This window comes from Eleutherodactylus coqui, chromosome 1, assembly GCF_035609145.1.
Source record: "Eleutherodactylus coqui strain aEleCoq1 chromosome 1, aEleCoq1.hap1, whole genome shotgun sequence".
Lineage (NCBI taxonomy): Eukaryota > Metazoa > Chordata > Amphibia > Anura > Eleutherodactylidae > Eleutherodactylus > Eleutherodactylus coqui.
The window spans coordinates 244,061,213-244,183,108 of NC_089837.1; the positions used below are offsets into that span (position 1 = coordinate 244,061,213).

At 42.7% G+C, this 121,896-nt stretch overlaps 1 protein-coding gene across 4 annotated transcripts; it reads left to right on the forward strand.

The window, feature by feature from the left end:
- Nucleotides 1–4,563: 4,563 nt before the first annotated feature.
- AFG1L (AFG1 like ATPase) lies at nucleotides 4,564–121,219 on the forward strand. Of its 4 annotated transcripts, XM_066607456.1 has the most exons (13): nucleotides 4,564–4,688; nucleotides 15,283–15,506; nucleotides 36,594–36,645; nucleotides 37,639–37,740; nucleotides 38,085–38,215; nucleotides 49,226–49,325; nucleotides 57,994–58,052; nucleotides 66,510–66,592; nucleotides 76,804–76,874; nucleotides 77,131–77,231; nucleotides 100,980–101,120; nucleotides 111,006–111,119; nucleotides 115,601–121,219. In XM_066607456.1, the coding sequence occupies exons 1-13, from the start codon at nucleotides 4,568–4,570 to the stop codon at nucleotides 115,727–115,729; spliced, it is 1,428 nt and encodes a 475-aa protein (XP_066463553.1). In that variant the 5' UTR covers nucleotides 4,564–4,567; the 3' UTR covers nucleotides 115,730–121,219. The 4 variants fall into 4 exon arrangements, with proteins under 4 accessions (XP_066463553.1, XP_066463561.1, XP_066463577.1 ...); XM_066607464.1 differs by lacking the exon at nucleotides 100,980–101,120; XM_066607480.1 differs by lacking the exons at nucleotides 100,980–101,120; nucleotides 111,006–111,119.
- The last annotated feature ends 677 nt before the right edge of the window (nucleotides 121,220–121,896 follow it).

The window sequence follows — 121,896 nt, forward strand, 5'->3', positions numbered from 1 at the left end:
GCTTCAAAATACTTCAATGACCCAGTCTGAAATAGGTAGGAAATTATTCGTAAATCAATTGGTGGTGTCACGGATAAAAAAAGGTGACTGGATTTGGGTCAGTGAATAGATGAGCGTTGTGAAAGAAAAGAAATCACCAGCTCTAAGGATTACTTTTAAAACTGTGCCAGAAAAATCGGAAGGCATGCTCAAATTTTTGAAAAGGGAAATGGAAGCTAGTGGTATCCAGTTAATCTGTAGGACTGGGGAGGAGGCCGTTCAATGAAGGTTACCAAGCTTGTTGATCCAGGAAGAAACAGCTTTTCTCTCCACAAATGAAGGCTAAACACCTTACTTGGACCAACTTGCAACTTTAAGAATTGAAGTTCTGAATATTGGGTAAGAGCATGCTTCTCTCATGTGTTGATCACTGAAACGATGGACGAACATTGCTTGTATGAGTGGAGGAATCTGGGAGAGTGCCTAGAGAACTGCATTGTCCAAAAACATCTAGACAAACTGATGGTCTAGTGAGTCATCTTGGTAAAAGGTCCATTTTATCTGCACACAGTAAACAGAATAACTGATCAGTTCATTTATTGGAACGTGATTGAGAATCGCCTCTTTCAGCTCAGCTTGAGAATCATCTGCTTTTATGCCACACAGTAAAAAGGGTGAAGTATGTGTTTAACAAAACCGAACTGAAGATTTTATAGCCAAGCAAGAGCCTAGGCACGGACCCAATAGAGAACATTTGATGCTGCCCTAGACTATGTTCACATCGTGACTTAGCCCCCACCCCGTCCCTCTCCCTCCCATTGCAAATAGTGCCGAGGGGCGAAGAGGGGGCAGGAGCTCAGAGCACTGCTCCCGGCTCTTCCAGCCTCCTCCCCCTGCAGAGAGGGACACCGTATATCGACCGGGCATGAAAACCCAGCCGATATACGGTCATCTGAATAAGCCCTTAAACTGAACAAACAGCCAGCAGGCTGCGTTATTTATTCAGTTTAAAAAACGTAAACCAAACGGAACGGAAGCAAAATGAAAGCTTTCTTTTTTTACACCCCTTGAAATCAATGGAGAAAAAAAGGAATCTGTCTATGTGTGTTTTAATTCAGTTTCTCTATTCCAAAAGTGCAACAGAGAAACAGAAAGCCCCAAGACCCAAAATCCACTGGCAGCATGCTCTATTTTACTGCAGATCCTGCACGGACGGCTTCCATTAAAGTTAATGGAAGCCGTCCGATCTGCGGCCCATCCGCCTCATGTCTACATGCGGATCGGATTCTGCATGCGGGAGCCCACAGCAGAATCCCACCCTGCCCAAGAACACTGCAGGATTCTACTTACCCATCTAGGGTGGGTTTTTTTTCTCCTCCCTGTGGATGTGTGTGGAAGTGCTGTCCGGCGGGGGTGCTGCCGCACATGTGCAGTGTTTTCTTTTCTTAAACTCCTGCTTTCCTGTGGAATCCGTGGCCCGCTCAATGGTAGCTGTCCGTGCGGCATCTACACTGAAATCGAGCATGCTGCAATGCTTTATTTCACTTGCTGAGGCCCATGTATCCCTATGGACGGCTTGATTTGCAGATCTTGCACATCAGATCTGCCCGTGTACATTGGGCCTAACTCAGATGCGAATGGGTGCTTATACTATTAATTTGGACTGTATTGTATAACCAGAGCATGTAGACAAAATTCTGCCCGAAATAATGCTTGGGAACATTCAATGACCCCGCAAATGTGAAGCATTTTGGTGCAAAAACGCCTCCCATCACTTTAGTACAGTTGCAATCCTCTGACGCACTGTTTTCAATGGGAAAGCTCGCATTGCACTTGCGTGCACATCACACACTGTCTGAAGTTTTCTGGCCTCATTGAAAATAATGGGCGATGCATTCCGAGGGAAAAAAATAAAATAAATCGCTCATGTAAATGACCCTATTCAAAAGAATGGAGTTCAGATTCATGAGAGATTTGTGCACAAATCTAGCACAATTTCCATGGCCGTGTGAAAGCGTCCTTAGGCCATGTTCACAAAGGGTAAATTTGCGACCCTCCACGTGGAAAATCTGTGGCATTTAACTGCAGCAGAGCAGAAGAGATTTTCAAAATCTTGTTCACCCAGAAATTGACCTGTGGAGCAGATTTTGGATCGGCAATGTGTCAATTATAGCACTAGATTTTCAGTGCGGATTCCATCTCTTTCAACAAGGGGGTGAATTCCACATCAAATTCCGTATCAAAATCCACACAAATGGTGCAGTTTATGAAGTGGATTTTGGGGCTGTGGAATGTTTGCTGTGGACAGTCTTTGGCAATTTCCGCTCCGTGTGCACACAACCTAAGGCCTCATGCCCATGGGCCCGCATGGTTTCCCAATGCAGAATCCTGCAGCGGATTCCACCCGGCCCGCAGGCATGAGGCCAAAAAATACATAATACTCACCTGTTTGGACGTGGCATACTCTTCTCCGTGCAGGCCGGGCCTTCTTTCTTCTGCCCGGCAGATGCGCTCAAGGCGCCCGGGGGCTTTCCCGCGGCACAGTCACAGTGTTAGCTGCGCCTGTGTGGCGGGCCGGATAGCTTCCACTGACTTCAATAGAAGCTGTGGAAGCCATCCGTGTGGGAAACCTGCACAAAAGGAGCATGCTGCCGGTGTTTTCCTGCGAGTGCGATTTGTACCCTGGGAAAAAATGACATACGCAGGTATTAAATGCTCAATGATTCCCTAGGTGCGCGGATCACGGGTGCAGGAGACCTGTGCGGTTTTTTAAATTCTATTTTCCCTGTGGACATTGGGCTGAAGGCTTCGCTCACACGGCATATGCATAAAACGTTGCGCGTATAAGGCAGCGTTTTACCACTGTGTGAGCTGGCAATCACTGTTTAGGGACAGTGATAGCGCACTGCGCAAGACAGAGTATCTCACGGACACCGTCATACGTAGTGTGACAAGTATCTTTTTTTGGTTTCATTTCTGTCTCTGCCTCTTAGCGGTGTTGCATATACGCAATTACATTGCGTATATGTGATGTTTATTACGCGCCCATAGAGAACAATGGCGCGCATTCTATTCTATTGAGCGCAATACGCGGTGAAATAGAACATACTGTTTTTTTTAATGCGCATATTATACGCAATAAAAAATACTAGTGTGAGTGGGTCAATAAAAATCGATGTACTTTTTATTGACTTCTTTCACTGCATATTACACATGCGTAATACGTGATGAAATTGCGTTCCTGTGACCGAGCCCTTAGGGTTCGTTCTGCTTAAAAACAAGATGAAATAGAGCTGCATACCATATTGCTGTAAAAACTGTTTCTTCTATGGCTGCTTTCACATGGACGAAAAAAATCACACGAGATTTGCGCATTGCAAGACACACAAATCTGGCACTAATATGAACTCATTCAGTGGCATGTCGTATCTTTGGGGGTTCCCTCGGAACGCTTCATCCCTTGTTTTCAATAGGGCAGGAAAGCGAGGTTTGCCATTTAAAACAGCAGGAAACACTTGCTGATCCTCTGGTGCGTCTAAAAGACACCGCGCAGTATTGCAACTGTACTAAAGCGATAGGATTCATTGACACATCCGCCGGTACAACGCACGTTCTCGAGCCGGATACTGCGCCAGGTTCCATGGCCCGATATCGAGCTTGGCCATGTTAAACTACCCTATATTAGATCCATAGGCGCAACTTGAAGCTTCTGGGCCCCATTGCAAAACCTGTAACAGGGACCCCAACTCTAATGCTTTATTTATAGTACTGGTCTCCCTAAATGGAGAAGAGAGGCCTTATGGGCCCCCTAAGGCTCCTGGGCCTGGGTGCAACCGCATTCCCTGCATCCTCTATAGTTACGCCAGTGATAGATCCCAATATGTACAGTAATCCATCATACGGTGTAATCAGGATCGTAACAATTTCTATATTCTGATGATTTGCTGATACTATTCTAGTATGTAGATATGATAGAAAAGTGGATCTCCTACACAAGGAACAATAAGGGTAGGTTCACATGGCGGAATCAGACTTGGATTTTGTGTCTAAAACCGCGGCATTTTTGCTACAGATCCCCACAGGGGTATAGCAATGGGCAAAATCAGTTTTGCAATGTGATTCCACATGGATTCATGTGAAAAAGCTATGTCACTTCTTCATGCGATTCCACAGGCGGATTTTGCTGCTGGCAGGGCTAAATCTGCAGGTGGATCCACGGCAAAACATGTCCGAAATGCTGTGGATTTCTGTGTATTTTAGAGGCGGAATCCGTACGGAAAAATCCACATCACACTCTGCTGTGTGAACATGTGATAAGTGTCCTTTTAAAAGTCCAAAAAGTTGGGAGGTAAGCCTGGTGGTTTTATGACTGCACCCCTACACCCCATCACCCTGGTTATCTCCCACTAATTCCACATTGCAGTTTTATCCCAGAAGACCTGCAGACAACCAGCCAGCATATGTCTGAGTGCATGGAGCCCTGTGCCCGCTGTCCTCGCAGCACACTCCCCGCTCCCGTATCAGCATTTGTCTCTCCGCCTCTTTGGCTTTCTGAATAAAGTTATTCAGAAAAACTGCCTCCTCCAATATGGCGGCTGCCATTGCGCCCTTGGTTTCTTTGCGCTGTCTATTGACGGTTTACCGAAGCTGGCGAAGGCTGCAATATAATGGCCGGCGTGCGGTGCCCTGTCTATGGAGTACTGCGGCGGGTGAGTGGCTCCGGGGTATACAGCTCTTTTCACGTAAGAACGGGGGGCTCACCGGGAGAACCTAACGTCATCGGTTTCAGCCGTTTGCATTCCGCAGTTCGGTCGCTGGAGGACTTGCATACGGCTACCGGCACCGGGCCGTGTGCATAGGGCTGCACCAAATAAAGCTTGTTGAAAAGAGCATTCAGTGCACGTGTGTACCCGCAGGATGTGTTACCAACCAACCAATAAGATTTCAGTTTTCACAGCAGGATGGAAAGTGAAAGCAGGGAAATGGTTGGTTGCTAGGGACAACACATAGAAGGCAGATGGCTAGGAAATACCCACCATCATGGACGCTGTGGTACTAGGTGCCTGCTTGTGGGAGCTGTATGATAAAAACTGTACCCACAAAGGGTGCAGAATTAGCCCGCGGTCCACGCCACACGGTGAATGTTACACCACGGTCTGCAGGCTACCTGCAATTTCGAGCATCGCATTTTTAACGTTAGAAACTCGCTGTCTATCGTGAGAAAATCGCAAGCAGCAATGTTTTTTCAAGAAAAGCATCGCTCCTGCTCAGACGTCTCATGAGCAAAATTTGAATTTTTCTTAGGGCAAAATCTCTGTCGCCAATGTGAAGGAGCCCTGCGGATTTTGGTCCAGAATTCCACAGCGCCAGCTTAAGGTGCATCCTGGTGGCATAATTCTGCCCGTGTGAAAATCCCCAAAAGAGCCCGTGTCCACATAGCAAGCAGGTTACGGCAGAGCTCAGTGATCGGAGTTGTTGCGATGGGCAGCGCGGTCACTTCTCAGTATTTCAGTTCTTTACCATCCTAATAATAATAAATTTATTATAGTCTTCAGGCTGGGTTTACATGGGTCGTATTCCCGGTGGAAATCTCGTGGTTTTGCCGCAGCGAAAAACTGAGATTTCAGCTTGGAAAACGCAGCTTCAAAACCCACGACACTTAGCCACGGGTTTTGGAGCGGCTTGGCCGAAGGCTTTTCCATTGCGGCCGGTGCTCCCATAATGAGGAGCGAGGTCGCAATGGAAAAAAAATATAGACATACTGCAGCTGTGGAATCTGTGCCGCAGCACCGCCTTCTGCTGGCTTTGCCACACGGATTGTCTGTCCTGTGTGGATGAGATTTTTGACAAATCTCGTCAACAGGGCTGGCTAATCCGCAGGATTAGCGGCCGCAGGCGGATTTGTCGCAGCAAAATTTCGAGGTGGAGAGTGAGGGATGCTATACACACAAACAATGGTCAGACATTAAGCTGTGTGACAGCAGAAACGCTATGACTGCAGGGGCGGTTGATTTTTCGAAAGCAGGGATTGCAGCCGGTAGGATAGGGAGCAATGTTATCGGGCAGAGTTCAGAGGAGTTTGGTTTAGGGCAGTGATGGCGAACCTTTTAGAGACCGAGTGCCAAAGTGCAACCCAAAGCCCACTTATTTATCGCACAGTGCCAACATGTCAGGGGGCGGGGCTTATCAAAACATATGATTTTACCTCCATCATTATAAAAAGGACAGGGCTTTTTCAAAATAGACAGCATGCAGATTTTGACTGCCTTTTGGATGCGGAAATGCTGCAGAATTTTCCACAGAAATTTCTGCTTGCATATTCTGCAGCTTTTCCGCCGTGTGTAAACATACCCCAGCGGTAATAGTGACCCCCCCCCACAGCGGCCCCAGTGGTAATAGTGACCCCCCCCACAGCAGCCCCAGTGGTAATACTGACCCCCCACAGCAGCCCCAGCGGTAATAGTGACAGTGACATCCCACAGCAGCCCTAGTATCAACAGTGACATCCCACAGCGGCCCCAGTAGTAATAGGGCCCCCTGAGACCCATATGCTTACCCCCTCCTCCTTGTGGAAGCGCCTCTGCTCCTCTGCTCGGCGCTGATCCCAGGTGCACACTGTGATGTAAGTGTGTGCTGCTGGACGCCTCCTTCCCTGCTCTTGCGGAACCTAAGAGGAGACGTCAGGGTAGAGGGAAGTAGGATCCCGGCTGCACACTGACGTCACAGTGTGTGTCGGGAACAGTGCAGCTAGTGGCGCAGCTGAGTGCATACCGGCAGGGGAGCCACGGCTACTGTGGATATTCACTAACGTGGTGTGTGGCCGACGGTGGCGCGTGCCAGCAGCGAGGGCTCTGCATGCCACCTCTGGCACGCGTGCCATAGGTTCGCTATCACTGGTTTAGGGAATGTGGTATGCCTCCCATATTATGCGTGCATATATTGTGCGTTCAATACGCAATTCAAACATATTCGGGTGAGGCTGACTAAAGGTACATTTGTTTTATATTACATGCAGAGTCTGTGTTGTTTTTGGGTGCCAGTGAATCATAAATTAAGAATAACTACTGGATCTTTACAAGGGGATTTATCAAAGGTATAGGGAAATCTAAATAAAAAGCTTGACTACTTACCTGAGGGCCATTCACTGGGCATATTCTATTATGTCCATATTTATTACAGATGTAATACAGACAGCATACAACACCATTGATTTGCATTGGTGTTTTCAGATGAGTTATTTATTTATTTTTTTTGTTTAGTGGATGGATCGTTAATAGAGATGAGCGAGCTTCGCTCTTCTCGAGTAACTGCATTGTTGTCCGAGCGTGCTCAGGTGAGGGGGGGGGGAGAATGCAGTTACTTGAGAAGGGCGAGGCTCGCTCGAGTAACTGACCTATCCGAGCGTGCTCGCTCATTTCTAACCGTTAAGGTAAAAAAAGAAAATATTGCCTGTCCTATTTTTGTCTGTATTGAAGGACTAAAGTTGCCCCTTTAAAGTCTTTTGGATGGCGTAAAAAAATGCGCATTCTCTGCGGGTTTTACACAGTGGAAAAAATGATATTGGTTTTCTTGTTTTGTTTTTTTTTTCTGCACTTGTGAAAAACCTAGTGAATAGAGATACAATTTGGATGTAAAAAACATTCAAAAGCTTCAAAAACACATGCAACGTGCACATACACACGCTGTGAAAATGGTGCAGTATTCACGGAAGAAAATTGCATTCGACTGTAAGAATGAGTCGTAAGGGACAAGAAGGCAGCGAAACAAATAGGTAGACCGTATTGCAGGAAGTCATGACTAATGGCCATTTACATGACTGGCAATGGTGCATCTCGCATACAGCGGGCGAAATGTGTGTGTAAGAAAAAAATTTAAAAAAAAAAGAGCAACCTGCTCTATCTTGACGCATATTACATACCAAGAGAGCATATGTGGATTTGTTGAGAGATACCCTTGTATGTGCCGGCAAACGCGATTGTGGGAGCGGTTGAAGGGTCCTTTTACGTTGATAGATGTGGTCCCAATCATCTGGCCTTCAGACAGGCCAATTCAGAATACAGTATATGGAATTTACCTTTTTTAAATATTGCTGTTGAGGTGACTATCCTGAAGATGGAGCTCTTAGGTCCAGAATGCATTAGAGATTGAAAGGTCATGGAGCAGTCATATATGTCATGGCTCTCTCAGCTTGGGTAGTGATAAACCTTTGGTTCTATGGTAATGGGGTGATAAAGCAGCTAAAGCCCTGCCATTGTCAGCCCACACTGTAGACCAGCTTCATCTAGCTGCCTCCTCATTTCTGATGAGATAAAGCTTGGTAAATATATAAATGGTCAAAGGCCCTTTCAATTCTATCTCAAAAGGTATTTAGGCTTATCCTTGTGATAAAGGAACGGCTTACTGTTTAAAGTCTAGAGTCTTTATTTTCTGAAAACCCTTGATGACATGAACGTGCATGTAAAGGTGTTGGCGCTAGCCACTGTACATGTGCAGCCTTTGTGTGTTGTTTGGACTCAGAAGCTAAGGCCACATGTCGTCAGCGGCAGCCAGCTAGCTGTAACTGACAGCTGGGCTTCTACTGCTTTGACCAGGATCGGTGATGACTCTGATCTCAGTCACATAGCCTTTTAGATGTCACGTTCATGCAGACCACAGCAGTTTAGAAAGGTCTGGGGCTACCTCTTTTACATCCAACCCCCTCTCTCCCACAGTGTTATCATGATGTGCCGATGGTTGCCACGTCCTCCGGGTCTGACATGTACGGTGGCTTGTAGTATAGTGGCCAGGGATACGGTGTAATGGGTTGAAGAAAATGACCCTTTCAGGTAATGCACTGCAGTGTATTATGTAAGAGGTGAAATGATTGCATGTTCAAGTCCCTTTGTGGGGCAAATAAACGTAAATAATAGTATTGTTGACAGGGGTTTCCTTAACTCGGACAACCCCTTCAATAAAAAACAATCAAGAAGTTATCTACCTCAAAATGCGCTAGTGAAAATGGCGGCTCATCTCGCAAAAACCAAGTCCCCACACATCTAGATATAAAAATTGCTATAGCTTTCTGAATATGGTGAAAGAAAAAATTTTCCTCTATGGAAAACACTTTTATTGTGCGAAAGCAGTAAAATATTACAAAATGCATTAAAAAAATTGGCATTACAGTAACCATACTGACCCACCCAATAAGGTTTTAGACATCATTTATACCACACTGTGAATGGTATAAAGAGAAACTTTACAATAAGTCAGAATTGCTGCTCTTTTTCCATCCCCCCCCACACAAACTAAAAGAAAAGTAATAATAAAGAAATTATGTCCTCATGTACTCCACATAGCTTACATATGCTTCTTATACACCTAGAAGAATATCCTGAGGCAAAGGGCACGCCCCCAACTTCTGATTGGCTAGCCAGTAGCACACACAACCCTTATCACTGCAAACATGATGGTTGCTGGCGGCAGCATACCGAGCGGGGGAACAGCAGCAGCTGTTGTCAGTCCTGGCAGAGGTGCCCAGCACCACAGCGGGGTGTCCAAGAACAGCTGGCACTCCAGTCTTCGGCATAGCCGAAAAGCACAGCGCCAGAGTGGAGTGCCAACTGTCAGTCCGGTCCTCGGCAGAGCCGCCAACTGTGTCAGTGCGGTCCTCCGTATAGCCGGCCATCCACAGCGCCAGAGCGGAGAACAGCTGCGAGTCGGGTCCTCGGCATAGCCTACCAGCAGAAGCATCGGAGTGGCTTGCAGCAGTCTGTCAGCTCGGTCCTCCATTCGGGTCCTTGCCATAGCTGGCCAGCACAAGCAAGCGCCAGAGCGCCTTGGAGCTTGCAGGACCTAACATTCTATGGGTATTAGTGTATCTTGATGCCACCAGGAATTCCTGGTGGAGTCAAGATTGACAGGGGGAGATGACCCCTGATGCTGATTGGCTGGAAAGGGTGTTCAGCGTGAGGTCCTGCAAGGGCACTAAACAGTCATGGAAAAGGCATACAGTGGCCGCTGCTGCCTCGCAGACACAGGACAAAGTTCCTTCACTGCTGGCGGGTGTTCCGGGCCACAAGCAACGGCTGGTGCCGTGCAGCCCCAGGACCAAATTCCTTCACTGCCAGCGGGTGCAGCGGCCCACAAGCAGCAACCCCCAAGACTTCAGCAGCAGGAAGGCCATACTGAAATGAGTGGCTTACCCTGGAGCAGCCGTGACGGAGCAGTGTTGCTGCTGGCGCAACGGCGGTGACAGCAGTGGTCCGGGACGGAGGCTGTGGGTGGAACGGAGAGGTGAGCGGCCGCGCACCTATGACGCTTGCCTGAAATGCCGGCTGGCACAGAGAACACATGCTGCTGCGTCTGCATACGTGTTTCCCAGCGCTGCAACCTTAGCCTCTGGCTTACTATAGTAGTTAGCCTTACATTATGACATGTAAATGCTGCGATGTTACACCCCTAACATGTCAGCATTTACAGGTTATAATGTAAGGCTAACTCTTATAGTAACCCGGAGGGCAATGCTGCAGCAGCGCTGGGAAACGTATGCACACTGCGCTGCTATGACCTTTCTATCTTCACCCTATCAGAAGCTGGGGGTGTGACTGGGGTGTTCCTCCTGTCAAACCCCTAGCTTCCGGTGGCATCAAGGTACACTAATACCTATGCTATGTGTGGGGAGCAGCCAATCCACTGCTGGGGGCGTCACCTGCCCCTTTCCTGTCACTGAGCCAGGCCAACCCACTTCTTCACCCTTAGTTCTGGTGGAGACTAGATGCACCAGTACCAAAAAGCTGCTAATATCCTATTCTGCTGTGCACCTAAAGGCAGTTGCTGAAGAAAATGTAACTGAAAAATCTACTGAGTACAGGGGATGGCTGCTTTTCAGTCCCTGCTGCCTTCAACTGCCAGCTATTCTGAGTACATAAAGTCATTTAAGTGTTTTATTAAAAATGGCTTTTATGTCTTATAATAACTTTATGTACTAAAAAAAGCCTTAAAATCGCCTCTTCATGTAAAAAAATTGATTGTTACATGTTAACCTAGTCACAAGCTTTTGATACTTGCTCATATTGGCTTCCAGAACTCTAATAGAATATACCTTTTGTAATGCAATCTATATGTGTAGTTTGTCCTTCCAGCACAATATGTATGTCAACATACACCAGAGCGGATTTACTAATACTGTTTATAGTTAGTGCAGCCTGGGACTAGAGTTTTTAAATGCTCCAGATTTATCACAATAACTGCTGAATGATGAATCTGGAGTAACTGTAGACAATTTAGTCTAAGTTTATACTTCCTATGAGTTGGCTGAGTTTATGCCCAAAATTGCACCTAAATTTTGGTACTACTTTGGATCATGATCTCACATTTAGGCCATGCTCCCTTTTCCACAAAGCCATATCTCTTTCTCGGGTGCGATTGAAAAAAGTGTCTGAAAGGAATGATAAATGTGGCACAAAGCATGTTTTCTCTTATGCCCATGAGAGACAGTCTCCTATCCGGACTCTATAAAGATGAACTTGCAGAAACTGCATAACTGTTTGACCTTGGATCAAGTACAGTTGTAGTATACTGTAAAAGCTATATATATATAAAGACAAAAGCACTGACTGACTGATTCACTGACTGACTGACTGATTCACTGACTGACTGACTGACTGATTCACTGACTGACTGACTGACTGACTGACGGATTCGCTGACGGACGGATTCGCTGACGGACGGATTCGCTGACGGACGGATTCGCTGACGGACGGATTCGCTGACGGACGGATTCGCTGACGGACGGATTCGCTGACGGACGGATTCGCTGACGGACGGATTCGCTGACGGACGGACGGGCTCGCTGACGGACGGACGGGCTCGCTGACGGACGGACGGGCTCGCTGACGGACGGACGGGCTCGCTGACGGACGGACGGGTTCGCTGACGGACGGACGGCTTCGCTGACGGACGGACGGCTTCGCTGACGGACGGACGGCTTCGCTGACGGACGGACGGCTTCGCTGACGGACGGACGGCTTCGCTGACGGACGGACGGCTTCGCTGACGGACGGACGGGTTCGCTGACTGACGGACGGGTTCGCTGACTGACGGACGGGTTCGCTGACTGACGGACGGGTTCGCTGACTGACGGACGGGTTCGCTGACTGACGGACGGGTTCGCTGACTGACGGACGGGTTCGCTGACTGACGGACGGGTTCGCTGACTGACGGACGGGTTCGCTGACTGACGGACGGGTTCGCTGACTGACGGACGGGTTCGCTGACTGACGGACGGGTTCGCTGACTGACTGACGGACGGGTTCGCTGACTGACTGACGGACGGGTTCGCTGACTGACTGACGGACGGGTTCGCTGACTGACTGACGGACGGGTTCGCTGACTGACGGACGGACGGGTTCGCTGACTGACGGACGGACGGGTTCGCTGACTGACGGACGGACGGGTTCGCTGACTGACGGACGGACGGGTTCGCTGACTGACGGACGGACGGGTTCGCTGACTGACGGACGGACGGGTTCGCTGACTGACGGACGGACGGGTTCGCTGACTGACGGACGGACGGGTTCGCTGACTGACGGACGGACGGGTTCGCTGACTGACGGACGGACGGGTTCGCTGACTGACGGACGGACGGGTTCGCTGACTGACGGACGGACGGGTTCGCTGACTGACGGACGGACGGGTTCGCTGACTGACGGACGGACGGGTTCGCTGACTGACGGACGGACGGGTTCGCTGACTGACGGACGGACGGGTTCGCTGACTGACGGACGGACGGGTTCGCTGACTGACGGACGGACGGGTTCGCTGACTGACGGACGGACGGGTTCGCTGACTGACGGACGGACGGGTTCGCTGACTGACGGACGGACGGGTTCGCTGACTGACGGACGGACGGGTTCGCTGACTGACGGACGGACGGGTTCGCTGACTGACGGACGGACGGGTTCGCTGACTGACTGACTGACGGACGGACGGGTTCGCTGACTGACTGACGGACGGACGGACGGGTTCGCTGACGGACGGACGGACGGGTTCGCTGACGGACGGACGGACGGGTTCGCTGACGGACGGACGGACGGGTTCGCTGACGGACGGACGGACGGGTTCGCTGACTGACGGACGGACGGGTTCGCTGACTGACGGACGGACGGGTTCGCTGACGGACGGACGGACGGGTTCGCTGACTGACGGACGGACGGGTTCGCTGACTGACTGACGGACGGGTTCGCTGACTGACGGACGGACGGGTTCGCTGACGGACGGACGGGTTCGCTGACTGACGGACGGACGGGTTCGCTGACTGACGGACGGACGGGTTCGCTGACTGACGGACGGACGGGTTCGCTGACGGACGGACGGACGGGTTCGCTGACGGACGGACGGACGGGTTCGCTGACTGACGGACGGACGGGTTCGCTGACTGACGGACGGACGGGTTCGCTGACTGACGGACGGACGGACGGGTTCGCGGACGGACGGGTTCGCTGACGGACGGACGGACGGACGGGTTCGCTGACGGACGGACGGACGGGTTCGCTGACTGACGGACGGACGGGTTCGCTGACTGACGGACGGACGGGTTCGCTGACTGACGGACGGACGGGTTCGCTGACTGACGGACGGACGGGTTCGCTGACTGACGGACGGACGGGTTCGCTGACTGACGGACGGACGGGTTCGCTGACTGACGGACGGACGGGTTCGCTGACTGACGGACGGACGGGTTCGCTGACTGACGGACGGACGGGTTCGCTGACTGACGGACGGACGGGTTCGCTGACTGACGGACGGACGGGTTCGCTGACTGACGGACGGACGGGTTCGCTGACTGACGGACGGACGGGTTCGCTGACTGACGGACGGACGGGTTCGCTGACTGACGGACGGACGGGTTCGCTGACTGACGGACGGACGGGTTCGCTGACTGACGGACGGACGGGTTCGCTGACTGACGGACGGACGGGTTCGCTGACTGACGGACGGACGGGTTCGCTGACTGACGGACGGACGGGTTCGCTGACTGACGGACGGACGGGTTCGCTGACTGACGGACGGACGGGTTCGCTGACTGACTGACTGACTGACTGACTGACTGACGGACGGGTTCGCTGGCTGACTGACTGACTGACGGACGGGTTCGCTGGCTGACGGACGGGTTCGCTGACTGATTCTCCAACTTCCCGATGTCGTAGAAACATGAAATTTGGCACGGGCATAGATTATGTCCAAGATAGGAAAAGTAAAGGAGTTCCAACTCGATTATTCAATTCAAAGCGCAAAGGAATTGGCGTCCAAATTTTATGTACGTAATCTAATTCTCTCACTTCCTGATGTCATTTTATATAAAGGAAACGTCGCATGGTTACCTCCCGTGGTGTTTCCTGGGTAACGCAGAGAACCATGCAAAATGGTGAACATATGTTTTTCCTCGGTATCTCTAAAGTAACGACGACTTCATAAGATTTTCCGTGTGAACACCAGATAAACACCAGTACCAAATTAACTCGGGCGAAGCCGGGTATATCGGCTAGTATAGTGTGTGTGTATGTATGTATGTGTATGTCTATGTGTATATGTATGTATGTGTGTGTATATATATATATATATATATATATATATATATATATATATATATATATATATATATATATATATATATATATATATATAAAAATAAACTTATTATACACACATGCTCTGCTTATAGAGAGGATTTTCACCCTGTATGACATTTACCGGTCATATGGACAGGAAATGGTTCATTTCCTTTAACCGTTGGCTTCTTATTAAACTACAGATATAGGTTCTTTAAGGGTGCATTCAGACAACCATATATCGGCTGGGTTTTCACGCCCAGCCGATATACGGCGTCCCTCTCTGCAGGGGGAGGAGGCTGGAAGAGTCGGGAGCAGTCCTCTGAGCTCCCGCCCCCCTCCACTATTTGCAATGGGAGGGGCGGAGCTACGTCCCACAACTTAGCTTTTTTTTTTTCCATGTGTGTTCTTTACGCATGTAAAGATTGCATATTTTTTTAATTGGAAACCTCACATGGCATTCGCATGAAACTCATATGCAAATGTGATGAGATTTTTAACTCATTCATAGCAATCTTGTAGAAAAATAGGACCTGTTGCTTCATTTTTTTTTCTCACCGCATCACTGCAAGAGGAAAATTGCACATGTAAATAGATCTGTTGAAAACAATTGGTTCTATTTGCATGCGAGTTTTGTGCGCCTCGCTCACAGGAAAATCACTCATGTAAATACGGCCTTAAATCTTAAGTAAAATCTGTTATTCTTCTCTTTCAGCTCCTATTAGTCAGTTAGTGGAGTCTTCTGTTTCCCACTGTGAAGTAAAGACAAATTCCAAAGTATTGAAAGAATGCACTGGACCTCTTCAACATTATGACCTTCTAGTCAAGGACTGCGTGCTAAGAAAAGATGAGCACCAGCGAAGAGTCATGCAGCAATTACAGAATCTTCATGAGGTTCTTCGTGGGTACAAGAAAGAATCCAAAGGAGTTTTGTCAAAGGTTAGACATGCAAACATACATTTGTGCATTTATACTTGCTTTTTTATACCTTGGGAACATATAGGGGTGCCCCCAGCTTTGATGCTACCTGTGATGTGTGAAAAAATGCCCACCATCCCCCACAAAAAAACTACTAAGGCTGCCTGTCCACAGGCGATTGTTCATTGCATTACCCGCAGCGAAAATCCTGCCGCGGGTAGAGCAGTGAACGCTTTCCGTAGCGTTGCTATGGAAAGTGCCCCTGCGGCGTCCACGAGCAGAGAATCATAGCTATTTTCCGCTCGCTGGATCTAAATCGCGGCATGCCGCAGTTCTCTGCGGTGAGCCTATCTGTCATTGAGACTTGTATGAAGGGGCAGAGTAATAGTTAACCCAGTATTGGCCTCAATAGTATGTGGCCCTCATAGTTGCCCAATACTAATAGTGACCCCCACCCACTCCCCTCCTCAATGGCCTCAGTAGTAATAGTGTCCCCAGTAGTAATGGCACCACTATTTACGGTTCCAGTAGTAATAGTGTCCCTGGACCTCAGGCTGGGCAGCAACCCAACAGGCATTTCACTCCTTCAGTCTACAACTTCCTGCTGCTGATTCTGTGACTCCCTATCCTTTCCCTGGTGTCGACGTGTAGGAATGCTGATGTCGGGTGAGAGTTCGGGGGATCAGACTCAGCAGTGGCCGTTGCCAGACCAGAGTTGTGAACTGAATGAGTGAAATGCCTATCAGGTTGCTGCCCGGCTGGCTCTCAACTGGCAATTAGTTTTACCACCTATTGATATAACCAGTAAGAAATAATTTATGGCCGTGTGGCAACCAGCTGCCCTTCTGATATTCTGCAGACTGCTGCGTGAGGCAACAGTCTCGGGTCACCTCAAGGTTGGCACATCCTGGAAATATGACTGAATAGAACAAATTATTTGTAATCTATCACTGTACTCTGATTGGCTGCAGCAGTCACCTGACTTGCAGTCTGGGTAAAAGCTGGATCTTCACCAGAGCCGCTCTGTTAGGCTGCGTGTCCACGGGCGTGATTCCGCCAGTGAATAGCGTTGTCTGAAGCGTTGCTATGGAAAGCGCAGGCGCGGTGTCCACGAGTGGATAATCATAGCGATTCTTCGCTCGCGGGATTCAAATCGCAGGATCCTGCGATTTGCTGCTATTCTCCGTGATCAGACTATCTGTCAGATAGGCTCAGTGCGAAGAACCGTCAGCTGTCTCCTGTTCCCGGGCAGCGGAGATCTGCCGCGAGATATCGCTACGCCCGTGGACAGGCAGCCTTAAGTACTGCTTCTTTTGATATTATCTCGCATGCCCGTCTATTTAGAAATCCCTTTTTATACTCTGACAACCCCTTTAACCCTTTCAAATCCAATTTCCCTGCCACCCGTACACTCCCTAGTTCTCATTTATTTTGGGTGGGAAAGTGTGTTGTGGATTCCCTGGAATTACCTGACAGAACCACATAAAAATGATCTGTCATGATGATTATTTTTTTGTTGTTGTTGTTTTTTTTTTTAGCAATGTTTTGATAATTAAGCGTGAGTTATGAGTGCTTCACATCGAGAAGATAATTTGTAATCCTGTAAAAGTGTATTGATATTACATGCATTTATATAATAAGACTATTCATTTCTTATTTCTCTAATGATAGATAGATATCTCTGTAATACAGTGCCATATAGAGGCATCCTATAACTGCATGCAATGTGCATAGCACATATTTCTAACACTATGCAGAGGAGAGCTCCGACGTCAGAGGTCTTTTCTGTATAGTGTAATATACATATGCATAGTCTTAGAAATGTGTCACCTCGCCTGACATGGCAGCTAAGCAGGAAAATCTCAATGTCGGGCGGTTGTTGTTGCTCGTTAACTTTTTCTATTGATGTACAATAATGAGATCAATACCAACATGGGCCGTTGCACAGTGGTCAGCGCTTTCTGCTTCCTTTGCTGACCATAGCAACAGCAGCACTGGGAGTCAGCTGATCGGCAGGGATCCAAGTGATGGGTTCCTGCCAATCCTCTATTCAGGGGTGCGCAATATATGGCCCACAATGCATTTTGTATCTAAATATCTGGACACTGAAAAATACCTATGCGTGGTTACTCACATATAGTTTCCATGTCCGGGTGAAGAGGATTGGCACATAGCAGGGCAACAAGAATGAACAAGTACTAAGGGTGCACTTTATATCCATGTCTGGGTCCCTCTATATATTAAGAGAATAAAGTCTCTCAACCTGTTTTGGCACTCCAGAAATGAGTGTGTGCGTTTAAAGCATTGTATATGCATGCAGCTCTCCCCATTGTAGTTTATAGGACTTATGAAATGCCAGGCTGTTACCTCAATATCCATCATCTACAATGTAGAGAGCCACATGCTTTGTCTCCTCCTCTCTGGAGTCCTGACTTAAGGAGGAAGGTAACCCCCATTCTTCCAGGTGAGAATCCTGGAAGTGGAACTTTTTTTCAATTTATTATGGTATATGCTTCGGATATACCATAAATGTCTCAGAAGTGGCTCAGTATGGCAATGTCGCCTTCAGACCAGGAAAAGTTGTGCACCCCTGCTCTATTGATAATCTGTCAGTCACCAATAGAAAAGTTAACAAAGTCTCAGAATACACCTTTAACCCCTTAACGCTATAAGATGTTGTATTCCAAAATGGTACCAATGTGAGCTACAGGACGTCCCGCAAAAACTGAGCTCTTGCACAACTATGTCGACGGGAAAAATAAAAAAATTATTGCGGTGAAAAGATGGCGGAAGAAAATAATTTAAGAAATAAAAGTAGTACAGCAAAAAAAATGTATAAGTTTGCTATTGTAGTAATTGTACTGACCCATAGAATAAAGTTGTCAAGCCATTTTTTATTGCAGTTTGTGCGCCTTAGGAACAAGACACACCCATAGGTGGAGGAATTCTTTTTTTTTTTTCCTCCACTTTTTAAAAAAAGTTTTTCAGTACATTATATGGTACATTAAATGGTACTATTGAAAAATACAACTCGTCCCGCAAAAAACAAGTCTCCAGAGATGTATGTCGAAGGATAAATAAGAATTATGATTTTTTTTCTTTAAAGGGGAGTGGAAAAAACAGAAATGGGGTGGGATTGGAAGGGGGAGGGGTGACAAGGGGTTAAATAATATATTTATTTGTATAGCGCCAACATATTCCGCAGCACTTACAAAGACAGAAAGGGGAATACAGAAAGACAAAAATACAAACATTATGGAACCACGGTTACATAGTAATCAGTTGATGGAAACAGTAGGGGTGCGGGTCCTGCTCCAACGAGCTTACATACTGAAAATAATGGGGTGATACAGAAGTTAAAGGTGCTGGAGATGTGCAAGGAATGGTGAGGTGGAGAGTGAGGGATACTATATGCATAGACAAAGGTCAGGCCTGTAGCTGTGTGATGGCAGAATCGGTATGACTGCAGGGGCAGTTGAGGGTGGCTGGCAAGGATTGCAGTCAGTAGGTCAGGGAGCATGTTATCAGGCGCCGTACAGAGGGGTTTGTTTAGGGAATTCGGTATGTCTCCCTGAAGAGGTGCATTTTTAGAGCATGTCTGAAGTTTTGCGAGTCCTGGATTGCCCGGGTATCCTTTGGTAGTGCGTTCCAGAGGACTGGTGCTGCTCTGGAGAAGTCTTGGAGGCGGGAATGAGAAGTTTGAATTAGAGGGCCGCGCAGTCTAGTTTCGTTAGCAGAGCGGAGAGGCTGGACTGGGTGATGGATTGAGATGAGGGAGGTAATATAGGTGGGCACTTTGTGGTAGAGATGGCAAGTTTTTAAATTGAATTCTGTATTTAACGGGCAGCCAGTGCAGTGACTGGCACAGGGCAGAGGCGTCTGAGTAGCGGCTGGACAGGAAGATGAGCCTGGCTGCCGCATTCAGGATGGATTGGAGAGGGTAGAGTCTGGAGCAGGGAAGGCCGATCAGCAACGTTGCAATTATCGAGCCAAGAGTGGATGAGGGCAACAGTAAGCATTTTTAACGTGTCCACAGTGAGAAAAGAATGGATTCTTGCGATGTTCTTGATGAGCAGCAGATATGTTCGGGCCAGAGATTGGATATAGGGGGTAAAGGAAAGATCAGTGTAGAATATGACCCCAAGGCAGTGGGCATGCTGTCTGGGAGTTATGGTGGCACTACACACTGAGATGGAGATGTCAGGATGAGGTCGGTTAGTGGCGGGTGGAAACACCAGCAGGTCAGTTTTGGAGAGGTTTAGTCTTAGGTAGAGAGAGGACATAGTGTTGGAGACAGCGGACAGACAGTCGGTGATGTTTTGGAGGAAAGGTGCAGAGATGTCATGGGAAGAGGTGTATAGCTGGGTGTCGTCAGTGTAGAGGTGGTATTGGATGCCAAAGCTTCTGATGGTTTGTTCAATAGGGGCTGTGTAGATGGAGAAAAGGAGGGGCCCGAGGACCGAGCCTTGGGGGACGCATATATTTGTTTTCACCCCTATTTCCCATTCTGTTCGAATCCACTCCTGGCTTTGGCTCAAAATTTCTGCATAAAAAAACTGCATGTGTGATTCCAGCCTGAAAGAAATGCTGTCTACATTGTCTAAAAAAATGTTTTGGATGATTACTTAAGGCTCCTGGTCACATAGATTCTTGTTAACACTGGATCACTGGTTGTTTTTGTTCTGCTTTGCTATCCTACTCTGGAAATAAGTTACTAACTCTTCAAGTTATATATTAGTAAAATAAAATCCTTACGCTGCTATAGTAGTTCGACTTTTCATCCTAAACCTTTGTAGGAAATTAAGTGAATGTTCGTATTTGGCATTCACTCTGAAAAAAGTTACATTCGGTGAAGTTTGATGCAATTTATATTGCTTGGGCAGTTCAATTCTTAATTCTTAAGAATAATGTTCTCAGACGATGAAGTGGTCTACTTTAACACAGAAGTGTTCCTTGTGGAAAGTGATATAATGTTAGGGCTTTTTCAGGAAATAATTATACAGCAAATTCTGGCTAGCATCTTTTGTCCCTGATTCTTTAAGGAGATGATAATGGATCCAAGAAAAGGAATATAATAAAAGAAAACTGGCCACTAAAGAATAATGTTAAACATGCAGGGATTGCTGCACAATGAAAGGGGAATAAATTGGAGCAGCATCATAGTAACATGCGTCTTTTTTCAGCCTAACATACTATGTCCATGTAGTTCAGCCTATTATTCCCCCCCCTCAATGTTGATCCAGAGGATGGCACAAATCTCAATGAAGTAAAAGCCAATTTACCTCACTTAAGGGGAAAACAATTCAGCCCTACTGAAGTAGTGACTATAATGTATAATATTGTAATGGTCAATAGTTGTCCAGGCCCCTCTTATACTCTTTTATCGAATTTGCCATCAACAACGTCCTCAGACAGAGAGTTCCATAGTCTCAATGCTCTTACAGTATAGAACCCCCTTCTATGTTGGTGTAGAAACCTTCTTTCCTCTTGACGTAGAAGATGCCCCTTGTCAAAGTTTTGGGTATAAACAGATCATGGGAGACTTCAGTATTGTTCTGTGATATATTTATATATAGTTATTAGGTCGCTCCTCACCCATCTTTTTTTCTAAAGTAAATAACCTCAATTTTGCTAACCTCTCTGAGTATTCTAGTCCGTCTATTCCATTTATTACTTTTGTTGCCTGGGTCTGTACCCGCTCAAGTTCTGATATGTCCTTCTTGAGTACCGGTGCCCAAAACTGTACACAATATTCCATGTGTCGTCTGAACAGTGACTTGTAAAGAGGAAGGACAATGTTCTCATCATGTGCCTCTAGACCTCTTTTGATGCACCCCATGATCTTATTCACCTTGGCAGCAGCTGCCTGACACTGGCTGTTCCAGTTAAGCTTATAATTGGCTAAAATCCCCAAGTCCTTCTTCATTTCAGTGTTTCCCAGTGATTTCCCATTTGTAGTGTAATGGTGACATGTATTTCTCCTGCCCATGTACATAACCTTACATTTCACAGTTCTAAATCTCATTTACCTCTCTTCTGCCCAAACCCCCAAATTATGCAGAACCATTTGCAACTACATTCTCTCCTCTTTTGTGTTAATTACTTTACATAGTTTTGTATCATCTGCAAATATTGATCTTTTACTGTACAATCCTACCAGGTCATTAATAAATATGTTGCAAAGATAGGGCCCAACACTGCCACCTGTGGTACCCCGCTAGTAACGGTGACCCAATCATAGTATATACTATTAATAACCCCCCTCTGCTTTCTATCACTCAGCCAGTTACTTACCCACTTACACACATTCTCACACCAACCAAGCATTCTCATTTTATATACTAACCTTTTATCCGGCACAGTATCAAACGCTTTGGCAAAGTCCAGGTACACAAGATCCAATGACTCTCCCCGGTCCAGTCTAGAACTTACCTCCTCGTAGAAGCTGATTAGGTTGGTTTGACAGGAGTGATCTCTCATAAACCCATGCTGATATAGAGTTATACAGCTTTTTTCCTTGAGGTACTGCAGTATAGCATCTCTTAAAAACCCCTCAAACATTTTATCCACAACACAAGTAAGACTCACTGGTCTGTAGTTCCCAGTAAATATCGGCACCACATGGGCTATGCGCCAATCCAAATGGAACCGACCCTGTCACTATAGAGTCCTTAAATTTAAGGAACAACAGTCTATCACATTACTTATTTCCCTTAGAAGGCAAGGATGTATGGCATCAGGACCAGTGATTTGTCTATTTAAATTTTGTAAGGCGGCTCTGCTCAGTTTCTCGCATAAAAAAGTTGCAAAGTTTGCACAAACGTGTAATTATGCAAAAATGTGTGACTTTGTTTCCTTTCAGTGTCAGCACTGCCACTTTTTTGAAAAGTGGGTGGGGTTTGTAAGAATGAATGTGTTCAACCTGGACCAATAGAAACTGACATAAATTATACCTGAAATATCCGCCAGGTTGGACCTGGCATACATTTCTATCTAGGCGTACAGAGCTGCTGGGGATGTGCTTCTTAATGTATTCGGTGCCCCTGGGGGAATTGTACTAAACTTGGAGCAGGAAATACCAGGCTTAGTAAATTTCCCCCGTAGAGTGTCAAAAGACCTTTAGCCGTCAGGAGCTCTTTCAGTTCAGCTCATTATAGGTACTTAAATAGTCACCGTACTTTGAGACAACTTGTGTTAACATGTCAGCCGATGTGGTAACTAGTAAAAGTATAAATTATTTAACTGAAATCATGTTTTTGTGGAAAAAATTCCTCTGAAGTGCTGGCTACTAGGGGTCTCTATTTCTTCTAATTTGCTGTTCACTGTCATTGTCAAGTGAAGTCTATCTCATGCTGTCCATAGAAGTCTAGGGAAAGAGAAGGAGGCGGCTATTGAAGGAGGGAGAGAGACTTGGTGAGCATTTATAATGTTAGGTGTGATTTTACAGGCAGGGTTTTGTGGCAGTTATTAATGCAGTTCTTTTGAGCCAATGTCAGATGTGGATTAAAAAGATATAATAGATATAAGAAAGGACTTGTACTTCTCCTTCCTCTTGGATCCACCTCTGGCTTCGGCTCAAAAGCTGCATCAAATCTGCAACAAAAATCTATGCTTGAAACAACAATTTGTACTTGTGGGTTATCTGTCGCCACTTTAAGTTTCTACTATCAACGCTATCTTGCAGGCCATTGCCGCGTTTATACCACCTAAATATTATGATAAATATTTACATTTTTGAGAAAATAAAAGTTTTTTTTTTTTACGCATATGTATTAGTGAAACATTTCTGAAATTAATTCGAAAAGCGGTGGCCAATAACCCACAAATACCCAACAATTTCCCAGCAATTCCTCCCTTAACCTTTTTCCAACAGCCATATGTCGGTAAACATCCTAAATGCACATTCCCCATGTATTTAGGACGTATGTAGATATCCACACATATGCTGTATATGCAGCAGGTTTGGGAGCTGAGCCTGGTCCATACACAGTGGTTATAAGCTGCTTTTGGCAACTGACCCTCACCCACAACCACCAGGATCGGAGATAACTCAGATTGTGGCTATCAACCCTTTAAATACTGCTGTCAATTCTGACTGTAGCATTTAAATGTCCCGATTTGACTGGAAAAATTAGTAAAGTTTTATTTAAGGTGGTAATACCATAACTGTCGAATGTGACCTGGACACGGAGCATCATTGACCTTTGGTTATGACAGGGTTTATCTCATTGTTTTCTAGTATCCGTGTTTGTGTCATACTGCAGTTAGGACTGAGAAATATTTAAAGAAATTTCTGTGTCCCAGAAGATTGGCCATTTCACCCCAATCCGGTGTAAGACAACTGATTGCATTGTGAGTCTCCCCCTTTGCATAGGACACAAAGATAGCAAAGCCCCACCCATTGATTACACTCCACCCCCACAGCTACTCAACACCTGAAAAGAAAACCAATTGGTAGAAAATTAAACTTCCTGTTCACTTTTTTACAAGACTGCAGAAAATCCTACAGAATGACAAACGCTGAGAGAACGTTTTCTGCTGTTTTACGGTTATCGTTCATTTCTAAATTTAGTGTTCCTAAACTTCAGAAATGTATATGTTCCTTTAAAAACTGATATAACAATATCTGCAGCTCTTTATGTCAGTTACAATCTTTCTTTCCTGGTACTCTTGTATCTTGTCTCCACCGGAACTAGGAGTGGAGACAAGGGTTGTCCTGGCTCACTGTCTGGGGTGAGCCAGAAGACAGGTGAAAATGTGGTCTTTTTTTATTTTATTACCTGCCTGTTTTCTCACACAACCCTTTTAAGGTCTAATACACATGGGCATATAAAAACTCACCAGGGTTGTATCCACAACAAACATCTGAAATTTAGTTTTATTCGAGTGCAGTTCCTTTTTTAACATTTTTTCGTTTGGCTTTCTGTCCAGGCGAATCGGATTCCTTATGTGGATTTCCGCAGCGGGAGATTTGCGGAAACCATTTCCGGGGAAAAAAATTTGCGACCCCCCCCCCCCCCCCCCCCTTCCATTCCTCCCCAACCTCCTTAATTGATTTTAACCTTCAAATACAATTGCGGATGCACTGCGGATTGTCCGCACTCATAGACTTCTATTGAGCCCATCCACACAGAATCCGCCCTAAAATAGAGCATGCTGCGATTTGTTTTCGGCACCAAAAGGTCCGCAAATCAAATCCGCAAGCCTAAATTCAGTTGCGGATGCCAGTTCTTCCCTATGGGCGTTTTGAATTGCAGATCTTCTGCTGTCCGCATTAGAGATTTTGCCGGTACGCGGGGTCACAGCCGGATTCTATTACGAGATTCCACGTGCAGAATCCGACCCGGTCGTGTGCACCCGGCCTATGAAAGAGGATGTCTTCATCTCACAAGCCTTTTGAAGCATAGACCTTTAGATCGCTGCATCTAAAGTTTTGATTACTTCAGTGCATTTTTTTCTCGTTCATCATTATTTTTGTGTAATATTACTTTAAACAAAACATTGTGAAAACTTCATTCAGTAAACTTTTCAACTTCTATTTTGAGGAGTATGAAGAAATATTCTCTATCATAGATTTTATATCTATTTAAACTAGCTTCTTTTTTTTTTTTTTTTTTTACACAGCCCTAAAAATGGTGTCCAGGAGAAAATTGTCCCTATGCTTGATCTAAATGAATTGTAACCCAGCGCAGTATATCTTATAATCAAAGAAACAAGAATAGTTTGAAAATCATAGCGTTTTTGCAGCTAACACCTAAAAAAAGGCATAGAATTAGCAACACAATGTCTACAGCTGCAGAGTAAAGCAGATGTTGCACATTTAGCTCAAATGATGTCTGCTAAACACTTATAATTTCACATCTGGCATATTGTTGAAAAATAGTGTTTTTTAAGTGGAAGGAGTATCTATATATATTTTGTCTACCTTTTTGGGCATTACAAATTGTTATCTTCTATTTTCACATGGTTTAAATAAGAAGTTATATGAAATAAAGACGACTGTTATTCAAATGCCATTCAGACTTGCATTAGGTTTGTTACAAAGATGAGGATAATAGAGATAATCAATGCAGTTTCAGGTTAGCAAATATGGGACCAAATCAACATATGCACATATAATGTACATTTACATAGGGCAATTATCACTGGAAATGGCGAATTCAGACGATGGTCGTTCCATGTACAAGTAGCCACGAACGGGGCACTAAGCAACATATCACTCATTTGTTGGAGTCACTTGGTTTTTAGGTGAGTTAAAAATCAAGTGACTGTCAGCCCATGTCAACGGGAGTCAATGAACTGCCTGCCTTGTCCATTTTCTTTTGGAAGTAAGCATGTTTAAGAATTGTGTTGTAATGTGCGGCTGCTGGGTTGAGGCAAGAGAGGAAGGAGACAGAGAAGACTGTATGGTTTCAGCGAAGTTGTGGGTGTGTACAACCTGAGGGTTCCTGCACGTACGGTAGGTAGGAGGGTCTGGGAAGATGCTATGGAGCTTGACAGAGAAAGAGAGAAGGTTATGGTCCAAGAACGGGAGAGGGGAGTTAGTGAAGTAAGAAGCCGAGCAGAGACAGGAAAGGACCAAATCAAGATCTTGCCATCTCTGAGTGGGAAAGTCTGTGACCAAGGAAGGAGGTGAGCAATAGAAGCTGAGAGGCAGATGGGGAGATTGGGTCGTTTGTGGGGATGCTAAAGTCGCCTAAGATGAGGGTTGGGATTTCAAAAGATAAAAAGTGGGGGAGTCAGCCAGCAAAGTGATCTAGAAACAGGCAGGGAGGACCTTGGAGGCAGTAGATAACTGCTACTTGCATGGACAGCGGACATAAGAAGTCATAGGGTATCTATCTCGAACGATGGGAAAGTGAGTGAGGGTACTGGCCGGGGATCTCCTAGAAGGTGCATTGCAAAGAGAGTAGAGCATTTACTTCACAACCATGCCTGTCTTGGGGGTATTGGATAACTGCAGGCCATTGTAAGGCAATTCAGCAGGGTAGGCAGTGTCAGACTGCTATATCCACATTTCTGTGAGAGCTGGCAGGTTTAGACATTTAGCAGTGATGTCGTGGATGGTGGGGGATTTGTTGCATGCTGACTGCCGATTCCAGAGTGCACAATTAAAGGAGTCAGGGGAAAGTATACATGAACTAGTAGTTGAGCTTGAAGGGTGTCTCAGTAAGGCAGATTGAAGGTTATAGTTGGAACAATAAAGGGTGGATCAGGATTGGGAGAAATATCCTTTGCTGCTACATTTTCCCCTGAAAATAGGCCCTACCTCGATAATAAGCCCTACCCCTATTTTCAGGGAATGGGGCTTAAAATATAAGCCCTCCCCTGAAAATAAGCCCTAGCAACTTGAGAGAAAAAAAAAAGAAGAAAACATCAATACTCACCTAGCCGGCAGTGTCTGAGTCTCTCGCGCTGGTCCCTGGGGCTGCTGCAGGCATTGAAACAGAACTCTCCTTTTGGTGACGGGGCTTTGAATACCCCACCTCCACCAAGCTAGTGCTGTGATTGGATAGAGCGCCAATCAGAGCCGGCGCTCGATCATTCACAGCCATTCAGTAAATAACATCACTGAATGGCTGGGATTGGCTCATCAAGCATGGACTCTGATTGGCTGAGCCACAGCGCTTGTGAGCCATTCACAGCACTCGGTTGCTGGAGGTGGGGTATTCACAACCCCATCGCCAAAAGGAGAGTTCTGTGTGAACGCCGAGGACACTGCAACCTGCCACATCGTCGCCGGAGATCAGCAGCGCCAGGGACTCAGACGCTGCCGACCAGGTGAGTATAAGCCAACCCCTCCCCCACCTTTCCCCCTGGAAATAAGACACTGTGCCTTTTTTGGGGGGAAAAAAAATATAAGACAGTGTCTTGTTTTGGGGGAAACATGGTAGTAGCAGTAGGATAGAGAGGGTGAGCAGGTGGTTTAAAGATTTGTGAGGGTGGCTGTTATGTGTTTCAGCAGCATTAGGGGGATTGAGGTGATTTAGGAAAGTAAGGAGTGTGTGTGGACTGTGCCCGGGTGAAGAAAGTAGAGAGGGGCTGATATGAATAATGTCCAAATAGTGTTTAAACTAGGGGAGAGCAATTAGAGAGATAGAGGAGATGATGGTGTAGACAGTGACCTGGGACTAATGGAAATGGGGGGTGGAGCAGTGGAAGGGGTTAGTACAGTTAGAACTGGTAGAACAGTTAATAGGGATACTCTTGAGACAAAATAACTAAAACCTTCTAAACTGTATTGTGACTAATTCTAGAAGTTTGACCAATAAGGTTGACAAATTGGAAATAATATCCGAGGGATACTACGGCATAGCAAGACTGAGACCTGGTTAGATGAAAGCTGTGACTGGGCAGTGAATTTACAGGGTTACAGTCTGTTTTAGAAGGGATTGTAAGCAATGGAAAGGCGGAAGGGTTTGTTTTTATGTAAATTCCTGTTTAAAACCCACACTACTAGAGGATATATGTGAGGGAGATGAACATGTGGAGTGTGTATGGGTAAAGATACATGGAGGATAAAAACAATAATACAATCATCATATTGGTTTTATATAGGCCCCTAAATATAACAGAAGCCATCAAATATCTATTACTGAGTGAGCCTTCACACGAGCGTGTTTATATGTGTGTGCATACGGGCGCACAAAAACACGCGTCTCTTACAACCACTGAATTCCCTATGGTGTGCGCCTGTAAAGATAGGACATGCGTGCACCATGGATCCTGCACGCATTGTCTTCAGTGGAGCCCCAGCAATGCACGGACCTTCATGCACACGTGTTTTTGCGCATACATGGGTGCGCACCTATGAATGCATACTCACACGCTCGTGTGAATCTACCCTGAGGCAACTAGATGAAACAGCTATTAACACCATGAGATAATTATTATGGTGGACTTTACCTATCTACATATAAACTGGGAAGCTAAAACCTGCAGACCTCATAAAAGTAACACGTTTCTGTCAATAACAAAAGATAATTACCTGACCCAACTAGAGGGATGGCCATTTTGGACTTAATATTAACCAACAGACCTAACAGAATAATAGGGGTGCAAGTTGAGGGACACCTTGGAAATAGAAACCATAATTTAATAAATTTTTACTTGTCTTTCAATGGGAGTTTTATTGGGGAGCTACGAAAATGCTAAGCATTAGGAAGGCAAAGTTCGATCAGAGCAGAGATGCCTTTAACCTTACTGACTGGGACGAAGTCCTCAAAAGTAAGAGTACAAACAATAAATGGGAAATGTTTAAAAACTAGAGATGAGCGAGCACGCCCGTTTAAGGCTGATGCTCGAGCGGAGCACCATGCGTGGGGGCGGCGGTGGGGAGGGGGGAGCGAGATCTTACCCCCGCCCCCCACATGGTGCTCGAACGAGTAATCATTTACTCAAAAAGAAAGACCGCTGCTCGCTCGAGCATCAGGCTTTAACGAGCGTGCTCGCTCATCTCTATTCAACACCTCTTAAAAACTTAGTGTTAGTAATTCATACCTTACAGGAATAAAGGAATTAGGAATAGAGGGAAAACCAATGTGGCCTAATAAAGATGTAAAGGGGGGCAATAAACAACAAAAAGAAAGTGGTTTAAACTGCTAAAACAAGAAGACCGCAAAGAAGCACTAAAAACCTACAAGAAATAAAATAAATTATGCAAAGAGTGGATAAAAGCAGCAAAGCTTGAGACAGAGAGACATTTTGCAAAGAAGAGTAAGACTAATCCTAAACTGTTCTTCAGTTATATAAATAGTATAAAGATAAATACTGAAGTGTTGGCCCTTTAATAAATAATGTAGCAAAAATTGTAGATGGTGATGAGGAGAAAGCTAATCTATTAAATAGGTTTTCTCCATTAGAGAGAGAGGAAAATAAAATGTCCGATGAGATGCAGAGTTCTAAAGTAAACTCTCCACCCTTTGTTCTGCCACTGAATACAATGTTGTGAGCAGAATCACAGTGTGCGGTCACTGCTTATTAGCTCTCTGGCCGAAGAATGGATTTTAAACTCAACTAAAAATCATCGCTCGGACAAAAAGCAAATGATGGTAGCATTTACACGCAACGATTATTGCTGAAAAGGCAACATTTGAGCGAATTTTGAGTGATAATTGTTGCGTGCAAATGGGATAAAATCACAGAGGTGAGGGAAAAAAAACAAACACATTATTCACAGAAAAAGCCAAAAATACAATACCTGAAGGTCTGCAAAGCAGACACAGTCGCCATAGGCACGATCGCCATAAGGCAGGCACAATCGCCGTAGGGCAGGCGCAATGGCCATAAGCCCTGAAGATATGCAGTTAGCATATCTCCAATATTGTGGAGAAGCAGCTTGTTCCTGGCAGGCTAATATGCAGTCACCCACTCAACCCAGCCCAGATTGGCGAGGAGTGACTGCATATACTAATAGCCTGCACATGTGAACGATACCAAAGATGCCAGCCAAAGATGGGTGGTGACCCACCATACAGGATATCAACCCTGGCTGATATAACAGCGGGTTGCCCTGTATCTCTAAAGTGGGCCATAAATCGGTGGCGATTGTGCCTGCCTTATGGCGATCGTGCCTATGGCGACTGTGTCTGCTTTGTAGACCTTCAGGTATTGTATTTTTGGCTTTTTCTGTGAATGTTGCGTGCAAATGGGGCTGTACTTCTCTTGTGGGTAAATGTTTGAAGGGTTTCTAAAAGATTCTATCCTGGAGTACCTCAAGGAAAATTGCTGGGTTTATGAGAGATTGCTCTTGTCAAAGCAACCTGATCAGCTTTCACAAGGAGGTAAGTTCTAGACTGGACCGGAGAGAGTAATTTGATATTGGGTACCTGGACTTTTTCAAAGCATTTGATACTGTGCCACATAAAAGGTTTATATATAAAATGAGAATGCTTGGTCTGGGTGAGAATGTAAAGTGGGTTAGTAACTGTCTCAGTGATAGACCTGGTAGAAGGTTTGCACAATAAAATATCTATAAATATTCCAGATTATACAAAACTATGTAAAGTAATTAACACAAATATATTGGAGGTCATTATTGAGATCTTTCCCATGATCTGTTTATTCCCAGGACTGTGACTCTAACAAGGGGACGTCCTCTACATCTAGAGGAAAGAAGATTCCTACTCTGACATAGAAGGGGGTTCTTTACTGTAAGAGCAGTGAGACTATGGAGCTCTGTCTGAGGACGTGGTGATGGCGAATTCGATAAGAGTTCAAGAGGGGCCTGGACACCTTTCTTAATCGTTACAATATTACATGTTTTTGTCACTTATTAGTTCAGAAGGATTGGTGATCCAGGGATTATTCTGATTTCCAGAATTGGAGTCAGGAATGTATTTCCTTAAAGATAAGAGGATTTTACCAGATATTTTTTTTCTCATCCTATGGACCAATGTGGGGGGGTGATAGCCTTAACTAGATGGATATAGGTCTTTTTTCAGCCTAGCATACTATGTTACTTTGTTAATTTATAATGGACTCTTCCAGGTAGAAAAGGGTAGGAAAGTGTGTTATTCTGCATCTAGATTACAACAGAAATGTGGCAAAAGAGAAACCATTATTTCAGTGGGAATAGAACGTAATGTAGCATCCACTAATGTTTTTCCACGGTCTGTCAGATTGGTTTTAGGGCATACTAGAGCATTTTTTTTCTATGTAACATTATAGCAGACAATTTATTTTTAAGCACCCGATGTTGTGGTTGTTTTCCTAATTGATTTATTTTCTTCAGGATAGTCTAGGTTTACTTTATTTGAATTTTTATTTCTTCATATTGAGCAACAGCTATATAAATGCATTCTCCAATATTTACTTGGTATAAATATAAATTGTACATTTCACCAAGTTATCCTGAGATTATACCGTGTTTCCCCAAAAATAAGACCGGGTCTTATATTATTTTTTTGTTCCAAAATATTTCTTTTTTACATGTATAGCCAACTGGAAACTATTTAAAAATCATACTAGGGCTTATTTCGGGGGTAGGTCGTATTTTCAGAGAAACAGGGTATATGTGTTTGTTGCAAGAAAGACATTTCCATCTTTTTCTTGAACCTTTAACTATTTTATTGACCACCTCCACATGAACGGATCTCAGATGTGTCTGTATTAATGCAGTTTATCATCATAATATGTGGTGATTAATTAAGGTTTGATCTGCACCTTGTTTCTCATGCGTCTAAACAAAGGGATCTTACTTGGCAATTGTACTGCTCCCACTGAGGAATATTTTTAATTTGAATCATCTTATGTTGTAGTGCATCTTCCATGAGGCTGTACGTCTGAAGGATTTATGAATATCCAAGCAAAGGGCTCTTCTACTGCATTGTAGTGGTTGTCATCCTATTGTTTTACATCCTGATCCGCCTTTTGTTAGGTATTATATATAAGACATGATTTCTGTATGCTATAGCAAACAGAAGTGACTCAAAATGTGGAGAGGAAACCACTTGAAGAAGGAATTGCTACTGAAGAATATCAATTACAGAAGAATGTAACTTGGTAGTCAGTTTGTGATTCAGAGTACAGAGAGTAGTAAATGATCTGTGTTCTAATTCTGTAGAACTGTCTGTTATAACTCTTAGGGTAAGCAGGTTATCTAGGATTAGAAACTTTTTTTCCAGAAACGGCACCACATTTGTCCACAGTATATATCTAGTACTGCAGTTCAGCCATGGACTGGAATTCTCAAAGCAGACTCCGCTAGACCACAGTGATCAAAGTCTAGAGGTGTCCATACACCTTCAACAATTTGTAGCAAAGCTAAAAAAACAAGTTCTATAGACTTGTCCAAATTAAAAATCACTCTTTATTAATGGAAACAGAAATATAAAATGCTAAATTCCGCTTTTCAACCCTTTCCAAGCAAAGCAAACATTTATAAACCCAAAAAGCAAAGACCACCCCTATGAAATGGATAATGCCTAATAGATGGCCTGGGGGATTCATTTATCTGGATAGAATGTTTTATACTAGGTAATAATGCAGTTTTAATGTTTTATTTTATATGTAATTTTTGTGACTAATTGATGTGGTTGCCTAGAGGCTGATTAGTATAAGGCCGCCTGCACACGGGCGGAAATCCGAAAGCCTGCATAGGAGTGCATTACAATACGCAATCCTATGCAGACTGACGCAGTTTGGCCGCGCGAAATGTCGCGCGGCAAACAAACCGCGGCATGTCCTATTTCTGTGCGGGGCTCGCAGAGCCTCGCACAGAAACGTCACTCACCCGGCCGCCGACTCCGGTCTGCGCATGCCGGCACATGAAAGAGCCGGGGCCGCCGGGCGCGGGTAAGTACGCGCTCCTCCCTGCAGGCGCTCGGGTCGGGTCCCGCGGCGAGAATTCTCGCCGCCGGATCCGACCCGCCCGTCTGCAGGCGGCCTATCTGTTATAACTCCATCTCCTATTTGCTAGGTGTCTTTTGGGTTAATAAATGTTTGGCTTACTTGGACTCTGTATGCCTGAAGAAAATCTTATTTCGGCGTTCAAACATGTAGTTTTGTATTCTATGTATATGATTTCATTAATAACAAGGTCATTTTAATTGGATACAATTCCGGCATCATCATTGGTGACCGAGGAGTAGTGTCTGTAGAAGTGGTTTTCGGTTTGTAACAATACATTGCCTGGTTTGATCGCCGGGAAAGGCTCTGGAGCGGACCTGTAGGGCTTGCAACGTCTCCATATGTCCGGTCTACCACACCTGTGACCTTGAAGCAGCTTATGTAGTTGTGTGTATTTCCGCACAACCTCATCATATGAGAGCATTTACTGTTGTGCGCTGTTCATTCCATCAATTGTCTTTTGAATTTACTACACCAGAGTAACGCACCCCTTGTCCTCCCTGTTTACTGATAGCGGCATTTAAATCCCCGAACAATGTCCAGGGGTCCCACACGGCCCCCCCCCCCCCCGCGGGGAATTTGGGGAAGCCGTGCAGGTGTCATGGCAGCCGGGGGCCTTTTAAAAGGCCCCAGGGCCGCCTTAGCAGGCTGCCTATCAAGCTATCCCTGTGGGGTGGCTTGATAGATTACCTGTCAAATGGCAGTATGACGTAATGCTATGGCAGTACATCACATTGCAGGAGCGATCAAAGCATTGCTGGTTGTTGTCCCCCAGGGGGACGTTAAAGTAAAGTGAAAAAAAAAATCAATAAAGTTTTTTATTAATTAATAAATAAATAAAAAATAAAGTTATAATAGTTTAAATCACCCCCCTTTTGCCATATCGATTTATTAAAAAATCTAAATCATAAAATAAAAATACATATTTGGTATCGCTGCGTCCCTAAAAGTCCGATCTATCAAATTAATGCATTATTTTTCTCGCACGGTGAATGTAGTCCGAAAAAAAAAAAAATAAAGAATGCCAGAAATGCACTTTTTCAGTTACTGTCTCCCAGAAAAAACGCAATAAACAAAAAAAAGTCGTATATATTCTAAATTGGTACTATCGGAAACTACAGGACCTCCCGCAAAAAATGAGCCCTCGCTCAACTGTGTCAACAGAAAAATAAAGTTATTGCGCGCAGAAGATGACGGCAGAGAATAATTGAAAAAAATTAAATGTCTTTGAAAACAAAAAAAGTGTAGTATAGTAAAAAAAAACCATACAAGTTTGGTATCCCAGTAATCGTACTGACCCGTAGAATAAAGTTATGTCATTTTTGTTTTAGTTTGTGTGTCGTAAAAACAAGATGCACTGAAAGATGTCGGAATGTCTTTTTTTTTTTCTTCATTTTATTCCACTTATAATTTTTAAAAAGTTTTTCAGTACATTATATGGTACTTTAAATAGCACCATTTAAAAAAATACAACTCGTCCCACAAAAAACAAGCCCTCATACAGCGACGTCGATGGATAAATAAAGGAGTTATGATTTTTTTAAAGGGGGGAGGAAAAAACGAAAATGAGAAGGGAAAAAAAGGGCCGCGTCATGAAGGGGTTAAAGAAAAAACATAAGAAAATGCGCTGTGTGAACAAGAAGTTAGTTCCCTGAAGAAGTCTGATACACATACTAGGCTGAACTAGATGGACATTGTCTTCATTTGGCCTCCCAAACCATGTTACTATGTTACATATAAAGCCACACAGTTGTGGGGACAGCACAGTTTCTGGACCTGACTTTCAGCTACTGAATGAGCGTGTGAATGAGAAGGCGCAGTACAAGCGACTACTTCCTCTACCAATTATAGCTTTCATTTGCAAAACTACTTGCAAAACTAAATATTGTTGTCATGAAGTTCCTCTGATCTATGACTTCCTGTTCTCAGATAGATCCAAGTGTATGTATTTAGCTTTATTAGTGAAGTGCAAATATATTAAGTTACTATACAGATCTGTAACACACTAAAAAACTAAAGAAATTTCATGAAAAGACATTTCATAGTGGCAGAATAAACTGTGGAGAACACCCTAAATGTATCAGTAGGGGGAATGAAGCCTAAAATATAGGCTAAGTTCACTCTGCGTTGGGGTATCATGTTCAATAAGTGCTCCTGATACATATATGTTGAATTGAGTTCCGTGAGAATGTGAGCCGTACTTCATATGCTGTGAATTAAGTATACCTGTTTCAGAAAGAAAATTGAAATGTCCATTCTTGATGCGGTTTCCGCATTAAGGGCTCAGTCACACGGGCGTTTATTGCCGCGATTTGCGCATGCGCATGCGTCCGGCGATTTTTTTTTTTTTTAAACCATTGCTTTGCAATGGTATCGGACACATGAGCGCTTTTTATGCGCTCGTCCGATAAATTAGAGAACAGAAATCGCAGATCGCACCTATCTGCGATCTGCGATTCCTGTTCTCTTCTCTATATGCGCTCAATGGGGCCGGCGGCAGCAGCGCCGACCCCATTGAGAACATATAGAAGACAAATCATTCTTCTCTGCCACAGCTGGAACAGCTGTGGCAGAGAAGAACGATGTTTGCCCATTGAATTCAATGGAGACGGCAATACAGCCGACTCCATTGAAAGCAATGGGCTGCCGGCGTGCGCGGGATGAATTGTCGGGAAGGGGTTAAATATATAACCCCTTCCCTGCAATGCATCCTGAAAAGTGAAAAAATAAAAAAAAAGGATGTAGTTACCTGCTCCTGGCAGCCTGAGATCCCCGCGGCCGTCCTGCAGTGGGTGTGAAGGGGGTGTGACTCAGGCTTGCCCCTGATTGGCTCAGCCTGAGCCAATCAGAGGCTGATCTCAGTCACACCCATTCATGAATTCATGAATGGGTGTGACTGAGACTTGCCTCTGATTGGCTCAGCGCTGAGCCAATCAGGGGCAAGCCTGAGTCACACACCCCTTCACACCCACTGCAGGACGGCCGCGGGGATCTCCGGCTGCCAGGAGCAGGTAAGTACATCCTTTTTTTTTATTTTTTCACTTTTCAGGATGCATTGCAGGGAAGGGGTTATATATTTAACCCCTTCCCGACAATTCATCCCACACTCGCCCGCAGCGCTTTTATTCAATGGAGCCGGCTGTATTGCCGGCTCCATTGAATGCAATGCGCTGGACAGCTCCGGCCCGTTTCTAATGAAACGCGGCTAGGAGCAGATTTTCGGGCGATTTTTCGGGCGATTTTTCGGCACCGGTCACACGATTTGCGCATGCGCATCCGTCATGCGATGCGCAAATCGCGTGAAAAAACGCCCGTGTGACTAAGGCCTAAATGGTGCTACTGCATGTGCAGATCCTCGTCATCGGTGCTGGATCATGAGGCATGTGTCATTTTGACTATAACCAAGGCTTAATGTGCCCCTGGACTTCTGATAGCTAATTATGCCAAAAGAGCATCTGTTTGGCTGCTAAACGTTGGTATACCCTACCAGCTGTACTAAGACATGTAGTTAATAGCACATTATGTTTTTTTTTTTAAATTGGTTTATCGGTTTTTACAATGGGAATTACCTCTAGGGCATAGATCGGCTGCACAATTTTAAAATGCTCAATGATCAAACATGGTATGAATGTATTTTGGTCAATACAAATGGCATGTAGCCATTCAGACCTCAGTGTAATAACGTCTTACTGATAAAGCCTATAGGCATAACATATGCAGATGCTTACATTTACCTTTCGTGCTTACTTCTCATTTTAGTTCTTTGCTCGGCTGAAACCTCCAAAAGGATTGTATGTCTTTGGAGATGTTGGTAAGTGATATTTTTTTTTCTAGAAAAAAAAAATAAAAAGTTTTCAAAAAAACCTTCCCATCTCTTAAATAATAAATGATTAGTTCTCCCACTCAGATACCACAACAACTCCCAGAATCTTGAAAATAATCCAGTTCTATCAAATACATGAATGTAGCCGTCTGTTGTAGTAACAGTGGTTAACATAGATTGATCACCATTCACATTCACTACTCACACTGATCACATTGCTTCTTTCAGAAAAGTATATATAATACTAATACATGTTCCAGGAACAGACATCCAAGTTTAGGCTAGCTGTAACTGCAAGTTGCGCCCCACAGACCTTTACATCCATAAAGAAAGCTGAACAGCACTCCAAACATATGAAGAGTATGAATGCACTCCTCCTCTGTGGGAATAATCCTGATTGTCCAACAATACAGATCATCTAAAGAAGCAGAAGGCCTTTCCAAAGTGCAGTGTCAAAAAGTGGAGTTATATAAACAGTACACAGCCCCAAAATATGCTAGTGTTTACCTAGCCTAGAAGTTGGGGTAAACCTCACAATTATTGAAAAAAAATAAATAAAAGTTTAAATTGTGTTGTACAGTTGATTTGAATACTGAATTTACAGTAGTTTTATGTTCTCTTTTTTAGTTAAAAGTTTTGAAACTTTTCTTGCTAACAAAAATATATGTTCCACTGTAGATTCAACAATGAGATGAAATTGTTGATTCCTTTGCATTAATAGCCATGTAGAAGCAGGACAACCTCAGATGTGTGGGCTGCAGAAAACTGTTGTGTTCTATCACTAGTGGAGAGATGGCCTGCTACAGTGGTTATAGGTTGTTATAGCCAGTAATTACTGTACATTAGCACAGCTTGAGCCATGTGGAAGATTGGAGTTACTGTGAGCTGTCATAGGAGCTTCATTAGTAAGTGGTAGGACAATGGTAAATGACACTCAATGAAAACACAAATGCACTTATTCTGATTTCTTATCATTTTAAGGTACTGGGAAGACAATGGTTATGGACATGTTTTTTGCACATGTTGAAGTTGAGCAAAAAAAGCGAGTACACTTCCATGGCTTTATGCTTGATGTACATGAAAGTAAGTCATTTTTCTATCCAGTTTAAAAGACTGACAGAGATGGAAACCTAGTGAAATGGAGGCCAAAGTGGCCTCTCTGTCATACTTTAACCCCTATGGTTCTGTCCAGGTTTCCGTCCCTAGGCAGGGACACCCGAGACGGGGAGAGAGAGGGAGCAAAGATGTCATGTGAAAAGAGCCTTATCTGTGCTGTAACCCATTGCTTATAATTTAGACTAAACAAAAGTATATATTTTTCTAATTTAATTTTTTTTTTTTTTTTTATATATAACTTTTATAATTGTAAGCATTATTTTTAAAAATGTGTGTAGTGTCTATTAAAAATATTGCCTGTACATATTTAGGAATACACAGACTTAAAAAAACCTTACCAAAAAGGAAGGCGGGATTCATGGCTAAAACTTATGACCCCATTGCACCAGTAGCTGAAGAAATAAGTGAAGAAGCCTGTCTTCTATGCTTTGATGAGTTTCAGGTACTGTAAGTAGCAATAAACTGTGTGATATCTGTTCATCTAATGTGACGAAGGTCAGCCTAAGGGTGAAGTCACACGAACGTAGATCGGCTCGGTTTTCACGCCGAGCCGATATACGTTGTCCTCGTGTGCAGGGGGGGGGGAGGATGGAAGAGCCAAGTGCAGGAACTGAGCTCCCGGCCCCCTCTCCGCCTCCTCTCCGCCACCTCTGCACTATTTGTAATGGGAAGAGGCGGGGCGGGGGCTAAGTTTACCGAATTAGCCCCGCCCCCGTCCCACCTCCCCCCATTGCAAATAGTGCAGAGGGGCGGAGAGGAGGTGGAGAGGGGGGCGGGAGCTCAGTTCCTGTACTTGGCTCTTCCATCCTCCCCCCCCCCCCCACCCCCCCCTTCACACGAGGACAACGTATATCGGCTCGGCGTGAAAACCGAGCCGATATACGTTCGTGTGACTTCACCCTAAGGGTCCTTTTACACAGAGCAAGAAATCATTGGAACAAACAAACGAAGACAAAGTTGTTTGCGTTAAAATGCACTCTGTTTACACATGCAAATAATAGCTGACATTTTTTTGTCATTTGCTCCTTGACTTGATCGTTGGCATTTCAGGGAACTGTGCCAGTGAATGGGAACTACTGAACAAATGCTTTTTAGCCATAACAACTTGCAAACAACTTGATGTTTTTTGTGTCTACATAAAATTAACGATAAGCGAACTAATTATTGTTCATCTAATTATTGGTTGTGTTTATACTGAAGGATTATCATTCAATTTCACACAATCCAATGATTTTTTTTGGAATAATAATAATTTTGTGTAAAAGGACTCTAATATATTCTTAGGACCTCATATGCAGCTCCCAGGTTCACAGAAGAAACTTTAACCACCCTAGTTATATTTTTTAAATTGGAGTCAAACTAATATACATATTTATATAAGGTACTTAAACAAATCCGATTGAAAGTGTATTCTCATCAAATGAATCCATAACCACTGGATAGGGATAACTTGCTTATCAGTGGGGGTGCCCATGTGCGCCTCCACTCCTTTCACTTCAGATGGAGCCCTGAACATAACTGAGGGCTTGAACTAGGGGACCTCCGGCTGTCATGTTAAGTGAAAAAATTATATAAGTTCGAGCACTCCAAGTGTGGATGTAGAAGCAATATGTGGTCAAATATTAAAGAGACACTTACTGCAGTGGGGTCCTTCAGGGACTGCCAGAAACTACCCTAACATCCAGGTCCGCCAAATGAGCTGTTGCTAGTCAATATCAAAGTTCGTGATTCATATAGTGGGAAGTAAAGTTTTTTTTTTATTATCATTAATGCAAAAGACCTATAATGGTTCAATGTGTTTCGAAGAAGGTTCTCTCCTTTATTAAGCACAACTGAAGTAACAATGTAACAGTCAGCAGAATTTAAAGAGTGCATTACCTTGTATTCATTTGTAGTAGGAGGAGAAGGGATTGAGCATAATTGCATTTGCCACATTGCATTTGCCACGGGACCTGAAAGGTGGTCGCCAAGAGGGAGGGTGCATTCAAACGACCTACACATACGCGCACGCTATGTTGCATACACTCCCGTATGGGATCGGAAGAATGCTGTTGCCAGTTTGGCACATCAAAGACTTGTAGGGAATTTTTCACTAGATTTCTGGCCCATGTGACGGGAAATCACTAGGTTGTCATGGTGAAATGTAAACACACATGAAAATGGCATTTAAGCATACTCCGATGTAATAGTGAATGCACATAGTATAATTCATCAATACACAATAAATAAAGGGGACACACAGAACATATAGTAACGCACAGAATATATAGAAAGTATACATAGTCACATAAAGCATATGAAAACATGGGAAATAAGCTAAAAAGCAATCAAATAAAATAAGGTCAAATGAAAAGAGTAAAAAAAAAAAAAACTTATTGGGTTATAATTTATCGCATGTAAAACCACAAATAAAAAGGAGATGCTGTAGAGGGGGAACTACAGGAAAATAAAACACGGAAGATTAAAGATCTAAATAAATATATAAAATATAAAAGTGTTCAACTAAAGCTGATGAGAAAGAATACAATTACTATAAAATCAATTACTGTAACATCCTGATAGAACAGCAGTACTGAAGGAGGTAAAAGGGATAAAAATGCTAATAAAAATTGTTTAACCCCTTAATGACACGGCCTATTTTGGTGTTGAGGACCAAGCGATTTTTTTTTTTTTTTTTTTTTGGTATTTTTCCATCTCCATTTTTCAAAAGCCATAACTTTTTTATTTTTCCATGGATGCAGCCGTATAAGGGCTTGTTTTTTGTGTGGCGAGCTGTAGTTTTTATCTGTGCCACTTTTGGGTACATAGACTATATGATAACAGGGAGAGAAAACGCATCAATTCTGCCATAGATTTTTATTTTTTTATTTTTTTTACAGCGTTAATCATGCAGCATAAATGACACACTACAATTTTTCTGCGGGTCGGTACGGTTACAACGATACCAAAATTGTTAGATTTTTTTTTTTAGGTTTTTACACTTTTTTGCAATAAAACCCCCTTTTTTTTGGAAATCTTTTTTTTTTCTCTATAGCTGCATTCAAAGTCCTGTAACTTTTTTATTTTTTATGTACGGAGCTCTGTGAGGGCTTATTTTTTGCGAAACGAGCAGTAGTTTTTATTGGTACCATTTTGGGGAATGTACGGCTTTTTTTGATCACTTTTATTGCATTTTTTTGGAGGCAAAATGCTAAAAATTAGCATTTTGCCTCTGTTTTTTAGCATTTTTTTTCTACGCTTTTTGTCGTACAAAATAAAAAGCGTGTTTAACTTTTTGTACACGTCGTTATGGATGCGTCAATACCCAATATGTGGGGTTTTAATTTTTTTTCCCCTTTCTTAATGTTAATATTAGAAAAAGCATAAAAAAAGGGGTTTTTTTTACATTTTTCTTTTTTTTACACTTTTCCTTTCTTTTTTTTACACAATTTGAGTCCCTCTGAGGGACTTACATCACTGTACCGATGATCGCTGTTATAAGGCATGGCAGAGCTACTGCTGTCCCATGCCTTATCGCTCATACAGCGATCTCAGGCATAGGCAATACAGGATGCCAGTGTCTGGCGTCCTGTTGCCATGGTGACAGGCCGAGCTCTCGCGATGACATCGCGAGAGCCGGCCGGAGACACAGAGGGAGCACGATCCCCCTGTGAACTCTTTCCCTGCCGCGATCTACTTAGATCGCGGCAGGGAAGGGGTTAACAGCGGGGTGTGCATCTCCGATGCCCCCCCGCTGTTGCAGCGGGACGCCGGCTGTGACTGACAGCCGGCTCCCGCTGCGGGATAGCGCGGAATCGTATGTGAGCCCGCGCTATCTCCAGGACGTAAGTTTACGTCCTGTTGAGGGAAATACCAGGCTGCCAGGACGTAAACTTACGCCCTGCAGCGGGAAGGGGTTAAAAGATAAAATTCCAAGGGAGGAATAATAATTTGAGCAAGGAGATGTCTGGGTGGAGGTGGAGGTAGGGGTCACCATTACATATTTCCAAAACCTCATTAAGGCCATTTGGCACTAAAGTATGGATACAAAATATCCAGTACACCGCCTTGATTTTAATTTGGAGAACTTCCTATAAGAAAATTTTTCAAGTGGGGTCAGGCACATTAGAGATCTCTTTTATGGTGGGTGGAAAAGTGTCGGGTTATGCTGTGTTGTTGGAAACCCTTATAAATGCTTGAATGGTGTTTGTTTGGCTTTTGCGCTAAGGGTATTCGTAGTGCTGCTAATATATTTCAAGCAACAATGCCATTCCAGCAAATAGATGATATAGCTGCAGCCACAATTGCGCATGATGTGTACGGTGGCGCTCCATTTCTGGTCATCGGAACTCTGAGTCCTCATTTGGCGACCGCCTGTTTCCTGTCCCCGTGGAAAACACATGTAACGTGACGATGCAGTTGTGCTCAATTCCTTCTCCCGTTGCTACTAATCAATACAAGGTAACGCGCTCTTTAAACTCTGACTGTTACATTGCTACTTCAGTTGTGCTTGATAAAGGAGAGGGCCTTCTCCGAAATGCGTTGTACCATTTTATGTCTTTTGCATTGATGATAATAAAAAAAAGAGCTTTTCTTCACAACATACGAATCAGGAACTTTAATATTGACTGTCGACAACTCTCTTGGCAGACCTGGATACTAAGGGGGTTTCTGGCAATCTCTGAACCCCCCACTGCAGTAAATGGCTCTGCAATATTTGACCACATACTCTACACCCACACTTGGAGTGCTGGAACTTTTTATTTTTTTTAGTTAGTTTTTCGCTTTCATGACCAAGGTGTTTTATTCCTTTGGGCTGTTCCATTTGCACTCTCCGTTACTGGATGTCCTGGGAGATGAGGTGTTTGCTGGTGGCAGTATAGTCTTTTTAGGAGCCTTTACATACCACAGGTTTGACCGCCTGCTTGTTTGTCAGACCATCTACACCGGGTGAGTCTTTTCTATTCCTTTGTCTTTTAGCAACTTCCTGGATCGCTGTCTTGTTTCAGATTGTCTCATTTGAAGTGACTAGAACGGTTGTACACCTGTGTGGCCTCTATTGCCTGCACTCTACACCTGTGTGGCCTCTATTGCCTGCACTCTAGGACATGGCAGTGCTGACCTTTCCGGATCAGTGGGGGTGCCAGCGGTTGGACCCCCACTGATCAGCAAGTTATTCCCTATTCTATGGATAGGGACTAACATTCTGTAATGGGCGTAACCCTTTTAAGCTCTATAAGCAATTGTATATGCTGCTAGATGCCATTCCGCATATTCGTCTACAAGGCGTTGGTGAGAAAATGACTTTGTTAGTTTATATGTATGAAATATACCTTCACAATAAAAAAAATCTTAAAACAAGATCAAAATTGAAATTTCCAACAGGATGCACATGCTTTGTGCCAACACTAATTACTGGTTATATATGCTTATATTTGCTATTCATTATGTGGCTCTGTACCAATCAGCCGATGACAGAGTCCCAGGCACTTACACATGTAAATTAACTATTAGATTTTTCTTTTCCCTTTTTTTTTCTTAGTTAAGTGAGTCATAATAGAAAGCAACACTAGGTCATAATAAATCTTTTCTCTTAAATGCTAATGAAATTTCTCCATTCTCTTCATTAGTAGACTGCCATTAGTGGTAATTTGTAGCCTTCTCTTTTGTTCTACAGTATAATGAATGCGAGATACTGGGGGAAAAAAATAAAAAATAAAAAAAGACTATTACAAGAATACGTTGCCCATTGTTTTTCCGCTTACTTCTGCTGCTCTGAAACAGAGCTGTAATTTTACAGTATAAGTAAGGGGACAAGATCAAAAGAGAGTAAATTGGCAAGCAAGCACATCAAGTGACTCTTGCTTTATTAATTAGATAGCTTTTACAAATCAATTTATTCTCCTAAGGCAAAAGGCATTTGAATCGGTGCAGCATCAAAACACTACATTATAGCCGCAGGCAGATCTATTCAGTGCTTTTTCTTCATTTATCAGACAGTTTGGTATATTTCTGTCCTTCATATAATTCAAATGTTATTACTTGCAAACACTAGTTCACAAGTAATGTTTGCCTCAGTAAAAAGGAAATCGTTACAACTGTAATAAGATATAAAGAGGAGACTTAAATACACGTAAATTGCATGCCAATTATCTGAAGCTGCTCTTGTACCAACATGGATTTCGTCACTCATGTCAAGCGTCTGATCTGGAGTAGCATTTTATAATGACACCAGTGCACTTGTTTATCGTCCTATGTTACTGTTCCTCAGGAGCCAAGTAGCTGGTACATCTAGAAATTTTCTATTTACCCCTACAGTAAGTTTTTAGGTTTATTGTATTGGTTATGAAAATTCAGATTGCTGGGCTACTTGCAGTAGCCTATCTGGCTTCAAACACTTACAATAATTTATCCATCTCCATTACCATAAATTGGGGGAGGGGGGGGAGAAGCGCTAAATATATATTCCTATGTGAAAACGTTAAAATTTTCATTGAAGGGATTGTCTCAAGAAGGCAAACTTTTTTTTTTTTTTTAAAAACACAACCTTAGGCCTCGGTCAAACGACCGTTTTTTGCCGCGATTTTGTGGATCGCATGACGCATCCGCAAATTGTGTGACCGGGGCCGAAAAATCTGCAGCTGGCAGCGTTTTCGGCGAAACGGGCAGACACGAGGAATCGCAGATCGTGCCTATCTGCGATCTGTGATTCCTTGTGTTTTATATATGCGCTCAATGGGGGCGGCGGCAGCAGCGCCGACCCCATTGAGAACATATACTACAAAGATCATTCTCCTCTGCCACAGCTGTAACAGCTGTGGCAGAGAAGAATGATGTTCGCCCATTGAATTCAATGGAGCCAGCAATACAGCCGGCTCCATTGAAAGCAATAGCTGAGAGCTGCCCCTGATTGGTCCTTGCGCTGAGCCAATCAGAGGCAGCACTCACTCACCCATTCATGAATTCATGAATGGGTGAGTGAGAGCTGCCTCTGATTGGGGAGGGCTGTGACCAATCAGAGGCAGCCCATTCAGCAGGCGGGGATTTGAAATCCCCGGCTGCTGAATACTACACAGAGCAGTTCAGGAGAACTGCCGGCCGGCCGCGGCTGAACTCCGGCTGCAGGGACAAGGTGAGTATATATTATTTTTTTATTTTTACACATTTTAGGATGATTTTCAGGGAAGGGCTTATATTTTTAAGCCCTTCCCGAAAATTCATCCCGCGGTCGCCAGCAGCCCATTGTATTGCCGGCTCCATTGAATTCAATTGGCGAACATCATTCTTCTCTGCCACAGCTGTTACAGCTGTGGCAGAGGAGAATGATCTTTGTAGTATATGTTCTCAATGGGGCCGGCGCTGCTGCCGCCGGCCCCATTTAGCGCATGTATAGAACACAAGGAATCGCAGAACGCAGATAGACGCGATCTGCGATTCCTCGTGTCCTATAATTTATCGGACATCCGCATAAAAAGCGGCCATGTGACCGATCCCATTGCGAAGCAATGGTTCTAAATATGCGCAGATCGTATGCGCAAATCGTGCGAAAAAACGCCTGTCTGACCGAGGCCTTACCCTGCAATCAGCTTCTCTAACGGGAAAACTGCATCTGGACAGACGTATGTACTAGTATAGATAAATGTAGTATTACATGATGAGCATTTATTTAATACATGGAAGGCTGAGTCTGCTAGAATGGCTCTTGGTTCTGACTCCTAATGCAGAGTTCTCTCTCTAATGTTTTTGTTCCTTTGAAGTCCTATGAGAGAATCCTTTTAACCCCTTAAGGACCAAGCACAGTAAATTTACGACGCTTGGTCCTGGGCCGATAGGAAAAATATGAAGCGGCATTATCGGCACTGATAAGCGCTGGGCTCTTCATTTACTGACTGCACTCATGTTCTTTCTCCCCTCCTGTATGTCAGAGAATACAGGGCATCAGGGCAGAGGAGAAGGAACATCTGGCTTTCAGTAAATGAAGAATCCAGCACTGTTCAGCGCTGTTTCTTGCTCACCTATTCACATAAGTGTGTCTGGTGGCCTCCGGGAGCAGAGCGGGGGAGAAAGCCGTGCAGAAACAGCATGTCGGGTCTGTCCCGACATCGGAGCCATAGAGGAAAATCATGATGTCGGGACAGCCCCGACAGAGGCTTGGAAAGGGTTAATAAATTATTATTTTACACAATCTTACAGTTTAAATGACTATTTAATTATGTAGAAATCAATTTAAAGGGGTTGTCCCATGAAAGGAAGTTACCTTCTGGTCACAAGATAGATGGGGGACAACATGCTATTCAGGGTCCAGAGCAGTCTGCAGTGAAGGTAGTTGCACATGCTGTCTATTCATTGCAGCTATTTCCAGCAGTTCCATTGAAATAAATGGAGTGGTTGTGCGCATGTGTGACCACCTGTCTTCAATATGGAACACTCAGACCGCAGTTCTCAGGATCAGTAGGGAAGGGGGATCCCTAGTGCTCTCTCACTAATCAGTAAGTTATCCTATACTGTGGTTACTTGAAAACTTATTTTTGTGGGACAACCCCTTTGGTGGGGAATTGTTGATTTCCTTGTCAGTTGGAGGGACTTAGAGTCTCCCTATAAAATTATAGAATTTAATTTTTGGAAAATATTTTTTTTCATGTTTTTGCACCATAAGTATATTAGCAGTTGATTTAATAAAACATTTTGGAAATGGACAGATATTGTAGTGTTTGGGGAAGGGGGGCTTGAGCTGTTTCACACCAAATACTTGTTTATAACCCTCCCACCCTCATCTGACTATTCACAATATGGAATAATGAGCATACAAACATTAAGAAGAAAACCAGTCTTATCAGGTGTACACACATAATGGTATACTCCTAATGGTATACTCATCCATATTCTGTATATTAGGGAACCATTGATGCAGTTAATCAGTGTAAATGCTCTAATGCTTATGTCTTCATTTAGTAAAGAATATGGTGTGCTTGGTGTTTGTTTGAAGTGCACTTCCTTTGTATAGCTCAGTGGGCTTTTGAGAGGTTACAGGTTAAGGTCTATTGAGGAAGTGACTGTGAACAATTGTTGCAGACAATAATAATAATGCTCTGCCTCACTACTGAGCCCCATGTATTTCAGGCAGGCCATCTGCTGAATTGTGGCGTTCCGTTATCTTATAATAGTGTCTGTATCAGTCGATTCCACTCAACCACAGAGGACAAGTAGCTGACTAAAGTGCTGTAACCTAGTATCTTCTCATCTTTCACCATTTATACCTACAGAATAATAGGATTGTAAAATAACATTCATGTTTTGTGATGTTCATTATGTTCGCTCTAATTAAATGGTTCACCCTAATGTTTTCCCCTACACTATGAAGGAAGCACTCGTGTCTTTAAATGAATGGTAATAGTATTAGCTGCGCCTGAATGCTATGATACTGTAGTATAAGCAGAACACCAATTTTGTAAAATTATCAACTAAACGCTTTAAAGGTTGCATGTTTATAACTGCCATGCAGATTTCTTCCAGCCACTAATAGTTTTTGTAGAATTTAACGTACAAACGTCTTCGGTTCCTTACTTTTCCAGCACATCCCTAGTTTTTCCAACTCTACACAAATACCATGTTCCTTTTGTAATGTAGCCCCATAGATAATAATAGCACCCCCTCTGAGCTGACCCTGGCTCCTTACATAAAAATAATAATGCCCCTGTTGTGTAATCCCAAGCCCCTTACATACTAATAGTGCCAACTTGGTTCTATCCTAGGCCTGTTGTATAATAACAGTGCCCTTTTTGTTCTACCTCAGGCTACTTGTATGATAATAATGACCCCTTTGTGCCAATAAAAATAAAGAAACCTAAAAACTCACCACTCCCATGTTTAGCCGATTAGTTTGTTTTTTTTCCGTCAGTCTATGCATAGAGGACTACTTGAAGTAGTCCTGGATATTCATGAGCTGCAAGCTAGCTCCACCCTCCAGCCAATGATTGTCAGCTCTCTGCTTATTACTGTGCATAGGGAGAGCTGTCAATCATTGGCTGGCAGGCGGGGTGGGTGTGACAACTCATGAATATGCAGGACTACTACTTCCTTGTGTGGCTGCTACTAATAAAATGCAAGGTTATTTCAAACTATTACACAGATACGTACAACAGACATATCAGTGTGACAGGCACTACCTTATGGTCCTCTCAATGAAGGCTGCAAAAAAATGGTGACAGATTCTCTTTAAGTACATTATATGGTACCATCAAAAAGTACGCTTGTACTTTCATTGGCATTATGTATTGTACACACCTATAGAGAACCATAGGGCTCTCACGCACGAAATACACAATAAAATAGAGCATGCTGTAATTTTTCTTTCACGTGTGACATATGCAATGACGTGATTGTTCTAAGCAAGAGAAACGACGTAATCTTGTAGATATGATACCTTTAATTGGCTACCAAAAATACATGATGTAATAATAGCGAGCTTGCGAACCAACGAAGGGTTCTTCTTCAGGCTTAATGGATTGGATCTGAAGAGGCATGGATCTTCAGATCCAATCCATTAAGCCTGAAGAAGAACCCTGCGTTGGTTCGCAAGCTTGCTATTACATCATGTATTTTTGTTACCCATTAAAAGGTATCATATCTACAAGATTACGTCGTTTCTCTTGTTGAGAACAATCACATTTTGCTCTACTGGCTAACACGGTACCAGATCTTTGTTTTCATTATATGCAATGACTATACGCAAGTGTGAATGCATTAATGAAAATCCATTTACTTTCATTGACATACAAAGTGGTGAAGATATGCTGGTGTGAATGAGCCTTAAAGGGGTTGTCTCATGAAAGCATGTGGGGTTAAGCACTTCTGTATGGCCATATTAATGCACTTTGTAATGTACATCGTGCATTAATTATGAGCCATACAGAAGTTATTCACTTACCTGTTCCGTTGCTGGCGTCCTCGTCTCCATGGATCCGTCTAAAATCGCCTCTTCTGGCGATTTTAGACGCGCTTGCGCTGTGCGGTCTTCTCCCTTCTGAATGGGGCTGCTCGTGCCGGAGAGCTGCTCCTTGTAGCTCCGCCCCGTCACGTGTGCCGATTCCAGCCAATCAGGAGGCTGGAATCAGCAATGGACCTCACAGTGAAGATCCCGGCGGCCATCTTACTAAGGTAAGTAAGAAGAAGGAAGAAGTCGCCGCAGCGCGGAGATTCGGGTAAGTACTACCCGTTTTTTTTTTTTTTAACACATGCATCGGGTTTGTCTCGCGCCGAACGGGGGGCCTATTGAATAAAAAAAAAACCTGTTTCGGCGTGAGACAACCCCTTTAAGGGTCCCAACAGAACCTTCGATGCAGACGTGAATGGGCCCTTAGTTGTACTTTCATAGTGAATGATATATTACAAATGTAGGTTACATCGTGCAAACATCTACAAGGCACATGTTACTGGTTGAAATTGTAAAGTTAATTTTGTTCTGTTTCTGCAGGTGACTGATATTGCTGATGCCATGATTCTAAAGCAGCTTTTTGAAAATCTTTTTCAAAATGGAGTTGTTGTTGTTGCAACATCCAATAGACCACCAGAGGGTAAATTTTATTTTTTATAGTTTTATTAACTTTTTTTAAAATTCATTTTAACACAATAAAAGATAACTGAGCCTGGATTCTCACAAGCGCTACAACTTTCTGTTGTTTGCCCCAGTCTTCAAAGCTGAATAATGGAAAAAGCATAAGTGCTGGGTCTGTCATAAGACCTGAATGGCACTAGACAGATCCCATTGACTATAATAGGGGTCCGTCTGGCTCTAGGTAAGCCTGCCAGCATTTTATAGGAAAACATATAGTAGTATGCCAGAGACGCAGCTGGCCTAGGAGTCTGTGAACTCCGCAGGGGCAATCAGGGAATAGAGGCTCTGTCCGGCCATGTAAATGCTGTGGTCAGCACTGACAGCCAGGACTGGAGATATCTCTCTTGGCTGCTTCGGTTGTCCATTGTGTTTTACAGCCAGCAGCCACCTTGTATGGAGTGGGCTTAGCTCCTTAGCCCGATCCATACAAATTGTGCACTAAATGTTTGTATAATTAATCACTTTGCAACAATTACCAAAGGCTTGCATCAGCCACAGAGGGTTTTATGTCTGTGTAAGAACAATATATGGGCTCCTTGATTTCCAACTTTGATGTTCATGGTACATATGGTATGTTCACTCCTGAGCTTTACTTACAAAACAGTAGTTTTACTGGAACCCAGCTGTGTTGTAACAGCAACTCATCTAATGGAGAGTTATGATGTCACTGCTGCTTTCCTGACAAAAGCAGACTATGGTGTCATTAGGTATATTAAATGGTGGGTTCGAAAAATACACCTTGTCCTGCCAAAAAACAAGCCCTCATAAGGCTACGCCGATAGAAAAATAAAGGTATTGGTTTTTGAAAGTGGAGAACAAGAAACAGAAATGAACAAAAAGGTCTGCAAAGGGCTAAAGTCAATCAGCAAAGCTTAAAAAATAGTTTCCATATAGACAAGACCTTATGGATCCAGTGGGCCTCTCTATTGTCACAGGTTGCACATATGGTATATGTCTCCCCTTGCATAACAGATGATACAATTTATGATTCATAATTAGAGATGAGCGAGCACCAAAATGCTCGGGTGCTCGTTACTCGGGACGAAATTATCGCGATGCTCGAGGGTTCGTTTCGAGTAATGAACCCCATTGAAGTCAATGGGCGACCCGAGCATTTTTGTATATCGCCGATGCTCGCTAAGGTTTTCATTTGTGAAAATCTGGGCAATTCAAGAAAGTGATGGGAACGACACAGCAACGGATAGGGCAGGCGAGGGGCTACATGTTGGGCTGCATCTCAAGTTCCCAGGTCCCACTATTAAGCCACAATAGCGGCAAGAGTGGTTTCCCCCCCCTCCCAACAACTTTTACTTCTGAAAAGCCCTCATTAGCAATGCATACCTTAGCTAAGCACCACACTACCTCCAACAAAGCACAATCACTGCCTGCATGACACTCCGCTGCCACTTCTCCTGGGTTACATGCTGCCCAACCCCCCCCCCCCCCGCACGACCCAGTGTCCACAGCGCACACCAAATTGTCCCTGCGCAGCCTTCAGCTGCACTCATGCCACACCACCCTCATGTCTATTTATAAGTGCGTCTGCCATGAGGAGGAACCGCAGGCACACACTGCAGAGGGTTGGCACGGCTAGGCCACGACCCTCTTTAAAAGGGGCGGGGCGATAGCCCACAATGCTGTACAGAAGCAATGAGAAATAGAATCCTGTGCCACCGCCATCAGGAGCTGCACACGTGGGCATAGCAATGGGGAACCTATGTGCCACACACTATTCATTCTGTCAAGGTGTCTGCATGCCCCAGTCAGACCGCGGTTTTTTATAAATAGTCACAGGCAGGTACAACTCCGCAATGGGAATTCCCTGTGCACCCACAGCATGGGTGGCTCCCTGGAACCCACCGGCTGTACATAAATGTATCCCATTGCAGTGCCCATCACAGCTGAGGTAACGTCCGATTAAATGCAGGTGGGCTTCGGCCCACACTGCATGCCCCAGTCAGACTGGGGTTCTTTAGAAGTGGACACATGCAGTTACAACTCCGTGTGGACCCACAGCATGGGTGGGTGCCAGGAAGCCACCGGCGGTACATCAATATATCCCATTGCATTGCCCATCACAGCTGATGTAACGTCAGCTTTAATGCAGGTGGGCAAAAAATTAATTGGATTACACTGTAGGCGAGGGCCCCAAAAAATTGGTGTACCAACAGTACTAATGTACGTCGGAAAAATTGCCCATACCCAACCAAGAGGGCAGGTGAAATCCATTAATCGCTTTGGTTAATGTGGCTTAATTGGTAACTAGGCCTGGAGGCAGCCCAGTTAAAATAAAAATTGGTTCAGGTGAAAGTTTCAACGCTTTAATGAGCATTGAAACGTATAAACATTGTTTACAAAAATTATATGACTGAACCTTGTGGGCCTAAGAAAAATTGCCCGTTCGGCGTGATTACGTGAGGTTTCAGGAGCAGGAGCAGGAGGAGGAGGATGAATAGAATACACAGATTGATGAAGCAAAAAGGTCCCCGTTTTTGATGGTGATAGAGAACGATGCTTCCATCCGCGGGTGCAGCCTATGTATTGCTTAGGTATCGCTGCTGTCCGCTGGTGGAGAAGAGAAGTCTGGGGAAATCCAGGGTTTGTTCATCTTGATGAGTGTAAGCCTGTCGGCACTGTCGGTTGACAGGCGGGTACGCTTATCCGTGATGATTCCCCCAGCCGCACTAAACACCCTCTCTGACAAGACGCTAGCCGCAGGACAAGCAAGCACCTCCAGGGCATACAGCGCGAGTTCAGGCCACGTGTCCAGCTTCGACACCCAGTAGTTGTAGGGGGCAGAGGCGTCACTGAGGACGGTCGTGCGATCGGCTACGTACTCCCTCACCATCCTTTTACAGTGCTCCCGCCAACTCAGCCTTGACTAGGGAGCGGTGACACAGTCTTGCTGGGGAGCCATAAAGCTGGCAAAGGCCTTGGAGAATGTTCCCCTGCCTGCGCTGTACATGCTGCCTGATCTCTGCGCCTCCCCTGCTACCTGGGCCGCGGAAATGCGCCTTCGGCCACTAGCGCTGTCGGATGGGAAGTTTACCATCAGTTTGTCCGCCAGGGTCCTGTGGTATAGCATCACTCTCGAACCCCTTTCCTCTTCGGGTATGAGAGTGGAAAGGTTCTCCTTATACCGTGGGTCGAGCAGTGTGTACACCCAGTAATCCGTAGTGGCCAGAATGCGTGTAACACTAGGGTCTCGAGAAAGGCATCCTAATATGAAGTCAGCCATGTGTGCCAGGGTACCTGTACGCAACACATGGCTGTCCTCACTAGGAAGATCACTTTCAGGATCCTCCTCCTCCTCCGGCCATACACGCTGAAAGGATGACAGGCAAGCAGCATGGGTACCCTCAGCAGTGGGCCAAGCTGTCTCTTCCCTCTCCTCCTCCTCATGCTCCTCTCCCTCCTCCTCAACGCGCTGAGATATAGACATGAGGGTGCTCTGACTATCCAGCGACATACTGTCTTCCCCCGCCTCCGTTTCCAAGCGCAAAGCGTCTGCCTTTATGCTTTGCAGGGAACTTCTCAAGAGGCATAGCAGAGGAATGGTGACGCTAATGATTGCAGCATCCCCGCTCACCATCTGGGTAGACTCCTCAAAGTTTCCAAGGACCTGGCAGATGTCTGCCAACCAGGCCCACTCTTCTGTAAAGAATTGAGGAGGCTGACTCCCACTATGCCGCCCATGTTGGAGTTGGTATTCCACTATAGCTCTACGCTGCTCATAGAGTCTGGCCAACATGTGGAGCGTAGAGTTCCACCGTGTGGGCACGTCGCACAGCAGTCGGTGCACTGGCAGATTAAACCGATGTTGCAGGGTGGCAGCGTCCGTCTTGGACTTGCGGAAATGTGCGCTGACCCGGCGCACCTTTCCGAGCAGGTATGACAAGTGTGGGTAGCTTTTCAGAAAGCGCTGAACCACCAAATTAAAGACATGGGCCAGGCATGGCACGTGCGTGAGGCTGCCGAGCTGCAGAGCCGCCACCAGGTTACGGCCGTTGTCACACACGACCATGCCCGGTTGGAGGCTCAGCGGCGCAAGCCAGCGGTCGGTCTGCTCTGTCAGACCCTGCAGCAGTTCGTGGGCCGTGTGCCTCTTCTCTCCTAAGCTGAGTAGTTTCAGCACAGCCTGCTGACGCTTGCCCACCGCTGTGCTGCCACGCCGCGCGACACCAACTGCTGGCGACGTGCTGCTGCTGCTGACACATCTTGATTGCGAGACAGAGGTTGCGTTGGAGGAGGAGGGTGGTTTAGTGGAGGAAGCATACACCGCCGCAGATACCAGCACCGAGCTGGGGTCCGCAATTCTGGAGGTGGGTAGGACGTGAGCAGTCCCAGGCTCTGACTCTGTCCCAGCCTCCACTAAATTCACCCAATGTGCCGTCAGGGAGATATAGTGGCCCTGCCCGCCTGTGCTTGTCCACGTGTCCGTTGTTAAGTGGACCTTGGCAGTAACCGCGTTGGTGAGGGCGCGTACAATGTTGCGGGAGACGTGGTCGTGCAGGGCTGGGACGGCACATCGGGAAAAGTAGTGGCGACTGGGAACCGAGTAGGACGAGTACGTTCGCTCATCTCTATTCATAATCTATTATGGGCATATTTGTATTAAAAGGCTGCACTTTGTAGAAATTACTTTGTAGTTAATATATAATTTTCCTTAAAATTGTATTCTCCAGCGCAGAGTCCCTTAGCGATGATACTAGTGCTCGACGATATAAACACTCTGTCTCATGTGACAGTATTTGGCTACCATCATTTAGAAAACATACTTAAAAGAGAGCAAGTTACCATGTGGTGAACCCTGATCTTTCATAGCGTTCATTAAACAATAGGATTTGCATAGGTGCTGTATGAAAACACCATAAATTTTAGTTTTTTTCCCCTTTTTCATTCTTCCAGATCTCAAAGAAGAGCTTTAAAAACCTTGCAGATAAAATATTCTTGATAGTTGAAGATTGAAGGAGAATGGTGTACTTCATTACCTTTCTAATTAGCATCATATTTAAATGATAGTAAAAAATCTCCTCTTAAGATTAATCAATAGTCTTCTTCCTTAAGTGTCATAGAGTAACTGTGGTCTCTCATACTGAAATACTGAATAAATTATGTTAGTAGTATTTTTTAATAAAAAAAGGATCAAAAGTATCTTTTTATCCAGCAATACAGAGCGTGTATGTGTGTGTGATCATATATGTGTGTTTAATAAATAAATATACACACACACACACATTAGTGACAACTTGGGGGTTGTTAGCTCATTGGATCACCATTTTTTCCTCCACCTGTTGTGCCCTCGTAGCCACACGGTCAGCTTCCAACTGCGTCCGTATTTTCTGATTAGCCATTCCTATCCTAGCAGACCACTCTCGCCGCTGCAGCAGGTACATCGATAAAAGTTCCCCTATAGCTCACTCCCACAGCAGCAACCACCTTATATCCACAGTAAAGGCAGTCACCTGGTTTCTGGAAATTTTGCAATTCCAGTAGCAGACTTTTCACATGTAGTATGCCATTTTAAGCCATCTTGGCTCTTTACTGCAACATATCACTTTCATCCATGGAAACCAGCTTCCCTCTCACCACAGAAGATCAGGCCTTTCCGGACACCACAGCTGTGTTGTGTGCCATTTTCTTTACCATATCCGAAAAAGGATTACCATCTTTCCGCCACTAGATGGATGGTCGCACCCCAGTAAACCAGGTCCAGGCCAGACGTTTAGTAAAAATGTAGTAAATCTGCAGCAATCATAAAACAATCTTCGCCCTGTTATTACTCGTCACAGTGTACACAAATTCATACAAGTGTCTGGCCGCTACATAACATAGGATTGCATCTAACTAATAAACCGGCCTAATGTCTTAGCAGAACTCGGAAGTCCATCACCTCAAACCCATCCAGGGTGCTAGTCTAAGGGCTGTCCACCATTGTCAGACTCATGGTTTTCCATTATAGTAGGAGTTCCACACTAGACCAATGCTTGATCTTCAATGGACCAGAATGGACTTGATTTCCAATAGACCACAGGGAAATTTCTGCTTTGCAGCCACACCGACCCAGGTATTGGCTAACTAATTAAAAACAGAAAACCCCTGTGTGCTGGAGTCGGTCTGGCAATGATCCCAGTATGTACATTTGGCGAAAATTACATAACTGCAGCCAATCAGAGGTCACAGTGTCACCGACCATTTTCCTGGAATTGGCACTCACATCCTGGGCACCATAATGCCAGGAGTTCAGGATGGTGACTCTGTGGCCTCTTAAATGATTTCTGCAGGACATGCATACTGGGATTGTCATCAGAGCTCCATAGCTGTTCCCTAGGTGACTGACTAGAGGTGAGTATTACTACTTTATGCCATGCCCAGCTGTTAATCATTTTTACTTGTAGTGCGAAAGGCATATTTTCTCTTCCCATCCTTGCTGAATGGCAGGCTCTTCATGGTGTTGTGGAAGAGTTGTACTATATGTTCTGAGCTAGTTAGAGGTGTCCCCCCCCCCCCCCCCCCGCCTTTTCCCTCCCATGTGTTTATATGTATTCAAGTCTTTATTCAACGATATTAAAGTAACAAATCTGTAGAACATGTATTTTGCATTCTGTAGAGGTACAGAAGAGAAATACATCTAAAAATATATCACAGTGATGCATCACAACTATATATAGTCATGGGTTCTACAGAACAGTAAAACAGTTTATACGTATTGATAGATACTATAGAATATTCAGAACAATAGGTAACGGCAAGAACCCAGAAACACTAATATACCAACATACTTAATGTAGCTGAGATAAAACACTGCTGTCAAGTCATGTAGTGGGCATTGTCTAAAAGCATTGACATAAAAACAAAGCATAGACAGGATAAAAAAGGAATGAAAGTAGGGATCAAACTATAGAGCTAGACAAGCCGAAGCTTTGGAGGACAGAAGATAAGAGCATCATTGAGGTGTTTAATGCATTCATGAACAGTCTTATTTAGTTGTTTAGCTATCCTGTGGCTATGCTATCCATGTTTTGTACATCTATCAAGTAGTACAATATGTCAATGTGATCTTTGGACAAAAATGTGTGTTTTCTGGTATAAATTACATTAAAGGAAATGTGTCATCAGAAAATGACCTGTTGTTTAGCTCAAGCTTTTATATAAAACCTTTTTTTTATATTTTCTGATTTTTCCATTTCACTACATATAAATTCTGATTGCGAAGGAAAATCTTGAGAACGGCGAAAATGTTTACAACCATTTCCCCAACCTTTTTATGTTTGCGTCAAGCTAGTAAATATAAAAAAAAGCCTACAGGCTTTTTCTTGCACCACACTTTGACCCTTTTGCGTGACCTCTGGTTGATGTTTTTGGTGTCATTAGATTTTTGACATCCTCGCCATTGCCGTAAAATCATAAAACTTAAACTGCCATTTACATGCAACGATAATTGCTCAAAATTTGCTCAAAAGTCATCGTTTGAGCGATAGTCATTGTGTGTAAATGCTCCCATTTTCCACTCTTCAACTGCACAATGATTTTTAGGTGAGCATAAAATCTGGAAAGAAGATCACACAGACCCCATGCTGTGTTTGCTGTCCATTGTGCTGTATTCTCCATGGGAGTACTGATTACATTGTCTTCAGTTTAAGCCCTGTGGCAGAACAAAGTTGCTGAATACAAAGAACAGACCACCTGTTGTTTTCTGCATACAGGTCCAGGAGGCTCATTTACATGCAAATGAAAGTGATAAGCTGCTAATGAACATCAGCAGTTTATGCAAAAGAATCACTCAAAACCTTTTTGAATGGTTTTTTTTTTTGCATGTAAATGGGCCTTAAGTTTGATGCATTGAGTGACCTGTGAGGCAAGGTCAAAGTTCCCATGTTAAGTCTAGCGGCGCTGTTCTGCTTCAGCCAATAGCGTTGCTAAGGAGACTCAGGGTTCATTCACACTGGCAAGGGTGATAATAACCCTTGCAATCCATGTGGAAACCCCTGGATACGAAGTGGTTTCACATGGAAACAACCTCCCATCTCTGCTGGACTGAAGGAATCACCTGGCGTGGCAGTCACAGCCGCAGCAGGGGATTGCTATGTTCCCCCATTTATTTCAATGGGTGGGTGCTACTGCAGCGGGCCCCATTGAAAACAATGGGTGATATTGCAAAACGGAAAGACATGCTACTATTTGTTTTGGGTTTTTTTCGGCATAGCATCGCAACGCTGTGCCATGCAGGAAAACATCACAAATGTGAATTAACCCATTTTATGTTCATTGCGTCAAGCTAGTATTAAAAAAAACTATAATGCCCTCAGTTTTCATTCCCGCCATAAAGCCTAGTAATATTCTGATACTTCCTCTTCTGTGTGGAAAACTTTTCAGCAGTTGCCTCATTATCATCACTGCTTGATTACAATGAAAGCTAACACTTCTATCTGTCTCATATCTATTGTTATCCTGCTTATGGTGATAATGAGATGACTGCTGAAAAGTTTTCTCTACAGAACAGGAAGGTTTAGAAATTCTTTAGAACTATGTTAAACATGAACATGTATACAATAGGTTATTTTCTGAATACACATTCCCTTTTACAGAACTAAGTAGTACTGTTAATAACATTTTGTCTTTTCCAGACCTTTATAAGAATGGACTTCAGCGAGTTAACTTTGTGCCCTTCATTGCTGTTTTAAAGGTAAGCAGAACCACATAATAACATTGAGTGTGTATGTGGGTTTGCATGTTTGCCCGTTAGATCTCCATATATTGATTATTTTGTTGAATAATTTTTTCCCCTAAATTATTAATAGCTTTTACATGGACACCAGTCTCTCTGACATCCTTAATTTTTTTTTTTATTTTTTTTTTAGATACATGGTTTAAAAATTTTTGTCCATGGGGAAAAAAATATTTTGAAAACTGCTTAGCAAGGTGTAAGACCCAAAAATGGCATAACGTCAGTGCTGTGAGACCAAATGTCCTTCAGCCAAGTGCCTGGAAATGATTCCGAAAGAGTCCTGTAACGATAGTGCCACCTGTCCCTGGATGGCGGACAACAAAACAGTAGAAGCTGCTTGTGCTTGTCAGATGATCCTCTCTGCTGGTGGTCTGTCAAGGGTGTACTGAGCCCAGTTGCTTTGTGTTCGTACCCTCACGTATTTACTGGTCCCAACACCTCCTAACAGTCTGGTCAGAACGACCAAGGTGGTGAGCAATTTTTTAATACAACCATCCAACTTCTTGCATTCCAATAATGCACCCCATTCTCAAACTCTTAACTGAAAGTAGCCTTAAAGCCCCTTAAAGACCAAGCTCTGTAAATTTACGGCACTTGGTCCTGGGCTTTAATCCCGGCCGATAGCAAAAATACGGCATGGGATTTAGACTCTGCTCTGGCAATCAAGCAGGAGCAGGTCGGGTTCTCAGCTGTTACTCACAGCTGAGAACCCAGAGGAGAACGGAGAAGCAGTTTTTAACCGCGATCTTCTTTCCTGGGTACATAGTGCTCAGTGAGCGCTATGTATGAAGAAGTGAAAGTAGAAGTCTTTCTTCCTGTACGCCACCCGGCGATCATGTAACCGCGGGGTCTTCCTGTTACAGCACACCTGCAGGGTCCTAGTAGATCATGATCAACTCTGCCAGTAACTTTTGTCACTACAGAGGATATTTTCCCCTGTAACTGAGGCTCCTATGAATGCCCCAGCTACAGTGGAAAAGTGTATAAAAAAAAAAAAAAAATGCCATGTGAATGACCCCCAGAGGTCTTATATGACATCATGGAGGACATAGGTAGTAAAAAAAATTGTTGCATAAATAAGTGGAAAAAGTTACAGAAAGAAATAAAAATATATGCATAAAAAATAAAACCCAAGGCCGACATATGCACCCAGTAATTCAAAACCATACATATTATTATTATTATATAGCAAAACGTCCGAAACAAAATGAGGAACCCATACTACTCTACTTTAGCTTAAATTTACTGATTATTAAAAAAATATCTATAAATGTTAGCCTTTTTTTATCTTTTTACCTCCAATAAAACTAAAAAAACGGAAAAAAAGACAATGAAAAAGATATAAAAAGCCCTATATGTCACGGGAAAAAAACAGCAGCAAAAATAATTTTGGTAGCTGAAGGAAAAAAAAATAGGGCAGTAAAACCACCACATGGGTAAAATCCCTAAAAAGTGTCTGGTCCTTTAAGTACAAAACAGCCTGGTCCCTAAGGGGTTAAGATGTTGTGGGGTGTGTGTGTGTATATTTTTTTCACAAGGGCTGTAGTTCCTGTCTTCCCATGGTATTTGTCTATATTGATTGGTACCTCCTACTTTCACCTGTAAATACAACTACTATAAAATACACCAGTTGCACACACTTACTTTACCCCTTTTATAACTAGTTTGTCTTACAGGTCTAACTAGAAGTTGTACAGAAACACTGTATTTTTGTGTATTGAAGTAATTTATGGTGCACAACTGATTACTGTACAATCCTAGGTCTCGCCTATAAATTCTGTTTACTGACATGGATATCCTTTGTGTAAATGCCTTGAAGTATTACAAACTACAGATCAGATGAGAATTTTAGGTATTTACCTTTAAATAAAACACTATACTTAATTTTTGATTTGCTGGATGTCCTCTTAATGTACTGTAAATTGTATTTGATAAAAAGCAGTGCTGATTTAATGTAAAGTACTTCTTATTGCCATCTTCGTAATGTTAATCAAATCCCGGAAAGAACTGTAAGCTGGTTAAAAGGACTTTTTGAGTTCTTTATCACAAGCCATAGTGGAGGTCTGGAGAGAGAGTCTTTAATCCAATAAGCATTTCATTGAGCTCATGAATAGAAAGCCAAGGGAGAAGCTACAACAAGAGTGTGTTGAGGGTCATTTTAACCAGGTGGAGCTCCCTGGGATTTGACAAATGTACCAAGAAATTCCTATTCATTTCTAGCAATGTTTATAGGAGCATAATTAGTTTACCTGGACAAACTTCATATTGGCCATAGACAAGAAGCCACTGCTATTGAAATAATCCAGTGTCAAGCAGGATGGACAGGGCATGCTGAGGCTGTGAGAAATTCACATAGCTAATAGCCTTGCCCAAAGCTGCTCTTACAAGGGAACAGATAATTAGATGTAATTAGGGTGTATGAATTGTTGTCTCTTTGCCCTCAGCTTGAATAATTTTGGAAATAAAAACTGCTCATGGTGTAAATGCTTTGATGTATGAAGAGTCATTGTGGCTTGGCAGTATAAAGGCAGTGTTTTATTCTTTTTACATAATGGCTGCAGTACATAAAGAGTGAATGGGCATTGCAACCCCCAAATCTGCTCAATGGCAAGGACCTCTGGGTTTTATTGAAACAGAATGTGGAAGAAGTTTTTTCTCTTCTTGTAGGTAATGAGGAGATGAATGTAAACTCAGATGTTGTTTTTTTTTCTACTTTTACTTGTTTTGTGTTCCTTATTTAAATGTAACTGCATTTGTCCTATAAAGTCTAGCTAAAACAATTTGTAGAACGAATGAGACACTAAAACAAATGTAGAAATACTTTTAGGCAAAAAATTATATTTGTGTTATAGATAAACAGCATAAACTGACTTTTCAACTCCTAGACCCCAATGTTGGCTTATAAAGGACGCAAACATCAAAAAGTTTTTCAAGTAGCTTTTTATGAAATTTTAGAGTCTTTGACCAATTTTGTGGTGGTGCGCGCAGCTGAGAAAAAGTGGGCAACAGGAAGTTGTCAGTTTTTTAATCGCCTTTAGAATATTTTGTCAGTAGCAATGTAACAATTTACAATACATTACTGAGATGCTAATTCAATCAATATGGCAAAACCAAACAGAGCCATGGGGATATGCCTAACATTAAGAATTGTCTCCACTGAATATACTTGATGCCATGGGTGGCTTTAATGACTCCTTTTTCTTAATGACACGATGGGCAGAATACAAATACATTGTTACTTCGACATAGTCCAAATCATTTTGTTCCTAAGTAGAGTTGAGCGAACATACTCTGCCGAGCTTGATGCTCGTTAGAGCATTAGCGTACTCGATGGTGCTCGCTACTCGAACGAGCATCACGCCGTGTTCGAGAGAGATTGATTTTTCCACAGCAGAAAATCTACACCAAAGTCCGCAGCAAACACCACACCATTGGTGTCCATAATGCACCACAAGCTTCACCCCCTTCAGTTGAAACAATGAAATCTGCTGCGAATTCATGTCAAAATAAGCACCAAATAGTATGGATTTTTGTGCTTATTCGCACCAAAATCCGCAGCTCAAAATATGTTCCGGATTTTATTGTAGCAGATTCTGGTGGCGATGTACATGTGAACATACTCTAAAGGGCTCTTGTCACTTACAGCAGAATTACCTGATGTACTTCACAAATAACTGAGCTATCACTCTTATGTTCTATTTACTACCCTCTTGGCGATTGCATACATTTACATATGTATCATACTGCAATTTTGTATTTCCTGAGCCAGAGACGTTAATAGTAGAATAAGGTAAAGCACTGGCTGACCCTTCTGTTGGTATATTTCTATTGAAATTAAGTAGCATTTCTTCTCAAATTCAGCATGAGAAATGTTTGGCAGTGTTAGAACATTATAGCAAATGGGATAATTATGGATGATTGTGCTTCAGATATGGGTCACCTACAAACTCCCTTGTAGCACAGCCTAGATCAGCCTGAGAAAACCTTGTGTTTCTATTGTGAATTCGTTGAAAGCTATTTACAGCTAATACTTGCATGAAGGTTAGAAAGGTTGATGAAGTGATACCAAGTTGTGCCTTACTATTCTCTTCATGTCAGAATGTAATTACCATTGATTCATAAAACTGTCTCAGAGAAGAGCGGTGGTTTATTAATCTGCTGATCAAGACAAGAGCTGACAAATAAAGAACATACTGGTTTGAGTCTTGTTGTATTTGACTGATTGCTAATTACCCTTGAGGTCATGAGCAACTCTTGCATTGATTCATTGACATTACTTATGAATGTGGAGTTTAAATTGGAATAAAAGTCATACGCTTATGATTCTTTTGGACCACCTTGAGATTAGATGGTTTTGTCAGTGTAAGGCCGGCTTCACACGACCGGGTTGGATTCCGCATGTGGGATCCCGCAGCATATTCCGGCTGTGAAGCCAGCTGCTGACCGTGCGTAACTGTAGTATCTGCATTGTGCATGACCTCTGTGGTTAGCAGTCAGTCATGCGCACAGATTTTGTTTTTCAGTATTTGTGTTTCCCACGCAGTTTCTTAGCGATGACGCGGGGACCCGCGGCCCAAGCGCAATGTTAATTGTATATCGGTTGGACAGCCTCTATCGACTTTAATGGAGGGAGTCCACAGTTAAATGAAGCATGCTGCGATTTTTCCCTCCGCTCACAGAATGAACGATTCGTATTCACGAGTGTAAGCGAAAAACCTAAAGCACATTCCTTTCAATACGTGCAATTTGCTGCGGATCCCGCAATAGGAATCCAGTCGTGGGAAGCTGGCCTAATGTGGATATCCGTTCGCTTACCCACAAACATCCTTGGTATCAGATGCTGCCTCTGGAATTAGGAAAATGGCTAGACTGTGTATAGGCTGAGTGTTCAGCGCACTATTTAAATGCCTCCTTGTTTGCCTTTGCAAGTTGTTTACTCATTCTGCTGAGTGTACTATCCTCATGCTACTGCCTGACTCCTGTGTTTCTGACTTAGCTTTCTAGACCAGTCTTTCTCAACTCCAGACCTCATGTCCCCCCAACAGGTCATGTTTTCAGGATTCCCTCAGTATTACACAGGTGACGTAATTAAGCTTGGTGCCTCAGACATTGCCACAGTTGTCCTGACTATAGGATATCCTGAAAACATGACCTGTTGAGAAGCACTGTTCTAGACTCTTCACCTGGATTATCCTCTCATAGGCCGCTTGCAGACGGCCGGGTCAGATCCCACTGCGGAATTCTCGCAGCGGGACCCAACCTGAGCCCCTGCAGGGAGCAGCGCGTCACTCGCCTGCTCCTGCGGCCCCGGATCTTTCATGTGCCGGCTGCCGGGCACATGCGCAGACCCAAGCCGGCGGCCGGGGATTGACATTTCTGTGCGGGGCTCTCCGAGACCAGCACAGAAATAGAGCATGCTGCGATTTGTTTTCTGCGCGGTATTTCTTGCAGACAAATCGCGGCCGTCTGCATAGGATTGCGTGTTGTAATGCAATCCTGTGCAGGCGTGTACGGGCAGAAATTCTGCGGGAAATCCCGCCGCGGAATTTCCGCTCGTGTGCAGAGGAGGCTTTTCTGATTCCTACAGCCTTGAGCGTATTGTATGACTACCTGGATTGATTGAATTTTATCCTCAACAGTGGCCATTCTCTGCATCAAGGTTAGGACTCTTCTGAAGAATATTGCGCTGGGTTCTCTTTTGATATAAGATAGAATGATTCTGCTTTGAGAAGCCAGTTTTGTTCATGGCATTGGATAGACCCAAAGGAAATGTTGGTCCATTATATATCAACTGGAATCTGCTATGTCTCTGTTAATGAAATTGGACTGAAGATTTCACAAAGATGGCTTGGAAAATGATTTTGTTCCCTTTTTCTTTTCTCCTGTTGAGGTCCCACTATCTTCAGCTGAAGAACCCATGCAGATGGGTGCTACAGCGTCCTTTCCTGTCAAACACATTTATTGCAGAAATCTTGATCTCTGCTTCTACTGTGGTGAGGATGGCCACCTTATAAGCTTCTGTCCTAAGAAACCTCCACATTTAGGTGTGGACCAAAGGGATTCCGCTAGGACCACAAATAACATTTTCTGATTATAAAAGAATTTCACACCTTGTATTATTAAAATTTTGTTTCAGTAGGGGCCTTCCTGGATTGCAGAGATACTGTGAATTCTATTGATGTTATCTGCCTCTAATAAAATTGCAGAATCCTATCACTGTCACCGCTGGACCCCCCCCCACTCTTTCATGAGAAAATTGAGTTTGTCACACTTGAAATTACTGCTCATGTGGTTTCTGAACAGGTGGAGACCATGTCTTGAATATTTCCTGTTCTCTGATAGTATTTAGTTTCCCTGGTTGCATAAACACAACTAAAGACCTATTTACACGTAGACAATATTTCTGACAATTTAAAGATTGACAGTTTTAGCAATCATTTTGCAGAAACTGCTAATGGACACTAATGGCCATTAGCATTTTATCAGTTTCATTTGCATGTAAATGATCCTCCAGCAACTTTGCAAATCCCAGTATGTGGTCTGGACTTTGTACTCATCTGCATTGTCTTTGCACATGCTGCCCTGGGCTGTCTGCTGAATACATTGTAATAAGCTGCTCCTGTGGAGAACCCAGGGTGAGTTCCCTCTCTCTGGCTGAATGATGGATTTTATGCTCACCTAAAAATCATCGTTCAGCCGAAGAGTGAAAGATTAAAGCTCTATTTACTCGCAACGATTATCGCTCAAAAGCCATAGTTTGAACAAATTTTGAGCGATAATCGTTGCATGTAAATAGGGCTTTAGTGGGTGACTGGCTTCATGGTTAAATAATTCAATTAAACCCTGAATGTCTTGGTTATTGCCTGAATCTGCCCTTATGTTCTGTAGTTGCCCATACTACTATTCTCCTATACAAAAAATTCTTCAAGGTACAACATGGGGAGCAGCAATTCTCCAAAGTGCAATGGCTGAAGGAGCAATTTCTGAAAAAGCAACTGCTGAAGGAGCAATTTTCTAAAGGGCAGCACAAGAGTGTACAATCTTATAAGTGTCCTCAGAAGTGTAGTCTTAAGAATCTGGTGGCCCATCGTAGAAGGGAGGGGTACTGTAATGTGCCTGTCTGTTTGTGTACCCATATAGATACTTTGTTTTGGATGCTGGTGGTGGCACGAAGAAACTCTCTGGGCGATACATAGTCAGAGTGCTCCATGCGCTATTTAAATGCTTCCTTTCGAACTGTCTTTGCCAGTTATTGAACCGTTCTGCCTGGTATGCTATCTTCATGCTCTTGTCTGTCTTCAGTGTTTCTGACCCGGGTTTCTAGGCTTCCTTCCTTGTCTCTTGCTGATTCATGGTTTTGACTTTCACTTGGCTGACTACCCATTTGCTACCCATTCTTTTTCCTGTAGGCCTCCTGGTATCGGACTTTGCTCTGTTCTTGACTTTGTGATTAAGCCTTTAACTCTGACGTACTCTGACTTTCCAGTAATGACCCTGGCTTGTTTTGACTTATTTGACTGTTCTCTATCAGTTAGCAGCTACTCTGGTGATGCATCTTAGGGATTTCATAGGAGCTAAAGAACAAATCCTACTTGGACGGGTTAAAGGAAAATACCCGTAATACCTAATTGTTGCCAGCCAGAGTAGCCAGCGCAGAGATTGATTGTGGATGCCAGTTTGTTACGGTATAGGCGTTTTCCTGACATGACAAACGTTACAGTCAGTCTGTTCTCTAGAGGCTGTTGGATAAGGTTACAGCGGAGGAAACCTACTAAAACAATTAGATAAGTTTGTACTTTGTAATGAGCACTGTCCTGAAAATCCACAAAGCCATGGGTACATTTATATGGTAATACTTTAACTTGACATAAAACGCATTATCTTGACTCTCATAATAAAATCCATCCCTTTTAACAATCCAATATCTGTTTACTTTAACAAAAAGATGATGCCAGAAAGACTGCGTGTTACATGACCGTGAATTTTCTATGTCTGGCAATCCATTATCTTTACTGAAATAACATGCACTTATGTCCAAATGTTCACTTGTTAATCTCCTGCTTGTGTGACTGTTTCAGTATCATGAACCACTTAAACTCAGGGCATGAAGTAATGAGTAACAATGGGAGATTACGATTGAGCACGTTTCTGGAAACTGTTGTTTAAAGGGGTTTGGCCCATGAGGACAGTTCCTGTTGTACTGTAAGGGCATAAGGACATAGTCAGAAGTCACTGACAAACCATTCATCTGTGGCAAAATACACAACCAACTAAACCTTCCCCTGGCAAAATCATCTGCTGGTTGGAAGTTGGTGCTCAAAAGGGTTCTCTATCATGGGAATAAATTCTAACTTGTCTATGAAACAATGTGCACTTAGATACAGGTTTCACAGTATTTTTTGTGTGTTCTTTAAGGAATACTGCAGCACTGTTCAACTGGACTCAGGCATTGACTACAGGAAGCGTGTTCTCTCTGCTGCTGGTAAAATATATTTCCTGTAAGTTCACATTTCTTACGTTATTTTTATTTAAACCATTAACCATGCTAGAACTATATTATTGATGTGTTAGCACTTTAGGCTATAGATTAGAAGTATCAGCCTTCAATATAACTACAGAGTCAATGAGAATACTACAGAGTCAGAGCTCTTACTAGAAGATGCTTGTTTACTTTTAAAAGTATAGACCCCCTTTAAGATGTCATAGTTGTTTTGTCTTAGATTTTTCGTTCTCTTTCCTAATAACCTCCTACCTCTTGATAGGGCTTTTACTTTATTTGGTCCTTGTCCCCCTTGGCACAAATTAATCCGCCACTTTGTTTTTACATTATTGACTGGAATTAGACTGGATTTTTGGGGTACGAATTGACACTCTGCCTGTTGGTGATTTTTATTCTTGTACAAAGTGTATACAACCGTTTCTGATTATTCCAGGGAACTATGGCATTTGTAATAATAGAACAAAATTATAAAATATTTTTAAACCATAAGATGTCATAGTTATAACTGTTATTTCTGATGGTGGATATTTGACTTAATATGGAATATGTAGACTATAATAATCACAATTAACTATTGGTTTTGGTCCATAGTAAATGCATCCTGAAGAAGACCAGTGCTAACTTGTACAGTGAACTGGTTAAAGGGGTTACACAAAGTTGCTGTCAAATGAATGCTCATCGAATGTTATTGAGCTTTGCAATGTGGTTCTGCTTTGGATTTTGTGTGAGGCTCTAAAAACCATCACCTTCTCCTGCACTTGAGAAGTGTTTATTAACAGGTTGCCCTGGATACATCCTGTAGACATTGCAGTGCTACAGATCAGGCTTGATCAGTAGAAACGACCATGACTTTTTGGGGGTTTTATTGTACTTCTATCTCTGGACCCAAGTGCTAGTCAATAATAAGGCAGCCCTTAGTGGGAACAAGAATAGGAAGGAAGTACAGAGCAGGAAATTGTGGTAAATGTCAGCAGGGTTACGGTGGCCATTTTGAAAAATAGCTATGTAGAGAAACAAAAGAAATAGAGGCCAGGATAGGACTGCAATGTAAGGAGAATTTATGTGTTTATCAAAGAGAAGACGATCCCAGATCTCGTGCAGAAGTCTGGGCCCAGGAGAAATTCAAATCAAACCAGCTTTTGTGGTATCAAGTGATTTTCTGCTTTATTCTGAGGTGGACAAAGCATATATACCCTAAATGACATCATAGCAAAAAGTATATACCTTCAAGATGAATGAGATTTATAATTGGCTAAAACAAAAAATGATTAACATAAGTTACACCTTCTAGGGTGTATCTATTACATACAATGAGACCATTATGAATTCAGGAGAAAGGAATGCATGTAATGCTTTACAGACCTACCCCCTGTAATCTATAGTTTCCTGTCTATAGATATGCATACATGGGGGGTCTAGTAGACTCATCTTTCCTGAGAAGACATGGAGGCCTAAAGAAGGGTTATATTTAACCCTTTCACTACTCATACTAGTATCATGCTCTACAATGCAATATAGAATAATTAACTGATACATTGATCTACAATTTTCTTAACATTCCCCACTTTAGATCAATACATCAACACAGTATAATAGTAAATACACATATATAATGACTCTACCACAGACCCCCTGGCTGAGGCCCGAAGCTTTATTACCAGGACGCCTGGGTTCACACTTCAAGACTAAGTATATAATTATTTCATATAAAAGCATTACATTGATATATATATATATACATAAAGTCATTCCACCAATTGTACCCACAATTAGGCCCGCCTCCAAAAGAAGCTTGGCCTTGATTTATTATGAGATTGATGTTCCTTTCTTCATATATAAATCATTGTCCATCATGATATAAAATCTTACTTATTGAAGTGTCCATCAGTTATTTAGAGCAATCCTCCGGTACAATCAGGACACACTGGAATCAAAATGTCACACTTCAAAATCATCAAAGAAAAATAGCACTTTCTTCATAGAACTTTTACCCATCACTTGTCAGACAGAGGTGGTCACCTGACCCAGTAAGCCATCCTGTTCTTCGTCATCTTGTATATTTTGGAACATAGTTTTGGTGATGGAAGTGTTAATAATAAGGTTTTGTAACAGTCCTCGGATACAGCAGCAACCGCAGAGTACTAGAATGGAGGCAAATACTGACATAGAGACTAATGTGGAGTATATGACTTGTGACCAGTGTCCGAACAAGTTTTCCAACCAGTCTGTGAATGGATCGTCTATTCCAGAGTTATCAGCTAGTTCATTTTATTATGCATTTAACCCTTCCAGTGCTCGAGTAACACTACCATCAGGTGCTGTGTTATTAGGAATGATAGTACAACAATGTCCTCCAATCATTTTACAAACTCTGCTAGTAACATAACAAGAGCCATTCTATTTTGCCATGCAATGAGTGTAAGGTATGTCCTAGTTGTTCCTCTAGGCCCTTGATTGCATCTCTTGTATAACTAACAAATCTCTGTTGGTTATAATATATATAATTAATCCAGTCTACATTTTTATTCACTGTTACCCACCATACGAGAAGAGACTCAAACCCCCTGCAGCCATCCGATTTCTCGTCCCATACTCGTCCGGTACCCCCCTTGGGACCCCGATGGGTCAGAGGAACCTTTGGGAGAGGTGTTCCTAGTTCTCCAGACACGGCCCTTGCTGTTGCCCTCGGAGGTCATGAGGTATATAGGCATTATCAGTTGTACCAAGCACAATCCCGTTAGGGGCTGTACCTGGCACCTGTTCTAGGCCCGGTCACCACACAACCATCACACGTCTATGCGTGCTCTCTATAGCTCAGGCCATATCCCAGAGACAGCGTGCCCTTACGGTTCTCCTCTCCATATAGTATCCCTCAGGCAGTCTCCCGTAGTCTGCCTCGGTCCCATTACCAGGTAGCGCGAAGCAAGTATAACCCCAGGATCAGAGGCAACAGCAGGTATTTGGTCCCCGCCCACAGGTGGAAGCAGCAAACTCAATGTATAACATGGATCACTTATCTGTGGGGGGTAGGTACAGTGAAGAAGCTTAATCACACATTTTACGTTCATCACAGCGTGAAGACTTGTCATTAACTTTTATCTATCGTGGGGTCAAGTCTTTCTACCTCATATAATTATTAACATTCTCTATACACAATATTTACTGCATAACATAAAGATTCACACAACTACTACTACTCCAATCATCTGCAGTCGCTTGATCCTCCAACGTTAACAACCCCCCTCAGGAATTTCTCTTATCAAGGAGAGGTGATGAGTAAGATAAACAGAGCTTTAGCTGTGTCTGCCTCCTACAGCTAACTGCAGCATCCTTGTGCTATCCTTCCCGTAATAGGGACACTCAGCTCTCACATTATCAACAACTTCATTATTATTATATCTTACATGACATTATCACATTGAAAACACCATTTAACAATCAAAATCACTGCAAACCAATCACAGAACTGACATGTACACAAATAACAGCAAGAATGGACGTTCCCTATTCACACAGGTTTATACTAAACTTCATTCCTGATCATCTTCATTACAAGTCTATTCATATCAAGCAAGCAGAGCATTGCTAGTCAGTCACGTACCCCCTCCCTTTTTCTCACAGAACTCTAAAGCTGAAAAGTGGGGGTGAGGGTGAAAGAAGCATTCCAATGTAACAGACGATTTAACCATTTGTGAGCTGACCCCAGCACACAGAGCAGCACTCAGGCCATTGTCATCTTCATCTAATACTGCTGTAACCTTTCATTCCCTCACTGTGTGATCCCAGGACTGTCTGCATCATGTAATCATCCCTTCTGTCTACTATCCCTGATCCTTGTCAGTACTACCGTTACCCATAGCAACCTGTCCCCTCACTACCTGACACTTATCTGAAGGAGACCTTATATATTCCTCACTAGACTAAATATCATACTGAGCCTATCTTATAGCGCTCACTTAATAAGGTAGACAACATATCATCAACACACAGAGGACAGTGATGGAGGCTGCTGACTATTCCTGTACAATTCAGAGAAGGCACTAATCACTGGTGTTGTGTACTACAAGTACAAGCATTGGGATGCCAGGTAGAAGGTACATCTATGGGATGTAAGGAGCCAAGATGGCGCCTGGGCGGCGGCTGAAGGTCTTACAGCAGGTACTAAAATGGCCGAAGGCCATGACTAGCACTAAGATGGCCGCCAGGGACGTGGCCTGACTAGGAGTACGATCAAGCCAGGCAAGCATCTAGCCACGCCTTACCCCTTTGTGTGCAATGCCAACAAGTCCCTCATCTGACACACATCTATAATAATCTTTGTATATAGCGCCAACATATCCCGCAGCGCTTACATAGACAGGGGGATACAGAAAGACAATACAAACATTACAGAACCGCGGTTACATAGTAATCAGTTGATGGAAACAATAGGGGTGAGGGTCCTGCTCCAACGAGCTTACATACTACAAGTAATGGGGTGATACAGAAGGTAAAATGGCTGGAGATGTGCACAGTATGGCGAGGTGGATATGTGCACAGTATGGGGGGGTGGAGATGTGCACGGTATGGTGAGATGTGCACTGTATGGCGGGGTGAAGAGTGAGGGATGCTATACACATAGACAAATGGTCAGACACCTAGCCGTGCGACGGCAGAAACTGTGTGACTGCATGAGCGGTTTATGATGGCTAGCAGGGATTGCAGTCAATAAGTCAGGGAGCAGATCTACCAGTATGGCACTCGTCACTCCTTCTATAGAAGTTACACCCAGAGCTCTCCCAGCATCCCCCATGTGTAGGACGGCGCCCCCTCCTGGTCTTATACTCCCTTCTGCATTGTTTAGCACAAATAATACAAGACAAAAAATTTTTTTTTAGTAGTTTGTAAACCCCTAGGCTGTGAATACTGTCCATATGAGTGCCACCATCCCCCCTGTTGAGACATGACACAGGCCATGGCTCAAAACTGCTGCACATCTGAAGAACGATTTAGGTAAGATAGTTTTTTTTTCATCTACGGAGATGTACAGTCCATCTACAAGAGTGTATTCAGCATCTACAAGAGATACCTCCTGCAGATCTGGTCTGAGTAACACCTCATGTGCCATCTCTCCTAGACAGTTGTATGGAGGACCGTCTGAAGAAATAGGCAGTAAGGTAGATGGATGCAGCGTAGTACATCCCTAGGTTGTCAGGTGTGGCTGTGAGCAGTAGTGTCCTGCAGGGGGATGTCTAGAAGGACTAAGATATGAGTATAACTAACTGCGTGCGGTACTCAGTGTGTGGGGGACAGCACTATAGTGGCAGAAGATTTGATTGCTTCAGCTGCTGCTACTACTGCTTGTATACAGGGGGGGAGCGCACGGGCCACTGGATCTAGTCTGCAGAGTAGTATGCCAGCGGTCTCTGTTTCCCACCGTGTTCTTGAGTTAACACAGAGGTCATATATCCTTCCCCTGAGTCAACAGTTTGCACAAAGGGCTTGCTGTAATTTGGGAGGCCCAAGACAAATGTGCCCACCAGAGTCTGTTTTAATGTAACAAAGGCTTCCTCAGAGGATCCATCCCACTGGATTTTATCAGCTGCAGCCAGAGGTTCATCACAGATGAGTCTGGTAAGAACCGCTGTCAGAGATGCAGAATTTGAGATCCAGGAGCTGCAGAAGTTTGTCTGTTACGATCGTGTGGGCAGGCAAAGCACGGAACCCACATGATCATGACCAAAGGGGACGCACACGGGTATCACCAGGGTCACACGGGACTCACACCGGTTTCAGGCAACTGACCCTGTGCTACAAGGGAGGATGACAGTGGCCCTACCTAAGCGGGGACATTGCCCTAATAAGGGCAGCCCAGCGGTCTTCGGATCTGGGCCCTAGCTGATCCTAGGAGCCACACACCAGAACAGGATGCATTCACATGCCACATGACAGACCCAGAATACACTGCACACAACATGCAACCACTAGTAACAGATTGGAAGCTGAATATAAATACCAGGTATTAGTTGACATGTTGTACAATAAGTGGAAGCTAGTAGGCCACTTCACGGCTCCTGGTTATACTGCTAGTCCCTACACTAACCAGGAGTCCAGCAGAACCGGACACCGTTCACACCGCACGCTGCAACAGGACAGGACACAGACTGCAGGTCATACAGCAAACTAACACAAAACTGACAGAATATAAACGTACAAACGGACATGAACCTGATCACACTGCAACCCTCACCAGACAAGCATTCATGACTGCTCGCCTGAGGGGCCATATAGACTGACCAGGGGATTGGCTAGCAGACAGTACCACACCCAGCCAGCTCAATCATTAACCCTGTGAGTGCTGTGCTGCTGGAAACACAATAGAACAACAAATCCCAGCAGCACACATAACATTGTCATTCCCAAAGAGGACATCATTTGCTCATAGTTTTGGGACCTACAGAGTTGCTTGCCTACCTTCATCTGACAGGTTATACCCCAAATATTTAACTGTTTGCTGACAATATTGGAGTTTCTACCTGTTTACTTTATGGCCTTGCTCATAAATAAACCTCAAGAGTGCGACTGTGTCCCCCCCACAATTCTCTCCACTGTCTGCTGTTAGCTACCAACATACAGTAGTAGCTGACTACCTCTAAGAGGCTGGAACTGCGCTAAGTGTACTGACATAGCCTGGGAGAAAATTGTTGGAGATTCACAGCAGCCCTGAGGTACTCTGGTGAAGGTATACCTAATTCTATCATAATATCTCATCACAACACATTTACTGGACATATTCAAGACTACATAATTTGACATTCACAGGCTTATTTGTCTCTAGGACTGTTATAACTGGTTCAGAGAGGGATTCCCTGTGGGTCCGGCCATTAACCCCTCTGACCAGGATATGACTATTACTACATTTAACATTGGCCACATATTGGGATGTATTAATGTCCTGGTCGCTCCTGAGTCCACCAGGAAAGTAATCATCCGCCCATTCACCTGGAGATCTATCTCAAGCAGTGGAAATTGCCATGAGATCCTCCAAGTGTTGTACATCGACCCCTCCTAGTCATTTTTCCCCAAGGTGGCTGAGAACATTGTTTCCAGGGCACCCTCGGGCAAAATCACTAGACTTCCATTATTCAAACACACATTTAAATCCCCGAGCTGCATCCCACCTCTGCTTCTTCCTCTGTCTCTACTTTCACATCCTCTCGCTGTCCAATGACCTCTCTGACTTTCTTGAACCATCATATCACATTCTTCTCATATAAAAAAAACTCACTTTCTCACCCTTTTCTTTGTAACACTTTTCTGCATGTTTTGCATATTGCAAAACATCCTGCAACGATCTCATCCTCAGGGTAACCATGTATCTCACTATATAACCTCCTATTCCCTTCTGATTATACTATAGAAGGGATCTACCATCTCCTCCTCACACATTCGCTTCATGCAATATAAGACAACAATACAAATAGTACATTATGTTAGTAGGCGGCCGCCCTCTTCATATTCTTAATTACTCTATAACATAATATCAAAGAGAAAGTAATAGAAAGATAAGAAGTAAAGTTCCTGGACACCCCTGTGTCCCATGACGTCATCTAACCACTTTTTACGTGTCGCACGGAGTTAATTCTTTCCTGTAGCCTTCTCACAATGGCTATGGTCTCACATAGACTACTGCTATTGTCCCTTGACAATCCATTCGTCTATACTTGTCTCATTTACAATACACATTGTAAATTCTACTAACACTAAAGTATACAGAAGAAGAAGAAGAGAGAAGAGAAGTTTAACCATTGTTATACTTACTACACGTTATCTGGGAGGCTTCTAAATTCTCCGGCTAGTTCGGAAAAACGTCACTGTTTCAGACAGGATGCCCGACTGGCCTCTAATGACGTCTAATCAAGACGGAGGTCTTTTAATGATCGGAGAGTACTTCAGACCCACCTTTTCACAGCCAGGCTGTCCTCTCCCTCTGCAGTGAGTGATTCCGGCTCGAAGGACCAAAAATGTAAGGAGAATTTATGTGTTTATCAAAGAGAAGACGATCCCAGATCTCGTGCAGAAGTCTGGGCCCAGGAGAAATTCAAATCAAACCAGCTTTTGTGGTATCAAGTGATTTTCTGCTTTATTCTGAGGTGGACAAAGCATATATACCCTAAATGACATCATAGCAAAAAGTATATACCTTCAAGATGAATGAGATTTATAATTGGCTAAAACAAAAAATGATTAACATAAGTTACACCTTCTAGGGTGTATCTATTACATACAATGAGACCATTATGAATTCAGGAGAAAGGAATGCATGTAATGCTTTACAGACCTACCCCCTGTAATCTATAGTTTCCTGTCTATAGATATGCATACATGGGGGGTCTAGTAGACTCATCTTTCCTGAGAAGACATGGAGGCCTAAAGAAGGGTTATATTTAACCCTTTCACTACTCATACTAGTATCATGCTCTACAATGCAATATAGAATAATTAACTGATACATTGATCTACAATTTTCTTAACATGCAATGGCTGCATTATTTCTACCAGTAGACAGCTACTGTATGCATAAACACCTTTCATATCTGGAATTTTTTGGAAATCACCGATCATGCATATTGTCGTAATTCCTTTATTGCTGTGGAAAAATCTGCACCATTAAATTGAAGGGGGGAAATCTGTTGCAGATCCATGTCAAAATCGGTAGCAAATAACACAGCTAGTTTGCTGCTGATTTTCCACAAATGAAAAAATTCACCACAAATCTACAGAGAGTTTTATTATCCGTAGATTCTATTTACTTCTCACATTTTCTTGCTAGCTCACTACCTTGGTAATAAGTAATATATTTTTTTATATATGTTTAAAGGGATATTGTCAGGATATGCCATCTGACTGTGCAGCAATCTGTGCGCCATGCTGCTATTCCATGTACAGCGAATGATCATGGGGCTCCTCTGCAGCCTCTTACTCTGCCTTACCACCCAAAGCCCATTGAAAAGATTGGAACTCTTTCTAGGGAAAAACAAAACTCTCTAACAAGATTTTATGTTTATGTGGGACTGCGGCCGGGTATCGAGCACCAAAGACAAATATATGTTCTGTGGAGAAAAACCTTTCCCCATGGGTATGTAAACCTTTGTAGGGAGCAACCTCTATGTGCATCACAGTGTTCACAGGCACAGAAGACCTCATCCTGAAGGTCTTCTTTGCTTTATGGCTACTTCACACTGGCAAGGGAGATATGAGGCTGTGATTCATGGCCTGATATCGCCCTCACAATCTATGTGAAACCCCTGGATGCAAGGTGCTTTTATGTGAAAACGGCCTTGCATCATTGGAGGGAATCCCTTCATCGCCGCTGCAGCTGAGGGGATTTTCCCTGCCACGTCTGAAGGGATTCCCAATGGGGATGAAGGAATCCCCTGCCGCAGCTGTCACAGCCATGGCAGAGGATCGTGGAGTTCTCCCATTGTCGTCGTCGGCCCCATTGAAAACCATAGGCGATTATCTCAAAAAGATAGAACATGCTGCAATTTTTTTTACGCAACATCTTGTGAGTGATAACATCGCAAATGAGAATAAAACCATTGAAAATCATTAGTTTCATAATTCTGCGTTTTCACTCATTCACGCATCTCCCGAAAATCGCGTGATTTTCTCACCAGTGTGAAGCCAGTTTTAGGCAATAAAAAGGGACATAAAAGTGCTGAGTCCGCTTGTCTTGGCATGGCCTGAATTGGCATCAGGAAGTAATTCCATTTTTGAGATTTCCTAGGAAACTGTCTCTTCTCTGAATGTAGTATCAGAGTGCACGCAGTCCTCACAAAATAATGAAATAAAGACATTTGCCATTCTAAAGTGTCTTCTAGCTTGATCTTGCATGCAAAGCAAAGGCAATCTTCTTTCTCTGTGTACACATAGCATTGCATTACCACCTTTGTTGTGACTGCATGGCCTCATTACCAGCCATTTGTGGAATCACATGAGTCCTTTCTATGTATGCAAATAAGGCTAAATCATCTCCTTGCAAGTTAATATTCCCAATCTTGAATTGTATTGTAAAAGTGATGTTTGTGTTTAGAGCACAACATCCTTTTCTCTTGGGGAAGCTAGATATATAGGTGTATGGGCAAGAAGCTAAAGAGTTGCAGGCAGCTGTTCGATGCTGGCTTTGAGTGTTATTAATCTCACATGCTATTCTTCTTTTCTCTCTAGCACAAGTGAAGCTGATGTGGAGGCTGTCATGGATAAGTTGTTTGATGAGCTGGCTCAGAAACAAAATGATGGTACGTAAGTTAATTTCTCTTGAAAGAGAACACGTTTAAAACACAATGGCCAATCTCTACTGACCAATTAATAAGTTCCATTGCTGTCTATGGGTTGATGCCACACTCAAGTGGCAGTCATTGTATCAGCATTTTGTCTAATTTATGTGTTGAATCATGTGCTATTATTCATCAAGCTATGCATTTCCTAGCTGTAAGGGATGAATTTTAGGGTAATTATCCAGACAAGACTGAGCTTTTGTTCCTGTTTCCATAGTAACAAGACCAAGGATTCTGAAAGTGCAGGGCAGGGAGCTGAAGCTGAGCAAAGCCTGTGGATCCATTGCGGACTGCACATTTGAGGAACTCTGTGACCGTGTGAGTGCCCAAGCAACTATAAACAAGTTAATACACCCCTGGCGCTTTTATTTGTTGGTGTTTTTGTTTTAGTGTACACCAGCCCATGTTTTGCATAGTTATTGAACAAAAACATGTTTTCATGCAATAACACCCAGATTATTACTCTGCTGTATAATTATATTATGACAACAATCATTTTATTGAAATGAATACTTAGCTCCACTTCTCCAATTATTATCAAGCCAATGCACACTTGGGATAAAACCCATGGTGACCATTAAATTAGACAAGTGCCAAAATGCGGAGCTGTACCCAGAGGGCTGTATCATGGCACACGAGTCCCCTCTGGCTTTATATGACATATGGTGCTCCATTGTGTGCTGTATGTTAAATATAGTCACCTCAGGAAGCAAGGCTTTTAGGGGACACCAAGTCCAATAGATGGCATGTTGTGGAGCATGGCATAAATACAATAGAAAAGCATTCTAGGTCTCCGTATGAAATCGTAGGCATACACTGGTAAAGAAGGGCCCTATGGACCTGTGTTCATTTTCTCTTTATAGCTTTGTGCAACACAGAGCCATAATAAGGCCATGTGAATCAGGCCTTGCTGTGCACTAGCCAATTTGTGCATTACTGATCTGGAGAAACAGCCTCTATTATAGTTCATAGCTGGATTTATAATTTAGTTCATTGCTAGTTGGAATCAATCAACATTGTGCTGACAGACACATCCATAACAAATTATTTGCTGCTATAATACAATAGAATTTGATTTTAATCATTTTTCTTCTTTTATCCAATTATATTGTACTGTATTTTATGGCGTATAAGACAACTTTTTAACCCAGGAAAATCTTCTCAAAAGTCAGGGGTCGTCTTATACTCCGGACTAACTACCTGTAGAAAAAAAAAATCAATACTCTCCTCCCGTGGCGTTCTGCAATGATCTGCGGCACTGACCTCATTAAATGGCTGTGATTCATTAACGCAGCGCCGGCTTTCATTGGCTGATGCCGCGCTGAGTTAGCCAATCTGAGCATTAGCTTTCTGGAGGCTGGGCATTCAAGCCCCACATGCAGAAAGCAATGCTCTGTCGGTGTGTAGGAGGGAGCGACAGCCTGCAGCAACGCCGCAGACCATCGCAGAACGCTACGGAAGGTGAGTATTGATTTATTTATTTTTTTTTCCTCAGGGAGTTAGTCCGGTGTGTAAGACGACAGGTAGTTAGTTTCCACTTTGAAATACATTAGTGGCGTTTCAATGAATTTCGATGGGAAATTGCTTTGACATACGAGTCTTTTGCCTTACGAGCCCCGTATTGGAATGGATTAAACTTGTATGTCAAGGCATCACTGTATATCCCAAACTCGAGTTTGGTTTTTTAACTGGAAAAGTTAGGGTTCGTCTTAAACGCCTAGTCATCTTATACGCCGGAAAATACGGTACTTTGTTTTACAAATCATTACACAGTCATTCTTCAGTTAATTTACTTCTGTGCTTTGGGTCATTGTCATATTTGATCAGTCAGCTTCTCTTCAGCCAGAGGTGATGGCCTGCTGCACTTTCTACTTGTTCTCTCAATGATCCCAAGGTGTCCGTGCTCTTAGGCAGCACAACTGCCTCAAACAATGATGCGTCTTCCACAATTCTTCACAGTTGGGATGAGGTTTAGGTGTTGCAGAGTTAATTTCCTGCAAACATAGCATTATGCATTTGTATTTAGAAAGTTAAACTTTGTCTCATCTCTTAGTAGAACATCTTCCCAGAAGCACTGTGAAATATTCAAGTGGTCCGGGTCAAACTTCATATGGACCAGAATATTTTTTTGGAGAGCAGCAGCTTCCTTTATGGAGTTCTCCCATGAACACTATTCTGGTTCAATGTATTCCTAATAATGAGCACATGAATAGAGTTGTTTTTTTTTTTTGTTTTTGTTTTTTTTTCCAGTTTGTAGGACATTCTATGGGGGTTTTTTTCTGTTACCCTTGAGGATTTTGGGGATTGCCATTGTGTTTTTGGAGTGAATTTTCTTTTTTCGTAGATACATTGGTAACCATGGACTGCTGTGCACTCAGGTCTTTAGCAATGCTTTTTAAGACTTTACTCGCTTCATGCATCCCCCCTACATGACTTCTGAGGTCTTTTGGAAGTTGTTTGCGTTGCTACTAACCAGGCTTTGTATGACTTTATTAAATGGGCAAAGCATGTGTGAAACACACATTTGTAATATTTATCTCCTTAATTGAAACACTTCTGCTAATCAGCTTTTGGAGAAGTCATTATTGTAGAGATTCACTTACATCACTTATTCATTTTTTCACTCTACACTGCAGATGCTTAGGCCACTCGCCGACAGCGTCAGTAAAATGCTGTGATTTCTTGATCACAGCATTTTAGTGCGATTTTCATCGGCATTTTTAAGTGCAGATTACTGCATTTGACAGCTTTTTTAACATGCCTCATCATTGTGATGGGTGATGAGGTCAGAAATAGTGCCAAGGGGGCATGGCTTAGTGCATGGAGTGAGAGGACGCATGTCTCCAACGCTCCTTAAAGAATACACAGAAAACCCCAAATTTCGTACTGATTTTGGGCACCCAAAGACTCCTCAGAGCTCTACACCCTGATACTGCAGCTTTCACGTCCTAGGTGAGCGCTGCAGGAACGGGGAATCTGACACCGAGCCGCAGCCCTGACTGTCAGCTTACCGTGATCTGTTTAGACCTTCGTGTTGCTGGACAGAAGTTGCTGCAGGCGTCCGCTGCCTGACAGAACCCAGGCCCTTCCACTCACCGGACTGCGGAGAACGCCACTCTTCCTGCTCTCCCCTCCCGGGGTGAGAGTCGGTTGGCTGTCTGTAAGCTTTTCACCGCATCCGCAGCTGCTCCTGGCCTGCCCGTGGCGCCGCTGGTTGCAGTGCTGAAGAAGATGTCCCTTTCATCGGCTCTGTGCAGCACTCCGCCAGCTGTGCCCCTGCTGTGAATGGAGGCAGCAGTGGGCAAATAGTGGCCATCCCTGCGTGTCTGGGTCTAGTGACGGGAGCTGCCATCTTCAGGTTGCTGGACTACACAATCACAGTGCCTGACATCTTGCTGATGCAGGGGAGAAGGGGAAAGGTGTGTCTCTTCCCCCCCCCCCCCCCCTCTGCTGCAATCAAAAAGGGCCCCTGAGGGAAATAGAGTGGAGCCCTGACAGCAGCTCCCTTTGTGCTGAGTGGAGGCTTGCTGCTACGCTGTCCCTGAGAAGAACCCTCTGTTGCGATCGTGTGGGCAAGCTTAGCACTGGGCCCTCACGATTGTGACCAAAGAGAAACTGGATGCACGCACACAGGTTGCACCAGGGTCGCATGGGTTTCAGGCAACTGGGCCTGTGCTACACGGGAGGAATGACAGGGCCCTACCTGAGCAGGGACATCGCCCCAACAAAGGGCGGCCCAGCGGTCTTCAGAACCATGCCACAGAACAGGAGACATACACGAGCCACATAACAGGGACGGAGCAACAGGATACACAGAGCAGAGTACACAGCATACAGCAGCCAAAACGCAACCACTAGTAACATGATAAGCTGAATATAAATACCAGGTATTAGCTGACATTTTGTGCAAAACATGGAAGCTAGCAGGCCACTTCACGGCTCCTGGTTATACTGCTAGTCCCTACACTAACCAGGAGTCCAGCAGAACTGGACAGAGTTCACACAGCACGCTGCAACAGGACAGGACACAGATCACAGGTCACACAGCAAACTGACAGAATATAAACGTACAAACGGACATGAACCAGCGCACACTTCACACAGATGAAACTCACAGCAAGTCTATGTGTCCTCACACAGGGGGGATGGACAGTCAGCTACCGAGCTGACATAGGCGACTGTGTCAGGGATCCACCAACTGACACACACAGAGAGAGATATAAGACGTTTGGAGGCCGCACTTGTAAAGGGGGAAGGAAAGGGAAGCTTCATGTGCTGCAGACCAGGACCACAGGTGTCTAAACCGTCTAGAGGGAAGCAGAGAGACACAACCAGACCTACATGCAGACAGGTCAGAGTGGGAACAAGCTGCATAGAACTGATAACCAGTTACACAGCACAGAAGTAACATGACTGCTCACCCTGCAACCCAGATAGACACTGACAGGAGCTGGGCTTATATGTGAGCACAGACCCAGGGGATTGGCTAGCAGGAGAACTATAGATCCCAGCAGCACACGTAACACCCTCACTTCTACTCAATATAGCCAGCTGGCAGTGAGGTCCCTACAACTTGTGAGGCAGTGAATGTGAACTAGGCAGTGAGGATCCTATAACCTGCCTTTTAAAGTGACACTACAGATTTATTTGATAAAGTGCTGCAAGTTTTCACAGATCCTCTGCTCCTTGCTCTCCTGTATTATATACTAAACCTCCACAGAGGAACTGTATGGTGGACTTGGCTACATTTTCTAAAAAGCTACTGATTTTCTCAAGCCAAGTTATGGTTCTTTCATATAATTTATCTATTATATCCAGATACTATACACAGCCTCCTAGTGGTTCGCTCAAAAATCAGCAATTGCGATCTCTTCTCTTAAAGGAACATGCAAGATATAATATGCATAAGACTCTAAGATCCTAATTTTTGCAAGGAGAACCTTCCTTTCTGCTACTTGATGCTCCACCATCTAAACCCAACGATCTGTATTTAACACTATGATGATTTAGGAGCACACAACATGTCCACCATGTTCACAGCAAGCTCAAACCTTACCATTTCTGTGCAACCTGTTATTTTTTCCTCTCTGTGTATATTTAACCTCAAAGGTACTGCGACCCACATGACAAGAGTCAAGAGAAAAGAAGCTAGCTCACCAAAACTGACCGCCTTCTTCTCAGCTATTTACCCCACCACTTCGAGTCAGATCAGATATACACACGTCAGACTCCTAAACAAAATCACGAGATGTAGCTCTTCAAGAAGAGGTACTGTCTATCTCCGCTACAGCAACAAATTCCTCCCCACAACGTAAGCAATCTATCTAGAGGGACCATCAACAGTCTTCCTCAAGCAAATTCTCTGCACCTTTGGCTTCCTTTTCAGCATCAGATCCTATAACAACTGACATGCTGAAAGCTATATTTCAAGATTTAAAGGAATTCATACAAAAAGATATAAGAGATGCTGTTTCAGCCATACACACAAATATCACAGCAATTGGAGAACGCACGGCTCATCTAGAGGAGAAGATGGAAGAACTTGTAAAAGCTCACAATTATCTTGTGGACGCTCACAATACAATGGAAGACTATATCGCAACCATGAAACTCAACTAGCGGATTTGGAGGATAGGTCAAGGAGAAATAACATTAGATTACGGAACACCCCAGAAGATATCCATGACTCTAAGCTGGTAGAATTTCTCACTGATCTGCTTGTGGCTATCCTAGCTAAATCAACTAATCAACGGAGCTCACAGAATTTCCAAGCCCAAAAAATTACCTCCAAGCACACCGAGAGATTTCTTAGCTAGACTTCACTTCTACCACTTTAAAGAAGCACTCCTTAAGTAATCCGCTAAAGCTGAGAACCTGCCAGAACGCTTCCAGCAAATTTCCTTGTTTTCTGATCTGTCTCTGGCAACCCTTGGAATACTGAGGGAATTCGCTGGATACACCAGGATACTGGGAGAGGAGAAAATCCCATATAAATCGGGCTTCACAATAAGGCTAATCGTCTTCAAAAATGGAACCCCTTACAGCTTCTCTTTGCCTAAAGAGATGGGTGACATTTTTGTTAAATGGACCTTCAAGCTTACACAAGAAACTACAACAGTATGGGAAGGGAAGTGAAAAGCCAGGTAAAAATATACAGCTAATTAATACATTTGAGACCCTAACTATTAGAGGTGGAAAGAAAGAACAAAGACAAAAAAATCAGAAGGCAAGTAGAGGAGCAAGAGACGCTGATCACAAACTAAAATGTTTTTATACAAATTGCAGAGCATGGGAAACAAGCAAGGAGATTGAAGGATTGGAGCTCCTAACACAGGAAGAGAAATATGGTGTCATAAGCATTACGGAAACTTGGTGGGATGATGCACATGATTGGAACACAAGGCTTAAAGGATACAACTTATTATAAGAAGCAGACCAAAAAAAAGGGAGGAGGTGTTGCGTTTTAAGTTAGGAAAACCTTAAACTCCACAGAGATTCAAGCTTCAGAGCATGGGAGTTCTGTAGAAACTGTTTGGATAAGAATACAAGGAGAGAACAACAGAAAGGACGCCATTGTAGGCATTTACTATAGGCCGCTCGGACAAGCAGAAGATATGGATGAACTCTTTCTACATCAGTTGGCAAAACTCTCCAAAAAGCATGACATAGTGATTATGGGAGATTTTAACTATCCAGACATTTGTTGGGAATCTCTCTCAGGTAAAAGTAATGGGTCCAACAAATTCTTATCCGCTCTTGCTGACAACTTTATCTTCCAAAAGGTTGAAGAGAAAACAAGGGGATCTGCTATCTTGGACCTTATTCTTACCAACAGGGAGGAAATGGTTGAGGAAGTAAGAGTGGCTGGGTCCTTAGGAGGCAGTGATCATGCTATCCTTGAATTTTGGATAAAAAAGGGAGAAAGACCTGAGAACACTGAGACCTCAAGGTTGGATTTCAGAAAGGCAGATTTGAATGAACTCAGAAAGAGGGTAGGAAGAATCCAATAGGTGGATGTTCTTAAGGACAGAAATGCCCAAGAAGGTTTGGAAATATTGCATTTAAAGAAACCAGGATGGATGAACGCAGAACTTGCACACGTTAAAAACAAAGAAAAATATGTTTATCAAATGGAAAAAGGGAGAAATATCTAAAGAAGAATATAATAGGGTCTGCAGAAACTGTAGGGCAAGTGTCAGAAAAGCTAAAGCTAATAATGAATTGAGGCTTGCAACAGAGGCCAAAAGCAATAAAAAAGGATTTGGGGGGCATGTCAAAAGCAAAAGAAAAGTCAAAGATGCTATTGGATGCTTACAAGATGAAAATGGTGAATTGGTTAAGAATGATGTTGAATGAAGGCCGAACTTTTAAATTCCTATTCTGTATCTGTTTTCTCTCAGAAAGTAGACGGAACATCAACTGATCTTCCCTGTGCTATTAGGGTAATAAAAGAATGCAGGCTAATCTGTAAGCAGAGAGATGGCGAGGGAAAACTTAGCCAAGTTAAATGAATTGAAGTCTCAAGGTCCAGATGAATTACATCCTAAGATACTAAAGGAAACAGCAGAGGTAATTGCTGAACCACTCACCATAATCTTTGAAAATTCCTGGAAAACAGGAGAAGTCCCAGAAGATTGAAAAAGGGCAAATGTTGTCCCTATCTTCAAAAAAGGGAAGAAGGTGGATCCAGGAAACTAGAGGCCTGTAAGCCTGACTTCTATACCGGGAAAGATCTTTGAACAAAATATTAAACAGCATATATGCAAGTACTTGGATGAAAATGGAGTAAATAACCAGAGCCAGCATGGGTTTGTAATAAACAAGTCATGCCAGACAAATTTAATTTCCTTCTATGATAGTATCACTGACTGGGTTGATCAGGGAAATGCGGTAGATATAGTTTTTCTAGTAAAGCATTTGACAAAGTATCTCATACTATAATTATTGACAATATGACCAAATATGGGGTTGACAAGGCAACTGTTAGGTGGAAGAATGTATCAAGTGGGGTACCACAAGGCTCTGCCCTAGGCCCAGTGTTCTTCAACATTTTTAAAAATGATCTGGAAAAGGGAATTGATGGGAAACTAATCAAATTTGCTGATGACGCAAAGCTTGGGGGGTTGGCTAACACTAGGGAAGAGAGAGAGTATTCAAAAAGATCTAGAAAAGCTTGCACAGTTGGCAGTGACTAACAGAATGGTATTTAACAAGGAGAAATGCTAGTCCTACATCTGGGCAAGAAAAATGAAAAAAACACCTACAGAATGGGAGGAATTGAGCTAAGCAGCAGCACATGTGAAAAAAAAGACTTAGGTATACTAATAGATCATAGACTGAACAATGTGATGCAGCAGCCAAAAAGGCAAACCCAATTCTGGGGTGTATTAAGAGAAGCATAGAGTCAAGATCACGTGAGGTCATTATCCCCCTTTACTCTTCTTTAGTCAGACCTCATCTGGAATACTGTGTCCAGTTCTAGGCACCCCACTTTAAAAAAGACATAGACAAACTGGAGCAAGTTCAGAGAAGCGTTACCAAGATGGTAAGCGGTCTGCAAATTGTGTCTTATAAAGAACGGTTAAAGGATCTGGGAATGTTTAGCTTGCAAAAAAGAAGTCTAAGAGGAAACTTAATAGCGGTCTACAAATACATGAAGGGTTTTCACAATGCAGAGGGATCAGCCCTATTCTCATTTGTACAAGGAAAGACTAGAAGCAATGGGATGAAACTGAAAGCGAGGAGACACAAATTAGATATTAGAAAAAACTTTCTGACGGTGAGGATGATCAATAAGTGGAACAGGTTACCATGGGAGGTGGTAAGTTCTCCTTCAATGGAAGTGTTCAAACAGAGGCTGTACAAATATCTGTCTGGGATGATTTAGAAAATCTTGCACTGAGCAGGGGGTTGGACCAGATGACCCTGGAGGTCCCTTCCAACTCTACCATTCTATGAAGAAGTATAGACAAACACAACAATTCAGACAGCGCCAACGGATAGTGAGCAGGTTCTCCAATATGCTCTTTTCCTATCCTCCGTGAAGGAGGAGAGCTGCAATGACAGTGTGGGGGGACTCTCACAAGGAGAGTGGTCCCCCAATAAAAAACAAACAGCAAGTTTTTAGTAAAAAAAAGTATGCGCTCGTGGAAAGTGCAACTAAGTACAATAAAAGCAGTCTGGTAAAAAACGGAAAGGGTAAGAAATAGAATAGAATGGCACTTACTCGGGAGGAGGGGGGTGTATTAAACAAGAAGCCCCCTCCTTTAAGTGCTGACTCCTCTAGATCCTCTCAAACGCAGATGGTATTTTGCGACAAACCAGTTGATTTTTTCAAATTTTATTTCTCAAATAAAATTACAGGTAGGCAACGCGTTTCGGTGTGACAGGCACCTTTCTCAAGCCTATGCATCATTCTATGAAGAAGATCTGCCTCACTCGCCAACAAAAAGATCTCCTTCAATCAACCACTCCTAGAACAAAGTACCCAGAAACAAGCCTACACTATTACCTACTTGAAACAAAAGAGCTCTTGAAGATCTTTTGAGGCATCTGTTCACAAAACCGAACTTTCAGGTTGCCATATTTCAAGTAGGTCAGCAGTGGCCTAATCTCTTCAGAATATTTTTCATACTTTTTTTTCATGCGTTTTGATATTCTTTTTTTATCTCTCTGATCTAAGAAAAGGAGGGTTTCGTTCTATACTTGCTGCCCTCTTTTGCAGTTCACTCCCCCCACTTCGGTTACGAGGTAAAACCTTGCCCTAAATATCCTTTTTGGGTTCACTTAGAATTTGGACTAATACCAAGAAACCTTTTTGCAAATTTTTATTACTATGTTTAGGTTAAGTTACTGGATCAAGTCATTACTAATTGCTCTTTTCACATTAGTATCAGCTCTTATGTTTAAATTTAAACAGGTTCTGACATTAAAAAAAAAAAAAAAAAAATTGTACTCACCTTGCCTGGCCAGGACCGATCGCCAGGCATGTCCCCTCCAGCCGGCATCTTTTTCTGTGGCTTGTAGAAGCAGAGCAGGAGTGGTCAAAATGACCGCTCCTGCTCTGCTCCGTCCATTAGTCACTTCCGAGGTGAACGGACGGACCGCCCACAGCAAGCGCAGTGCTTGCTGTGGGCGGCCCGTTCGTCCTCGCTGAACTCCGAGATTCTGCACGTGCGCAGTGGAGACGCGGCCCGTCCTGACTCCTGTCAGAGGGCACCTCTCCACTGCGCATGCGCGCGATCCCGGAGCAGCGCAGCTCGTGGAGGAAGAAGAGGAAGTGCAGCGCCTGCTGGGAGATGACCCCCCCCCCGATGTCGTCAACAACAACAGGAGAAAAGGGAAGTATGAGGTTTTTATGTTTTAGCAGCCATTAAACCCTGGGTTCCCTGTGTCCATTAGGCAGACCAGGGAACAATGGCTACTAAAGTATAAAAACATCATATCAGAACCCCTTTAAAGAAGGTATGTGGATGGGCATTGGAGGATTCTAAATCTGCACTGAAAAGTTCTGCAGGTTTCAATAAAGAAAATTAGACCATTGTACACATGGTATTTTAATATCTGTTCACTAAATGTTAAGGACTGAATAGTCCATACAAGCGCTCCCTTCTTTGGAAGGAATTCAAAAATCTAAATTGCGACATCTTCTGTGCACAGGAGACTCCTGTAAATGCTGCAGATGAAATCTGATTCAGAAATGGTACTTTCCCACATTTTTTTTCACACTCTATCCATTATGATCAAAAGTACACTTTCACTCCTTCCTCCCTTGGAGGCTTAATAATTTTCTCCTTAATAACACTAAGTTTTCACACCACGTTTGAAACACTCAGACTATTTCAAGCTCAATAAGTTTCAATCACATCAATATGGAACGCTCATAAGGCAGTAATAAGAGGACGCTTCCTAAAACAAGCGGCAACTGAAAAACGGCAAAGATTACTAGAGATGGACAAGCTTTCAAAATCCATCAGTATTCTTGAAACTCAAACCAAAAAACAACATTTTGATGAGATTTTGACGGAATTAGAATAACTCAATTTTAAACTCCATTCACTATTACAAAACAAATACGAACTTCATCTCTGTAAAGCTAAATTGACTCAATACACCCAAGGTAATAAAGCTTCTAAATTCCTTGCTAATAGAATTAAAACAAAAGAACTCAAAGCTAGGATCCTTTTTCTAATCAACTTCCAAAATAATATTATGAATCCAAAAGAAATAACAGAGGAATTTGCTATATACTACAGCTCACTATACAATTTGATAAAAGACCCATCTCTCATACATCCGAATCAAACACTTATGGACAAATTTTAGGCCATATCTCCCTCCCCTCTGCATACCACTCACAACTAGATTTTCTAAATAAAGAAATCTCTACTACAGAAATATTGGACACAATAAAATCCAACAAATCCCCAGGACCAGGCTGTCTCACAAATGAATACTATAAATCATTTTCCACAATTTTGGCACCCTATCTTCTGAGAACTTTCAGTCATGCTATAATACACAGCTCCTTCCCATCTGAAATGCCCAATGCCCTTATTACTCTACCTAAGCCAGGAAACCATATACGTCTCCCTCTAATTATAGGCCCATCTCATTATTAAACATGGATGTGAAAATCTATGGCAAAATTCTAGCCCCCAGGTTGAGAAATATTCTCCCATCATTAATATTGAATAACCAAGTGGGGTTTATTAAAAATAGGCAAACCTCAGATGCCACTAAATGCTTTATCAGCCTGATTTGAATATGTCAAAAAACGACAAATCCCCTCTTTTGCTGTTCTCACTAGACGCTGAAAAAGCATTTGATAGAATCCACTGGAACTATCTATACTCTGTCATTAGGAAAATGCCTTGACATCCAAATTTTTTATCAACAGTTATGTCCCTTTACTCTTCTCCCAACGCTTCGGTGTATTCCTCAAGCTTCCTATCCAAGCCATTTACAATCAGCAGTGGTACTAGACAGGGATGCCCCATGTCTCCATTAATTTTCGCCCTAGTTATGGAACCATTCATAACCCATATTAGACTCTCTCTCAAAACATCAACAGAATCAGAATAGGAGAAAAGGAACATAGAATAGGGCTGTTTGTGGGCAATGTAATTCTAGCACTCTCAAATCCAGCCACTTCCTACCTACTGCCTCTAAAATAAGTGATGATTTCTCCATACTACAAAATTAATATTTAAAAATCACAGGAATCAAAAAATCTTTAGTTATTCACTTTACCAATTTATACAAATTTACTTGGGCTAAAAAATCCATACCATACCTACGCATTTCATTAACCGCATCCACATCAAAATTATTTGAAGTAAACTTTAAACCCCCCTAACCCCCTCAATTTAAAGTACAATTAAATAAACTTAGAGCCTACGGCATATCCTGGCTAGGTAGAATCGCTACAGTCAAAATAATGATTCTTATTATTATGTTGACTGTAATGTCAAATTATTTTTTTTCCGTAATGTCCCAATCCATTTGCCAATGGCCTTTCTCAAAAAATTCAATCACTCATGCAATCTTTTTTTTTTTTTTTTTTTTTTTCTTTGGAGGAACAGAAAATCTAGAACAAAAGTTGATCTTCTCTTCCAGCACCAAAGAAAAGGGGTCTTGGCTCTCCTTTAATCCTACAATATTATAGAGCTTCTATCTTAAAACAGCTATGTACAAATGGCTCAACGATCACTCCGAAGTAGGGGTCCCGCTTGAAAACTTTATAATTGAAAAATTCTCACTTAGAAACCCTTTACCAGCACACCTATTTTTTCAAGTGTAAATATCCCTATTTAAGCAATTACAAATATTTGGAATAATAACTGTCAAAGGCCTAATTACATTTTTCATGCATAACTCAAGTATTGATATTCTTTCTATTGCAATTGAAGACCTAGATCTCTCAAACTGGAAAAAAAATGGGTATCCTCCAAGTCAAACAGCTTTGGATGGACCACGGTTTCATGACCTTTCCAGATGTTGTATCCATTTTTAAAATCCCTAGAATAGATTTATTCATATACTTTCAAATTTGTTACATACTACAAAAATCAACCTCCACTAGAGTTAAAGGGGTTGTCTCGTGCCGAAACGGGGTTTTTTTTTCCATAGCCCCCCGTTAGGCGCAGGACAACCCCAAGGGTTGTGTTAAAAAAAAAAATAAATAAATAAAAAATACATATTACTTACCCGAATCCCCGCTCTGCGACGTCTTCCTTCTTCCTTCTTCTTCCTTCACCAAGATGGCCACCGGGATCTTCACCCACGATGCACCGCGGGTCCTTTCCCATGGTGCACCGTGGGCTCTGTGCGGTGCATTGCCAATTCCAGCCTCCTGATTGGCTGGAATCGGCACACGTGACGGGGTTGGCGCGTAGAATGGGGCGGAGCCAGAACGCCTCTAGTGCCGGACCGAGCAGAAGGGGAGAAGACCGCACAGTGCAAGCGCGTCTAAAAAAGCAAGAAGACATCAGAATTAGACGGATCCATGGAGACGGGGACGCCAGCAACGGAGCAGGTAAGTGAATAACTTCTGTATGGCTCATATTTAATGCACGATGTACATTACAAAGTGCATTAATATGGCCATACAGAAGTGTATAACCCCACTTGCTGCCGCGAGACAACCCCTTTAATGTTCCAAAAATTAGAGGCCTGATTGAATTCCATTCAAGGAGCCAATAAAGGAATCTCTGTATGCTACTAAATTTTTATTTCTTACACATATGCTAAAAAGAAGTGGGAAATAGATCTTCAAACCCCAATAACATATCAACTATGGCTAAATAGTTTCTCCTCTATTTTATCAGTATCCAGAGATACACATCACTTAGAAAACCTGCGCAAAATACTGTACTGATGGTGCCTCACTACCCAGAAACTTGAGAAAATTTCCTGACGCTACTCTGAAAACTGTTGGAGATGTGGCTCACCAGAAGGAACTCTAATACACCTATGGTGGAGCTGTCCATATATTTCGGGGTTGTGGACTTAGTCTTTCCAATTAATGTCTACTCTCTGTGGTATACAAATATCCCGAACCCAGCTATGGCTCTACTAAACCTAAATTCTGATCAAATACTTCACAATGTATGTACCCCCTTATTACATGTCCTGATGGCTACAATAATATATATTGCCTAATTTTGGAATGGTAATTCTATTCCTTCTATAACCGATATAATTAAGGTTGTGAATAACAATTGCTCGTTTAAATACATGCACTTCTGCGCATCAAACAGAAAAGGAAAATTCATGAAAAATTGGGAAGTCTGGCATGTAACAGAAATTGCTTTGGATCCAAAGTCCTACTTGCTTTGATTGCTTTCCTCTCCCTTCTTTTCTTTTAAATACTAAACCGATGACTTAATCCAAAAGTTTCTAGTTCTATTATGTTTAAGTTGCACATTTTAACCACTATGTAAGAAAGTTTGCGATGACCAATTTAATGAGGCTTTGATATTTGTTTATTATTACTTCTGTAATTACATTGCAAAACATTTTCAATAAAAATTGAATGTTCCAAAAAAAAAATGGCACCAAAATAGAGCAGACAGTGCTCGAAAACCATGCTCGAGCAAAGGTGTGCGAGGCTCTGTTGAAATCAATGGGAGCGTTGTACTGCGGCTTCGAAACCCTCACTGTAAAAAGCGCTTGCGTTAGAGGTCCGTTAGGTTACATGCCACACAGCAAAAAAATGCTCGTGGCTGAAAATCCACCCAGGTGCAGGCACACAATCTTCCTTGTATTATTAGTTCAGTCGCAAACCGTTTTTGCTGTCTAGGAACACAGCCTAAAGGTGTTTTTACATGGGACGATTATTGTCCAAAACATACTGGATTGTTCGAATTTGAACGAGAACTTGTGCAACAATTTTTTTTTTTTTTTTTTTTTTTTAATATTCATAACAAAGTAATTTGTTTCTATAAAATTCAAACCTACTGATTACATTGGTAAAACTGAATAACAGCAGCACGTCTCATATTTTCAAGTTATTTTACCCCTTAGTGAACCAGCTTTTGTTTTTGTTTTAAAAAATCGTAATTCCTTTAGTTATCCATTGACGTTGCTGTATGAAGGCCTTTTTTTTGCGGGATGAGTTGTAGTTTTTAATGGTACTATTTAATCTACCAAATAATGTACCGAAAAACTTTTAAAAAGTTCTAAATGGAGTAAAATGAAAAAAATAAATAAATTCCGCCATCTTTCGATGCCCACAAACTGCAACAAAAATGACCAGATAACTTTATTCTTTGGGTCAGTATGATTACTACGATACCAAACTTATGTAGCTTTTTGCTGTACTACTTTTATTTTTTTTCAAAGACGTTTAATTTTTTAAAAATTATTTTCTGCCGCCATCTTCTGCGCGCAATAACTTTTTGTTATTTTTCTGTCCACATAGTTGTGCAAGGGTTAATTTTTTTGCAGGACGTCTTGTTGTTTTGCCTTAGTACCATTTTGTAATAGATGCAGCTTTTTGATTGTTGCGGGGGGTAGCAAAGGGGAACAGGGGAGGAGCGCTGTCTCTCTCTCCCCCCGGCGCCGCCCGAATCTTTTCACCCGATTAGGCAGTTACTCGAAAAAAGCGATGCTCGATCGAGTAATTGCTCTAAACGAGCACGTTCGTTTATCTCTAATCATCACCCTTTTCTATCGAGCAGAAAGCATATTTGCTGTCTGATTTGTCACATATCGGGTTCTTTTCTTCTGAGAAAAGTAGTGTAATGATGAGGCCTTGCTCATCTAGTCACTCCCCTACACCATTTAACCCTGCAAATGCAGCATATTTCTATTATTTTATCCAGCAAGGTAAATTTAATGAAAAAACTAATAAAGAAAATGCCAAGATTACAGGTTTCTTTTGTTCTAAAATCATATATACCTTAAAATGGTACCTATAAAAACTACAAGTTGTCCTACAACAAACAGGCCTGATTTAGCTCCGCCAACTGAAAAATAAGAGCTCTGGTCCTGGAGTGGTGCCATATAAAGTCTTGTTGTAAAACAAAATAATAATAAAAGGTGTCCTTCAGCTACATTGATGAGAAATTAAAAAGTTATGATCACAGGAACACAAAAAGGGGTTACAATTTCCTGGCTTTTAAGACTAAAATTAGTTAGGTCACGAAGGGGTTAAAAATGCACTTAAGGTGACTGAGGTCTTTGTCAAATATAGTTACATGAGGCATGAATTCATAATCTACAATAAAAAAGAGATGCTATTTTGGAGTACCTCAAGGAATGTAGCTGTAGAACTCTGTATCAGCATGGGTTATGAGAGATAGCTCCTGGCAAACCAACCTGATCAGTTACTACGAGGGATTAGGTTGTAGACTCAAGTAGGAAGAGTCATTGGATGTCGTATTTCTCCATTTATTTATTTATTTATTTATTTATTTTATTTTATTTTTTATACTGTGCCAGATAAAAGATTGGTATATATAATGAGAATGCTCGGTCTGGGTGAGAATGTGAGTGAGTGGTTAAGTAAATGGTTCAGTGATAGAAAGCAGCATGTGGTTATAAATGGTACATACTCTGAGTGGGTCACTGTTACTAGTGGGGTACCACAGGGCGCAGTACTGGGCATGTTCTTTTTAATATATTAATGGCCGGGTAGAAGGATTGCAGAGTAAAATTATCAATATTTGTAGATATGTAAAATAATTGGCACTAAAGAGTACATTCTATAGTTGTAAATCTCTGTGAATAAGCTGGAGATTTGGATAGGAAAGTGGAAAAAATATAGTAAGGTAAATGTAAGGTTATGCACATGCTATAGTCCCTTATTACTTCAGAAGGGTTGTTGAGCATTGGCGCAGGACACAGCGAGGAGGGGGGAATGTACGTCATTTATATTACTTCATGGGAAATGGGATTTTAACATAAAAGAACACCTCAAAAAGCCAACTGTATTACATATCCAGTGGAACAATTTGCTTCAGTCTACCTGCACAACAAGATTGGGCTCTTCTACTGGGTCTTTACACAAGCTAATTCATACTCTATCACACACCACACACTTTTTTTTTTTTTTTTTTTTTTTAAACGTGTTGATTCTAATGCAGAAAGCTAAAAACTTGCAAACATATTAAGCACACTATGCACCAAGGAAAATCCTACTAAGCCTGGTGTCACAAATTACGGGCTTAGTAAATAACTGCACAAAGCTTTGATACGCCAGAAAACTTTTGGAAATGTGCCCCTTTGTTTATGTGAACACTAATGAATACAGACTGTAATAATACTCAAGCAATAATATTGCATAACCCTGTTTGTCAATGTGCACAGGCACTTATTATTGCAATCCCAGTTTGTGATGATGGGTATTTTTTGTTTTTTCTCCCACCCTTGAAGGACCATATGGGTGAATTGTGCATACAAATAGTCTTAATTGCTTATTTATTGGGACATAATGTTAGCAGATGCATTAGGTATTGAGTGATTTATTTTTAATTGCTCACATGTAAGATATGGAATGTGATAATTGCCATAAGATGGAAAACAAACATCAAATTTTGTAAGCATATATATGTTCCTACTGCGATGGTGGACATCGTAACCCTGCTGGCAGATGTCGAATGTAGAGTTCAATGTATCAGCCAGAGGGGTGTTAGTTACAGAACAAAGAACAAGTGTGCAAAGCCCAATTCTGTCATGTGTTTTTTTTCTGAATGAAAAAAAAAAAACCTTGTATACCAATCTAGTTTTCCATACCCACTCCTTTCAGCAACCAATGTAAAGGGGGAGAGGAGTTTTGTCCTCAGAATATACTGCATTATATTACTTATTGCAGTGGTTCACCAGTTTTTTTTTACTATGATTACAGATCTGCATTGGAAATTATATTTTGGACAGTGTTATTGGTATAGGGGTGTAGTAATAGTCATAGTGTCTATTCATAGACTTGTGGTATTGAGGCTCAGATAAAGGGGCAAATTGTGGTAGCAATGATAGTGTCATCAATTAGTATCGTGTGTAATTGTGCATATACACACTAAAACATAGGCCTGGATGGCCAACTTTCAAAAGCCTGTGTGGAAATTAATAAGTCAGCACCACCAAAACCCTATTAAAATCTAACCTATAGCCGCCCCAACATGTTTCGCCTTGCGGCATCCTCTGGGAGAGCATAAAAACAGGACTATAGCACAATTACACACATGATACTAATTGATGACTGCTCGTCACATTTCACTACTTCCACCATTTGCCCCTTTATTTTAAATATCATTCGATGTTGTCTTTGTCTGTTTTGAATAATTAAGTATTTACATTATATTTTAGAGGATATTACTGATAGCTATTTTTTGTCTTTGGCAATTAGAATTGTGTTTATATAACCCGGAGTATTCCTAGGGCAATTTCATAATATATTGAGGCCCAGCTAGACAGTTACATTATGCCACTTGTTCAGTAATACAATCATGCTTTACTATATGTAGAAAATATTCAGTATTATGTTATCACATACAGTAGAATGTGAAGACATCTCCACTTTGGTGGCCTTATACACTGGGCCCAAAAGCCCCAAGCTACGCTTTTTTTTTTTTTTTTTTTTAAAGCTGTACAATCCATTTATCAGGTGCTTTTAAGCAAAATGTAATTGGAATTATCTCCCATTCTAGACTATGCAAATGTTAAAGTAACACAAACGCAGAACATTAAAGGGGTTTTGTAATTAAAAAAAAAAATCAATGCTTGCCTATTCCTCCCCAGGCATTCTCCTTACCGCATCTTCTCCTCACAGATCTTCTCCTGGCTCCTGCAGTCCCCCGGGTCACCTCACCGCAAGCTGGCCGGATCCTCCCCTTCTTGTGTTATGATTAGAGATGAGCGAACGTACTCGGTTCGGGTGTTTTTGGACCCGAGCACCGCTTTTTCCGAGTAACTGACTACTCGGACGAAAAGATTCGGGGGGCGGCGTGGTGGATCAGGGGGTAGCAGTGGGGAACAGGGGGAGCTCCCCCCGGCGCCCCCCGAATTTTTTCGTCCGAGTAGTCAGTTACTCGGAAAAAGCGGTGCTTGGGTCCAAAAACACCCAAACCGAGTACGTTCGTTCATCTCTAGTTATGATGCACCCATTCTCTGCAGTCTTCCTCTGGTAGGTCAGTGAAGGTTACATCACTGGTGCCACTGTCTTGCCACGAGAGTTCATATACTATTGCAAAGAGACAGCATGCATGTGCAGCCTCGGCAATAGCTCGACACTCCCTGCTAGGCTGTGAACGCTGCATCACTGGTGACGTAGCGTACATTGCTCTGCAGGAGGAGACTGCGGAGAATGGATGCTTCATCTGACCCGTGGATCTACAGGAGAAGACTGGCGGGGAGAAGATGCAGTAAGTAGATGGACGGGGTAAGAATAGGTAAGTATAGAATGTTTGTTTTCTAACGACAGAACCCCATTAACCCCTTAACGACCAGCCCATAGTCTTTTTACGTCCTGCCCAAGTGGGCTTTATTCTCTGGAGACGTAAAAACATGCGTCCTACAGAGAATAAACCCCGTAGGCTCTGGACATGACAGCTCCATGCTGTCGGTGCCCGCAGGTAGCCAACAGCATGGAGCTGTCATCCTGGGCTGCGGGCAGTCCCCCCCGGCATTGCGATCGCAATAAAGTTTTTAAAAAAAGTTAAAGATTCAGCTGCCCTGATGGATGGGATCCATCAGGGCAGCTTAAAATACTCACCCGGCTTCCCTGATGTGTGCCGCGGAGAATGGGTCCTCCCGGACCTGGCGCGGCTCTTCTGCGCATGCGTGCCAGACGAATGACGTCACGCGCATGCGCAGAAGACTGGGAACCCCGGGGACTTTAAAATCTCCTGGTTCCCGGCTCCAATGGATAGCGGCGATCGCGAAAAAGTAAAAATAAAGTTAATTTCACCTCCCCTCATGGATCGGATCCATGAGGGGAGGTGAAAATACTCACCCCCGGTCCTCAGCGGCGTCCCGGTCTTCCGGCACGCGAGTCCCCTTCTGTGCATGCGCGCCCGATGATTAACATCGGGCGCGTGGACAGGGGGGCTCAGGACCCGGGAAATTTAAAATCCCTCTGCTCCTGGCTGCCATGTGTAGCCAGGAGCAGAGGGATGTCACTGCAGAGATGATCACTGTTATCCAATGGATAGCAGTGATCATTTAAAGTAAAAAAAAGTGTAAAAAAGTTTTTAAAAAAAGTTTGAAAAAGTAAAAAAAAAAGTTTAAAATGCTTACATTTCATCTCCCCTCACGGATCATATCCGTGAGGGAGGATGAAATTACGTACCTAAGGCCCCCCGGATTTATCCGCGGACCTTACCACAGCTTCTGCGCACGCGGCTGTCGCCAAAGCAGCAGACGCATGCGCAAAAGCTGTGGATTGCCAGGATAACTTAAAATTTCCAGGCTCTCGGCTAAGTTTTGTAGCCAAGAGCAGGGAGATTTCATGGGGGGCCGCGGTGAGCGGTTCCTGATCACGTGTTCGCCGTTATCCAATGGATAATGGCGATCATGTAAAAGTAAAAAAAAAATTAGTTTCATCTCCCCTCACCAATGCGATCGGTGAGATAAGATGAAACTTTTTACCGGAGGCCTCCGTATTTGCACCCCGACGCGATCCTCATCCTTACCTGCCCATGCGACCGCCGGCAAAATACCGGACACATGCGCAGGAGTCGGAGAGCCCAGGAAACTCAAAATCTCCTTGCTCTCAGCGACCAACGGTCGCCGAGAGCATGGAGCAGTGACCGGTGGCCTCGTTGAGCGGTCCCTGGTCACATAATAAAAAAGTAGCAATCTAACATAGGTCGGTCCCATATGACCGGATAGGAATTACGGATTCCGCATGCATCTGATCCGCGGTATTACGCAGATCAATCACATTGGACTACACAATTCCGCTCACATTAGCGGGTTGGAATTTTGTAATCCACTCGCAGAAAAGAGAACGCAGCAGGTTCTATTTTACCGCGGATATCCGCAACATAGAGCCTATTGTGCTCAATGGTCGTGGATATACCCGCAGCGCATACGCAACTACGTTGTATACGGGCTGCGGGTACCTGTGTCATCGCTAAGCGACGGTGGGGGAAATAAAAAAAATTTGTACTGCGAATGACCGCCTGTGCGAGTAGGCAGTTATGCGCAGTACATTACGTGGCCGTACGCAGGGTCACAGCCGGGCTCACAGCTGGGATCCGCTGCGGGCCTCCGCAAGCGGATTCCGCCTACGGCTGCGTGAGCCTGGCGTTATTCAGACCGCTACCTGTAATACGTATTTTACATGAAGCCCCGGGAACGCTTGCCTTCCTGCAGTTCCAGGAGCAGCTTGTTGAGCGTCTTCTGTGAGAGACCGCCGCACCTCCGCAAGCTTACGAAGACTCACGAAACGCTACTTTTTACACCCCATACCCGCCACTGAGGTCAAGAAATGACCCCCAAAAAGCATGAGAGGAGGGGGAATACCGGTTTTATTGCCCCATGTGCCCATTCCAACCAGCCTCCGTCATAACCCCTGTATTCGGAAATACCACACAGTTCACATTATTACTTTTATCTAATATTTGGGGAAAGCCGAAAAGGGGGGGATATTTTTAGGGAGTGAATTTTTATTCCGTACAAATGAGCAATGGGGCCTGTAATTTATTCAGTTGTGCCCTGCAATCCAACGGGTGCTCCTTCCATTATAGGCCTTGCCATGGGCCCTGTAAGTAGATTAGGGCCACAATGGGTATGTTTCTGAACTCGGGACAAATGGGGGTATCCATTTTGGGGTGAACGTCTTCATTCCTATGTACGCTGTACAAAAAAACTTTTTAAATTGAAAAAATTCTCAAAAAAATTGAAAATCGTAATTTTTTCCTTCTGCTTTGATAAAATTCAATCAAATACTGTGGGATCAAAATACGCCGTGCACCCCTAGATGAATTTGTTAAGGGGTCTAGTTTTCAAAATGGGGTCATTTGTGGGGGTTCCTTATCGTTTTAGCTGCTCAATGGCTCTATAAGTGGGCGATGGGACCTGGAATTTATTCAGTTGTACCCTGAAATCCAACGGGTGTTCCTTTCATTAGAGGCCTAGCCATGTGTCCTGTAAGTAGATTAGAGCCACAATGGGTATGTTTCTGAACACGGGACAAACAGGGGTATCCATTTTGGGGTGCCAGTCTTCATTTATATGTGTGCTTTACAAAAAAACCTGTTTTAAAATTGACGCAATTGCCCAAAAAATGAAAATCATAATTTTTTTCCTACTGCTTTGCTTAGATCTATTCAAAAATTGTACGGTTAAAATACACAGTACACCCCTAGATAAATTCGTTAAGGGGTCTAGTTTTCAAAATGAGGTCATTTGTGGGGGTTCTCTATTGTTTTGGGCGCTCAAGAACTCTACAAGTGTGCTATGGGGCATAAAAGGCCTTCACGCAAAATTTATGTTCTAAAAGCCACCGACTGCTTCTCTCATTTTGGGCCCCGTTGTGCATGCGGACATAAGATTAGGGCCACAATCTGTAGTTTTCAGAAATATACCAACAGGGGTATCCATTTTGGGGTACAAGTCTTCATTCACATGTGTGCTGTACAAAAAAACTGTTTTTAAAGTGACAGAATTGGCAAAAAAATGAAAATCCTAATTTTTTACTTTTGCTTTGCTTGAATTTATTCAAAAACTGTGGGGTCAAAATACGCAGTACACCCCTAGATAAATTCGTTAAGGGGTCTAGTTTTCAAAATGGGGTCATTTGTGGGGGTTCTCTGTTGTTTTGGGCACTCAAGAACTCTACAAGTGTGCTATGGGGCCTAAAAAGTCTTCAAGCAAAATCTATGTTCTGAAAACCACCGATTACTCCTTTCATTTTGGGCCCCATTGTGCATCCAGACAGAAGATTAGGGACACAATGGGTATGTCTCTGAGCACAGGACAAACAGGGGTATCCATTTTGGGGTGCAAGTCTTCATTTATATGTGTGCTGTACAATAAAAGCTGTTTTTAAAATTACAGAATTGCCAAAAAAACGAAAATCACAATTTTTTCCTTTTGCTTTGCTTGAATTCATTCAAAAACTGTGCGGTCAAAATGGGCAGTACACCCATAGATAAATTTGTGAAGGGGTCTAGTTTTCAAAATGGGGTCGTTTGTGGTAGTTTTCTATGGTTTTGGGCGCTCAAGAACTCTACATGTGTGCTATGGGACCTAAAACGCCTTCAAGCAAAATTTCTGTTCTGAAAGACACTGACTACTCCTTTCATTTTGGGCCCCGTTGTGCACTCAGATATAAGATTAGGGCCACATTGGGTATATTTTTGAACACAGGACAAACAGGGGGATCCATTTTGTTGTGTAAATCCTCATTTTCATGTAAACTATAGAAAAAAAATGTCTTTAAAATGACATATTTGCAAAAATATGGAATTTTAATTTTTCTCCTCTAAATTGAATTAATTCCTGAAAAAAAAATGTGGGGTCAAAATACTCAGTAGATACATTAAGGGGTGTAGTTTTTAAAATGGGGTCATTTGTGGTGGTAGCTATCATTCTGATACCTATGAGCCTTTGCTATCTTGGCTTGGTGCAGGAAAACAAAGTGTTCCTCAAAATGCTGAAAAGTAAAGTTACATTTCTATGTCTCCTAAATGGTTAAAAAAACATAAGTTCTTCAAATGTGCATTCAGAATAAAGTAAACAGATGGAAATATATATCTTAGCAAAAGTTTGTACAGTGTGTTTGCACATATTTGATATATTACAATTGAAAATGTGAAAAAACGATATTTTTTTCAAAATTTTCCCAATATTGGCACTTTTAATAAATATACACAAATTATATTGGACTATTTTCACCACCTAAATGAAGTACAACATGTGGCGAAAAAACAATGTCAGAATCACTTGGATATGGAAAACCTTTACGGAGCTATTCTATGTTAAAGTACACATGTCAGATTTCTAAAATGTGGCCTGGTCATTAAGGCGCAAACAGGCTTGGTCACTAAGGGGTTAAATACTATACGGTATTATACTATACTTAATACTATTCGAGACTTGTTTATTTTTACGTTGCAGCCTCTGGGTGCCAGCGATTATCTGGAGATGTGCAAGAAATTTGACACCGTTTTTATTCGACACATCCCACAGCTAAATGCGACAAAGCGCTCTCAGGCTCGCAGGTTCATTACTCTCATAGATACCTTCTATGATAATAAGGTAAAGACATTTGCTGTTACATATCCTATGTAGAAAATAAATGGTATGGATAGAACATGAAAGTTATGATTCACTGGTCAACACTGAAATGGTTATTGACTTGACTTAAAAACGTCTCAATCTGTAATATCTTGGTGTGCTGAACATGAATATTGAATATGACCATGAAAAACTTTTATTGGCTCTTTCTTGAAGATATTTCATATAGTTCATTTTCTGTGTTTCACCGTGTAAATTTATCCAGTAAAACTGTAACAACATCCTAACATCTTTTAAAGCTTTAGGCCTCCTGCACACGGGCGTATTTGCATTGCAGACTGATTAAAATAAATAATTTTATTATAGAATGCTAAAAAACCTATAACACTTTAGGGCACACCTGACAGAACAAAAAACAAAACCAATAATGGGTAGCATGCTAGATGGGTTGGTGGCCAATTTAGATGTTATACTATTGGCGACCAACTCACATATACTTCAAGCAAAGTCATTGTGGGGCCGTGCACTAATGCACCCAGTGGCCAAATAGTGTAAAGAGCTCTCCCTGAATTAATGGGCTCGGTATGGATGTTAGGAGCCTGTTGTGTACCAGGAAAATTAATCCAGGTGACAGTGGGAAATACCCAAAGCCACCTCGTGATAGTGTGGTACTATAAATAGCGGGAGCGTGTAGGACCTCATAGATAAGGATGTACAAGGGTCCTATTTGTTATTACACTAGATGTGAGTTCGAGTTTGGTTCCCCTTATAGGATTGATTCTCCTATTTACATTAGATGTAAATTAGGGTTTCATTCCCTTTTATAGAATAGAATTAAATTAAATCTTCGACGCGTTTCCCCGTGAATGCCACGGATCATCAGGAAGTGAGTATTTCAGGAATGCACCAAAAAAAAGCGCATGAAATGCTACCCACGAGAGGCAGATCGTGTGGTCAGTGCTGCGTGCAGCTTAGCGAAGATAAACTGACCGTACGATAGAGGAGCATATAGTGTAGGGGGTTAGTATAGATCATAGAGGGAGTTTACTATGCCAGCCCAGTATTGTAAAACACAGGCATATGGGTGCCTAGGTGCTTGAAGTATCTGTGAGTTGGTCGCCAATAGTGTCGTGGATTTTCTTTTGCGTCCAAGGACTTACTCAATTAGGAATGTTTACACCCTTCCAGATTAATTCTGAATTGATTATATGCGCATAAGAAGATTTCACACTGACACTGGTTCAGCATGTACAAGCTTCCTCAATTCTGCTTTAATGTTGGGCGCGCAGCCTCTTTTAAAAGAGTTTTAACATATCTGCCCATCTGGGCAGGTCAAAGATTACATAGATACAACGTATTGTTTAATTATTGGATAAGCGTCTTGCAATTCTTCCATCCTCCGGTCATCTGCGATTGTCCATCAGGTGGTGGACGAGATGAGTGGGTTGTCTTGGACCCACGTGTGGTTTCTTCGATGTGATTGGATGTTACATCATGAATTAGTAATTGCCTAAATCTCCCATGTTATTTGCATATGTTTCTAGTAAAATTACTTGGGTTATTATTGCGGTATTCTAAAAGCGGTACTTGCTTAACCTGCGGTTATCTGTCTGATCTTTACTTCTTCTAAAGTTATAAAACAGATGGAAAAATATAGCGTGTTCATATTAAATTTCATCTTTGTCAGCAGAGTTTAGGAAAAAGATGTTTCATTAAAGGAAGTAGAAATATTGCATAAATGTAAGAACATATATCTATATTTGTATCAGAACAGGAGGCAAACATGTCATCTGTTATACAGAATGTCAAACGTACAAATACAGGTTCACTGTCCACTACCAAAGGTTCACAATCCAGAATATAGATATATTGGGTTTCCACTACAATAGTAGAACCTCTAAATTGGCCACCAACCCATATAGCATGCTACCCATTGTTGGTTTTGTTTTTTGTTCTATGTCAGGTGTGCCCTAGAGTGGTATATGTTTTTTAGCATTCTATAATAAAATTATTATAAATAAAATCAGTCTAAACTGTGCATTGCAGAGTCCAGAGCGGGATTCCGCCTCCAGATTTTGCAGCAAATCCAGCCCATAGCGTGCTATGGAAAAACGTGATTTCCTGCCCACGAGTAGAAATCTATTGCAATTTTCCTGCTCACAGGAAAGAAATTGCAACATGCTGCAATTTGCCACGGGATACACACAGCCAGCTTCCATTGAAGTCAATGAAAGCCGTCCGTGCCGCCGCTATTCCGCAATCATCATGAATTATGTCATTGAATGGCTGTGATTGGTTAAACCAGCGCCGGCTTTTATTGACTGACGCGGCGCTGCATTAACCAATCAGAACATTAGCTTGCTGGAGGCAGGGTATTCAAACCTGCTTCCAGGAAAAAATGGTCTGTCGGCGTGGAGGAGGATGTGGCAGCCTGCAGCAGCACCGCAGACCATCGTGAGGACCGGAACGCTGGCAGTAGGTTAGTATTGATGTTTTGTGTTTTGGGTTTTTTTTTTTTGTTTTTTTTACATGTAGTGTAGTTAGTTTCCCTATTGAAATGAATTGAACCCCATTAATCCGGAAAACATTAATAACATTTCAATTAATTTCAATGGGGAAAAGTGATTTTGAAATACGAGTGTTTTTTTGGGTTAAGAGCTCCATCAGGGAACGAATTACACTCGTATGCCAAGGCACTACTGTATATAGTTATTAGGTGTCCTGTCCAACAAATGTGCTTTGCATTGTGAACAGTTTGGGTATTTCTCCTGGAATGTACAATCACCCATGGCTGCTACTCTGTGTAGCTGGAAACTGCAAGTAAGAGAGATGGAACAATACCTCTGCAGCGCCACCTATTAGAAGGCAGCATTCCTACAGGTCAATGTTAGACTCTTTTTATAAAAGCCTTGCAACAATGACTTGGAATTCAAAGCCAAACCAGAATCCAGACATAGACAGCTGTTTCGGGGCATTTGCCCCTCATCAGTGTGCAGTAGGTTTCTGGCTTGGCTAGAGAGAGGCCTGTGACGAGGGTCAGGAACGCTATCTTTTCTCGCACTTAGAAGGCGAGTCAGTGAGGAGACTTATAAGGTCAGTCATGCTCCTCTGGGTAATATGCAAATAGGGGAAATGGAACAATACCTCTGTAAACTAGCTGGAAATTGAGAAACTGAAAACTTTCCCCAGCAGTCTTTATATCTTTCCATTTTTATTATCGTAATTGCACACGGATTCCTGTGTGATATTGTTTTTCCTGAAATAGCACGGATGTTGAAATGTCATTTAACCTTGTGGCTGACAAAGAAAACATAACAAAAGTGGAATTTTCAAGCAGCATCTATTTATAAAACACTGAATAATACATACATTGATAATTTTCATAGTGATTGGATATGCTTACATAAATAAGTGCATAAAATGCTTACATGTATCACATGTACCATGAAAAAAAGTGCAGTTTGTAGTACAATATAAGTCTTGGTTATGCGTCTTCTGCATCATTTTAACCATTTCTGCCTTTGCTAAATTTTTACAGTCGTCTTTACTTGTTCCCTATACTACTGCTTACATATAGATCCCATCACTGATGATATAGTCCAATCCCAGAATAAGTAAAACATTTGATTTGTATCAGAAACGCTATCTTTTCTCCTTAAGGAGAGCACCTAGACGGTGAATGACGAGCCTTAAAAGGCCATTTAAGCTCTTCTGGGTAATATGCAAATAAGGGAAATGAAGCAATACCTCCACAGTGCCACCTATTGGAAGGCAGCAATACCTAAAGTCAATGTTCGACTCTTTATAGAAGCCTTGCAACAATGACCAGGAATTGAAATCAAAGTCAGAGGCCATGCACATACAGCTGTTTCAGGGTTTTTGCCCTTCATCAGTGTGCAGTAGAATTCTGACTTTGCTATGACGTATGTGCATGGCTCTGACTTTACTTTCAATTCCTGGTCATTGTTGCAAGGCCTTCTATAAGGCCTCCCTCACACAGGGCGTTTTATACAGCGTTTAGCGCTGCCTTTTCAGCCCAGTGCTAAACGCTGTACAACACTCCCATTCATTTCAATGGGGCTGCTTACACAGGGCTGAAAACGCAGCGCCTTGCAACGCTGCGCTTTGACAGCGATGCAAGTTCTATTTTGGGGCGTTTTCAGCCTTGCGTCGCCCATTGAAATGAATGGGCAGCGGTTTTAGCACTGCTGAAAACGCGGCAACACTTGGTGCCGCGTTTTTGGCAGCGTTAACCGCTCACTGATTTTCGGGGTGAAGGCTTGCAATAGAAGCCCTACCCCGAAAATCTGCCCCAGCTAGGTAGAGAGAAAAAAAGAAAGTTAATACTCACCTAGCCGCTGCAGTCTGGGTCACGGCCGCTGGTCTCTGCCGCTGATCCGGGCTTCCCCTGCATTCACAAGTCTATTGCCGTAGGCCAGGTTTGAGAACCCCGCCTCCGGCAATAGAGTGCTGTGATTGGTTATCGGCACGCTCGATGCCCAATCACAGCCCTTAATTGACTGTCTCAGCCAATCAGCGCCGGCAAGCTCTGATTGGCTGAGACAGTCAATGAAGGGCTGTGATTGGGCATTGAGCAAGCACCGACAACCAATCACAGCACTCTATTGCCGGAGGCGGGGTTCTCAAACCTGGCCTCCGGAAATAGACTTGGGAGTGCCGAGGAAGCCCGGATCAGCGGCAGAGACCAGCGGCCGCGACCCGGACTGCAGCGGCTAGGTGAGTATTACTTTTTTTTCTTTCTTTTCAGCATTCTTGGCTGCGTTTTCAGCCGAGCTGAAAATGCAGCCAAAACGCTGGCATAAAGTATGCCAGCGCTGCTGAAACGGGGCGGAATCTGCAGTAACGCAGCGTTGAAAAACGCTGTGTTTCTGCAAACGCCCTGTGTGAGGGAGGCCTAAGAGGTCTAACATTGACTTTGGGTATTGCTGCCTTCCACTAGGTGGCACTGTGGAGGTATTGTTTCATCTCTCGTAGTTAAGCTGTAAAGACAGTACAAACATAAAATCTATTTTCATATAATGATCTAGGCAGAATCCTAATGTATGCTTCAAGGTAATGGCAAGTGGTCTTTCCAGACTTTATTACTTGCACTCGAAGTACAACTCAGACCTCTGATTTCTGTACACGTTAAGTAGATTTGTCTTAAAGTTGTTCTGTCAATAAAAAACAAAAATCTATACTTGCCTATTCCCCCCCAGGTAGGGTACTTACCTCATCTTCTCCCCACCGATCTTCTCCTGGCTCCTACAGTCCCTCTGGGTCAACTCTCTTCCAGTTGGCTGATTCTTCTACTTCCTGTAACGTTACGTACATTCACAGGCAGTCTTCTTCCTGCCCGGCAATGTACGCTGCATCACCAGTTCACAGTCTAGCACGGAGTGCCAAGCTATTGCAAAGACTTTGCCATGCCCGCTGTCTCTGCAATAGATCAGTGTTCCTTCCTAGCCAGTGAAGGCTACGTACAATAGTATATGAACACTCGCGGCGAGACAGCGTGCATGCACAGTCTCAGCAGTAACTTCGGCATTCCTTGCTAGGCAGTGAATGTTACGTCACTATTGAATGGTTGCTTCATAACAAGAAGAGGAGGATTTGGCCGGCTTGCGGTGAGCTGACCCGGGGGACTAGAGAAGATCAGTGAGGAGAAGATGCAGTAAGGAGTCTGCCTGAGAAAGAATAGGTGAGTATAGAATTTTTTTTTAATGGCAAAACCCCTTAAGGATTAAAAATTTTCCACAGTCAGAATTATTGTAAAAGATGAGCTGCTAATTGTTAATTTTTTGCTATGACCTTTTTTGTTATTTTCTCTGAAGGCAAGTTTGAATTATATGTTGCCCATGGAAATATAATCCTTAAAGGGCTGTCTGATTTTCATGCATTTTCATAGATCCATACAATAAAAAGAATTGGTAAGTTCCCAAAAGGATGCCAAAGAGACACTCTTTTGGCCTATATCAGATGCATTTTAAAGTATGGACGAGTTCAGCATGGTATGTACATAGCCTTATGGATTCATAGGCACTTCATGCTCCACCATATTCTTTTGCAGCACAATATTTTCCAGTAAAATAAATGCTTCCGCAGAAGAATATCCTCTTAAAGGGTTTTTTCCCCCAAAACAACACCAATCTCCTATCTACAGGAGGCATGTGTCTGATTGCTGTAGGTCCCAGCGCTGGGACCCCAGCAGTCATGATCATGACAACAGGGTTACGATGTCCACCATTGCAGCGACAGCTGGACATATGCACTACTGCCCCATTTAAATTCTATGCAGATGACGAAACGACTATTACGTCTCCTCTCAGTCTTCTTTTTTGCAAGCTAAACATTCCCAGATCCTTTAACCGTTCCTCATAGAACATGGTTAGTAGACCACTCGCCATTCTGGTAACTCTTCTCTTAACTTGCTCCAATTTGTCAATGTCTTTTTTTAAGTTTGGATACCCAAAACTGAACACAGTATTCCAGGTTAGGTCTGATTAATCTAGTCTCTATGCTTCTCTTAATACGTCTTAGAATTTTACTTGCCTTTTTTACTACTGCATCACACTGTTGACTCATGTTGTCTGCGATCTTTTAGTATACCCAAGCTCTTTTCACATGTGCTGCTGCTTAGCTTAATTCCTCACATTCTGTGTGTGCTTTTTACTTTTTTTTTGCCCGGATGTAGTACTTTGCATTTCTCCTTGTTAAATTCTATTCTGTTAGTCGCCACCCACTGTTCACCGCTTGTCCAGATCGTTTTGAATCCTCTCTTCTCCTCCAGCATTAGCCATCCCTCCTAGCTTTGTGTTGCCGGCAACTTTGATCATTTTCTCTTCAGTTCCCTCCTCTAGATCATTTATAATAATGGTGACCAACACTGGGCCCAGGACAGAGCCTTGAGACATTCTTCCACTTAGATGTGTAGCCATTTATTAATACCCTTTGAGTATGATCATTCAGTCAATTGCTTGTCAATTCCATATTTGGTCATTTTTTCAATAAGGCTAGTATAAGATTCTTTATCAAATGCTTAACTAAAGTCAAGATATACTATATCTACCACATTTTCCTGATCAACCCAGTCGGTGATTTTATCATAGAAGGAAATTAGATTATTCTGGCATGACTTGTTTGTTACAGACCCATGCTGGGTCTGGTTAATCACTCCATTCTCATCCAAGTACTTGCATATATGCTGTTTAATTTATTCAAAGAACTTTTCCAGTATAGATGTCAGGCTCACGGGTCTGTAGTTTCCTGGGTCCACTTTCTCCCCTTTTTTTGAAGATGGGGACAACTTTTGCCCTTCTCCTGTTCTCCAGAAAATTTCAAAGAGTACATTTGGTTCATCAATTACCCCTGCTGCTTCCTTCAGTGTCTTTAGGATGTAATTCATCTGGACCTGGAGACTTGAATTTATTTGTTAGCTAAGTGTTCCCTCACCATCTTTTTGTTTATAAATGGCCTTCATTAGTTTATTTCCCCATTAGCACAGGGAAGATCAGTTGATGTTAAATTTACTTTCTGAGAGAAAAAAGATACGAAATAGAAATTTAAATGTTCGGCCTTCTCAACATCATTTAACCAATTCACCAGTTTCATCCTGTAAACATCCTAGAGCATTTTTTAAATTTGCTTATGCTTTTGACATACCCCCCCCCCCCCCACAATTTTTTTTTTATTGCCTTTAGCCTCTCTTGTAAGACTCAATTCATTATTCGCTTTAGCCTTGTATTCTAATCATGTGTATCATCCCACCAAGCCTATGACATCACTTATCTCTTTCTGTGTTGTTAGCTCAAATTCTCCTTGTTTGTTTCAAATGCTCTGTGCATTTGGGGAGAAACATTTTAGTTTGTGATTGGTATGTCTTGTTCCTCTACTTTTCTTTTGAATTTTTTTGTCTTTGTTCTTTCTTTCCACTTCTAATAGCAAGGTTCTCAATTGTATTCATTAGCTGTATAGTTTTGCCTGGTCTTTCACTTGCCTTCTGATTTTGTTCTAGCTTAAAGCTCCCCTAATGAGTGTAGCATGACGCCTTGTATGCTTTCCTTTCTTTGTAAGGTGCAATTTGTCTCTAGGAAGGAGTCTATCATATAAGTAATTCACTCCATGATCTAGATATCCAAGTCTTTGCTGATGGCACCATCGATGTAGCCAGTTGTTCACCTCTAGAATCCTGTTCCATCTTCTTATTCCATGGCCATCCACTGGGAGGATGGATGAGAAGACTACCTGTGCTCCTAGTTCCTTCACTTTCCTGCCAAGGTCTTTAAAGTCTCTGAAGATAGTTGCAAGGTCCATTTTTGCAGGGTCATTTGTCTTTATGTGTATAAGTAGGAATGGGGAGTGGTCTGTAGAACTTAAGAGTCTTAATAGCCTATAAAACACATTTTGATCTGTGTACTTGGAAGAAAGCACACCGTTTGTGAGGTTATGTTAGGTCTGCAGACAGCTGCCTTTGTTCCTTTCAATCGGAAATCCACCACAACCAGCACTCTCCTTTTCTTCTTCACAACATCACTTCTTTTTCTCCATCTAAGAGGATTCTGAGTGCTTGTTACACAGTTCGTTATGGGCAAAGTTATTTCTTGATGTACCTTTTCACTCTCCTGCGTGAGTTTGGTACCGGCACCTGAAGCGTATGGGAGATGATTTCCTTTTGATCCGCCTGCTTTGTATTGTCACATTCTTCTATTCGTCTACTTCTGCAAATACACTGAAAATTTATTTTCCTTAAACATCTTGAAGAGGTACTTCTGCTCTGTCATGGAAATCCTCAATGAGTTTCAATGTAGCTATTCTCTCCTCAAGGCTTTGGATCACTTCCAAACTTGTGATGATATTTAACCTATAAAATGTTACTATGTGTAAAACTTTGAATGCAGTCTGACGATGTCCTCCGAGCAGCTAAACCCAGCTATTGTCCCACTCACAGCGACTCTTCGCTCTACCCAGAATGCTTCAGGAATGTGCCGATTATTTTCCTTGAGCACCAATCTGCTTTGGTTATGTCCTCTAAACAGCTAGACCGAGCTAAACACATCAACCATCCCACTCACAGCAATTCTTTGCTCTTCCCAGAATGCACTGAGAATATGCAAATTTTTCTTCCTGGAGCTCCAATCTGTGGTCTGACAGGAACTACAGCATACATGCCCAATTGCCACTCTATTTATTTATATGGGGGAAACGGGATCTATACCAGGGTCTCTGGGGATCCCATCAGTGAGTCTCCCAGTGATCAGACACATACCAGCTATCTAAGGGGTGTTGTTCCTGGGAGAACCTCTGTAATTTGAGATCTGTACATTCCACAGTTTTTTTGTTTCTTTTTTAATTTTGCCTCATATTTTTTATGGGTGACACTTTACTCCATAGTACAGCAGTTTGCATCAGCCCTTTTCCATGTTCCTTGCTCTCAACCAACAATCCAACCCCTGCTTTTTTTCCATTTCTCTCTCTGCACTAATATATTCTTACTTCTATGTATTACACTTTCTAGAGCACAATCCGTTTTTTTCCCCCATGTCTTTCTAAATATACTGGGAACTTTGTTGTTTTTGAAAGCTATAATTCACCTTTACTAAAATTAGTGAAAAGTTTAAAGGTTTAACCCTTTGCAATCCAATTTTGGATTCAGGGTTTCCTAGGGGGATTTCTCTTTCTGTGATTATACAATAGTGCCATCTGCTTGCTAGAGCCAGTACTGTGGTATGGGACATGCTGGAGAGGGCCCCAACAACAGAGCGGCCAGTAATATACAGTAGGAATACCCTGATGGACGTCTTCCGACATCGGAGCAGTACAGCCTTCAATCAGAATGTCTTTAGACGTCAGACAGTTGATTGGAAAGGGTTAAAAATAACTAATGGAGCATTTTTTTTTTCTTTTTAGCTGCGTGTTGTTTGTTCTGCAGAAACACCTTTGCAAAGCTTGTTCATGCAAACGATTCAGAATGCTGTGGATGTAGAGTCTAGAATACTCCTTGACGACCTTGAAATTAGTCAGGTAGTGTGCTATTACAGTTGTTAATTTACTATTACACAATATTGGCACAAAATGCATTAATGTATATTATGTTGACTTCTGTTATTATTATTATTAAAGTGTTATTACTGTCAGGGTAAGATAAAAAAATAATAATCTTTTGCCTCAAGCTTTTGAGACATCTTGAATCACTTCACTCGGCATAAAATAATGAACATTAAAAAGAAAAAACAGGATGAGCTGCTAGGCAAACGATGCAGAACCTGAACAATTCTCTTTCAGTCGCTGCATCTGTTTACACGGGATGATTCTTTCCTTAACTTCATGAGTCAAATACTAATTTTGGGGTGAGAAAAACAAATATGACAAAGCAAACCTTTTATTAGCTCTAGTTTCTGTGATCTACAAAAGGTGGAAGTTTGTTAAGAGAAAATGATAAATTTTAATTACATATCTAACTACATTCTAAGAGTTCTAAATTGATGGAAGAATTCTTGGTAGGTGGTTCGGTGTGAAGAAAATCATGTGGGGACTTCATGAGATTGTTTGTTTTCTTTTGGCTTGCCTCTTGTAAATGAGTTCCGGAGCATCCCTACACACAAACCAGCAGTAATCCACAAGCATTACTTCATTCCAATGGCCCTGATATCTTTGTTCCATAACAGAAATATCCTGGTGGAATCTTTCACTGCATTCATCACTGACAGCTCCACAACTAGGAGGCAAAAAGTCTAGGTGGGAGTGAAGACATTTTTAAGGGACATGTTGCTTCCGAGTTGATGGTATTTTTCCAGAAGTACGGTCACCAACTGAGTGTAGTTATCATCTCTTTTGTTGCCTAAGAATCCATGAATAACTCCCTTTAAGGCTTGCCAAGCTTCCTTTTCTTTACCCTCTAAAACTTGGCCAAACGTATGATCCTTTACAAGTTGTCGAATTTGTGGCCCAACGAAAATACCTTCGTTAACCTTTGCATCACTCAATCTAGGAAATTTGTCTCTTAAGTACTTAAATGCCTGTCCTTCCTGGTACATACCTTTTGACAAAATTTTTCATTAAACCCAGCTTTATATGAAGGGGTGGGAGAAGAACATCTTATGGGTCCATGAGAGGCTCAGCAATGACATTTTCTCGGTAGAGTCAAGACTTCTTGCAGGCCAGTCGGCTTGAATGTAATGTGATTTCCTATTCCTACTGTCCCACATACATAAAAAGCAACAGTATTTAGTGTACCCTAATTGCATTCCTAAGAGTACAGCGATGACTTTTAGATCGCCACAGATTTTCCACTCGTGTTCAGCATATTTGATTGAGTCGAGGAGGGCTGTCATGTTTGCATAAGTCTCCTTCATGTGAACTGCATGACCAACAGAAATTGAACGAAGACGGTTGCCCTAGTGAAGTAATACAGCTTTCTAACTAAGCTTGGAGGAGTCTATGAAGAGCCCCCATTCAGTTGGATCATGGTTCAAATTCATACATTTCATCAAGCCATTAATGTCGCAGCAAACAACCATTGTTTTTCTTCTCAAAAAAAGGAAACCAATTCCTCTGACGTTCTCTGTACTGTGAGACCCTGACATCACGTTCGAGAGTGGGAATCTGAATGATAATCGCCCCGTGTAAAAGAGCCATAGATTTTTAATTATACCACATATAAGAATGTGAACGTTTTATTGTCACCAAATTGATGCTAATTCAGATAACTGGTGCCCCACTATCTCTGGAGTAGGTAAATGACTTAAATTATTGCAACAAATTCAATCCTGTGTTCAGAGTGTCAAAGCTGGTCATACATTTCTGTTCCCAGGCTTTCCTGTCTCTTTTCGATTTGGAATTGCTTTTTAATGTAAAAACTTTCAAATATTAAGTAACCTGTTAAAACTTCCAAAATAATAATACCAAACCTCCCATAGCACATTGAAAACCAAGAAAATATAGAGGAATAAGGCAAAAATAATATACTCCACTTTATAATAGAAAATTAACATACTCCATTGCACACCATTCGTCATAAAAATATATCGCACAAAGAGAAGAGCAGAAAAGGGGAAGCGATACGAGGTAGTTGCAGACATATGAAATAATATTTATAAAGTGCCATAATGCAATCGTATCTCTAGGGGTTGAGCCAATTAATATATATAGTTTAACATAGAAACAAGATATCGTAATATTATACAATGACAATACATACAATGGAATATTGTTTAAAAAACTCAAATATACGGTATCTACACTATGATAAAAAAAAGTATCTAATACCCACGAGTATTGCTGGCTCTCACCAACCAATTCATATGCAAAGTGCCATAGTGCTATAAAGAGTCAAGAAATATGACATGGTTAGATACTAACAAGGTGTACCATATTAGTCGCATGGTTCTTCATAGCCATCTACTGTACCAAACGCACATATAAAGAAAAGAAATGCCCCGATGCGTGCTTTGCTGCTTAAGCTATGTCAGAAGGCAGTGCACAATACATAGCAAGAGGAGGATTTAAATAGAGAAATGGATACATGAATCTCTGAAGCTGGGGACTCGGGGAGGGAACCTGGTGCATATCCACCATGATGACTGACTCAATCACAGAGGCGCCTGCATCCACGTCACAAGAGCAACACATGCAACACCTAGTGAGGTGCACCATCACCAAGAAGACATCAGATGCCAGTGCCACTTGACATTGGAGCCAGGCAGGGAATGCGTAAACCGTGTCCAACCCTGCTGTCACATCAGCCAGAGTTAAGCAAAGGAATACGGTTGGACAAACACGATTTCACCATCCCTATATCTACATACAGAAATTTATACTAGAAAAAAAACCCATATGGCATTGGTGCAATCAACATAATTTGTAGCAAAATCTTAGACAGCATAAAACATATGCAACCACATTACATTAAAGGGTTTCTGTCATTAGAAAGAAAAATTCCATACTTCTTCCTCCCCATCAGTCCTCTCCTCCCTGATCTTCTCCTGTCTCCTACAGTCCCCATGGATCGCCTCACCTCCAGATGGCCGATTCTTCTTTCTCTGGTGACTAAGTGTCCATTGCTGGTGTTCTCCTTCATGAAGGGCAATGTACACTACGTCACAAGTGACATAGTGTTCACAGCTAAGCAGGGAATGCTGAGCTATTGCAGAGACTGTGCATGCCCACTGTCTCGTGACAATAGTACATGAACACTCGCTGCAAGACAGCGCGCATGCATAGTGTATATATACACACCTATTTCTCCCCAAGCAGTCTTCTTCACTGCCTAGCAAGGAATGCAGAGTTACTGCTGAGACTATGCATGTGCGCTGTTTTGCCGCGATAGATAGAAATATATATATATATGATGACGAAACCCCTTTAATTGGAGAACCTATATTAATAATGATCATAGATGTCCATCTGTAAGAAAACCTAAAAAACACACGCATAGCCATCTGTAGGATACTACATCAATACTTTAATGTGGGATTGCACCCTCCAAAAAGTTCTCTCTTCAGACATTTCAACATAGAAGAAAAACTACTAGTCGCCGCGGGGGGGGGGGGGGGGGGGGGAGGTGAGGGGTGCTGTCAGTGTTGCTCGTCATGGGACGGGGCTGTGGTATCCTTGTTTCACAACTGGGCAGCTGCAGGAGATTACTCTCCATTATAGGCCTAGCCTTGGTGCTGTCAATGTACTGGCCGGGGGTGGAGGGGTTGGTGCTGTCAATGTACTGGCTGGGCATGGGGGGGGGTTGTTGCTGTCAATGTACTGGCAGCGGGGGAGGGGGGTTGGTGCTGTCAATGTATTGGACGGGGGTGTTAATGTACTGGACGGGCATGGGCGGGGGGGATGATGTCAATGAACTGGCCGGGGTTGGTTTTGGGGGTGCTGTCAATGTACTGGCCGGTGGGGGGTTGGCTGTCATAACTTACCGCACAGAGGGGGAGGGGGTCTGTCATAACTTTTCGCATGGGGGTGGGTGAAGGGGGGTAGTATTACTGGTGCTGTGACTGACCGACCGCTGCCAGCTAGCCATCATACCCACCCCGCCAGCCACCCACCCAATGTAATCCTGTCTGTGCAGGGAGAGGTGGAGGTGAGCTGTGACTATTGTGAATAGTGGCTGCTGTGTTATCTATATATAGGTGTCGCCTCTCAGTGTTATCCTGCTGAGTGAGGCCAGGAAACCCTGCTTTTTCATCTTTATCTCTTGCTGCCATCTGGAGCAGCACACAGAGGGGGGAGAGTGCAGGGCATTGTGGGAAGGCAGCACAACAGCGCCATCTTTGAAAGCTGCATTGAACTTTAGATATCAAAGTAAGAATCAGACATTCCAGCTGCTCTGACTGCCGGTTTGAGCCCCTGTATGCTGTGTGTTAAGATGCTTAGTGAAAGGGAAGCATCATTTTTATAAAAAAAAATTCACCCTGTGTGACGGGACTATCCCTTTAAGGTGCAAACAGGCTTCGTCACTAAGGTGTTAACTTATGTGATAAGTGTTTCTCTCTTTTTCTTAGGATTCTTCTGCAGGATTGTCCATGTTTACAGGTGAAGAGGAAGTTTTTGCATTTCAACGCACTTTATCCCGGCTTACTGAAATGCAGACAGACCAGTACTGGAGAGAGGGAGACAGAAGTCAGAATTAATGCCAAATTCTATAAAGAATACATATTACATCACTTTCTGTGAAGAGATATTTCTTCGGAAGTATAACTCCATATTGGGACTACATACTGTTCTCAGGACTATAATTTTTTTTATTTTCCTATTTAAGCATATGTATCCTTGATGTATTTTTATTGCCACCAGATGCCCACTTCTACCAGTCATTTACCCCAATATTTATGCAATTTATTGTGCTATCCAGGGTACCAAGGTGGTCAGTGTTACTGTACTAAAGCACACAGCTGGAAATACCACCTGTACCTTTACTAAAATATCTGTAACCATATAGAATAATAAATTGGAGAAAGTATGTAAGAGCTCCATTCAGTGCAATCATCAATGCTTTACCTCTAAAATTAATTGAATTTATGCTGCAGTGTTTAAAATGAGTTAGGCATATGTTTAGCAATATATTTATTGTATGTAACTTAACCCTTTCCAATCCACTGTCTGACATCTAAATACATTATGATTTAAGGCTGTACAGCTCTGATGTAGGAAGACGTCCGTCAAGGTTCTCTTACTGTATATTGCCAGCCTCTCTGCTGTCGGAGCCTATCCAACGTGTCACCTCATGCAGTACTGGTTTTAGCCAGCAAATAGCACCATTGTATAATGGCAGAAAAAGAGTAAGCCCCCTACGAAAACCAGGATACAAATTGAATTGGAAAGGGTTAATATACATTTCATTGGCATTATGTCACAGTTCTGAACTTTTCAAAATCTGAGACCAAAGCAGGTAAGAAAGTGTTAAGTGCCAAAGTGAGCACCGCTAACTGAATGGGATGTTTAGTCTGGTCAGTACCAGAAGACAAAGGGACTCAAATGTGCCAAATAGGAATGTGTCAGTTGATGATTACTGTGATATTTTAACAATGTATTGTATGTATTGTGGAACAAAGGTTACTGCATAAAGCAAAATTCAGTGATGTGTTCTTCTATGAATTCAGATCTTTATCCACCAGTAGATGTAATTAATCAGTGTAATTATCTTGGTGCAAACTGCATCTGTACAAGTCACACTAAAAACCCATTTACACGGAATGACTGTCAGGCAAACGATGCCAGACACTCGTCCCCCGCATGTACTCACTCCCGTGCTGTTTCACTCCTCGCTCTCCCCCGCCCATCTACCTTCAGTTAACACAGCGGCCGTTCAGTACTGAATGGCTGCTGTTTACACTGAACGCTCCTCATTCAGGATTTTATGCAGTTTTCCCATGTAAATGGGGCTTGAGATGGGCATTCTGCACAATCAAAAAATGAATACATGATAACTTAAAGGGAATTTCTCATTGGGTTCATGTTGCCCAAACCACTCACCTGTGACACCTGGGATAGGTGTGTACAGTGCACCCATGTATGTGTAATACTTTGAACATACTGTCTATATGGAGCTTGGAGTTATGAGGGCGGTGCAACGCTAGCCTCTCCCTGCCCGCATCATCCAGAGTAAGAGCTCTCTCCCTACTCATAAACAGGGAGAGAGCTGTCACTCTAGATGATGCGGACGAGAAGAGGCTGGCACAGCGCCTCTCCTATGACTCAGAATTCCCTTTGGATACCATCTTCTAAGTATGTTTTTTTATATTGAAACGCTGCAACATTTCAAAATAAGCATTGTACATACCTACCTCAGGTTCATGCTGCCTGTGGTATTGGCAGCGTTAACCTGGTGACAGGTTCCCTTTAAGAACAACATAGTCAAAATTATGTACTTTAAGTACAGTGAGCACAAGAAAATGAATGGCCATTTAAAAAAATAACTTAGAGTTTACCTTCATCCAGAAATTGAAAGTATATATGACTTAAATGTTATGGACATCTTTGAAAAAAAAAGATGTATTCTTTATTTGTTTCCTAAATGTAGAATTAAGCAATTTTCTAAACTGAATGTTAGAGATGATATCAGGGAGGTTTTATATATCATATCAAAGTGTTGAAAGCATCCATATCTTCAGGGAAGGCAGATCATAAATGTTGCATTGTATCATTGTTGATAACAGTGGAAATTACACACCACAACATCAGTGACTGTCAGAACAGTAGAGAGTATAATCCCACATGCGGATAAAAAAAATCTGTCCAGGTCTGAAAGCAGGCTAATGCATGAGAGCCAGTGAAAGTAGCATCATCCTATACACATAGAACTCACATACAGTATGTACACTGGGAGGGCACATAACCACATGGGAAAAACCTTTAAACTAGAAGCAGCTTGCAAATTGTGTATCAGTGGGTTAGAATAAAGGAATGAAGATAGCAGTCTGCAACATAGTGTAACTCTAACTCAAGGACTTATCCCATGAAAACAAGTCCTCCCCTATCCACAGGATAGTGGGTAACTTGCTGATTGGTGGAGATCCAACTGCTGTGACCCCACTAATGCCAATAAAGGGGGTTGAGGCATACTGTAATAAAGGCAGTGAAAATCGCACACTTGAACTGCCACACCATTCATTTCAATAGGACTGCTGGAGATAGCTGAATTCAGGCACTCTGCTATCACTGGTGGTCCCATTAAAATGCATAAAACAGCAATGCGCATGTGTGACCACTTCTGCCTTCATTGTGGCATGCTCTGGACCCAATTCTCAGGATTGGTCCAGGTTCCAGTGGTCGTTCCCCAACCAATCAGCAAGTTCTCCTCTATCTTGTGTATAGGGGATAACTTGCTTTTATGGAAAAACACTTTTAACATCTCTTTACACACAAATCCACCAAACAATACTCAGTTGTTTGAAAATTTGTGCAGTATCTGACAGTCATTACTTACCATCAGGACAAACTTCACCTTTGTAAGAGTTGTGTACAAGGCAGCAGTGTCTATTGTAAGTATCAGTATGAGCAGCCTTTACATTCCACAATTATGCTAAGGTAATAACTTACACTTGCTCTACACTAATTATGCCATTGTATAACCATAGCAAACAAAACTTAATAATTGACCATTAGTTGGCTATACACTTAATTTAACAGATTTTCAGATGTTAGCAATAATTTATCCAAACAAAAATAATTGATTGCATCCAAACGATTGGTTGTTGCACTGATCATTACTGCTTCACAATTGCTTTGGCCAGTAGCGGTAAACTGCATAATGCTACAGTTGAAATATTCAGCTGACTATCACTCGATAAAATGCATCAGGCCAATAGACCTGAGCAATATTTCCCATGAACTTTCTAACACTAAATGGCCGCCTTATTAGACACCAGCCATCTCATAATTAGACATGTGACCCTGGAATGCAGCATAAAATCAAGTGGGCAAAAAATACCAACTTTGTGGGGTTTTCTCATGCAATGGTGTGGAATATTCAGAGAACGGTGTGATCTAGGAAAACAAGCAGCAAAATGGGGTCCTGTGGACGTAAGCAACTTGCCAACGAAAGAGGTCAAAGGAGGATATCAAGACCAAGACCGCATGCAGTCAAGCAATTTACAGCCAACGCTGGTGTTCCAAGTAATGTGTCTGAATACACAGCTCATCGTTCCTTAGCACAGATAGGCTGTAACAGCAGATGACCAATTCGAGAGCCATTACTGACTAGGACAATCTGAAAGACAAAACTCCAGTGGGCAAAAGAGAGTAAAACTTAGATCACTAAGCAGTGAAAATATATCACCTGGTCAGATGAATCCAGATTTCTGTTGCACCATGTTAATTGGAGGGTCAGAATTTGGTGCAGGCAGCATGAACCTTTCCTGTCAGGTATTTTTAGTACGTCGGTACCGCCATCTAATCTGCGGCAACTGCAAGAAGCTACCCTATGTGCATTGGCCAATAATCCTGCAGAGCAATTTCAAAACCTAGTAAAATCTATGCCACAGATTGCCGGAGATCTGAAGGTCATAGAAGGTCCAATGTGCTAACTAGTTGGGTCTGTCCAATATAGTGGCCATTCAATGTAACGATCTTACTACCAAATACAGCACAGTCCTTGCCCATAGGGTCATGTGTGATATTTCAGCTCCGCTCCATTGAAGTGAATAGGAACTGAGCTGCAATACCAGACACAACCCACAGATAAGGTGGTGCTGTGTTTGGGAGAAAGCAGTCATGGTGTTTTTTAACCCCGGACAACCCCTGTAATGCACAAAGCCCCCTATATGACTGCTGTAGGATCATTTACATATGGTGCCTTGTGTTTTCAAAGTCTGATTTTGAGGGCTCCAGATGCAGGCTGTGCAACAGGGAAGGTATATGTAGCCTCTCCCACATAGCAGCCTCACTGCCATTTACACAGGATGATTATCACACAAAACTTGCTCAGATAAATAAAAATTTATATTGTTACATCTAAACGCAAAGCCGTCGTGCACTATTCGTTTGTCTCTCACTTTTAACCAGCAGAAAAATCATCGGCGGCTCGCTGACTTCTCGCTGCATGTAAACGCTCCCTGCTCAATGTCTCACACAGAATGTGAAGCGCTGAGCGACAAGTCAGCGATACTCAGTGATGATCTGCCCGTCTAAACATTCTGAACGAGTGCCAACAACTAGTGGTGACGTCACCCGCTTGTGAAGATTGTTTAGCCGACAGTTGTCCCATGTAAATGGGGCATTAGTAAGCTGCTGGGATGCTGACAGATGCCCTTCAATAATGTTTGATAATTGGTCGAATGTTCATAAATTCTTGGCGTAGTTATAGGAAACTTGCTTATAAGGAGACCTCTTTACCCAAATCTAAAAGAACATAAAATATGCTATTATGTTGTTCTTTTATTATCCAAGTCGCTCCATAATTGTTTTTCTCTGTTCAGTCTGTTTTTGATCTTTCCAAGCTCTGTTTTGAAATGCTGAACTATCTCAATCTCAGTACTGTATCTGTCATCCCATTTTAAAGGCATTTACTGTGTATATATTTAGATTTATGGTTATATTAAATTATGTTTTGGTACCTTTTTTCCTTTATTTAAAATTCTTAAGTCTGTTAGATAAATGTCTTAAAGAATGTATAGTTTGGATGATTTCAGTATACTATGCAGTTTTATTTTTTAAATTTTATTTATGTGGTTGCTATCCATCAGCATGCTGTATTTATGGCAGAGTGCTGTAAATGCAGCCTGTAGTCTGCTGGTATACAGCAGGGAAGTTGCAAACCTGCTATAGATTCACATAGAGCTTGCTATACAGTCAGCTCCCAAATATAATAAAATAAGCTGCTGCAATTTCACTTCAATGCAGACCACACTCCACAAAGGTCAGAACCAAACTGACAACCAAAGGGTAGATGTTGTATACAGTGTAATTACCCTGCGATTTCATCACCAGTACAATATTTCTGAATCCAACAGCAGTACATTCATGTATTTTTGATTTTACCCGCTTTTTGACGAGATATACTAACTATACTTGACTATGGAGTTATTGAAAATATTTATGGATTAAAATGTATATAAATATGTAAAAGTGTTAATAATAGCTAACCGGTGACTACACAATAAAACTGGCATTTGATTATTTTATCACTCGTAGTTTGTGGTGTTTTCATGTATCTGTACTTTTTATTTCTGTATATCATTGGCTGCATACCTAGTAGCTATCATCAAATCATCCGCAAATCATCGGCTGCCTATCTACTGTCTCCAACACCATGTCCTCCTCTTTTTCTCAAACTAAACTCTCTAAAACTGACCACCTCCTCTTTCCGCCTTCCAGCCGACCTCCCCTCAACATCTCCATATCCGTATCCGGCACCATCATAACCCCCAGACAGCAGGCCTGCTGTCTTGGGGGTCACACTAGATTCTAACCTCTCCACCCCCCACATCCAATCTCTGATCCGAACATGCCACCTGCTCCTCAGGAATATTGCTAAAATCCAGCTGTTTATCATTAGAGACACGCTAAAGACACTCGTTGTCACCCCCATCATCCATTCCCGACTCAACTACTGCAATTCTTTGCTCATTGGTCTTCTCCGCATCAGACTCTCCCCTCTCCAATCCATACTAAATGTGGCAACTAGACTAATTTTACTATCCAGCCTTCTCGGATGCCTCTTCACTATGCCAATCGCTGCACTGGCTGCCTGTCCATTTCAGAACTAAATTCAAACTTCATCAGCGTCACCCACAAAGCTCTCCATGGCGCCATGCCAACATACATCGCCTCCCTTCTGTCCATACACAACCCAGTCTGC

What these genes read in the sequence shown, in the direction of transcription:
- AFG1L (XM_066607456.1), top strand. Translation starts at nt 4,568, where the DNA reads ATGGCGGCTGCCATTGCGCCCTTGGTTTCTTTGCGCTGTCTATTGACG. An exon ending in GTATGTCTTTGGAGATGTTG is followed by an intron (nt 36,646 to 37,638) that starts GTAAGTGATATT and finishes TATCATTTTAAG; the next exon opens with GTACTGGGAAGACAATGGTT. An exon ending in TATGCTTGATGTACATGAAA is followed by an intron (nt 37,741 to 38,084) that starts GTAAGTCATTTT and finishes GTACATATTTAG; the next exon opens with GAATACACAGACTTAAAAAA.